At 41.1% G+C, this 102,839-nt stretch overlaps 2 protein-coding genes and 1 long non-coding RNA gene across 3 annotated transcripts; 2 read left to right on the top strand and 1 right to left on the bottom strand.

The window, feature by feature from the left end:
• The first annotated feature begins 4,424 nt into the window (after nt 1–4,424).
• BAZ1A (bromodomain adjacent to zinc finger domain 1A) lies at nt 4,425–69,577 on the top strand. The gene is made up of 27 exons (XM_055715483.1): nt 4,425–4,577; nt 5,263–5,412; nt 12,670–12,948; nt 24,734–24,877; nt 30,983–31,081; nt 32,279–32,366; nt 34,106–34,240; nt 34,906–35,008; nt 37,654–37,820; nt 38,617–38,712; nt 40,546–40,684; nt 41,124–41,270; nt 43,700–43,795; nt 43,925–44,149; nt 44,815–44,980; nt 45,252–45,365; nt 46,553–46,677; nt 48,253–48,861; nt 51,669–51,832; nt 52,018–52,172; nt 54,386–54,534; nt 62,361–62,608; nt 62,729–62,955; nt 64,108–64,580; nt 65,699–65,844; nt 67,955–68,042; nt 68,586–69,577. The coding sequence occupies exons 2-27, from the start codon at nt 5,300–5,302 to the stop codon at nt 68,774–68,776; spliced, it is 4,686 nt and encodes a 1,561-aa protein (XP_055571458.1). The 5' UTR covers nt 4,425–4,577; nt 5,263–5,299; the 3' UTR covers nt 68,777–69,577.
• Nucleotides 69,578–79,647: 10,070 nt separating this feature from the next.
• LOC114017252 (uncharacterized) lies at nt 79,648–83,064 on the bottom strand. The gene is made up of 2 exons (XR_003562187.2): nt 82,277–83,064; nt 79,648–82,020 (listed from the first exon to the last, which is right to left on the bottom strand). It is a non-coding gene; the product is annotated as an uncharacterized LOC114017252 (long non-coding RNA).
• Nucleotides 83,065–83,226: 162 nt separating this feature from the next.
• Nucleotides 83,227–88,935, top strand: CFL2 (cofilin 2). The gene is made up of 4 exons (XM_055715489.1): nt 83,227–83,373; nt 84,774–85,081; nt 85,182–85,258; nt 85,350–88,935. Exons 1-4 carry the CDS (start codon nt 83,371–83,373, stop codon nt 85,460–85,462), a joined length of 501 nt encoding a protein of 166 aa, XP_055571464.1. The 5' UTR covers nt 83,227–83,370; the 3' UTR covers nt 85,463–88,935.
• Nucleotides 88,936–102,839: the final 13,904 nt, after the last annotated feature.

The following is a 102,839-nucleotide window of genomic DNA, read 5'->3' as shown; positions in this document are numbered from 1 at the left end:
ATCAGGTTAGAAGCCAATCATACATGGTCATCGCTGCAAAGTAGATGAGGTCAGAGTTCCTCCTCACTAGTATAAGGTCATCATCTTAAATACTTTTAATAGTCTTTTCTGAGAGGGAAAAATATAGGATATGATTAAAGTAAACTTTGAAGGCACATATCTCTTCATTTCTGGAGTTGCACGGCTATTAAGCATGCAATGTCTGTTAAAAGCAGTGAGGACTGTATGTCTAAAGCCTATTAAACTGTGAAAAAAAAAGAAGAAGATGGTATGCCTTTCTGTAGAATAACTCTTGATGATAAAAGAACATCTCAGCTCCCCGAGGACTTTCCTGAGGGATGGGCCCTGCAGTGTTGAGTGTTATTTAACCTTAGCAATAGGCGAAGCAAACTCTGGCCATGACTTACTGCCTTCTATGATAGCAACAGACCCAAAGATTATGCCTGCATTTGCAACTGTGGAATGCCTGGGTTAAGAGTATTAGGAAACGAGCAAAAAATGTGACTGTAACAGAAATTCACTGATGACAGGGATTGATTCTTTACCTTTATTTGTGACTTGACTCATGGGAAAACAACAAGTGTTGAATGTGTCCTGCAGCTGCAGAATAAGGAACCTCCTATCCTTGAGATCACAGAACTGCTTTAAAAGCATGTTGAAACATAACTGAGCTAGAATGAAAGACAGATAAAGTGTATTGTGAAAAATCACCTGTGTATCTCTTCCTTTTTTTTTTTTTTTTTTTTTTTTTTTTTACGGAAATATGTTATTTATGAGTATGTTATTAAAAACTTGAGCATAGCGCTTTACAGCCAGTAAAAGACAATAGACCAAATGTTACTGTTACCCACAGCTGGAGTGGATTGATAAAACTAGCACACTGTTTTTGCTCACATAGTTTAAAGTCTAAATAAAGATATATGATCAAAAGAGTAAATTGGCTTAGCAAGGTAGCAGAGAAAGGGCAAAAGGTGAAAAAAAAGCTGTATCAGTATGTTATAAAATGCCTAATCAGGTAAATAAGGTGTTTTTGCTGGGTGCCATAAGGTTTAGAAAAGTCATCTATGGTTTGTTTGCATTATGGAAGTGAAGGATTTTCAAAACAGTGTATGGAAAGAAGAGGGATGATACTATCGCCTCAAAATCTACCCAGTGCGTTAAAATGAGTCAATGCTCACATATATGTTATACTTCTCCTTTTTATATGTTCCAGTCAACTGAGAAAAAGGTAGAGATTACTGATAATATGTCATTTGACTGAACAACTCACTAGCAACCTATAAATTTACAGAAATAAGTACATTTTTTTCATTTATCTTCTCAGCTGTGTGTTTTTTAAAAAAATTGGAGTTGAGAACCTAGCATGCTGTTGAAAGTCCAAGGAAGTTCTTTAAGAAGAAATCAAATGAATTTTTTCTCTGACAGCAGCCAAACCTTGAGAGAACAAAGCAGCAACTTTTGGGGAAAAATAAAAGGAACAAAAAAGCAAGTCAGCAAGTGGCTAAACAAAAAAAAAACCACCTCTCCCAATTGCATGATAACACAGGTAAAACTGAATAATTTTTTTTTCTTTTGCATGGCTCCAAGTATATGATTTGGCTAAACATTAGTTATTCCAGTATAAAGTTAGGTGTGAATTTAAAGTGGCAGTGCTCTGGTAAAATAATTCCATGTGCTCGGCTTGTTCCAGAACAACAATAGTCACATGTGGAATTATTTGGTAATGGCTATAGCTGAATAGATATTTTGGAATAGCTGAATAGATATTTTGGAGTATCTTTACATATAACTGTTCTTGGTGGTTTAAGGACAGCAAGAAAGAGGATAGGGCAAGGAAAGAAAACTGTGATAAAGCAGGGAGCAAGTGAAAAGGAATAAAAAATCTGCAGATTGTGGGGAGCTTTGAGGAGGCAGCTGTGGGACTGCCCCGAGCCTGGGCTGACACTGTCCCTAGGAAATTGTTCTACCCTTGTAAATCATAGAGACCAAGTGTTTTATAAGATTTTATGCTCCCATTACAACTATTCCTGAAGTTCAATGAACGGGAACTTCAACCTCCCTGGCTACAGAACTCTGTTTAGTATGACTGTTAGTGTTTAAGTAATCTTTTAAAAAGAAAGCAGCTTCTTTTTTTGCTGCTTTGTGGCAAAATCCACACCAAAAACCCCACTGAATGTCATCAATAAACCCATTCCTGTATCTTGAATCAAAACTATACTTTCAGTCATGTGTTAAAAAACCCAGATTTTTGCAAAAACTAAACCAGTGTAAAAATATGATAAATATTTCCATGGAAGGAAAGTAACCCTCTTCTGATTTCTCAGAATTAATTTCCATTGAATTCTCAACACCCATTTAGTAGACATAAGCTGGTGTCATAAAAAAATGTTCTGGTTCCTGCTGACCTTATTGGGAGCAGAATCAGACCCTGGATTCATGGACTTTAAAGAACAGAGTTGAATCCAGAGGTGAAAACTAAATGAACTGCTCCTCTGTATCCTAAGAACATGAAAACACAGTGCAACCCTATTACTCAGTCAGGACCTGTTCACTGGAAAATCACGGAGGGAATAATGAGGGGGGAAGAACAAGAGGAGGAGGAAAAGGTGAGAAGAAAAGAGAACGAGGGCAAGAGAGAGCAAAAAGGAAAAGGGAATTTGCTTTTGATGTCACAGTTCTATCAACTCATGCATTTTTCATGGGTACCAACTAGTGCTAAAATAATGCTGTGCTGACAATCCGAGCATGAAAAAAAATCAGCCAAGTTCCCAAACATCTTTAAAATAACGAGATTTACAAAAATTTGAAACTTAAAGCTTTTCTTTCCCTTCTAATTTGTAAGCCTTTTGAGTTTGCATATTCAAGCTTTTATCTCAAACTTGAGATTTAGAAATGCAATTATTTTTAAGGAGACCTGAGGTTCCAATTTAATCACATCTGCTGAAGAGCTGGAGCTTAAAACAAAGCTAAGTGTTGCAAAATCTCACTGTAATCATAAGAGCTGGCAACACTAAATGTCATAACCATGGCATACTGTACAGTTTTGATGCAAAACGAACTAAAAATTACCAGATGTTAGATACAAGTGCATTAACTCAAGCTGCATTTGTGCCCTTTGCTAGAAAGTAATTAAAAACTGAAAGTGAAGCCAGCTGGCAAATGAAAATAAACTGGTAGGACTCGGGGGTTAACCTTTTTTGTATCTCAAGCTTCATATTTTGCAAACTTAACTAATGGAGTAAGTGAGCATTAACGTTTCTCAGTGCTTTTGATTAAAACCTGATCACTTTTTACACAAAGTAATTCGTGGACTGGATGTAAACATTCTTTTAGGTTTCAGTCACACAGGCTACAGCAGCACCGGCCGTTGCCTTTACTTGCAGAGGTAAAGAAAACAACCTAATGCACAGGTGCAGGAAACAGCCCGGGACCTTCATTTGCAGGAGCAGCATTTTACATTGTAAACTTAAACTGTTTAGGTATCAGCCTTCAGATATTTTTCACCTCAGTAGTTGTGTGGAGTTTCTACAATTATTCTGTGGATTTTTCAACCAAGTGCTGGACCTCGTGGTGATGAACTCTAATGGATGTAGGCTTTCTGTGGTTTTATGTCTTCAAGCTGGCTAGCACTCTTAAGAACACAATTAAATTAACACCCCAGTTTTAATTACCAATGGCGCTGTAAAGGCATTAGTGTAAAAAAAAAAAAAAAAGTGGTGAAAAATTAATATAGTAGCAAAACTGTGTAGTGACATTTTCGGTGAACTGGGAAAAAATGAGGCGGTGCTAAGGGGCCCAGGTACAACTCTTACGCTCATCTTAATTGTGTGTCTAATCGCACTTTCAGCAAAATAGATCCGTGTGCCCCTGTTGTTCTGGTAGCTCCTCGGCTTCGGGGCTGTAACTGAGAGGGAAGCGTCCCCGGCACCACACTGTCAAACGGAGCGGCCGCGGGGAAGCGCCCCGCAGGAGCCGCGCCGGCCGCACCGCAGGGCAGGCACCGAGGGCAGCGATCGCTCCGGGATGGGGCTGCGGCTCTCCCAGGGGCTGGGGCGGGGGGGTCTCCCAGCTGGCTCGACGGCTGCTCGGCGCCGGTTTCGGAAGCGCCGGTAATGCCGCTGGCAGGAGGCGCGGGCGGGCAGCGCCGCACGCTGCAGGCTCGGCCGCCGTGCCGTGCCCTGCCCTGCCGTGCCGCCCGCACCCCGGCCCGGCCGGCAGCGCCGAGCGGAAAGAGCCGCCTTCCCGGCCGCGGCCAGCCGGCCTGGGCCCACCCCCCGCACCGGAGATCTCCTGCTGATAATTCAAAAATGGAGGATGCGCCCTCTCAGCCATTAATTAATAATGTAGCTCGCTGTCTTCCTGTGTGACACACGCTGGAAGGCACCGAGCGGCCAATAAAGATGTAGGGGAGAGCGGGGGAAGGCTCCTCCCCGCAGCTCTTCCTGATTGAGGGCTTGAAGAAGTAGATCAAAAACTTCCCAGGAGCCGGGGGGGGGCAGAGGAAAGGGAATAAACGCGGCGAGGGGGACCGCGCTGCGCACCGGCCCAGCGGCGAGGGCAGCCTGCGGCCGCACCAGGTGGGCAGGAGGGGAGGGAGCCCCCGCAGCGGCAGGCCGGAGGGCCGGCAGCCCCCGCGCCGCGGCCGCGCTGTCCCGCGGCGGCCGGGCCGGGCCGGGGGGCGGCGCGGGGCGGGAAGGGCAGGGCGAGGACCCCCGTTAGGCAGCGTCCCGGCAGGAAGGGAAGCAGGGAGGGAAGTGGTCGGCGCTGCCCCTCCTGGGTGTTTGCTTTGCGGGGAGGAGAAGGAGGAGGAGGAGGCGGGGGAGTGGAAGTTGGTGTCCGGCCCGGCGTGTGTGGGTCAGAGGCGGGGGAAGGGGGTGACCCGGGGGCAGGGGAGCCTGAGCAGACAAAGCGCGGCGGCGGCCGGGGTATCCCCGAGCGGAGCACGTTGCGCGGCTGGGGCGGGGGGCGCCGCCCCCGCCCGGCGCTCGGCGTCATGGCCCCATTGTGAGGCAGAGGGAGGCGGAGGCGGGAGGAAGGATCCGCCGCTCGCTCCGCGCGCAGTTCCAGGCAGGCAGCGGCGCGTCAGCCACACAAAAGGCCGCCGCCGCTTTCTCCCGCTCCTTCTCCGGCTCCCCGGGAGGAGGGACACGCCGGGCCCGCTCCCTCCTCCCCGGCCCGGGGAGGGGGGGCGCTGCCCGCACTCGCTTACTCCCTCCCTCCGTATTTTTTTTTTTTTTTAATTTTTTTCCCTCCCCCTCGAAGCTGGTCCTGGGGCAGGAAGAGAGCGCGGAGCGGGGCGATGCCGCTGCTGCACCGAAAGCCCTTCGTGAGGGAGAAGCCCCCCGCCGACCTTCGGCCGGACGAGCGCGTTTTCTACTGCAGGGTCACTAACGAGATCTTCAGGGACTACGAGTAAGAGACAACCCCCGTGTCCGCGTCCCTCTGTCCGCCCTGACCCCCCCTCGCCTTCCGGCAGCGGGCAGCAGCGGTTTAACCCCCGAACGGCTGACACCTGGGCGGGCGGCAGGGGAGGGGATTCCCCGGCAGCACCGCGGGGAGCCCGGCCGGGGGGGGGGGGTGGCGCTGGCGCCGAGCCCGTGCCCTCCCGAGGGGGTGGGGGGAGAGGGCGGATCTCTCGCCCGGGGCAGGGGGAATCCCTGCCCCTCCTCGGCCAGGGTATCCCGCGGCCCCTCGCTTCGCGGTGGGAGCGGGGGGCCGGCTCCTTCCTCACACATACCCCCCCCCGCTCCCTCCGCTGTGTCGCCCCCGTCGGGGAAGTGAAAGTTGCCCGTGTGGGAGGCGGCGGGCGGTATTGAGCGGCTGCCGGGGCCCGGCTCTCCCCCCGCCCCCGTCGGCAGCCGCGTGTCGGCGGCGGACGGCACTAGGCCGCCCCGCGGAAGGGGCCGCGCCGGGCCCTGGTTGAGCCGGCGCCGCTGGGCAGCGGGGCCGCCCGGCTCGGCATGTGCCGGCCGCCCTTTTGTTGTGGTACCGGCCAGGCAGGGGGCGCCGCCGGCGCAGCCCGCCGGGCTCGGCCCGGCTCCCCGGCCGGCTCCCGCCGCCGTTAACCCCTTGTTGCCGGGCCGAGCGGCCGCGCCGCCCAGGGCCGCGCTCGCCCCGCCTCCGCGGGGAGCCGCCGGCTGACCCGGTTGGAAATGGCCGGCGGGCCCTGCCGCCCGGTAGCTCGGCCTGCGGCGGGGGGAAGCGCGGCCCCGGCGCGGGGGTCGCTGCACCTGTCCGGCGGGGTCCCGCCGCCCGGTCATCCCCTCCCCTCCCCGCCGGGCGGCACCACCGGCCGGTACACCCGAGGGGCACACCTGTGTCCGCAGGGTCTCCCTCTCCAGTGAGGGTTTTTCTCTCTCTTGCCGTCCCTTCCTTTTTTCTATATTTTTTTCCTTCTCCGTGTGTAAAAAGACCAGTGGAAATTACGAAATTGCCGTTAACCGTTGATAACGTATTGTACGGGTAGGTCCGAACTTGCTGCCGCGTACTTTATCACCGGTAAGAACAATGGACCGACGGTGCCGTTTTTCAAAAGCCGGTAACCGTCCGTGCTTGCACCCCCGGTCCCATCCAGCACCCCCCCGCCTGCAGGATGGCCCCACAGCCAAGCGGTCATTTTGGTTTGGGGTTTTTTTTGTGTTCTTTTTTTTTTTTTTTTTTTTAAGACGTGCAGACTGGTGAGATTAAATCTGAAATAGTTTTCGTTTGCAGCATATGAAATTAGAGCACACCTTAATCTTTTTCGTGTTTAGACTTGTTTTTCTTACTCAAATGCACTTCACCTAATAAAATTGTAGAGAAGCTGGATTAGGTAACTTTGAAGGGTAATGCTTTGCGTTTCCTGGACGATCGGTTCTGGGGGAGAAGGGGGGGTGTTGAATATGTTGTTGGAAGTTTTGTAAGGAGTGTTTTCATTATAGGGTGTATAAGAACCTAACAAGCAAGAGCTGACAGCCTTCTGTTTCTATAGGAATTAAGTCACCCTCCCCCAGCTTCCAGTATTTTAAAAGCTGCTTTTCTGGTTACAATTATTATTATCACGTAATTAGATGACTCTCATGTATTTGTTGACACTGCACTGAAATACATTTCGGGTACGTGTACTCTTGCTAGAATTTCAGCATGAAAAGCATCCTTTTAAAACATCTTTTGCTCTCAAAGGTGAATATTTTGAGTACTCTGACAGGCTTATTTACACTGCAATGATGTTGACAGTAAGAAAAAGTATGAAAGACCAAATTCTGTATTTAACCAAAGGTAACAAATTAAGGGATAAATTTAGACTTGCATTCACACAGGCGATCCCTAGAAATGTCAGGGGGTGGTTACCTCAGAGGTCAGGGCTTAGAATGTGGTATTTGGGAAGACTGCAGAAAACTCTTCTGTGCTTGTTTCTTGTGTATGTCGGGTGGGCTTTTTTTGGGGTTCGTTTTTTTTCTCTTTGTTTTCTAATTCTCAAAATTATTCTCAAATATGTTAATTTTAATTCAAAACCAGAAGTCTCTTTTTTGTTAGGTTGGGTAAAATTGATGCTTTGGATTGAAAAGTTTAGTATTTTTGTACTTAGCAAGGTGTTCTGGCACAGATGAGTAAGTTTAGATTAATGTTAGTTGTTTGTGGCGTAATCTAATGGAGAACATAGGGTTGTCTTTAAGCAAGTTTTAAAGGTGCTCATTCTTGTTTCTCCTGGTGGCAAAGTGATTCTTCAAATGGCTAATGTCTTCTGAAAACATCATTTCTCATTTCTTTGCCTAAGCAAGGACAGTTAGATTAGTAGGGATAGGGAGGGCCCACTTTTTTAAAAAAAAACTGTATTAGCTGTTTCATGAAAGAAAACCATTGTCTAAATCAGACTTCTCTGAATCTGCTTTTGCAATAGCAACTTAAATTTTTTGAGGGGAGAATTTGAAAATTAGAGTCTGAGTAGATAAGTGGGTTGTATAGATATGGTAACCTGAATTCACCCTCTTCCTCAACTATATGGACAACAAAGGGTTGAGACTTAAGTTGTTTGGCTTTTTTCTTGGTTTTTTTTGTAGGTTTCTTTGTTTGTTGTTGGTTTGTTTTTTTTTTTACAGAGCACAAACTTCGTGTTGAAAAGTTTCTTTCATGCCCATGGCAGCTTTAGCAGAGATTAATACAAACAGTACATTAGTAGTATTCTTCTCTATATAAGAAGTCATTACGCTAACACAAGGAGAATTTGGCAAGACTAGTATTTTGTAAAGTGACTTTCTCGTTAAGGACGTATTTCCTCTTTAATCTGAAATACCATCACACAATTTTGTAACCCTTGAAGAAGGGGTGCAGTGAGGTGGCAGTGTTTGATTGTATTTATCAGGAGTAACAGGGACTGGGGGAACTGATGTTCTTCATGCTTGGCTGTACTTCTAGTTAGAGGGACAGACCAACAGTAAGAGTCTCTGGAGACATAGTAGGAGCAGGAAGAGCAAGTGCGAGGGTGCACAAGATGCATGGGATGCATGAGAAACACATTAAACCGGTGGGATGTTACCACCAGTTTTTGACACCTTGTCTGTGAAAGTTAATAGCTGATATAGATGTGCAGTGAAAGCTGCTATTAAAGTATGGGAAGTCTTGCTTGTGGAGACAGCTTGAAAAAGAAAATGATGAGTAGTATAGATACAGTGGTAGGAATGTTCCTCTTTCTAAGACACAGTGGGGGAAGAGTCAGTTTTGCATCTTCAAAACTTACTGAAACTTCTTTATAGATTGGCCTGTCTTGGTTTCAGTCAAAGAGAGGTCTGTTCAAAAGGCTTTTTAAAGTGTCCTTAGTTAAATATGTTTTGTTGAAGAGAAACTCATTACTTGAAATACATTGCTTAATGCGTAATTAGCCTGTAAATATTAAGGAATAGATGTCTCAGTTTTGTTTCTTTCGTGCATTATTTTTTAATATGTATTCTTGACCTCTTCTGGAGATGAGGTAGAGTATAAAACCACTTTTGTGATCCAGAATGGCAGAGTTGGTCTTCTGTGATTACCCTCCTACCATAGACTAAATAGATTATGTATTAGAGGCTCATAACGGCTTCAGGATTAAAAATGAGTTATTAAAAATTAGCCATTCCATAGATTTATTTTTTCATTTTTCCTCTCAAATTTTACTTACTTGTAAAATATGAGAAAGTCATGTCATTCTCCAATATAGAATTCTTCTATTTAAAAAAACCACACACACCCAACCTGTTTTTAATATATGCTAAGAAGATGAATGAAAGTAAATAGTGTGAAATAAGCATGTTCCTGGAACACAATAAAAATACAGTAGCTCTTGGACTCGATGGGAATACTCGGTTAGTTCAAAAAAAGGCATCTGTCACTTCTAGTCTGGATTTTTATATCCATTACAAGTGCAGTCAGCGCAGAGATTGCAAGTAATTTATTTCTAGCTTCTGTTAATGAACTGCCTCTGATCACATACCTACCAAGTAGCCATATTAAACTACTTCTCAATGATTTGCTGATAATTTATTTAGCTGTTTACCTTACCTTGCATGGAAAACTAACTATATGATGTAAATGAAGAAAGACATCCAGCTGAGAAGTCATCATTAACGAGCTCCTTTTTTTAGTCCCTGCTGCTCAAGTAGCTGAGCTGATGTGGACATCTTCACCAGAGTGCTGCAGTCCTGTTTGACTTCTCGCAGGCAGATTGGGACCATGCGAGTGAGCTCTGTGGATGTGTTTTGTATGAACTTCCTTCTCAATGTTGTCAAGAGTTACAGAGATCTTGAACCAGCGAGGAAGCCCCAGAGACTGTCATACCCTAGCCTAGATAAAGATGTGGATAAGATTTCATATGTAACTTAGCAGCAGATACACTTACTGTTGTGAATTTAAGTTGAATGTAGAATATGATCAAGTGCATTACTTAAAGAGAAGGGGTGTCGCTGCTGCTGCCATTCTCTAGGTTTGGTAGCTGTTGTGTCTGCTCTTTGTAAACCTTTTTGTGATAACTGATGTGTACCAGAGAGATACAGGGATGGAGAGTCCTACAAATAACATGTATTGCTATACTGTTGGGATTTTGTTTTCTCCTCCCTCTAAACCAAGTTAAAGTGAGATCGTTAAAACATCGCAATAAAACTGTGTTAACAGACTAAGCCACAGATGGTTTTGATGTGCTATAGGTAATGGCTAGCTAAAGACAAATAATGCTTTCAAATGCAAATGTAAATTTTTTCACGTAAATTTTTTTCTTCCCTCGTAAGTTCATGGGGGGAAAATCCGCACAAAACAAAAGAGGAAATGAGGGAGAATGAAACTAGATACACAAACTACTCTTGTATGTAAATTGAAACATGTTTTCCTCAAACATGTTTCAGTTAAAGTAATCTTAGAAATTTGCATTTGTAATAATCATGGATTAAAAAATTTTAGAGAGGGTTTTGTGTTTGGTGGGTTGGTTTTGGGTTTTTTTGTTTTGTTCCTGTAAGTTCAATGCTGTTGCTTTAAATAGTATGACTGCCTGGTGTCCCCTCACAAAGAATAACAGCAGCTCTTAAAGGGACACCGTCAGCATCAACCTCAGCCTTTTCCTCCCTGTCTGCTCCCCCTGCCCCCCATTTTTTTCCTTTTTACTTTCATAATTTTTGAAAATTATGTTCTGGTACGTTTTACAATAACTCTTAGGGTGGTTTTCTCTTTCCTAGCTAAAGATGATTATCGAGAACCTCTTCGGTAAGTGAGACACAAAAATACATGTAGAGACACAGCTGCATGAAGATTTGAGTAAACATTTCTTTATCCATTGAAGTCAGTAAGACTGCTAAAAATTCTTGTGAATCTAATACAGAAGTATTGAAATGTAGGGCAGGAAGAGACCTGAAGAGATAATGTTTTATGTATTCCATCACCTTAAAAAAAACCCAAAACAAACAAAAACCCCCACAGATTTGTCTAATATATTCATTAAAATGCTTAAGTAACTATTTTACACCTTAAAGATAGTGTTTCACTATGGTTGACAGCAAAAAAAAAAATATTGTCCTATGCACAAAGAATGACTGACAGCCATCCGTTCTTCATATATTGAATTAATTTCTGTCATTCTCTCTTTTGTTCTTCTCCTTTTCTTGTTTAGAGTAAGCAAACCCACATTATTGCTTATTACTTATGAGTGTTAGACCCATGTACTATCAAATATTTTAAGTAGATGCAGGTAACTTAAAAATCTGAATTTTTGTAGCCATTAAATATTATTCAGATAATATGTTTCTTCCTCTTCTGTCCTTTTCCCCTTCTTACAACTGATGTTCTTCCTAGAGCATCTCTCTCACACTCGGAGGAATCTTGTGGTCATACAGAAAGGATTATATGAGCCAGGACTCTCCATTGTCCTCAGTCTGGAATTTTCATTTACAAAATATTGTGGTTCATCTGTCCATCTGCAGTGAACATTGTCACCTGGATCAGTCTCTGATGCACATTTACCAACCTGAGTTTCCAGGGAGCCTGCAAAAAAAACCCTCTCAGAAGTGTGAACTGTCCAATTCTCTAACACCATTACTAGAAATTATTTGAATAGCTGTATCCTTTTGAAAATGGGAACACTGTGCAGTGTAAGGGGTTTTTTTTAAAGGCTGAAACTTAGGTTTCTGGTGTAGCGTGCAGTGTTCAGAAAGTACTGTGTCTGCTTTGAAATAGCTATGTTGAACTGATACAAGGCAAAATAAAACTCAAGTTGTTGTGTTGTGTGTTCCATACTCATCAATACTACTCTTCTAAGATTTTTAAAGGAAAGAAAATAAAAATCCTTATCTGAAGTGGGGCATATTGAGAGATTGCTCTGCTGTCCAATCACTGCCCATAGTATATGATATGTTTTAACATGGTTTTGTGAGTAGCTACATAATCTACTTCATCTAGAAAGTGTTTTAACAAACCACTGTTTTTCTGATACCTGTCAAAAATTGACACATACTAGTGAAAGTGCTGCTTTCTTGATTCCAATGTAATAACTAGTAAGCAAGCAATAACAATGTGATTTTATCATTAATAGGAAATACAGGGAAGGAGGAGAATCGGTATTTACTAGCGGATCAAGGGAGGAGAAGAATCTGTAGGAAAAAATAGTTTAATGCTTTTACTGAGAGCAATGCAAACAGTGAAGGAATAAAAACTATTTAGAGACGTACTTGACATTAATTCTTTACCTCTCCCATCTTTTCATTTGTGAGCTAGGGCACTCAAATGCTGAAACTTACTCAAGTTGCAACATGTTTCTGTGATCTTAGGGTTATTTTATGTTTGTACAGTTTTTACACCCTCCTCTTGGCAAATATTTGTGGAAACGTGGGGGATGTGAGGAGGATATGACACCTATTAAACTCAGTGTGATTGTTCTTATGTATAAGGCTTCTTATATGTGAATATTTGTTTGCAGGACTTTTAGGTCTTGATGCTGTTACTGTAGTCTGTAGTGAGAGGAAACTTTGGTTTTACAATAGCTATGGCATGGTAAATTGCTAAAAGTTTTAAATAACCCTTGATTATCTATAGCCTGTATGGGAGTAGAGCTGCTTCTGCATTTCAGGCTTGTAAAAGGAATTCACTGCTGTACTAATTGTGAGCAAACTGAAAAAGTTAGTCAGAACTCAACCATTTTCTTTCTCTCCCCCCCCCGCCTCCCGCCTTCCTTTTCAGTGATTTTTTTGAACGCACCATTCTGTGCAACAGCCTTGTGTGGAGCTGTGCTGTCACAGGGAAACCAGGACTGACATATCAGGAAGCACTGGAATCGGAGAAGAAAGCCAGACATAATCTTCAAAGTTTTCCAGAGGCACTCATCATTCCAGTTCTCTACTTGGCCACCCTTACCCATCGCTCCCGACTTCATGAAATCTGTGATGAAATCTTTGCTTATGTCAAGGATCGGTATTTTGTTGGTGAAACAGTGGAAGTAGTTAGAAGTAATGGTGCAAGGTAAGTATATTTAAAAACAAATTATGTATTTGTTTGTTTGGTGTGAATGGTTTTTGTGTCTGCTTTTTTAAACTAAAAATCGGGAAAATAAACTCCATCAAACACAACTGAAGTGAGTTGTGATGCTTAAGCTAGTGATACTGTTACTGCTCCTTCCTACTTTAGTTAAGAGAGGGATTGTATTGCTGGGCTTGGTATCTCTTTCCTTAGTTTAGAAGCGGCTGTGGAGGCAGGACAGCTCTCTTGAGTCTTGACACTACAGTTTTTTTCGTGGATTTGCAAAGGCATGTCAGCCCCCTGGTGTGAGAAAGGCTGGTGGTTTGTAGAATGCGATTTAATGAGAAACTAGGGGAAGCTGTGACTTAAAAATCATATGAAAGTTTTGAGAAATCACGTAGAATGTAATTCATCACATGGTGTTTTGTGTACTTAGAATGGGTGAAGTGTTGAAAGCTTAAAGAATCAATGTAATTTTGCTTTTTAGGTAGTTGGAAAAATTGTGACTTCATTCTTGGAGAAATTGGGAATTGTAAAATGTTTGCAATAGTTAATTATCTGGGTTTTAGTGTGATGGTTTTTTTCCCCACTGAGTTAGTGTCATGCTTATTCATACTGATGTATGCATGTTGCAAGTGTTTTTACTGTTATCTTAGACTGATTAAAAACTTGGAAGAGTTTTGAGCTTCAGATGCTTTCTTTCTCATATTATTGGTACATATGCTCTGTAGTATAAATAAGCTGGTTTACAACACATAGCTAGCTTGAGTCTGTCTTTAAAGCAGCTTGTGGGAGAGAACTGGGAAAGGTCTGTGTTTTGTCTAAGTAAGTTTGCCATTTCACCTAACTGAGGTTTAAAATGGGAACGTGTGCAGAATGTGCGCTACAGCCCTTGTGGGGTCGGTCACCTGTTGGGTTTTTTGTTGTTAGTTTGTGGGTTTGCTTTATTTTGTTTATTCAGAAGGAAGGTGCCAGCTTACACTGCAGAGTAGACAGGGCTTCTGTGGGTAGCCTGAGGTGTCTGTGCGTAATCTGGTGTATGTTGCATGATGGGAGTGGGCTGGTTCAAAACTGTCATTGGAGAGCATAGTTACTTGGTGTGAGCTGTTTAGTGGCTGATCCAGACCTTATTTAAGGCAAACTTTGTACTACACCAGGAAGAAACATCTGTTTATGTGCTGCAGGAGATAAGTTGTAAGGAAATCTGTATGGGTATGTATATAAGGTCAGTGCTTAATAAAAAAGCTTTCCATCTCCTCCCTACTCTATTCCTTTCAACCAGCAAAGTCCCAGTCACAAAGCCAGGACAAGAACAACTTCAGTAGAGTTGCTGCTTTCTCTATAGAAAACCTATATCCAAAGTTCGTTTTCCATGTTTCTCATTTTTATACTTGTCTAATGACTAGACTCAGGTTGCAATTAGTATTATGGTCACTTTGCTTAAAGAATAAGATGTGGGGTTTTCTTCCTCTGCTTTGACTAGAAACCTTAATATTATGAATTGTCAGTGCAGTTCAGGTGTTGGTTTTCATTTACTGGATGAAATGCCTTTGTTTTCTGCCTTTGAAGATACTGTCAGTTTCCAAACTAACAGCAAAAAGAATACTTCAGAAGAATGTTTCCCCCCCCCCCCCCCCCCCCAAGAACAACTTTCCTGCCTTTGTTACTTTTCTAAAACCTTTGCTAAAATATTTATGTATGTGCATGCTACATTGTCAAAGCTTAAATGAAATGTAGGCTTATATATGTGATAAATGCAAGTCTGTCTTGTTTCTTTTTCTTTTGAAATTCAGAATCCTTTTCACTCGTCTTTTTAGACGGTCATAAATCTGTTTTAAGTTTGCCCTAACAAAATTATTTCTACTTACCATGTAAGCTAAATTCTGTTCAGATAAAGTTGTGATATGATTCTACCTCATGAAGATAGCACTATCATTTTTTTTACCAGCATTTAATTCAGTCGTCTTGGTTATTCAGAGTTGTGTTGAGATACATATCTAACAATTTTGTGTTTGACTTTCACAGATCAGTATATTAATAGGATATAAGCTAAACTTCTTAAGCATTTGGGGCGGGCTAGATACCATTCAAAAGGTTCAGATAAAATCTATTTCCATAAAAAAATAACCTGCTAGAGATAGTATGTTTGCAACTACGTAAGTATAACCTTGTGTCTGGTAAAATGAAGCATGAAAATTTTGCCTTAGCTGATTGTATGCTATTGATATTCTAGACAAATTTATAGCAGAGAGATAGCTCAGACTTCTAATACTAAAACAGTGCAAATAACATGGTAATGCAGGGGGATTTTTATACTTAGAGATACATAATTAAAGCATACAAAGTGGAAGGAGGTGAAGTATAGTTACTCTTCTGCCCAATTTACAGCTGACTTTGACCTGTATTTTGAAGTACTCTATTGGGGATTAAGTATACCCGCTCATGTTACTTGTAAATAACACGGCTGTTCAACAGAGCGATTTGCACGTTTGTCACGTGCAGCTACATTTTTGTGATCTTTTCTAGCAAAAATGATTACAGTCCACCTATAGTGTAATAGCATTCAATGAGACCAACAGAATTTGGCAGAGCATGATAACCCAGTTGTGTTGTGGTGGTGTGAAGTGTAAACTCTTCCACTGCATTTATGTATGAAGTTTTTGTACGTGCTATGTCAGCAGGATCATTTGTTATCTGAGCTCCATGCATTATTTAATGGGAAGCCTACAACTTAATGCATGTGTAACTGAGGGTTGCTCAAGCAATTTAAATATTGATATTTTGTAACACCTAACCTTGCACATGTAATATTCTTGTAGGATAGATTGCTTTGGTGCAGCTTTCTAGCTTTTGCACAAAGTAAATGGAAGGGAAGCCAAACACTAGAAAGATTAGCATGTAAACATGTAAATGTTTTTTATCTTGAGCACGTGAAGTAGTCTATAGTACTGTAAGCAATGGGAAGATGATCTAGAAAGAGTAAGAGGGCAAGTGATTTGTGCAGAGGCTAGGCAGAAGGTGATTTTTTTGAGATGGGTGGTTCTTGTATCCCAACCAGTCTGTTCTGATTGTTGCAGAATCTGATGCCCAGTTGCTTTTTCTGGTCTTAACGTCCCCGTCAGGCTCTTCTGATTGCTAGTCTTTTGTTGTGCTGCTCAGTTTTGAATTTGGCTGCTTCCACCTTGTTGCTGAGGTCTGGTAGGAGGAACTCCAAGAGTTTGGGAGATACTCTTGTCTTTCTGTTGTTTTGGTATGTCTGTTGTCTTAACAGCCCTTATCAACCAGAAAGAAATTGCAGAGAAAGCCCCGCAGTGCCATGAAGTGGCTTTTTCAGGCACACTCTGAAAATTATGTGTGCAGTTTGGTAATCTAGTAGAAGCAACAAGGAGATAATTCTACTTGCTCTTTAATTCATTTCAGATGATGTATTGATTAAAAATAGTCAGCTTTTTTTGGTTTGTATGTGTCCAGCTTTTCTGGCCAAACTGGGGCTGACTTTTCTCCAAAGTGGTAGCTTTGAAACATGAGGTGCTTGAATTCCCAGTTAAAGAACAGTTAAATTTACTTGTGTAAAAACATTTTCCTAGTACTGCCTTCATAGAAGACAATGTTAATTGAAACACTGGTCAAAAACATGATATAGACAGCAAACCTAATCTCAAATTAAGTTTAAGTTTGAATTGCCAAGGAATTGAAAACAGCCGATGCTGTAAGTACTGTTGTTTAGAATGTCACATTGCTATTTATGGAAAGTAATTTATTGAAAAAAGCATGGAAATGTTTTGAGATTTTGTTGGGGGAAAAAATCAGAGCAATATTTCACGTTAACCATGGTCAGTTAAGATGTAAAATAAGCAGCTAATGTTTTAGCTCACACTTTATGGAAGCACAGGAAAAGATGTTGGCCACATCACTGGAATTACTTCCTATATTTGCATTTCAGAACTGAAAGTTTAAAAACTGTAATGTACTGCTTGCCCTTTTGTTTTTCTGCAAGGAATAGCATCTTTTGCAGTAGCCTGTCCATTTGTTGCTGGTTTAGTACTGTGTTGTATTATTGGTATTTAAAACTTGTGAAATGGTTGGACTTGATGATCTTAAAGGTCTTTTCCAACCTAAACAATTCTATGATCTTGGAATCTGAAGTCAGTTACCTGAAAAATAAAACTGTGTGGTGTGAAAGCTTACCTGAAATAACCTCAGTGAATGCCTCAGACACACCAAATAAAACTATCATCAGCCTAACTTGTTCAGCTGTTGGACTTGTGCTTTTCTGCTTGAGGTCAGCAGTGTGCTTTTTTTTTTAACAAAAAAAAAAATCTAGTTTTTTCTTCCAACAAATTAGATTAAAGCACGTGTAAACAACCAATTGTGGTTTATCATCAGTGTTCTGAGTCTGGGTGCTATCACAAGTAATAATGGCTGTCTTTATTGGGGTATACAAGGGAGCAATCTGATAATTAGTTAATTTGTAAGCTTGCAGTATGACTTGAGGAGGGAAGAGATCTGAGATTTTAGGTTGGACAACTCTACTAGCTCTTCAGCTCTTCCTCCTCTGCCCTTAAAAATAGCTTGTGTGATGATGCATCCCCTTCCCCATGGAGGATGGAGGGCAACCAGTTGTCAATCAGTTGGTACAAAACCTAATTAAAAAGTCAACAACCTGCAGAATAAAATAGGTTGCTTAAAGGCAACCTTCTTATAAGGAAGAAATCATACAGAATATGGCAGATATAAACAATGATTATCTTTTTTCATTTGATTTGACCACTAGATGACACCACTGCAAAAGAATACTTCCCTAATGTCTGTGAGCAAGCAATGCCAGAATGCTTTAAGAGAACATAGTGTTTCTAAAATGAACCTACTTGCAGAAGTAGTAGATGAAATTCTCTGTTAGGAAGATTGCTGCATCTGGTCATACATTAGGTATAGGTTAACATCCATTCTCCACTCTGAATATTGATGTTGACCATTGCCAGGTTGTAGGAAACATAAATAATCACAAAACAACCTTGTCTGTAAGTGAAACATCTTTTTTTAACTCACCAATTGTTTGGCTGGTGTCCCAGTGCTTTAGGATTGTTTGTAGTGGATTAACGACTGCATTAGGCCAATTAAAAGATTTGTATACTGTTTTCATCTCTGTAAGTCTTAACTGGGGCACAGGAAGTGTGTTGCTGGTCATGACTATGTATAGCTGATATGGAGTTAGGATGGCAGAAGATGATCCTTGTAAGAGATAAGGTTATAGCTAGTTTTCCAACATTTTCATTCAAACTGACAACAGGGTGTTACTTGCTTATTTATATAGTTGTCTTCTGAGCGCTAGGATAAGTTAATGTAAGACCACTGGGTGGTAAAAGGTGAAGTGTCTTCCATGTTTAGATTTTAACGAGTTACAGTGAGTTTAAATTATTTTCTAGTCCACCAGTTTTCCCCTTTGATATATAGGCTTCAAAGCTGAATGGATGCAGAGGCACTGGAGCCAATGTCTATATAATCAAAAAGTTATAGTGTAGTGGGGTTTTTTTGTTTTGTTGTTTTTTGGTTGTGTGGTGTTCTGGTTTTTTTTGTTTGTAGTGGTAAGGCTTAAGCATAAGTTCCTGCATACAAAGAAAGTTTCCTATTTTATTTCACAAAGTGTATTTGAATTCCAGTAGCGAAGTTAGTGTGGTGCATATGAAATAGCATAGCTGACAGTACTGGAGAGTTTACCTATTCCTAGAGCAAGTACAGTTTGCATTCTCCCAGCATTGCTGTTTAAGGATCAGTCTGCTCCTGGACTGGAAGAATCATGTTTAAGGAATTCGCTTTCCACTGCCCTGAAGTCCTTTGGGATATATTTGTATTTGTTGACTAATAAATATATTTGTATTTGTTTAATGGAATGATATGAGATGATGATAATCTGGGAGAGAACCTCCAACTCCTTTCTTATAGATTGTTGAACAGCTGTTACAACTATTTTTGGATGCTGCCAATCTCTGTTAGCTCTCATTTCTGTGTGAACTTTCTTCTTTTATAACCACAAATTTAAAGGTACAGGTTTTAGTTGGTTTGTTTTATAATTATATATTTCTTTAAAAATCAGTAAAATACTATGAACCGAAGGCTGGGCAATCAAAATTATGCTTATATTGCTGTTACTGTTAGTGCTGTCCTTAATTCCACAGGAGACAGCTGATGCAGCTACTGTATATGTAGGGTTCTCTTGTCCTTAGCAAAGGACTATAACTTGACAGACAAATGAAGATGTTAAAACTCAAAACCAGCAGCTCTTGCTGTAGTTAGGAAGCCATTACTTATGTGAAATTTTGTCTCCTTGTCGTGTGCTTTTGTTTTGTGTATACATTAAATTGTACTAGTTAGCTTAGTAAAAGATGTCATTTATTCCTTCAGATCTTGTCTTGCTTATACCTCGCTGATTACTTTCAAGTGTATGAGAACTGTTAGGGCAGGGATATGAGTTGCTGCACTTTACCTGATGTTTACTTCTTAAAAACTTCGTAAAAGCTGACAAAACAGAATGAGGCTGTACCATTTTGGTGGTACTTGGTACATGCTACTATAGCCTCTTGTATTACTCTTTTTGGGGTTTTCTGTATTCAACTAACTTTACATACTGTTAGAAAAGATGTGCTTTTTTAATTTTGGCATTTGAAAAACTTTGATTTGCACGTCTTTTAAAAAGTAAATTTCCTTTTGCTTCTGACTCATTGATCATTGTTTTCTTTATGTTAAAGGTTGGCCTCAAAGTATTGCAATAGTCCTCCACTGCCACATTTGAAACAGCCTTCTGTGTCCAAGGGATGTTTTTTTGCTTGTTTATTATAAAGCATACAGAGGCACATTTATAACTCATCTGGGCCTTCAAGGGATATTTTTTTTTTAACTTGAAATGAGGACATAGCAGAGTGCCAGACTATTATTTCTATCACAGTAGTTAGCACCAGCCAGATCAAAAGCTGTTGTGCAGAATGCTCAATCTAAGGGCAGTATAGAAGTGGTCTCTCCTCTCACAGCTTGTAACTCCAGCCTTGGTTGGATGGAAGGGCCTACTCAGCGTTTGGGAAGAACTTCTCCATGTAAGTGTAGGTGCCAATAATTGCAGGGTCGAGGTTTCTGCTTGGCATCCTGTGATGGCTGGTTTTGGTCCATCATGTAGTGGAGTGCAGCTTCTCTTTCTCTTCCTCAAATCGTGTTCTGCTTCAGCAGAGGTAGGTGGAGATAACCCGCTTGTCATGCAACTCATAATAGTTTGTGTGCATGCCTTTGAGTTGCTGAGCTGAATGAAGGAGAAATTTGGCAAGTAAGTTGTACTAGCCTTTGTTCTGGGTTTTCCTGAATCATGCTGGTCTTGGGCAAGACTTGGTACATGCTTCAAACTCGCCAGCACTCCAACTTCCTTGTTAGTTGTGTGATTTCCCTGTAACAGACTTTCCTAGTATCCCAGTGTTCACTTGCCTAGATGTCACTTTTCAGTTAGGAAGGGTAAACTGCTGAAATCACTGGGCTACTCAAGAAATTGTAGTGTCTCAGGGACTCTAAATGAGGGAGGTCTTAGTACTTCTCCTTCCTTCTCTGCTTTAGTCTGTGGCCAGTATTTGCCTCTTGCACATGCTTTAGTTGTCACCAGATCCTTCAGTGCACTGTCTGAAGTAGCTGGTGTGACACGAACTTACCCAGCTTTTGTTGTGTTAATTTGTCTGGGTTTTTTTTTCTTTCTTTTTTTTTGTGTGTGTGTGTGTCAGGTAGTTGAATTCAATTTAATGGCAATCAATATAAAAAGTACCGAGTGCCAGATCTACAAAAGGCAAGCGCTGCACCAAGTATGTGGCTGGAAGGAGGAATGGCGAGGGAAGATTTCCCCCTTTGGTGGTGTTGAACTGTTAAGACATCTCTGCATCTCATGGAACAGCAGCCTGAGGCTGCAGGTGCAGTTTGCTTTTGTATACCTTCAGCCTCCTGCTTCCTTACTGTTCTTCTGGAAGTGGCAAGGTTCAGGCTGACCTTTAAAAGTTTTCTGATAGGTGTGTTTAGCTGCTTTTGAAAGCACAGCCTAGAATCATTCTTCTAGAGAGAGAGAGACTGATGGAATTGGGTTTCTGGAGAAACTATGTCCTGTGCCACAGTCTCCAGTCGGTGTCTCTTGCCCTTAGATTGCTGGAATCAGTTATGTTCTTTCACCGGTGCAATTGATAGGCCCTACTCAAAATTCATGGAAATTAGTGGGAGATCTCAAGTGGTTGGGTTTTTTCATTTGAGATATTTGATAATATGCACTGGTATTTTAAAAAAATTACATTGGTAATATCTCCTATGGCTTTGTTTAGAACTTTTGGGTCCTGTGTTGTAGTTCTCTTTCTTCAGACCATCCCCTATTTAATCATACAGGCCGTGCACCACTTCTTGGAATGTTTCACATAACATATGAGACCTCAGAGAGCTTGGTTTCTGAGCATAGCAGAAAATAAAGGTCTAAGCATAAAGGCTGTCCTTGAGACAGGTCAGAGGACCTGTACCCTGTTGTTGGTAGCAGCCTGTTGTGCAGAAAGAGTTTCGCAAAACTGTTAGTTATAGGGTAATCCCCTTGTAGGTTTACTGTTCTAGCTTTTGGCTGTCTGTGTCAGAGCTAGAGTTGCTGGGACGATTGTGTAAAAGTTCACGATGGCTCTGTTATCAATGTCTGATCCTTTTCCGAATACTTTTGGGATTCACTTTGTGTGGCTGTAAGCTTTTCCGTAATGTTTGTTGTTGTTACTTGAAGAAAGTGTTTCCTGACTGACAGGGATATTAGGATACACATTTGTTTACTTCCTTGGTGCTGTCTTTTTAGACTGAGGTGCCCCTAGTTCTTCCTTCATGGGAAATGGTGAGTGCGCAAGGTATCCTTTTTAGAAAGTATTTCAAGTAGTGTGCTTCATTTGGGTATCTTGCTTCAGCTTTCACCTCTGCTGTTATGATATCTGCCTTATGATACAAAATAAGAGTTGTAATAAGTGAAACTCAGGGAATGATGAGGTTACTGAGAAGAGCAGATCTTCATTCGTGCTAGAAGCAGAGTCTTTGCCTCTCTTAGCCCAGGGAATTGGCTGTGACTAGCCATGACTTGACTGTAGCGGGGCTAAAAAAGGTCTTCATTCGTAGATTATTGTTTTTTTTAATGCCAGAAGGAATGGTTGCATTGCTTTTAATCTCCTGTCAGTCAGTAATCATTGCATTTCATTGGATTATGCTTTTATTGAGCCAGGTAGTGCGTGTTTCACTTGATTACTTCCCCAAAGATTTCTGGTAATGATTTGAATGAAGAAATGGAGGATGGAGAATCACTTGCTTTCTGTGATAGCTTATTCCGTTAGTTATTCTAAAAAGGGAAAACAAACCCCAGGCAGCTGTATTGGGGATTTTACTACTTACTGAATTGAGTGTGTAGAATACATAATGCCTGTTCTTACAGCAGATGCGATACCCCGTTAATTACAGGGCTGTCTGATGGATAAACAGGTAAATTAAATGTTGGAAAAATACTCGGTAACTAAATATCCGAATCCTTTTGTCCAGGCAGATTGATTCGTGTGTGTGTGTTGGTCTGTTTTTTCAGGGCGTTGGGTGGCCGTCTCACTGCGATTACAAATACAGTGTGTATGTGCTCCCTCTAGTGGTCTGCAAATAGCAGATAAATCCTCGGTAAACAAGTGTCAGTAGCCCTAATCATTGGTGCTTTTGATTATTTTCCGTTAGAAATTAATTTTAAAGTGTTTTTTTAAATTGATTTGAACTTGCTAGGAAATATATTTCATAATCTGAAACAAGAATTGGTATACTAAGAAGCCTGTCTTAGCAGGTGATCTTTGTTGGATTTAAACAGCCTAATCACACACATTTTGCCATGCAGTCAGCTCCGTATTATTTAGTATGAAGGGGAGGCTGTGATGTTCTGAATACTGGAAAATGAAGATACTGTAATGACAGTATCTTAGGACTCAGCTGGAGTCTGGTGCTGGGCCAGACCTTAATAAGCCTTGTTGGTCTTGGACTTAGTTTATGAACAGCCATTAGGCTCTGTCGCCATTACATACTTGGGTGCTCTTGGTTCTTTACATGGGGTCTGTTTAGGTTTGCACAGTTAATTAGCTTGGGCTCCACTGGCCAGGAAAATGTGTCTTCCTGCTCCAGACCAGCCAGCTTTGGGAACGAGGGCTGGCTGCACTGGAATGGCAGCTTGCCTGCAGTCAGTGAGTCCATCGGACTCAGGCTGCCTCTGCATGCAGGCAGCTGGTGTCCCTGTGGACAATTAAGCATTAGTCATATTGTTTTCTTTAGGAATATATAAGGATGTTAATAAGTTTTTGGGTTTTTTTTAAATTTTCCTTTTTTTTTTTTGTTTTCAAATAACATATCCTGTTGGAGCATCCTAGAGCGCTGTTCCTGTTGGAGAGAGACTTGCAGAGGACAGCTATGGGCACTAACTGGGTTACTGGTCCTAGCTAAATTCACAAGTGAATATGGCCTAGGATATTTTGTTCTCAACTTTTCTTCCTGTGCGCCCTAGTTTTTTACTACACACACCCCCCCCCCCTCCTCAGTGTGTGCAAGTTTTGGATAGTACTGTCTGCTTGCAGAAAGCAGTGTGTGAGAGATATTTTGATATTGTTTCTTTTTTGCCAATGTTCAGTTCAGATAGAAGAACACTTAGAATTTGTCCTAAGAGAAAAGCTGTCGTTACAGTATCTTGGTTTTCCAATATTTGGAACATCACAGCCTCCCCTTCATACAAAATAATACGGAGCTGACTGCATGGCAGAATAGATTTGTTGGGGATTGTTTGTTTGTTTTTCTCTTAGGTGTGATGCCACACTAATACAAGTCCTGTGCTTCATGTATTCTCCAATTTATTCCTTTCAAGTGACAGCATTTGGTGTCCAGAGGAGAGAATTATTATGTGTTCTTTCTCCCCTGACCCTTTGAGCTTTTAATGGTAGTATGTGACAGCATCCATTGACTGCAATAGTTAATTTTCATGAAGCAGACAAGGCTTTAGGAGATCAAACTAAAAAATATGAACCACGGAATTCCAGAAAGGGGTGAAAGTGGTTAAGAACCAGCTACAATACAGTTACCCAGCATGAAGTGTTGATTAATTATACTTTTTAATATGTAGTTAATTCTGCCTTTTATAACTAGCATTCAGGATGGCACAGGGATAGACTTGTTTTGTCAATTGTGTGCATGCCAGATGGAGCGTTAATACGTGTCAGCAGATAAATGGGCCATTATTAAGATTAGATGCATAATGATCATTTCAGCCTTGTTTATTTAGGTCATTGACGGCAGTAGAAGATGATCTCTTATAAGTAAAAATACTTTTGGATCTGAAATTTTTTTTGCTTTTCCTAGACTGCTGTCAAATGTAAAGGGTTTGGTATCTAGTTAACTTAATATATTACTTTAACTTATTAGTTTACTTAAGTGGGAAATGAGAAAAAAAATTGACAACCACAAATAATTCTACCAGTGAGTTCATTTAGTGAATGTAGTGAATAGAGTCCTTAGTAGTGAAGCTGGTAGCTGCGTAAGCAGATTAATTTGTTTGTTTATTAGATAGAACTCATGAAATTAGTATTTTACCTTCTATTTCAGCGCAATGTGCTTAGGTATTTACTTATTTAGTAGGCAATACAATGTTCAGTTATAGATGTATTCTTAAAATAACATCAGCTACAACTTTAGACTCCAGGCGCTAGTGAAAGACTTTGACTATAATAAATGTCTGTGTTTTTTTCAGGTTGCCATGTAAGATTTTGGAAGTCATAGCTCCAGCGCATCACAACGGAATGGCAAACGGCCATGGTAGCGGTGCTGACGGAGACACAATTGTCATCAGTGACAGTGACGACTCAGAAACGCACAATAGCTCTGCACAAAATGGGTAAATGATACTTTTACAGTATAAAGCATTTGGGCTGAGTGGAAATGAAACTAAAGCAGACATGGCAGGGTCTGACCGAAACAAATGATTTGTATGGATTGTGAGTGTTCAGCCAGCTGAAGGTGACAAGCTGAATATTCACAGGTGCCAGTTATGCTATGTGTAAACCACCAGAGAACTGTGTGTTATGAGAAATGGAGTACCTACAGAATAATCATTGTTAATCTGTTTGGAATGACAGTGTTTCTGTTGAGAGATGGTGGAAGAGCAGGTATGCCTGTCATTAGTCCTCTCTCTGCTGCAGAACCTGTGCTGCTATAGCTTGGAAAAGGCAGCCATATTCTGCATTTCTACAGTCTGGTACTACTTAGCATGATGTATTACTTCCATCATGGGACTCTGAGTTGAGAATGTTTTATAAGAGGACAAGCTCTTACAGGAACTCTCTGAAAAGTCGTTCTAGACACATAATGCGTTTGTGTCCAAAATATAAAAATATACAAAGCTTTCTCATTGTGCCGTGTGTCCATATAAATACATAGCATTGTATTTTATGGATTTGATTATGGTTTTAGGTGCGGTGAAATGTGTGTGTCTTGGTCTTAAGGAACTGTCTATAGGCTGGAGTAGCTTAATAATCTTGAATAAGAGAGCTTCTTGGCTATAATTGTGGTATTTAATTTGGAATATCCCTTTACCAACCAGTAACTGAGCTTATATATGCAGCTTATCCTAGCAGTATAATGAGAAGACAGATTTCTGTGCTTCACAAGCACAATGCTGATGGAAGAAAAGGTTTTGAAGATGGCCTGAATCTTGTATCTAGCAACATACAGGCTTTATGTGAACTGTTACTGAGTTGGAGATGTCACGTGGATGCAGAAGTTATTCTCATTGACTGCTTCATGAGATCTCCCATGTGCTGACATGCCTTCAATAACTAGGGTGGAGCTCCTCACTTGGCTAAGAAAAGAACAGGGGATAAATAATTTCTACAGTTCTCTGCTGTCTTTTGAAGGCAACGTCCAAGTTTTTCATGGAGAGTTCCTACATCTTTGAGAAAACAAACGCATTTTCTGTGTACGATGAGGCATATGGCATTTGAAAGGAGGTTATTCCTGGAATTATGCAAGTATGCACAAAGCTTGACTGTGGGATTGATCCTTTTATATTGCTGTCACTTCCATGTATGCAGAGCTGGTAGTAAGACTGAATCTTACACTCCCAGTCTGTGTTTTTTCCCAGCTGATTACTTATTTTGACAATGCAGAGAAGGGAGGGAAAATAATTTCTTTCTCTTAAGAGAGATCTTGTGAGAATATAAAAATTTTTGAAGCACTGTTCTAGAGCATACCTAACTAAAACTTATGCTTGAATTGCAAACCTCTTACAGCTTTAAAATGCTTACTGAAAGTTTCAAGTCAGTCTTTTTATAGGAAGTGCAAGAGTGTAATACCATTTTGGTTAGTTTCTGGATGTATTCTGGGTATATGCAAACTTGGAAAGTATTACTTGCGGTACCTGTAAAACCTATCTGAAAGTAGAGCATTTTTATCATTTTTTTGTATTTTGGCATCTAAGATTCTTTATAGCCTTACTCATAACAATAAGAAACCCCACTGAACCGAATGACATTGTTTTGCAGCCCTAATCCTTCAGGGACTATATTTTGTTGTTTATGGAGAAACTTGAATGTGGAGAGTATGGATGTTATTCACCTTGGGACCAATGTCAAGTTGATATGCACAGAACTGCAGTTCTGCCTCCGTCTGCACACAAATCTCCAGGTTTTGAGACCCAGCCTTTGTGCAAAGCTGTAGTGCCGTTAAACAATGGTACAGCAGATGCTCAGTGTGCTTGTGAGAGAGGGGGAGGGGAGCACAGCACAGATTGATGGGCCATCTGCAAATATTTTTCCTAAAGAATCTGTAAGGCTAGAGAATCTTAACTGAAAATAGATGTCATTAGAGATCCCAACCTTTCTCTGACCCTACTCCTGTCTGTGTGAGGCAGAAATAGCCACGCGTTCTGTACAAGTGTTCCTGCTGACCTTTTTTATTGTATTCTGCAGTAAAAGCTGAGGTGGTACAGGGAGAAGGAGGCCAGCACACTCTTGCTCCTGCACTCCCTCAGAAAAACAGGCTGCCTTGTATAAGGCCTGGGTTACAACGTAAAAGGTAGCAATCTTCTGAGATCTTAAATTGTTGATGCTATGCCCTGGGACCCTCTGGTACTGGAGGATAGTGGTCATCATAGAACAGCAGTGTGCTAGACTTAGGGATAAGGTTGAACTCTTGCATTTGCACTAGCACTCAGCAGCAGATTGAAGATTGAGGGGCTTCTACTGCCAAATATATACAATATTAGCTGCAACTTAATTAATGGCATTCCTTCTGCCAGGGCTATGTGTAATGTGAACTATCAATGCTAGAAAAATTTTTTTTGGCTTGTTGGCTGGTTTGTGGCAGTAAATTTGGGTGCTTATTCAGTGTGAAGTATCATCTTTATTTTGGGGAAGGATTGATTGTTTCTGCAAATTTTGGGATGCAAGCAGAGCTAATAAAGCTTTTGGAAACAATGCCAGTAATACCTTACCATCCATATTTTTTGCTATCTTCAACCTAATTTTCTGCCTGTAGTTGGAGAAGAAATTATGAACAGGATATGTCAGAAAGTGTGGTCATAGCTTGTCCTTAAAGCTATACTGTATGTTCAGTAGAACAAATCTTTCCTCATCTTTAATTCTTCTCTTTTGTTCTCTTCTTTCTTCCCCTCTCATCCCTCCGTCCCCTGAAGGTAATAACAATGATGGTAGGTCTTAGTCTACTTTGTATTGTAAGGAAAGACCAAAGTCCCGGATCAAAGGCAGCCTAAAATCTTCATCAAAAGGCTCAAAGTCAGGATTTTGTTGCAAAGTGCCATTGTCTTGTCCCTACAGCAGTATAACCAGTATGCTGTCAACAGTCTTGAGGTTGCTGTGTTTCCCTGTTGAAGTTCTAGATTGCAGAAAACATTTGCGGCTCCAAATGGGCAGTTTTAATTGTTTAGTATAGAGTAGCTTGTCAGTGGCCACCTTCAAAGGTGTGAAGAGGCCAGCTTTTCTATCAGGGTCAATATACCGACAGGTGACCTCTGAGTAAGGCTTGCACTGGAGCATGAGGCCAGAAGTGATTGTGTTACTTGGCTAGTATTCTTCAAGGGAGCTTTTTTCATTGCCAAATTTAGTCAAAGAGAAGAAGAAGCCACCGTCTCTTTTCTTGAAAAGCGGTACAGCATTCATTTTAGATGCATTCCTGATCCTCTTACCCTCGGTATTTTTTGTGAGATTTTTCTAGTTCTATTAGTCCCACAAGATATAAGTAGTTCCAGCAAGACTCAGACTAGATAGTTGTATCCTGGACAAGGTAACTCAAAAGGACACGATCTCAGAAGTTTTTCGGTAAAGCTACCTGAAGACCTTGTTGTCTGAATATAACACAGCAGGACTGTAAGCAGAAATTTATATCCAGGTCATGTGGTCACCATCTTGAAGTAATTGAAGGGCTCATGGAAGTAGTGTCTGTTGATGGTTCAGAATAACGTCGTTCAAAAAAATGCAAGACTCCGTCAGGTGCTAGGCACGTTTACCTGAGTGCAGTAGCAAGCAGTACAATATGGGTGAGTCAGTTCCAGTTTTCATCTGTTACAAGGTATTTTATATTCTTTCCTCTGGATCTGGGGTTCCGTTAGGGCTGTCCTGTGAAGGCTTGCTGTAGGAGATCTCTGCTGCACAATGGGTCTAACCTTTGCTAACTCTTCTGTGTTTTATATAATGCTTTATAAAGTGAAACATAAAAATTTACTACTTTTATGCCAAAGCAACTAGATAATGATATAATTTTTCAAGCCTTCTATGTGTACCAAATGACCTTTTTCTTCCTTTTCTGCACTAAGCAAAATTTTTAATTTAAATTTGGATTTATAGGGGAAGATTTCAGTAATATATTAACTTGGTTTCTGAGTTTCCAGTGAGTATCTTAAACAGAAGAAACTTCGTATGTTTGGAAATTAGGTTGGGGCTATTACATGTGCTCCAGTGAAGGTGAGAGAAAGGTTTACTCAAACTGAAAAGTAAAGGTTAATGACAGAGGAGTGGATCATTTGATTATTCTTTGGGCCCTGCTTTTAATTACAGACAGTATTGGAGCTTAGAATCTATTCAGAACATATAAATAAGCTATCTGTGACCTTCTTCAGCTTGTTAGACTAAAGGGCTGGAAACACAGAGGTGTATGGTGAGGGAACAAGTCTGATTTGATACAGTGCAGAAATTCCTAGTGACAACCTTTATTACTTTAGCTTTCCTACCCCGAGACTGAAGATGAACATGGAAGACCAAGTCATGGTATGACCAAAACACAAAGCTTCTTTTAACAAACTTAAAATTGTAGGCAGAGATGTTAAAGTCTTTCCAGTGGGTATATGAATTCCTTTATCAAGTTTCTCTGTTTTGCTAATGTAATAAAAAGAACCCCACCCAGCTAGTCACATTTTTTTAATTAGTCTGAGTGACTCAGCTTGATACTTTAACTTGGATAGCATCATACAATGCAGAAAGTATATATATATATCATAGTGCATATCTGTAAGTCCAGTAGCTGTGTTGCTGTTTCCAAGTCTAAATCTTCTTTTCTGTCCCTTCATTTCTTTAACTACGTTGTAGGTAATTGTAAACTATTAATCATTGTAAACTATTTTTCTTCAGGAATTATTCTCATCTAAAATGACACTAACTGTGGATAAGTACTGTTTCTTTTACGCTTCACTTGTATTTGTTAATGTATGTATTATCGGACATCTGAACGGTGCATTTCTTATGGACTTCTATTTCACAGAGTTAGTAGGAAAAAATAAGAACCGGAGCAAATTTCACAGTCAGCAACCTTGCAAAGTACAGTCACTACATCTTGTGTGTGTTTTTCATAGGAGCAAAGAATAACAAGTGGTGTATTGATTTACTTTGTTCTGTCTCGGACTCCACCTTCAAGCATCATGTAAATGCCAGAACGACTGACAATGATGATGAAATACATAGCTCTAAATCTCCTAGTTCACTCATAACTTTTTCATCTTCCCCTACTGATGAAACAAGACGACGGTTGAATTTTTTTCTGATAAAGCAATATAGCTTTTGATTACAAATTACCACTCTAGGAGAAGTTCTGTTGTTTAATAGCAAAATGCAACATTATTTAAAGAAAGTGTTGGTAGTTTAACTCTGTTCATGAACCCTGTCCAAAAATACACCACACTATTTAAAGTATATTGTCTGTAGCAGAAAGCCTCTCTTTTGTTTTTTAAAGGAGTTTTGGTAGCACACCAGACCTGGGTGGTTGTTCTCCTAGGAAAAGGTGTAAGAAAACAGTTACTGCTATGTTAAAATGGAAGAAATATTTGCTGTGGGGGGGAAAAAAATAATCTAGTTCTCTGTAGCTGATAGCTGTAAAAGGAAAGTACACTTTGGGAGGGAAGAACCCAGGTAACTCGATAAGCATTTATTTTAAAGTGTAGGTGCATTGCCTTACGATTCCTGTTATTTTAAGAATGTTGTTGGTGAAGATGCTCTTTCTAAACTGATAGTTGAAAGATATTCTGCCTGTCTTTTATTCATTTTGAGATGTGATCTGTAGCTCTGTGGCTACTATTTTTATTCATTCTATTTAACTTTTTTACTCCATCCTCATCATATTTTCTCCTTTTTTCCTGCCTTCCTGTTGCCATCACTAGTACTGAGTATTAAGGTGATGTTTTTCTGAGGGAGAGAGATGTATCGTACTTGTCTCCCTCTTTGTTCTTCCTTCCCTTCTCATCTCCCATCTCCCTGCTAATAAAACCAACAGCCCTGATCCCTTGGAATTAGCTTTGATGCAGATTTAAATCTAGTGGCAGAAGATTTGGCAGAAGTTAATGGGTTCTCTTTGGTCCAATGGAAGTTACAGCCTGTATTAAGTATGGCTGGATATTTTCAAGAGGTCCATTGTGTATGCCTATAAATACATTAAGCATGTACAGTATAAGACTGTTTTGTGAATGCAGTTAACTCTTAAATTTTAAAAAAATTTTCAGGGAGAAGAAAGCCATAATTGATCCTTCTTTGTTCAAATACAAAGTCCAACCTGTTAAAGAACTGTATGAGACCGTTATCGTTAAAGCATCTCAACTAAGGTAAAAATGTGTATATGAAAGGTAAAATTGTACTTCATAACTGTGTGAGTCACTGTAAGATGTTTTTGATGTAAAATGACATTTTAAAATAGCAGAACTACTAATGAGAGGCACTGGAGCAAGATGCTGTATGCGGCAGGCTTTCTGTAGCGAGGGTTCCAAGCCTTACTACTGTTAACACAGATAACTCCTTACAAGTCTCTGCTTTCATTGGCATGCAGGTGAGACCTGCTGTTGCTTCTGATACCTGTGCCTACTGCTGTGACTGATGGAGTAGGTGGAAAAAAAGTTTGGGAACCCTATTCTATAATATTAATGAACTATTGGCATTGTGAGTGCTCCCTCTCTGTGGTAGCATTGCTGGTTTGAAAAGTTGGAGCAGACATTGGCAGTCAAACTGCTTGACTGCTTTAAAATGGAAAGCTGCAAAGAATTTTTGCTTCTTAAATAATGTAACTTTGTCTTGAATTTAGTTAAAACTTTTTTTTTAGAGTAGATTTTGCATCAAAACTTCTTAAACTGGATACTTTGGGGAGAAAAACACAACCCTTCAGTGATTTCAAGTCATTTAGTTCCAGCATGAATGGAGATTAGATTTTTCATTAACTACTCTTAGTCATTTTCTTCTTCCCATGAAGTGGTGCAGGTTCCCTGGGATGCCAGGAAGCATTTAGAGCCCACTGTCCTGCAGCGAGGAGTGCTGCAGCCTGACCAAGCAGTGTGTGAATTCACCCCTCTCGCTTGTTCAGTGCCTTACCTCCCCATTTAGAGACATGAATGCTGCTTTCCTGCTGTCCTTGTTTGCTTGTTTGTTTTTACCCTTCTCTGAAACAATCAGATTTCAGTTTTGTTCGGGGATTTTAAAAGCTACTGTGATAGAAAGGAACGTTTGGAGGATTTAGTGAGGATGAATAGGTTGTGGAGTTTGTGTGTGTATAGAAGAGGGCATACCAGGATCTTCAACACAAAAAATACAGGTGCATAAAACGACCGTTGGGGTTTCTTGTTCATAAGGAAACTTTTAATTGAATTGAGATTGCAAAGAACAGCTGCTCATTACAGTAGTAAGGGTGTAACTTACAACTGAGAAAATGGTCGAATCATATGATCTGTTACATGTGTTCTTGCACATATTGTCAGCTGTACTTAATTATTAAATATGTTAGTTGATAATGCTACCTTTCTTTCCTGATACAGCCGGAGGAAACATCTCTTTTCTCGTGATAGACTTAAACTTTTTCTGAAACAACACTGTGAACCACATGATGGAGTCATTAAAACTAAGGTAAATAAGAAGGAATAATTTGTGGGATAGAATTACTGACCCTACTCAGTCTTTTTTTTGCTGCTCTTTACTAGCTGCTCAGAGCTTCTTTTAAACTACTTGAAGATTAGCTTTTTGTAAGTATAGTATATTGAGTTAGTATTCGACTTTTCCAAAACAAAATGATGAATACTGCAACTTTTTCTTGTAAAAATAAGATTTTGTTAATTTGTAAACAAAATGGTAGTTTTTCTGTACATGAAGCAGAATTAAATTCACTGAATTTCCCTTTAGCTACCAGTTTACAGAAGTCCCCAAAACAAAAATGGGAGCTTTTACCTAGAAAAATGTTAAAAATATACTGTGTTTTAATAATTGCTTAGTCTAATGCGAGTTGTTTTCATTCTTGAAGGTGTGTAGCTGGTATTTCAAAGACAAACTATTTTGTTTTGGTACAGTAAGTTAATATTATTCAGTTGTAATGCTTTTAGCTGGAAAATATTTTACTGTAGATTGAATTCAGTATCCTGTTCGTAAGTGGAACAGAGGTACTGAAGAGTTCATGTGGCTAGAATGGGCTTTTGATGAGGCCGTAGATGTTGAATATGTATTTTTTTTTTTTTTCATCTTATGTGGAAAGATATGGTGATACTTCGTACAAGTTCAGACTAAAGTTCACATCTTAATCTGTGCAGGATAACTGAGAATTTCTGTTTCCTTGTGCTGAAGGAATTGAGCAGCTTTTCCCACACTGACCAAGTGGGCAGCAATTTCCCCTGCCTTGCTGTGCTGCAGGAAATCCTTGACTCTTCCACTGCCTGTTGCAGTCTTGACCCTGAAATCCTGCTTATCTTCATCTTGTTTTCAGAAAGTAGTGTACTTGTTTATTATATTTTGTGTGTAAGGGGAATCCTGGTACAGCTGTGTAAAGGCTCTGAGAGAGGACAGTCTGGTCTCTGGAAGTTGTGGAAAATGACAAAGACAACTAATATCTCAATAAGTTCGTAACTTTCAAGTTTGTCTCTTTTAAAGAAATAGAAGAAAATAGAGCTGAAAGGGATAAACCACCTCCTTCCTTGGGCTTGTTAGCAATCATACCCTTGATGTGATGCGTGACACATGGGTCCAGTGATTTATTAGCAATGCGTCCTGGTACCTCAGGAAGATTGTTACAGTCTGTATATGCGTGCATTGTCATTGTCTCTTTGGACTTTTTGTGGAGTGTCTCCTTGTTCCCTTGCTGATTGCCTGCATTTCAGTGGTTGTGTGAATATGTCCTGTTTGGGGTGTCTCCTTTGCATCCTCACCTGTATCACCTGGTAGGGCAGGCTTCCTTAAGTCACCAGACTGAGAGAGTCAACTTGCAAAGAAACTTTGACAATTCAGAATGAGAAAAGTCACAAATTTTCTCCTCTTCCAAAAGTGTTTAAATATGATAGAGAATTATATGATTCTTCAGTAAATTAATTTTCTGACTGACTTTCTGCCAAAAGTCCTTCTCAGCACATTTCACCAACTTGCTAGGAAGACTGTGTCCAGCTGTGTTTGCTAAAAGGCATCTAAAGAAATAAAATCTTGCCAAATGAGACCAAATTCTATTTTCAGATGTGTGACTTAGAGTATTTCAGAGTTCTCCTAAGCCAACCAGTTGTGGATGTACTTACTTTTATTGTCTTTTGTGAATTAATGATTAATTAGCTTATATTTATGAAGAGATAAGAATTTCACAATGAATATCTGTTTTCATCTTTCTTACTAAGGCAACATCAATTGCAAAATATAATCTAGCAGAACAAAATTTCTCCTACTTCTTTCCTGATGAGCCACCCACGTTTATCTTCAGTCCTGCAAGCAGGCGGCGAGGGAGACCTCCAAAGAGGGCATCTACTAGTCTTGTAAGTAATAACATTTCTAATTTCAGATAAAGGCACATCAGTGTAGTCTTCTGTTTTCACTGAACTTTCAGAACAGTTGGAACACATAGTTGATGTGCTTTTTTTTTTTCCTTAAGGATGAATTGGGGTATATTACATAACTATAAAGCAATCTAACAGCAATTAAGCTGGTAAAAGGGACCATACTTGATATGTTATCTTCCTATTTTTATCTATCTTATTTCTGTGATCCCACCAAGAAACTAGCTTTTTATTGTGTTGTGAAGGCATGCTTGTCCCTTCTGGGAATGATTAATAAATAACTTGCTGAAAAACTTTTTGATCTGTGCTCTTAGATATAATTACGTCACTTGCCCTCAGATACAGTTATATCATTTGCCTCTATTTAAACACAGCAAAGCTTAGTGCTCTAAACTACTTCATTTAAAAAGAAAACTGGAAGAAAAAGGTTTGTTTTTTCTACACCACACCACTGCTCAAAAATATTAGGCAGGATCTCTGAGTAATTACTATGTTTGTGGGAAACCCTTATAGCCTGTTTTTATTATTGTTTTAGGGAACAGTTGAAAAATTGGGACCATCTATTGCTGGTCATTTCATCATAGATATTATGTTCTTTTTTTTTTCTTTTCTTTTTTCCCCTCCGTCTCCAAATTGTGTATCAGGAGGATGATGTTACTACTAAACAAAATACCCAAGGAAGCAAAAGTAAAGTAGCAAAGGAAAAGACAAGGTTCCAGAAGCAAAAAGAAGATATGCAGGCTATGGGTAAGTTGAAGTTTAGTCCTGTTGACTAGTAGAACCAGTTTTTGCAGGTCTGAGTGCAGGCCATAATTAGAGTATTTTTGGGGTTGTACCTTTCAAAGGGAAAATGTAATAAGAGTGCCCTGCCACCGCTGTACTGCAAAGTGCTCCTTTCAGTGGTTAGAACGGTTGTTTTCTCTTTATTTCCCCAGTTTAAAATAAGAAAAAATATAGGAAGCTTGCAGTCCAGCTGTGTTGATTTCTCTTGGATAAATAAAATCAAAATACATTTTTGCAGAAGTTTGGAGTGTAGGGTTATATTTAAATTTTACCAGCTGAAGGTATATCAGAACAAACATTTAACACAAATCAATCTATTGTATGATAGAAATCTGTAAATGGAAAAACTACCTCAAAACTTAAGAGAACTGCAATGCTTTCTAAACTGGTAATAATCCCTAAGGAAATCTTGGGTCTTTCTGAAGATATCTGTGTGTAGATATTTAGGGTACATCTAAATGTTCTGCAAGATTACTTACAGTATGTTTAACAAATTTTTCTAATTAAAAGAGAACAAATTACTTAAGAGGTCTTTATTTTTGATTGATTGAATTATTTTGGCTTAGTTTTGACCTGTTTCTGATCTATTTAAACTTGATTTCAAATGAAGTAAGGCAACCCACATGCCTTTTGTATGGGTTTAACTAGGTATGCTGTTGCTTCTTTTGAGGAGGCAAAGCTCAGACAAGGGTTGTAAGCACTGATAAGGAAAGGCTTTCATCTGTGGGAACATTTCAGTGAACTTTTGGTTTCTACCTCATTTCTATTATCGTAGAATGTTTGGGGATGGCAGGGACATCTGGAAATTACCTAGTCCAACATGTGCTTAAATAACTGCAAAGTTGTCTGAGGCTGCTAAGAACCTTTTCCTCCTAGGACATGGGGACACTGGAGTTTAACAGGCTCCATTGAACTCTTGTGTCCACTTTTCTGCACAACTAGCATTTATTTATGTGCTGGAAATTATGGCGCAGAACAAGGCAACAGAAGCTTTGATGTTGATCAGCTTCCTTTCTTGTGTGGTGTTAACTACAGCCTTTAGAAGGCTAGTTAAAACACATTATGGCTTAATTCTATCTTTGTGTTATCTTATTGCTCCCCAAAACCCAATGCCCTTGAAACATACAGTTACAAACAATGGAAGAACAATCAGCCTTGAGATAAGCTGTGTGACACGGAGATCCAAATGTGTTTATATTTTCTGCCACCTCATTAAAAAGCTGTCACAACGTGTTGATATTCAGAGTTTGTAAATGCTTTCTGTTCTTTCTGTTGAGGGGACAAAATGATGGTGAATGCATCAAATAAGTAAGAGTAACAATAAAAAAATACGGTGATGTCACACTTGTTCTGTGTGCTTGTTTGTGGCCCAGTGTTTGCCCATGATGATAAACTTTTTTAAAGATGCAGTTCTTTAATTTAATACCAGCAACATGTTATACTAGTTGTTTGAAAAGTATGATCCCATCCATATGACACTTAAAATTATACTCTCAAATATACTAATTAATGTAATCCAGTATGAATTTTACCTGTAAATAACGTTTGTTTAGATTGTCAATTACTGACTTTTGGAAAATCTCTTATGAAGACCTGCAATAGTACTTTACTAATGATGTGAAAAGGTAGCAAAATACCAAGTACCTTGAAAAATCAACTTTCTCGGTATGTAGAATACTGGAGATCAGCTTCACTGCTTTTGTTTGCTGGGTGAGAGGCATTGCTGATATGTGTAGTAGCTATCTGTAAAAGCAATCTAGCCCATTTTCTGAATTTTATAGGAAAACGTAATCAAAATCTTTGAGTGCTATTCACTTGGTAATAAAAGTAAGGATCTTTTTTTCATTTTCTGCAGTTGTGATTCTAGCTTTCTTGTTTATTCAATTGAAATGGTAAGCCCCCGACCCCCTTCTATTTGTTAGCCTGTGTGTGGGTTGGCAGACATTGTCTGTCCACAGAAACTGGAACTCTGTATCCTGCTGTTTCTCTGCAGACAACTACAAAGAAATCTGGAACTCCTCAGGCAATAACATTTATTATCAATTAAAGTTCAGCTTAAACTGTAACAGAAGTAAAACTTGCACAAAACCCAATGAAATACTAAGTAGGTTTCCAATGTATTGACTTTTCTGTAATTCAGTAATAATTAAATATTTAAAGATCACTTATTTAAAGGCTTTTACTTCTACAAATATTTCATGATTATATGCCACACCTAGTTGTGACATGCTTTTATTAAGCAGTCATTATTAAATCTGTTGCTGTAATTATATGTGGTTGGAAGCAGTTCTCATCTTTGTATGTCACTTGATAGAAGCCAATAAACAAGTAATAAACATCTGTATACTCATAAAAACAGAGAAATCTGACTTTATTACAGTGATGACAACCTAATAAAACATGTATAATACTTAGGCTTAAAATTCTGATACTCTAAAGAACTTTCAAGTGATTGAATTTCTGATTGGCATAGAAGCAATTCAGTCTTCATAACAATATCTTTTTCATATGGTAATTATAAAAAGATCAGTCTATTTAGCACAGTTTTCTTTCACAAAAAAATAATTTTATTTAAAATGACTTAGTTTTGTTTGTTTTTTCCTTTGTAGCTTTTGAAAAGGCTAAATTAAAACGAGAGAAGGCAAATGCTATAGAAGCCAAGAAAAAGGAGAAAGAAGATAAGGAAAAAAAGAGAGAAGAATTAAAGAAGATTGTGGAAGAAGAAAGAATGAAGAAGAAAGAAGAGAAAGAGAGACTCAAGATAGAAAAGGAAAAAGTAATGCATTTGCAGTATAGGGTTTCGTATAAATGGCTTTCTAGTTTACTTGTTCCTTAGTTGCTGTCTGCTTCAAGTTATTTTCCATTAACTGTTTTCATTCATAGAAATGTACTTTAGAAGAATAGGTAGTTAGTTACAGGGTATGATTATGGAATTGTATTTCTGGATAACGTTCTCTATATTATAATTTTAGTTCACAAAAAGTTCACTTTGAACTTACTTCTGAGGTAATGTGGTGGGTTTGGGGGTTTTTGGGTTTTTTTGTTTGTTTCTTTTTCCCAAAAATGCATGACAGTATTTGATTCGATAGTTGTCTTCTACTGAAGTGTTAAAGACGGTGTACTGCATCAGATTCACAGCATGTTAAATGGTTCTGGGTTTCCTCGTGGCTTCTCTTTGGATGGAAATTGCTAAATAACTTTTTGTCACTTTGATTTTATTCCAGTGTATTTTAGCACATCCACATCCACTATCTGTTTTGATGATCATCTTTTGTGGCTACCTTCATAAATACTCTTATTTTTAGATATTTTTTTTCCTTGGCGACTTCCATTTAAAAAAACCACCAAAACAAACAGAAAAAAGTGTCTAATCCAACAAAGTATCACCACAGTTTACTTCTAAACAATGTTGCCAATATCATCTAGTAATTTTTGTTTTGTACAAGATTATTTCATTCTAATAAGTATGTTTTATTTTTCAGTGTGATTGAAATAGGAAGTGGTGCAGTTCTAGAAAATAGAACAGGGTGATCTGACCATATCTTATATACAATTGTCACACCCTTTTTCAGGAAAGAGAGAAGCTGCGTGAAGAAAAAAGAAAATATGTGGAATACCTTAAACAGTGGAGTAAACCTAGAGAAGACATGGAATGTGATGACCTTAAGGTATGGTTGAATTTGGACTGTTCATGCTCTTAGTTTACAGGGTCGCCAAGCTAGGTTCCCTAACGCAGAGACAGATCTAGATCTGATCTAAATGCTAGGGGTTGTGATCGCCTGCAGTCATATAATACTTCCCAGTGGTGATGCTAATAGGAACATCTGCATCTGCATTTTTTCACTCTCTAGAAAAACTTCACAGGCTGTTCGCAGTCTTAATGTGGAACAGATGTCTTTTTAAAGCACAGGCCTCACTGAATAGAGGGTATTGAGTATGCCTGAATTTTCTGTTAAATATGCAAGATGAGCTCACCTAGAATAAACCTGAGTTACTTAAAAGATCTGAGTACTGAGGAAACCAAATTTTTGGCTGCAAAAGGTAGAACGGACATTAGCTGCTTACTCCCTTTGGCATTCTTTTGATTTAAACTCTAGCAGTATCCTTGCTTAATGAGCATCTATCTTCCTGGATGATCCTGGAAACCTACAGAAATTAACTAGAGTTTACCTCCCAAAGAACGTAAATATTCTGAACAGCAATATAATGTGGCTGTACATAATGGAAGATTGTCTAGTGTTATACACTTATGTACACCTTATTATGATTGATTTTGGCAGGGGATAGTGAAAGAAGGCAAAATTGTCAGAAACACAAGGATGTGGGTTTATTTGAGGTACACTGAAACATGACAGACTCAAAGAGGACAAGCACGAATAGAGGAGAGCGTTAAATGAATTGAAATGATAGCACTGGTTGGGAGGAATATGAGAATTGAATGTATTTGCAAGGAGAGCTGTATAGGCCATTGAAGATAGGAGTGAGAACTTAGCTGTGTATAGAAAGAGGGAAGAAACTCAAGAAAGGGAAGAGCATTGTCAAAACAAGAGGAAGCTAAGCAAAACAGTGCTGCTGTGTTTCAGCTGGAAAAGAAAAAGGGGAGGGGGAAGTGGTATCATCACTACAGTGAAAATTACCAAGAATATGAATAAAGACGAGTTTAGGTGAGGACTGCTTTTTAAAAGATGCCTTTAGAGGAAATGCATGAAATAACTTACTCTTTTCTTCTGAAAGCATAATATTTGGCATTCTTGTTAATGTGTTTGAACTACTGCCTTTGCGGTAAGGAGCCATCTTTCTCAAAATTGTTTGACTCCGCTATGAAACATGAAATGAAAGCAAATATTGAAGAGTTACATCAAGATACTAATTTGAAAGTCAAACTCAGTGTTAGATAGTGTCATCTGTGATTTGGAGGTGGTGTCTCTGTTAAGTGGTCTTGTTACATAGTTAGATCAGCTCCCCGTAACATGTCTTACAGCTATCATAACTGCCTTACCAATGCAAAAAACCAAATACCTGAGCGCTCACTCATTAGACATGATCTTGCATATCCTAATATTAGATGGGTGTGTGTGAATGTGTTGGGGTTTTGTTTGCTTGTCTTAGCAAGCAATAATGAGTAACTTTTAAAAAATATGTTTATTTTTGCTTGTCTGGACAGTTCCAGCTTAAATTCAAAGCTCTTGTGAAATAATACAGGTTTAAAGGAAAAATCCTGACAATTGGTGGAACAAAGATACAAAATCATTCAACTTCATGAACATAAATAAACTCTTACCTAAAAAGACATGTCCAAGTTGTGTGCTTTTCCATTTTTAAAGTTAGTACTGCTGCAGTTACTACCATGAGAACTGATCGTGTCTTGCAGAACTATTTTCAGTAAAATGTAAAGAAACCAAATAGATGTACTCCTTAGAATCACAGACTGTTTGGTTTTAATCACTTGTGTACTCTGTAGAGACCAAATACAGTGTTAAGTTGTCCCATTTGTATTGCAGGAACTTCCTGTTCCAATGCCAGTGAAGACAAGACTTCCTCCTGAGATCTTTGGTGATGCTCTGATGGTTTTGGAGTTTTTATATGCTTTTGGAGAACTTTTTGATCTTCAAGATGAATTTCCTGAAGGAGTGACTTTAGGCAAGTTGTCATTTATGTGGCAAGGGGCCTCAATTTTGTGATGTCCCTTGTCCTACCAAACATCTTAAGTGCACCCAAGTACCAGTGTTACAAAATTTTCTGTGAAGCTTTAATATGTCAGTGCTTACAAGTGCATATAAATCCAGTTTTCTTAGTCAACTCCTGCAGTGTTTATAAAATCAAAATTAATTTCAATGTAGAAGCTGTTAATCTGTTTGTTAAAATGTCTACTTGTACTTCACTGTTGCAGTTATATAGTAAATAACGTTCTTTTGTCAGCACTCTCTCTGATACAATCACCTTAGGAATATTTGCAGTAAATTATGGAAAAGTAACTTGATTATAATACCTGAAGGGAAAAAAAATGTTTTCATTCTTCAGTACATAATCGTTTTCCAGCTTTGCGGCAAAAGTGACGCTTCTTAAACTTTATTCACAGAAGTTTTAGAGGAAGCTCTTGTAGGAAATGACACTGAAGGCCCACTGTGTGAATTGCTGTTTTTCTTCCTGACTGCCATCTTTCAGGCAATGGCCGAAGAGGAAGAGGAAGTGGCCAAAGATCAAATAGCTGATGCTGAGACCAAAGGTCAGATCCTTAATTTTACTGCTGAAAAACTGAAATTCCACTGGAATTAACTTTAAACTGCATGATTTATGGCATTCCTTTGTTTAACCTTGTCTTATTATGTGTGGATATTGTATGTAAATGGACTTGCTTTTTCTCTTTTATCTGAAATTAAAGCTTTAAACTGAGCAGACAGGGTGGGATCTGGGGGAAATGGAGAAAAAGCAAGCTCATTCTTACTACAATTGTATCCAGCGAAGCATAATAAGCTTTTAACAGCACTGCTTATGTTTTGGAGGCAAGGGGAAACTTGTCTTCACCTTCCTCCTCTTCCTTCAGCATGGTTAGATGTTTCTCCTGAGGGTCAGGAAAAGGCATTTTCTTAAGTCTTCTCGAAGGTCTTTAACTGTAGCTGTAAAAAAAGAATTCTGGACCTAACAAGATGAAAAACTAAAACTCCCCAGCATAGCTGTAACAGAGAACTCGGTATTCATTGTCCTTGAAGACTTGGAAGTATGCATCCACAACTCCTAGATACTACAATGTCTCTTTTTCCAGTAAAGGATCTCAAAGTCACTCTGCTTTTGGTCTTCACTCTAAGGCTGAAGTTGCCCATGTTTTCAAAGGCATTTGGTACACGCTAACCACTGATCAGAAGGAGGTGCCAGCTTTGTTCCAAACTTACGTGGTCCTGCGTTTGTGGACTGCCAAACTTGCTAACTAGTTAAAGGAGAAGCTTTGACTCTTCCTGCTAGTCTTTATTTCATTAGAGGTAGATAGGAACTTAAGAGCACTCCCTGTTTGAGGTCAAATGAATCTATGAATCCTGTGGTGCCCCCTTAAGACCACCATGTGTGAGGTGTAGGAAGGTTCCGTTAAATCCTTCCTTGAAGACTGTGCCTATACTTATGATTAAGGTTAATGTCCAATCTATAAAATGTCTTTTATATAAACATGTGTGTTATCTTCAGCAATAGAGGCTGCTTTTGTTAACTGAATAAAGTTACAGATTTGATACTGTGTTAACAAATTTAGACTGTATTTTAATCACTGTTGAAATTAGCCATTAAGCTGTATCTTATTAACTACTGAGAGCATTGCTTCGGCAATGTGCGCAAGGACTCCATTATCAGGTAATCATAGAAAAGTTGATTAGATTCTTTATTATTCATAGTACTGGTCAGAAAAAAGGTAATAAACTTTCACATTTTAATTTGACGATGTGGGGCTGGCAACTGCAAAAAACCCTGCCATTTCATTTCTGGTTTAGCAGAGCTGTGGGAAAGGCACTTCATCTATTATCTTTTACTTGCCTTGCGACTTCAGTTTCTTGTCACTCTTGTTTAGACATCTTCATTCCCATGAAATAATTATGTGATCTCAGCTTTGTAATCCTGACTAACCAAACTAGTAGTAGTCAGCACATTTGCTCACTTGAATTCTGTACAGGCAGTGTTCCTGCAACAGAAAACACCATGGGTGTGAGATTTTTCTGTGTCAAGTTCTTTCTCAAACAGTGTTATACAGATTGCAGCAAGAGGGGAGGTACAGAGGTGAATTTTTGTAATGTCCAGGTGACAGTTTTTAAATGTCAGTTATCATGCAAGACTCTGTTGTGGATTTGCTTTTTATGTAGTCTTAGTTTGGATTTGTGGCTCTTTATTGACTTGGTGACTCTGTAACTGCTTAATGATTTGGACTTGAACAAAGTGGAATTGTTGAAACAGCATACAACGCTGAAAAAAATTCGACCAACCCTCTGGAGAAATACCTGTAAGTGCTAAGGAAACTTTTGGCTAAGAAATAGGAATTTTGCTGTTTCTGCCTCTCGCTGCCTTGCTTTCCTGGTCAGTTTGCTAATGTGTGATGTTCCTTATTAAGTGCAGATGCTTGTTTTGGTGAAATATGGTTTCTCTGTAATGCCTTAGTAATTGTATTTGTGCAGAACAGTAAGGCTATATCCAAGTTACAGATCAAAAGTATATGCTGAATGGTGATAACCAGTATCAAAATGTGTGATTGGTTCAGATGGTCTTTCCTAAAAGCAAAGTTGTGATAGGAAATAACAGCTCATTTGAGGGAACAAAATTTAAGTGTTCTTGCATTGTTACTTGTTTTCGCTTTCAAGCGTGTTTATGGATTTGGTTTTGCTGCCTCTCATGTTGCCGTTGTGCATGTTTTGTGCATTGTGGTTGCTGTAACAGCTTATAGGGAGAACAGTGTATAGCATGTGGTGCATGTCCTTAGCTTTTAGTTGGATTTTTAGTTGCATTTAAAGTTATGTAAACTTCTAATTTGGATGTTGAATTGAGTTTTGAGTATATTGATGCTTTTGTAACTATCGGCCCTCTTTTTGCTTTGACTGCAGCTTTTGAAAAATAGCTTGCTTTCCTCCCCTCCACAGTACAAGTTTTAATTTGCACTAGAATAAAGTGTTTATTTCCTTAAAGATTTAACAGAGGCTTTGGATGAAGATGCAGACCCCACAAAATCTGCACTGTCTGCAGTTGCAACTTTGGCAGCTGCATGGCCCCAGTTACATCAGGGTATGTGTGGGTTTCACTTCTTTGTTTTGTTACTGTTTTTATTTTACTTGGTATTTTAAAGCAAATTTTTGATATTTATGTATGTTTAAATGTCTACATAAAATAACTGTTCATTCTTCTCAACTGTAGGCTGCAATTTGAAAAACTTGGATCTTGATAGCTGCACTCTTTCTGAGATTCTCAGACTTCACATTCTAGCGTCAGGCGCTGATGTAACATCAGCGAATGCAAAATACCGTTACCAGAAACGAGGAGGGTTTGATGCTACTGATGATGCTTGCATGGAGCTGAGATTAAGTAACCCTGGTCTCTTGAAGAAACTTTCAAGTACCTCAGTCTATGATTTGTTGCCAGGTAATAAAAGACAATAAATGTATGGGATGATTAGATTGCTCAAGTGATCAGTTTTGTAACCGCTTCGGATCAATTATGGTCAAAATTCACCGTATCATAGAATAATTTAGGTTGGAAAGGACCTTTGGAGATCAGCTATACCAACGCCCACCCCCTGTGCTTAGGCCCCCACAAGCAGGTCCCATCAGATAATGCCTAGCTCTGCAATCTCTTGTCATTACTTCTGAGTAGCTTTTTCCCATACGTTCCATTTTAAAAAATGCTAGTTTTACTTGCAAAAGGGGATCACTCGGAGAAGCATCTGAGTGTTTGATTTGGCCCCTGATTTTGTTGTTGTTGTGGTTTGGGTCTTTTGGTTGTTATTTGGAAATGGAGGAAAAAAAATTACTAAATGACTATCTACTGTTCCTTTATCTCTCTTTTGACTATAATATTGCATTTCAGTTCTTCCTGTGGTGCTAAATGTTAATAAATTAAAAATAAAGGTTCACGTCTCAGATCAAAGCAGGAATTACAGGAAATGCCTCTTTGTGAGTGCAGCTGGTGTACTACAAATGTTTGACTTTCACTTTTTCTCGAGTGAGTCTTCAGTCTGGACCGTTTAAGAGTAAGGATTATTTATCAGTTGTATAATGAAATCTAAATATTGGTCTGAATTTTATTAGGAGAAAAGATGAAGATCCTTCATGCCCTCTGTGGGAAACTTCTTACTCTTGTCTCCACTCGAGACTTCATTGAGGACTCCGTTGATGTGTTACGACAGGCAAAACAGGAGTTCAGAGAATTAAAGGCAGAACAGCATCGCAAAGAACGAGAGGCGGCAGCGGCAAGGTAAAACTAGGATATGGAAGGCTAAATTTTGTTGCTACAAATTAGATTAATTCCTCAGTTGCAAAAGGCATGAGAGAAACAATAGTAATGCTTGTGTTGTATGCTGGTTTCTTGAGACCCTAGACAGGAGTGAAATTCATTGGGCTAAACGTTGTGCTTTCCTACGTTACTGTTCATTTTAGATGATGCAATAGTATAAAAGAGAAAAGATGTGTCTAGGTCAGATACTAGACTAATTGCAACTGGTTTTCTGTATCTCTCTCACTGTTAGGATACGTAAGAGAAAAGAAGAAAGGTTAAAAGAACAAGAGTTAAAAATGAAAGAGAAACAAGAAAAGCTGAAGGAAGAGGAGCAAAGAAATCCTGCTGTAGAAGTATCTGTTGGGTATGATACCTGGTATTACTGTGATACATATGATACTGTGATGCATACTTTTAATTTATGTGGCCAGCCCTTATCTGTGTATTTTTTTCATTGACTGGACTATAATGTACGAAGGTATATTTTAAGTATATAGCCCTTAATGTTGATTTTATTTTTCTTCCTAGTGTTCTAGAATTACTTTATGAAAGTGATTTTATTTTTGAAATCAATTTTTATTATATTCAGAATTCTGTTGAAAGCTTGACACTTTGACCTACTGACAAGAGAAACTTGCAACGTCTAGTTTGGGGTTTTCTGCCTTACTTTTTGTTGTGCATTGATTTCATATCTATGAACGTCTTCATAATAGACCATTCCAGTTTTTCTAGTTTGAGGAATTAGCCTGATGTGAGGTAGATAATACTGGCCTCATATAACAGATCGTGAATCAAACTTAATAACAATTTTAAAAAAAATTTTGTTCTATCCCAGGTGATTTCCATAAAATCAAGGTTTTTTTGTTTTATTATTAAAACTGTATGGTTTTAGGTGGTAAGGTTCATGCACATGTAGCTCTGTGTGATTCCAGGGAAAAAAAAAAGGCAAAGAGTATATACAAACACTGTATCTTTACCTGCTTGAGGAAGGGAGTTAAACAAATCTGCTTGCAAAAGGTGAGCATGAGCCAAAGACAGATCTGTGCTATGTTTTTGAAACTATAATTGTGGGGAAAAAAAAGTTACACTGTAGTGGTTGCATGTAGTTCTGTAGGTTTTTAATTTACATTTTCTAGGTGAGGGAAAAAATGTGTAATAAGCATTTTATAAAGTGGCATACATTATGATGAGGAAACATTTTTATTTTTTTAGTCATGAAAAAAAATACAGGTCAGTAGAACTACCCTAAGATGTCTCCAAAAAGAATCTGATGATAATAATGCTACTCAAATGAAGGAGTGAATTCCAAAGACCAGGTTTCAATCTTTAATATGGAACTTCCCATTTACAGTTTCTTCTGGGTTTTAATATATTCTGCAACTTATCTTTTTATTTGTAAAAAGCCTTACAGGTCTTTTACTAGCTTAAGTACTCCTGAGAGGAAAATACTGTTTGTGTTGAAGATGCCATATTCCAATGTGTATTTTTTTCATTCCTTCAGCTCTTAATACATGGTTGGTCAGTCACCTCTTGTTTATTTTATTGTGTTAGGGAGGAGGAACGGGAGGACCTTGATACTAGTACGGAGAGCAAAGAAATTGAACGTAAAGAGCAAGACATGGACACAGTGACAGAGGATGAAGAAGAGCTGGGACCAAACAAAAAGCGAGGAAGAGGTAATGCTGCAATTGTTTGTTCATTTGTGTACATATGTGCACACACACAAGCCTGCAAGCACCCAGGAAGTTATTGGGGTTTATAGTAAATTTTCATGAAGTATCGATCTTTCCTGTAGTTTTCTTAAAGGAGAAGGGAAGAAAAACACTCCACACCCGAACATGATCATAATGGGCTACTCAGCACATTGAGCTGGCCTGGTGCAGTTGTAGTGGTCAGCTGTACATTCTTTCACACCGTTTCTTCTTGTCTTCCATGCTTGCTGTTTAGATTCCTCTTTTGTCTAAAAAAACCCAGGTTGTTGCCTGACAAACCATTGCATTTACGAGTAGTGTGTTCATGGAGTTGTAGGAGTCTCATCTACAAGGGTATATTGTGGGTTTGCTTCCTTTTATTAGGAAGCTGCAAAAACAGCATGTTTTTTTAAAAGAAAACGTTACATTGAGTGGTTGGGTTTAGTTTGGCTTTGTTAAAGCAGCAGCATGCCTTCTATACAAGAATGCAACCAGACAGCCTCAGAGTTAGTTTCCTCAGCTATGTGCTTGTAGGAGCTGTGGCGCAATAAATGGCATAGCCTGCTCTTAGTAACTAAACGTAGATACCACCACAGGAGGATGAATTGCTGATGGCTTTGGGCTGCTAGCTCATCTGTGCCTTTTTCCGGTGAAGGCTTTGTGCTAGCATCCGTGCCAATGGAAGTCCTGGATCGTTGTGGGCTTAAGGTTGCACACGGGTACAAAACTTGTAAACTTGTTCACTGTAGCTCTGTGATGGCAAAGCAATGAGATTTTAAACAGAATTTCAAGTTTCTCAAATGCCCATGTTTGAGACATGGTGACTGGAGGGCACACAATTCCTATAATTGGAGAAACTGAAGGTCATGCTGGATATCAGTAGAAATTGAGTGCTGACAGCATCTTGCACTGTTGTGTGTGTCAACGACAGGATGTACTTTTCTAGATGACTATCAGGACCTGATTCTTTAGTAAACTAAGATGTGAACGCGAGTAGTTTCAGTTGGTACAAGTTGAGGGGAAAAAAAGTAGTGTATATATATTTAAAATAAACAGTAGTTGATAACGTAACTAAGTTTGCAATAAAAGCTCTTACATAGGGATTCTGGTCTTGCTGGAGGTCTTTGAGGGGTTTAAGTTGATCATTTTGAGTATGATAAATTAAGCTGAAAACATAGTTTGTATTCAATAATGAATTTGCTAGATTTTTACTTTAGCAGGGTAAGGTACTTCCGTAACATACTTCTAAGTTCGTAAAATTTTGGTTTGTTTTTAGTGGTGTTAAAAATGACAGTGTCAGCAAATGAGACTTGCTCTAGTTTCTGCAAAGTGAAGGTACACTGAAGATGGCTACCCCTTTATCGAGGGAAGGGTGTTAATCACTTGAGTTTTTCTTTAATAAAACTCGTATTGTTTCTTGACTGAGCTGATAGTCTTTGACAGTGTAAGTCGAGATAATTGGAAAAGGACAGAACCAAAACCTGCCCTTTACCCGAGTTTTTTGGTTAAAGAAAGAATTTATAAACATATTGCTATCATACTTCTTCCTTTAACTTTTAGGAAGGAGAGGGCAAAATGGATATAAAGAATTTACAAGACAAGAAGAAACTACTTGTGAAAAGAGCGAACCTCTTACTGCTGAAGACGAAGAAGCTTTAAAACAGGAGCAACAAAAGAAAGAGAAGGAACTGTTAGAAAAAATTCAGAATGCAACAGCCTGCACAAATATCACCCCGTTAGGTCGTGACCGTCTGTACCGACGCTACTGGATTTTCCCCTCTGTTCCTGGATTGTTTATAGAAGAGGACTATTCTGGTCTTACAGAAGACATGTTGTTGCCTCGAACCTCTTCCTTTCAGAATAGTGTACAGTCTTGCACAAATGAACCTCAGGTATTCAGTAAAACTGGAGAGTCTTTGAAATCTTCTGAATCTACCTCCAATATTGACCAAGATTCACATACCAGTGTTGTTGTAGAGGTGCCAAGGCCAGTATATAAACCAAACCGTTGGTGCTTTTACAATTCTCGGGAACAACTGGACCAACTTCTGGAGGCTCTCAATTCCCGAGGACATAGGGAGAGTGCCTTAAAAGAAACTCTTTTACAAGAGAAGAGTAGAATATATGAACAACTAAGCAGTTTTCCTGTGGAAAAATTCCATATTCCAGGTAAATGAAAGGTTCCTGGTCTTAATTTGCTTCCACATCTGTTAACACTATATAATATTCTAGAAAGCTCTAGGTCTCACTTAATTCTAATTCCAAAGAAATAAGAATTTTTCTGAAGCATTGTTTCACTCTATGGAAAATAGGTTTGGTCTTTTCCTTTCTTCTTTTTTTTTTACCTTTGTTTTTTCTTGATGGATTTTTTGCTATTTTCTTGTGGTTTATGCTAAAAAAAGCAGTAATTTTTCTGTTATCTCACTGCTTAGTAAAAAGGGATTGGCTTTTAAACAAACGTCTTCAGGAAGTAATTTGAGCTTTGGGAGAAGATTAACTGGAGAATAAAGATTAGTATCTGCTGAAGGTAAATCATAGTATTGATCATCTGATGTCCTCATTTCCCGTATGATAAAAGCAAACACAAATTATGACACTGGAGACAGAAACATTGCAAAGGGAGGCAATTGCTAATACCTTGATTTCTGAGTAGGATGTATTTGTTCATAATGTTATAATGCATGAAATTGTTCAGAAGCCTTTACAGGGCTATTGTGAACAAAGGAATGATGGCATATTGCAGGGTCACACTAAAACCTTTGGGAGGAAAAAAGTAGTGTAGCTGTGTTGGTTGTTACGTGGCTTAACATCGGTGCAGTGGATTCTGTGATATCACTTTTTTTTTTTTTCTTTTTCTTCCTCTTTTGGCAGATGCTTGTTACAGGAGGAGGAGACACCTGCAGAGCAGTATTGTTTTTTTATGGGTTTAAAATGTAGGAGTGTACTTAAAACCATCATAGACCTAGGGTTTAGGGGGTTTCCCCTGTTCTCCTAGCTAAATATTTTGCCATTTATTGGCAATGTGTTAGCTCAAATCACTGATAATGTTCTGCTTACATAAGCTTGCATTCGGCTGTTTGTGGTGCGTTGGTGGGTAGAGGATGTTAACAGAATGAAACTCCCTAGGGTAATGTTTAAGAAATTGCATTTTGTTTTTAATTATGCCAAATTATCATAAGGATTTCAGCTTATCTGTATTGGGACAAGGGAGAATTATTCACAGCAGAGCTGTTTTACTGGAGAGAGTAGGCCAGGACATGCAGCAAACACATCAGATACTACTAAATTCATAACTGATCTATCATTTCTTTTGGTGGAAACTAGCACAGGACACAATTTCTGTATACTAATTACTTCTTTTGGAGGCCTTATGGCTATGTTTATGGTTTTTTGGTGAGAAAATACCACTTCCTGATATGTTAGTGTGTATGGTTCCTTATTTTCCTAGTTGCTGCACCTTTATCTGTGTTTTGTGTGTTGCTTTCTGTCCCGAAGCAACTTGATTTCCACAGTCGGAGATCTTTTTTTCTGTTAGAATTGTAGAATAACATCGATTTAATTTTTTTTAACAAAAAAAGCTTTGAACTTTACTTTAATAGAGACCAAGAAAATTCAAACGCAGTGGTTCAATACCAGTGCTGCCACCTCTGTGTGACACGCAGTGCGAAGTGGCCATGTGTAGCTGTACTTCGGAGGGAGCTGTACCGCTGTGGACTCCAGCGGCTGCCCTGCTGCCTTCACTCATGTGACTTGTAGTACAAGTGCTCTGTGATTCTCTTGTACTACAGACCACCCCTCTCCCTTTTTCCAATTCCACTCAGAAGAGCGTGGAAATAAAATCATATGTGCTATTACTTGATTTTATTCCAGTATCCATTCCCTCATCAATTATTTGCAAGGCAGTTGCTGCTCTTTCAGTTCTGCGAAAGAAGAAAATCTCATTCCTTCTTTTAAGTCGGAAAGTGTGTTTCCCACATCCAGACATCACAGTATGCTAGTATACGTTTTGAGAATATTTGCATAGTTACTTTTAGTTAGAGGGAGTTGTTCCTGCAATTGAGAGTGTCTTAGAAATTCATCCTGTGCTTCCTTAACAATAGCTTTATGGTAGTTTTTGAGTATCTCTGAGCTCTTGCATCTACCTTTTCGTCACTGTACTCATAGGATTTAAGTTAAATCCTGGGAACAGAAACATTTACCACCTATACAGATTTGCAAGCAGTAATTTAGGATCTGGGCGTACTTTCAGTTCTTTCCTGTGGCTTTTGAGCTTTTGTATGATTTTTGAGTTCTCTTATGAAGAGGTTTTTGCTTGACAGCGCATTGTCAGGTCTTCCCTTCTTTTTCATAAATCAACTTGCTGTCTTGTTCCTTTTTTCCCTGCCTTTAATTAGAGGACACAGTCCTCTAGTTTGTGCCTGTGTCATCTTATCTTTATCTGTTTTTTTTGTTTTGAAGTAAGATTTTTTTTAAAAGGGATTATATCTTGTTAGGTTAGTTTATGTGATTGTTAGTTTCACATGCTTGTTTTCAGTGTTGCCATGATAAAGATCCATGCAGGAAAGAAAACTGAGGAGTTCTGTAGTGTCAGGGACATATTAAGTATGAAAAATACTAGAAATGTGACTCTTCTTTTTCTCCATGCACTTGTAGCAGAGAGTTGTTGAGTATCTACTACTTTAGAAAGCACTTTAAGACAAAATAATGATTTCTGAATTAGCAAGGATTTCTCATAGTGTGCGTTGGGATGAGTGGATTCTAGTCTATAGGTCTTGCCTTAAAAGTATGCTCCACTTGGTTGGATCAGATGCCTGAGTTGGCGTGGAGGTACTGGTGTTGGCACCTGTCACTACAGGGAGTTTTGCACCTCCCTGTGTGTTTAGCTTGTTATGCCCTGTACTAATTTTGTTCCCTCCACCGGCGGCTACTTTAAGGAACAAAGTCCACTAACACAAAGTTACTTGGTGTTCTTGCAGACAAACCTCAAAGTGACATCAGACCTCCTTCAGGACGGGGAAGGATGCAGAATGCCCACGATGGATCTCACGTATCTGCAGAGAAGCAGCTTGAACTGAGACTTAGAGACTTTCTTTTGGACATTGAAGACAGGATCTACCAAGGAACATTGGGGGCTATTAAGGTATTTGTGAATTGTAGAATACCTAAGAGCGTGGTGGTGCCGTCGAGTCTGTAACTTAAATGAGAACTCTTGCATGCTATGCGTGTTACTGAAAGCATAATTAAATTAAGTGTAGACAGTAATGGGCACTAAAAGTTTGTGGCCTTTGTTTCTTTAGAAACTTCAGATTTCTATGTTTGCTTCAGGTTACAGACAGACAGTCTTGGAGAGCAGCTTTAGAACATGGGCGGTATGAGTTTCTGAATGATGAAAACAAAGAAAATGGTATAATCAAAACTGTGAATGAAGAATCTGAAGAAATGGAAACAGATGATCAGGAGAAGTTTATTGTGAAAGACAGGTAAGAACTATGGTTTAAATAATGGCTCTTTCCAGTGAGTTTTATAGCAGTGCTCTGGTTTTTTAACCTTCAAAATTTTTTTTACTGTCAAATTCTTTGCAATAGTATTTAAGAACTGAGTTATAAAAAGTGAGATTTTTGCATTGGTTTATATTTTCTAAACTATTCTATTACCATACAAGACTTAAGACACCAATTTTTACAACTACTACTGTTCAGATAATGTTCACTTTGAGCAGTGTAGTTAATTATCAAATAAGGAATATGTGAATGCATTTTAAAATCATTTAAAACTCTGAGAAAAGTTAATCTGGCAATTTCTGTTTTGTTTTCCAGAAGGGCAAAAAAAAAAATCCAAAACCAAAACACTCCACAAAACACATGTTGTGGAAAGAGTAGGAGTGCTTAAAAGGGAAAATGGTAATAGTAACAAATTGCTGGTTGAACTGGCCAGTGTGCCTCTTTATGAGTCACAGTAAGAACCATCAGTGCAACAGGCTGTGGTCTGGATTAACCTTTAGCAGTGCAGCAAAACACAGATATAATTTTGTAACTTTATGAAATCCTTCTGTAAAGCAAGCTGTGATGTCGTAGAAGAGAGGAAATGTCAAATCATATGCTGTTGCAGCTTTAATTGTTGGGTTTGGGATTTTTTTAAAACAAATGTTTGCACAGATGTGGGATTCTGCAGGATATCAGTGTTTGTTCTAAGTCAGACTAGAAACGGAAGATTTCTAATAAGTAATTCTCAGAAGTTACGTTCTTTTCAGTGTATATAAAGACTTACCTTTAATAAATATTATATGTCTTCATAGGATGTGAATGTTGAAATATCACAGGAAAAAATTTTTATTTTAGTTTGCTGAATTAGTATTTTCATGTAAGACTGCTTTTTGGATCAGAGTTACTTAGTTGTGTGCAAAATGGATAAGGTCGTCCTTCTTTATGTTAATGACACAATTTAGAGACATTTGCTCTCTGAAAACCACAACATAGAAATATTCTGCTGTTTTAATTAAGCTAAAATTTATCTGTCTCCAGTTACCTTGGGCACTTGCTCCGTTGCCAGCTCTTAGTTCAACGGCAGAAGCTTGTTGCTTCATTATTATTTTTTTCCATTTGATACTGACTCCATCACAGTTTCTGAATAAAGTCTACTCTAATAAAGTCTTGCATATTAAAACAGACTATGGGATTCTGAAATCATGTGACAGATTGCTTTTGATGCTGGGCTTTTTATCCACCTCAGAGCGAGTGACATCTCATTAAGACCTTGGAGTCTGACTAGTGAAATGTAAATAACTATGCAGCTTTTTTCTGTTTGCTTTCAGGCTCTCAAAATGTGTGTGACTGCAAAATGTAATGAACACCTTTTAAGTGTGGAAAAAAAAGAACAGGGACAACCAAAAGCATTGCTCATTCACCAGAATAAAGCAGAATCCAGACAGTCTTAATTAGTTTTTTTGTACATATATATATATATATATATGTATACTCCAAGTAGAAATTGAATTTTATTTTCATTAGTGTGAGTTGCTTTCCTACACTATACTTAATGTTTGTGGTTCAGGAAGATGCACTGCACTGAAATGATTACTTAGTCTTCGGTCAAAGGCAGCTGTTTTATTGGAAACCTACCCTTCTCTGCCCGCCCCCCTTTCACAGGAAGAGTTAGTATTTTAGAAAAACCCTTCAAGGATGAGAACATACAAGTTAACAATTCTTGATTTAACATTAAAAAATTATTTTCTGGTTTTATTTCATTTATTTTCTTCTAAAAAATCTTATTAAATATGGAGATAGTTGTAGTTGAACTTCTGCAGATGGAAGTATCCTAAAAGGCTACACCACCACTGGAAGCGTTCTCACTGAAGAGTTATTGGGACTATACTTTTCACAGAAATCTCTTCATAAACTTGCTGACAGGTGTTCCATCAAATCTTCTGGAAATCTTAATAATTGCATTGAAATTTGTCATCCACACTTCTTGAAGTTTAGATAACTGTGTTACCTAAAGATGATTTATCTAGATTAAGAAGAACTGGGATAACTAATCACACCTGTGCAGTATTTGTTCATGTCCATAGTCCATGCATATAAATAAAGTGAAAATAAAAAGATACTGTGGATGCAGACCTGTACAAATATCTATGGTGTTAAATTCTAAGTATGTTTTAAAAAAATAAGAATAATTTAATACATTTCTATTCCAGACTTGTTGGGTTAAAAACTGAAGCTCCAAGTGCTGCATCAACGAGTACAAGTACTCCTCAGCCAGTCAATAATGTGGTCCACTACTTGGCATCCGCACTGCTTCAAATAGAGCAAGGAATTGAGCGCAGGTTTCTCAAAGCACCTCTTGGTAAGCTTTCAGAATTGAAACTGTATGTCTCTTAATTTTGTGTAAGATTTTTGTAACAGACAAACACACACACCCCCCAGAAAACCCTTACCCCAAACCCACTTGCTTCTTTTGTAAGGCTGGGTGGTTTTAGGGGGATGTGTTGAGGAAAAGGACAAATAACTAACCTCTTGCTATGTACCACTGTAAAATTAAAAAAAAATTAGATAGTTCACAAGGCCATGGATCATGAGGAAATACTAATATTTTTTTTCTTATTCTGCATGCCCTCAATTGCATGTGTTAATTAGGTAACAGCATATTTAACTCTTAAATACATGCCTATTTAACCTGGATCATTGCAGTGCTCTTGTTTATGTGGCCCTACTAAGCACAGGGAGACAGGTTGTACTCTTAGGCAGAAATGAGTGAGCTTTCTGGGGAAATAACTCTGTAATTCAGCATTACTGTTGAGGCCAAGATATCATGCAACTATACAATAAGTTTTTTCTGCTTGTTTAAGTTGTAAAAATGTATCCTCTTTTTTATACTGTTCCTGTGAAAGCAATATAGGCCTGATTGATGCGGATCACCTTGTTCGCAAATAACAATATTTACAGTAAAGTACAGTAAAGATTTACGTTGGAAATTTTCAGATCCTCGGGTTTTGCGTTTATGCTGTAAAACTTGGAAACAAAAGGTTACAAGAAAAATCTATACCAAAGCACGGTTATAGCTTGACTTTATCACATGTTTCTTCCTTGAATTCCTCTGACATGCTCCAAGGGTGAGAGGGGATCCAGAGTGCATTAAGTCTCACCTTGTTTTCTAGTGCTCCCTCAGATGTGGATTCCTTAGGATCCTTTTGCAATTCAAAACTGGCATTTTGTCTTGGGAGAACTGGGTGAAGGTGGTTCCTCCTTCCCTAGGCAGTTGTCTCGGCAGCTTGTCTCAGCCAAGCTTCCCTTCTGGGTGCTGCACTGAGGGCAAACCATGCTCAGCCAGACTGCTTTACTTCTCACCCGCAGGAGTGCAGCGTGGCTTACCAGCGCAGCACGTGCTGGGGTCCTCCAGAGCATGAACTGCTATGCTATACGTCCTATTCAGTCCATATGCTTCACTGATAATGACTGCATACGAAATCCTGAGGCTCTGGCAGATTTTACTCAGTAGTTTAATATGGAAGTACAGGGTTTGGTGTATTAACACTAGATGTTAGTGCCCCATGGCACAGTCAGACTAAAACTGTTTCTGCATTTTGGCTGCTCCTGCGTGGAGTCTGGTGGCTGGATATCAGTTGCCACTGAAGATGAGTTTGAACTAGATTTTTGCCAGACTGACACGCAGGCACGGGTTCCCTTCCGCAATCGTTGTCAGTGCAATGACCTCTGGAAGAGGGAAGTGCAGCAAATGATTGAGATGAAAGGGGAGAACACAGGAGTAGCTTAAACTGCAGCTGTTTAAAAGCTTTACTCGGCTAAGTGTCTGATCAACAAAAGCATGTCTGCCTTTTCCACACCAAGCTTGTAATGGCTTATTTCTTGCTATATGGCTAGATTTACAACATGTGCATGGGACTAGCATTTGTCATATTTACTCTGCATGTGCAGGCTGTAAATACGTTGTGCAGTATAGGCCTCGGTTTCCAAATTTTCTCTGAGAGTATTTTGGCAAGAGCATCTCGCTGACAGCTGTGAGTTTACCATGGTGTGCCCATGTGCCCCTAAGGGTAAAAACATGCCTATTAGTAGGTTATGGCCATAGATCGGGTACCCTGACTGAAGTGAAAAGGACTAAAAGAAGAAAAGTATCCCTGAAGTACTGGAAAGAAAGTTTTTTAGCAATCCTCCTGTGTCTTTTTCCAGTGGTCCCAACTTTGCCGTAATCTAAGGATGGTTCGTGTTTTTCACTGATCTTTTGAATGATGGTGGAGTTTCTTGTTTGTTTTTAACTTGGGAATCCTGTTTTCCTTCAGATACTTTTTGTCACACAGCCTAAGCATATAGGGAAAGCAAAGTGATTCGCATGTCTTAAATTGCTTATGTTTGTTTACCATGCTGTGCCTGTGTGTATCTTCTGCTCTGAAAAATGGTACTGCTGTAAGATTAATGTACAGAATAACCTGCATAGCTGAGGGAGTAGGAAGGATCCCAGGTGTCTCCGCTCTGGCTTAAAGCCCTAACCATTAAGCAACAGTGTCAGGTTCCCTCTTCCTTGCTTTACCTTTGGTGCCAAGTGTCTCGTGTTTTCAGTTGCGTAATGGGCTGCTTTTAGCAGGAGACAAGTCTGAATGAAGGCAAGGTTTTAGTTTTGTCACTAGAGAGCTCTTGGAGAAGCCACAACTTTGAGTGGCTGCGTAGTAAAGAAAGCTTAAAACACATGCCTATTCACTGATGATTTTCTGACCAGTAGGCAATTAATTATATGAAAGGTGCTCCAACTTTGCACCTTCCGATCATGTCCAGAAGTTCCTACTGCAAAGTGTCAAGGAAACCTGTGTATTTGAGAGGCATCTGGCAAACTCAAGCAGTTGAGAGGTCAAGCAGCAATTCTGGACGCAGCCCTTTCTGCATATAACTCTTCAGTGTTTCAGAAATGTTTAAGAAAACAGAGTGTAAAGTTTGCATAATCTTATATTCAGCATAAGCTCCCAGTCGGAAACTTGGGGATGCCTTTGCATACTATCGCACACAGCAAGTTCTGTTTCTTAGTTTGCAACCTGCATAGATACAACAGGCAAAGTTCTTTCCTTAGCTTGACAAGGAGGTGTTAGTAATGTTAATAAACCTTTTTAATAAAAAGTGGACACTGCTTCTTTCTTGGAGACTGCCTTGCATACGGAACTGATGTCCTCTTGGACTGACCCCTCTAGGAAGTGGTCTACAGTACTCTGATGATAGAAATTAGCTTTTGGGTTGTAACTACTGGGCTTTGGTTTGTGGGTTTTTTGTTTGCCTGTTCTTTTATAGATCATTGTATCTGTACACTCGGTTTTTTTCTAGCAGGAGTTTTTTTAATAGCTGCTCCAACTTTTTCATAGAACCATTCCCTAGACAAAATGCCTGCAATCTATTTCCAGTGTTAAACCTGAAAAACCCAACTTTTTAGGCTGATTTATTTACCACTGAAGTAAAAACACTGAAAGTTGAGCAAGTGCTTGGAATTCTGTTTTGGTAGCAGTACAGGGGAACGCTTTCAGTAAAAAAAGAGTACCCCTGCATTTCTGCTTTAAACCAAACTGAACGTGCTTTGTCATTATTTCAGTTGCTGCCTCCACTAGAGAGAGGTGTTTTTTCCCTCTCCTCTGCCCCCTCCCTGTGCTCCATTCCTATTATGGAATGGAGCCATACTTAACAATTTTTAGTTTTCACTCTATTTACAGCTTCTAGTGCTAAAGACAGCGCTGTGAAATTCACTGTAGTCACTGGCAAGTTTATCCCGGTGGCCTCCAGGGTGCAGAGCAGACAAAGGGGACCCAGCACAGCAATAAAAAGACCAGCTGCTCCTCTGCTCTGTTTTTGTTCCAGGGCTCTATCAGGCTGCCAAGAGCTTTGCTGGTGATTCTGATAAGTTTAGAGTTGAAGTGCATACCAAATATTCAAGTGGAAGAGCAAGAAAGGACTGACACAGAAGATAGCAATGCAAAAGATCTAGAAACCCCAGAAACAGCACCCTCTGCCTTGCAGAGTTGCTAGATGGTTGCTGATCTTCTGTGGTCTGGTGATTAAATGTAACATGACTTGAATTGTATGCACTTCTTAATTATTATTTGTTGTTAGAAATCCTTCCATTATACTCTAGTTATGAAAATTTGTTTTTTCTTTTTTCAGTCCACAGTCCAGTCCAAGGTAATATTTAGAGAGCATCACAAAAAGAGGGGGTGCAGCTTGCAGTACACGTTTTTCCTGCAAAAATTCTGAGTTAAGATGTCAAAAAGCTTCACACACACACACACCCCGTGTTTTTTTAAATAGCTGTTTGATGGAAACTCTGAAGTGCTGCTTCTCAAATATGAGTAATATGTTTGAGGGGAAAGAAATGCAAGCAATTTTTATTTTTTTTTTAATTTTTCTTCTTTTTGGTATAATTTACTTTTCCTTAAGTTTCAAAACACTTTGCAAATGAGAAGTAGGTCTCATCATTCCTATTTCGTAGATGTCAAAACTGAGGTATAAAATGAAGTGATTTGGTTGCCCTGGAGTTCAGTGAAGCAGCCACAAAACCCTTGCCTTCTGCACTGGTGCAGGACTTTTAAGTATCCTTCAGATTTCCATACGAAAGGTTAGCTTCTAATTCCTGGGAGCACCTTTGTGACTAATACAGGGAACCATTTACCTCCTTTTTAACTTGTGCAAAAAATCCAGCCTTTTCACGCCTTTTTGTTTGTCTTTATTCTATTCCTTTCTTTCTAGATTTTTATTATTTTTGTTTCTTTTGCTCCCAAAGTTATTTCCTTCTCTACTTAAAATTGTCCTCCTCATAATAGCAGTGAACATCATCTAGCAGTGGACTGGGATAGCATTAGTATATATGCATGCTTTGTTCTTGTGCTTTTGTTAACTTCCCTGTGGAGTTTCATGAGCAGAGGCAGGAAAGGTGGAAGTGGGCTGTTTTTTTGAGGAAGAATTTTTGACTCTTCAGAGAAGTCAGTCAAAGAAGCTGCCCTGCATTTTGAGCAGATGAGGTTTACTATGGCTTTTGCTTCCTGGGAGAGTAATTTCATCATTTTAATACAAAAGAACACTCCTACACAAAAATATCTTTAGTATGTAGTTTCACATCAACAGAGGAGCTAGTTCTCTTGGTCCTTGAGAACCGTGCCCATAAACCGGCTGTATTTCTGAGATGTGAGGAGGTTTGCGGTAGCATAGACCAGACAAGTTGTTTGAGAGAGAAACCCGCGGTCAGCAAGCTGCTCCTATAGCCATTTGTACCAGAGGTGGGTGGAAAGGTAAGGGAGGGTTAGGGTTAAGAGCTTTCAGTTTAAGCTACCTGTTTGCAGCGGGAGTCAAAGCAAATCCTGTAATGTGCAATTCCTCAGTGCGTACTATTTTCTTCCCCTTCCCTACCTATATTTTCCACATGCATATGTTGGGGAACTGCTGTTCTAGTTACATTTTTAGACTACACAAGTATGGACTATAAAAATTAATTAAAAAATAATCCACCACGCTTCAAAAAGGTATTTGAAATAACTTTGAGTTTAATGTTAGGCAATGCAGAAAATAATAAAAGGAACCACTGGGTGGATAAAAAGAGGAAGAGTGGAAGGCAGGACTAGGCAGGAGGTAGTAAATTTTAAATGTTACTTATATTGCGAAGAATTAGGAAGTATTGAATATTTCATAAGGTTTTTTTTGGTTGGTTGGTTTGGATTTGGTTTTTTTGCTTTAATAATTTTCTAGCCAGTTCCTTACGTTGAAAGAATTGCAATATTGAAGCTAAAGGTTTAAACATGGGTAGCAAAAACAAATGCAGCTCAAAGATGTAACAAAAAAAATATTTTTTTTTGTTTGGTAAGCTTTCTGCAACCAGAGATAGAACTGTATTTTCTTTTTATCACTTTGGGACAGAAATCTGCAAGTTCACATAATCCTCCCTGCCTCCCTCCCTCCTTTTAATGCCCCTGGGTTTTTTTGAGACTTTGCAGCATTGTGCAACTGCATATCCTTTCTAGAAATACTAAAATGGAAAACCCTTCCCTGAACTCAATTAGCTATTGATAGATGAGTGCATAGATCTGTCAAACAACTTCATTTGCATTGTAGCAAGGCTTGGAGGGCTTAGCTGACAGAGGGGTATCCCACTGCGCAATGTAGAGCTGCTCAGACACAAAGGAAGAGGCCGTTTCTCTTTCCAAGTTAACAATATAAATGAGAAAGATGACGGAAGAAAAAAGTAGTGTTCTTACTTTACAAATTGGGATCTGAAACAGCAGGTGTCATTTAGCGTGTTTCTTTCAGCAGCAGGATGTGCTGAAGCAGGTCGTGGTCAGTAATTTCTATCTCTATATTGCAACTGCAGTTCTGCAGCGCAAATGTTTGTTGTGTTGTGTGATGAACTATATTGGTGAACCAATCCAGGCTAAAAATAACCACCAAAAAAAAGCAATAATGGTCAAGCTGCCACTGGGAGCAAAATAAATGCTTGCCAAACTATATATATGCTTAAGATAAAGCATCTTTGCCAGAATTATAGTAGAAATCTGCAGCAGAACTGAAGTGAGTCTCACGTTAGGTTAGTGTCCTGACAAATGGTTTTAACTTTTCTTACTGAATGTTAACAAATACATTTAGAGATATACTGCAGTACTGTGAAAAGACCCTTGTTCACTATCCTTGGTAAGACTGAATTTGAGACAGGAAACCTAAGGACAAAGTAAGGAAATTTTAGGAAATTCAGATTTGTATTTGCAGTTCAGGAGTGGCTGTGTTTTATTTATGAAGCTGTGTTGCCTGTTTATCCTCTGCCTTCTCCCATCCCCTCTCTTACGCTGCTTGCTGCTAATGCAAATGTATGCAAGATTAGGCAAATTCTGGCAGCCAGCTGATGAGAAGGCACGAAGGCCTTGCCCAGGAGAGCAATTGGTCTCATTTTTGTTCTTTTATATTGTTTGTTACTAGGTATTTTCTCTTCCTATTGCTCAAGAAAAATGATTTGACAGGCAGGTGGACCATAGGCCATTCCTGTGCCCACTGTGACTACTGCAGCAGGCAAGGTGGCATTTTATACCGGAGTGCATCATTAATCAGCTAGAGATTACACAGTAATAACTGGACTGTCCCTTTTAGAAGGGAAATCTGTGGACGTTTCCTTAATCAAAAGTACTACTATAATGTCTCTTCCTCTCCTCCAACCTTGTTTCAGAATGCAAGAAATAGCTTTCAACAGTCATAAAGAAATTCCCTTTCTGCTCAGCAGCAGCAGCGCAGGGTATCATTTATACCTCCTTGTTTCTCCAGCTCCTCAAACAGCACGTTTGCTTCTGTAATTCCCAGCTGCTCATTCCCGTTCGGTACCACCCCCCTCGCTATTCTGCATCTATATTTGCGCGGCTGCTTTGGTGGCCTGGATTGCAAACCAAACATGTTTGAAAATACAACATAATTTCTCACCCCTGCCCCTGCCATTTATTTCTAACTAAATTAGGATCTCAGGTCTTACTTGGTATGCTATGTTGCTTATAAAATATCATGAAAATAGTTATATTTCAACCAGACCAGTCATCTGCTCTGGTTAACCACCCGGACGTGCAGGTTCTTGTGAAGGCAGAGTGCAGGGCAGGAAAAAAAGGCACTGAGGTGCGGGAAGAGGGCCAAAAGATTGTCTGCTAGGCTACACCGGGGCAAGTGCAGGTGAGAAGAGCCCTTTTAAGTTGTTTTGCCAGCAAGTCTCTGCCTAATGCCAGGTGCTTTCTTTAAATGTAAATAGTTTGAGATTTCAAAATGTACATACAAGGGAAAGTAAATTTGGAGTGTGATATTTCTATTTTTTTATCTTAAGTAATCTCCATTTATACCCTATAAATTGAATCAAATCGTTAGGTTTCCAGGTTGACATCTCGGTGAGACTTTTGTCGTACTCGTGTCCTGTGTATGTGCAAGTTCTAAGTTGAATTGTTATTGAAGAGTAAAATCCTACAGCTTCAGCAGCTTGGAAACTGAGGAGGAAATACTCAAGTGTTGAAGAGATAAGACAAAGGTTACAATATTATCTCAGTATATTACTGCTATCTGTTTGAAAGTCAAGAGCCTTACCTCATACTCTAGAATAACCTGGATGTTTGAAAAAGAAGCTTGATTTTTTTTATTTTTTTTTTTTTTTTTAATCCCCTTCTTTAATGGAAGATGCCAGTGATGGTGGACGGTCCTATAAAACAGTTTTGGATCGCTGGAGAGAGTCACTTCTTTCTTCTACCAGCCTGTCCCAAGTCTTCCTTCATCTGTCTACGTTGGATCGAAGTGTCATCTGGTCGAAGTCCATCCTCAATGCTCGCTGTAAAGTTTGTCGAAAGAAAGGCGATGCAGAAAGCATGGTGCTGTGTGATGGCTGCGATCGAGGCTATCATACTTACTGTATCCGGCCCAAGCTGAAGGTACCTGAGGAAGAAAGTGCTTCCTTTTCACACCAAACTTGAGTAGTTCTTATGACTTAATTGCATATTGCTAATGCTTGCTTTGTGGTTGTGTTTTTTTTTTCTTTTTTCTGTTCCTAGGTCATTCCTGAGGGAGACTGGTTTTGTCCAGAGTGCCGACCAAAACAGCGCTCTAGACGCCTCTCCTCCAGACAGAGACCTTCTGTGGAAAGTGATGAAGACACTGCTGAACATCTGGGAGAGGGGGAAGGAGAGGCAAACTATGATGAAATGGGACAAAGTGAGGAAGAGCATTATGAAGAAGAGCAAGATGACGAGGATGAATTTCAAGAGGAAGAAGAAATAAGGTAAATAAGCATCTGTTAAAGATGCTTCCTACTGAAATACCATCTTGATATTAGGTACAGTCATTGTTTGCATAATCTTGAAAATCTAGTCTGAAGATGCTTATTTTAAAAATTGGCAGCTTGTTATGAATTTGGCTCTTGCTAATGGGCTTAATACTAACAAAAGTTAGGGCCATGGAACTGAGACTCACTTTTCAGGATGGAAATTCCAGCCTTGGATGTATGGGTGAGAGATGGCCATCAGAATTGCCGTTCTGTACAGCTAGTGTTTAAATATACTGTTTAAAACTCTCTCCACACTAAAAATTTTCTGGAGAAAACCTGGAGTTGGTTTTGGCCAGTTCTGGATTTTGGAGGACTAGCTGCATACAGTAGACACTGGAACATTAGGGAAGACAAGGTCATCCATCAGAGCCTACGTGGCTTGGGAGGGCTTGAGGACTTTGCAGTAACTGTTTAAAACAAAACAAAACAGACACGCCGAGAAACCCCCTGCCAAAACCAAACAAAAAAACCCCAAACCCCAACTACTAAATAATCCAATGTGATAATTTCAGTAAAGTGATGAATTTGATACACATGCCAGGAGCATAAAAGTTGAAGGAAACGTTCCTAATCTCAGAGTATTTTTCTTCCTTTTGGTACCATCTTTTGAATCGACTGAAGCAAGATTATGTGCAGCTCTGACCATTGGGGCTCAGTAGTTAGAGAGAACTCATGTCTCCTTGAGAAGTAAATTTATCTCTGGGATCTTCCTGCTCTCCTATAACGGAAGGACAGTCTTGAGCATTTAGTTATAAACAATGACTAGAGCATAACTTCTATAACTAATGTTTTAGAACTGCAGTTTACTTATGTAGCTTATAATACTGTTCAAAAATCCAGTTAATGCATTTGTATTGCACAAGCTGCAAGGGGGAATCGGAATTTTGAGCATTTCTTTTAATGTATTTGCTCCACATAATATTTGATTAAGAGACTTCAGAGCAATCTTTAAGATAACGGTAATTGGATGGCTGCATCAGCTTGAAAGCCAGCTGCTTACCAGCCCAACCCAACGGTTGCGTTTTTAAATGCTGAATTAGAAAACTGAGGGGAAAAGATAGGAGTGGAATTTTGGGATAAATAAACATAATCGTTCACTTTTTATAGCCCATCAAAGCAAGGAAGACCCCAGGTCAAGTTTCCATTAAAAATGAGAGCAGCCAAACTCAACAATCCATTCTCAAGCCAGAACAGCCAGCGTCAGGCAAGATACGCTTCTCGGAGTCAGCAAAACGCGTCTAAGCAAACTGAATCTTCATCTAAGGTTACCAGAAGGGGTTTAAGAAAGGTAAAATCAGCCCCTCCATCAGTGACAAAGCCTTCTTTAAGACTTAACAGCCGGACCACTCGTCAGAGCCAAAGTTCATTACAAGCAGATGTATTTGTGGAATTGCTCAGTCCTCGAAGACGACGAAGAGGAAGAAAGAGTGTTGATAACACACTGGAAAACAGCCCTTCCAATTCACTTGGATTTAGAATTGTTGATACCACAGACTCGGGTGAACGGCTTAGGAAGTACCCTAAGCTTGCTCTTCCTGTTACTGAGCCCAAGAGAAGAGGCAGGAAACGACAATCCACAGGTCAGAGAAATACATGTGTTTGTCCAGGATGAAAACCGTGTTCTGTTTCTTGCTAAAGTATTTGTGTGGTAGAGCAGGGAGACTAGAAGTGAATGGTTGAAGGCATTTTTACTGCTTCCAGCAAGACAGTTCCCTTCTTTTGCGGTGATAGAAGTGAACCTTAAATATAAAAATAAAAAAATTGTCACCTAAAGAACAAATACTGAATTTGCTGAGGAGATTTAGCCTATCCATATTTGAAGTTTCATATTCACACAAATTATGGAGCAATTGCTAGTAAGTGGATAGAGAATGTGAAAGTGATAATTATGCCTTAACCCATACAAAGGCAGATGTTTACTTATAGCTTTTATGGGTTTGTTTTACTGAAGAGTTAAACAGTGAGGAACACAGAAGTAGACAAGGTAGTGAAATTCGGAATATACACGTACAACAAGAAATTACTACCAGAAGAAAAACGTCATTTATCTGGTACAGGGCTAACCGTGTCCTTGCCAGTTAAGTTAATACCAAGTATGTGATGGTAGGGAAATACTTGGAAAGCTACAATAACCTTTGAAAAACATAAAGGACCCAGTGTGAGACTGAAGAATGTAAAAGAGCTCGCACTCCAGCGTGGCAGCCTTGCATTCTGCACCATTTCTGTCCTTCACCGTTGGGAGTTTCTGGGCTTATCCTCTAACCACCCTGCTGACTACTCTTGAAAGCAGATAAAACCACTGTGAATAGAGGTTTTGTGGAAGTAAAAGTTATGAGCAGGCAGCTTATTCTGGTTTTCTCTAATAGAGCTTTTCTTTTAAGTGTTTAACAAATTGTTTAAAAATTGAAATCGGTGAAAAAATCCTTTCCAAAATTAATGCAATGAAGGAGAATGGAGGAGGAACTCAGCTAAGTCCTGGTACTTAGTATTTTGTGTGGCAAGAGAGACATTTAGTGGTTAATAACAAGGCTGTAGAATAGTCAATACCCGAAGCCAAAGTACATGAGTTGTGCCCTGAAACTGCAATTTTAGTATACAAGAATAATGGTGGTTTGTTTTTTTAATTTTTTTTTAATTTTACTTGTCAGGTTTTTATTTTTATCTGGTGGGGTGTTGGGTTTTGGTTTTTTTCTTCCAGAATCATCTCCTCAAACCTCATTGAACAGGAGAAGTTCAGGACGTCAAGGGGGAGTCCATGAACTCTCAGCTTTCGAACAACTCGTAGTGGAACTGGTGCGACATGATGACAGCTGGCCTTTCATGAAACTGGTTTCCAAAATCCAGGTAACTGATGAACTGTAGAGGGAATGATAATTGTTGAGAATCCTGTTTGCTGCCAGTAAAACTTGGGATTTTATAGCCTTGCCCAGACAGGGCAATACAGCTAAGCAGTGGGATTTGGGAGAACTCTTGCATTTCAGCTCAGTATTTGGTGCCAGAAATAACTTTACAATTGACGTGTTATTGGGAAAAATGTTTCCCATCAGACATTTAAAAATGTGAAATGCTTTGATCTGGGGACACACATACACACATGCAAATAGAGCACAACTGCTAAAGGTAAGCTTGTGGTTATTACTTAATTCGTTGAATTAATCTTCAATTTATGCAAAGGTATTTTGAGAACAGACCTGCAATAAAACAACAAGGCAGGAACAACTTGCCTCTGTTAGTTATAATGCAGTAAAAAAAATGGTTTCTTAGCTTAGCTTTTTCGCTCTTGTTTAGATTTTAAAGTACTTGATGGTAAAGTACATACCCAAAGTGCGTGCTGCTTTAGAGGTTTGTATTACAGTAAAAGCTCCCAAAGCACACCTGCTTTTCTGCAGGCTGCACCGGCTCGTCAGTTGTAAGGCTCTGTTGGAACTGAACAAGGTGCCTGTCCTCTCCAAGCCCTCGGGAGCAACCCTGCACAGACATTCTTGCAGGATCCAGAGCTCGGTTTATTTTAATTTCTGTTAAAATTAACAGTGATAGCTGTTAAGTGAAGACTTGAAACTGTGAAACCAGTCAAAGGTAGCTGGAAGGATTAATGTATTGGGACAGTAAGAATGATGTACAAAAGTGAACGAAAGATGTAAGCACAGAGGAAGAGAGGAATTTTAAATGGAAAAATAGACTAGTGTCTGCCTACTAGAGTAGAGGACTTAGACTGGAAAGCGCAGGAATCTGGTGAATGCAAGGAAGGATCGAGAATTCAACTTAATTTTGATTCTGGAAAGAACCTGCTAGAATTCAGTGCATTCTAGTTTGTCTGAATCAATCACTGAGGGATTGTCTCTATAGTTTGGAAAGAAAAATCCATACCTGAATGACCTAAATTTTCTTCACCATGATAGAAATTTTGATTTAAACTTTTTGCTGCCTTTAAGACAATGTAAAGAATTCGCTGAATGACCAGTGCCTAGCAGGCCAGAAAGAGAAAATTACCTTCCTTTTTAGTACGTAAATAAACAGCACTCCTAAATGGGAAGGAATGAAAAAACTTGTCAATCGAATTCTATTTCTCTACTAATTCTTTCTCTAGGTTTATTTGCAGGTTGCAATTGATACAGTAAAGTTACAGGCCATAACCAAGAACCTGGTTTTAAAACATAAATAATGTTGCATGTGGGTATCTTTTAGTGTTAAAAGAAAAAAAAAAAGTACACATTTGGATCAGATATCTTCTTCTTTCACCTCCCTGCCCAGCTTTGTGAATGACACAGTCACCCTGAGTTGGTCCTTACCTGGAATTCAGAATGTGTGATTCAGATGATCAGCGCTTTTAAGGGTTAGGCAGTCCTTTTCCTCCCCTCGCTTGAATCGCATAAACACCGGTTTGAGGAGCTGTTCATCTCTGCTGCTTGCGTACTGTGTCCTGCTTGCTGCAGAAAGGTTTGCTACCTTCTCTTCAGCACAACTAAATGGAACCTCAGGATTTCATTTCTCTTGCAAGATGGAGAATAGTAGTGAAATAAAAATAGTGATTGCTCATGATTAACAAGCTTTTAATATTGTAATATGTTGCAGGAAAATAAAAGGGTTTACAATCTGGGAAATAATTTTTGTGCTTGACAGATGGGAACAGCTGGAACGCTGTAATGCTAATCGCTCATGCAGTTTTCTTACAGTTGTTCACAGGGTATTTAGGATTAGATTTATTCATTGAGTTGCTGACTAATGTTTGTTGTGGTCTGCTGCTTTAATTATATAAAAAATGGAAAAGCAGTACCTGAAAACTAATACTCAGTTCAGGAACTGGAGAAGGCTGCTTGAGATGAGACTCCTCTGTTTATTTTAAAACAAAGCCAAAATGCTTTCTGCTAATACACGATTTGCTTAATTTTTTTACACAGGTGGAATTTTAAGCTTCCATTTGTTTGTCTATGAATCCTCTTTTTTTTTTTTAAAGGTACCAGACTACTATGATATCATCAAAAAACCTATTGCCTTAAATATAATCCGTGAAAAAGTGAATAAATGTGAATATAAGTTAGCATGTAAGTATTACTTATTGAAAGAGGTAATGAACTCTGTTCTCTCTTTAAAACAAATTCTTGTCCTAAAATAGAGCTGTGCCAGAGGATTAGAAAGTTGAAATTGTTTGGTTTGGGTTTTGTGGTGTTGGTTGTTTTGTTTTGTTTTTAAAGAGCATTTACTGATATTTTTGTAGTAAGATTTGTTGAACACGGCTCTTCTATTACCAAAATACATCCTGTACAGATAGATAAGACATAAGCAGCTGAGAAACTGCTGGTAATTTCTCAGCCTTTGATGTCAGTGAGTGACACCGGTGAAACATTTAGAAAAGCACTGTTGTTACTGCTTGATTTGTATTTCCTTTATTAATAATCAGAAATTTAAGAATGTTTACATGGCACTTCATTACTATGATGATAGAAACCTGACACATATGTAAAGACACTTTTGTGTTGCAACGCTGTGTAGGATCACTGTGCTCATTCAGTGGTGTCATACTGTTTAGCATACTGCTCTCTGCCTTGAGACATGCTGAACCAATTTATTTACTTCTTATTTCCTAGCGGAATTCATTGAAGATGTTGAGCTGATGTTTTCGAACTGCTTCGAATACAACCCTCGCAACACCAGCGAAGCAAAAGCTGGAACTAGACTTCAAGCTTTCTTCCACATTCAGGCTCAAAAGCTTGGACTTCCAATCACATCTGGTAATGTGGACCATGCCGCTCCCGTGGCAAGGAAGTCACGAATCTAACCTCTGCCTTCCAAAGGATTTTTGAGGGAATTTATGTTCATTAAAATGAAATGTTAAATCACGCAGTTGTCATACCTGTATAAAGCAATAACAACTGTTTAACCACCTTGAAGTGTGGCCTGCACTATATTCTCAATGTAATATTAAGCACTCAGGAGAACGTAGGAAAGATTACCTTTGCTACAGTTTTATTCAGTGTCTAATAATTTTGATAGATGTACTGGATACAGTACTGGTTTACAGAGGTTTTGTACATTTTTAATACATTCATGTGTCCAAATATCTTCCAGAAGTACATTGTTTTTTCCTGCACAAAATGACCTTGTTTCATCCTCTAGATTTTGTAGGAGCTGTGGTATTGAGGGCTTTATCAACTCAGATAAAATCTTCTGCTGTAGCACAGTTGGAGAAACTGTGTGTATGTTTAAAACTTGTTTGAGCATATCTTCTCAACACTACACATGAATGAGTACACCTGCATATCTTTAAGTACTGTACCAGTGCTGGCTGGAGGTATTCAGTCTGAGTTTATTAAGTAGATATTTATTTAGCATTCAAAGTAATTTGTGAATTTGTTTTGTATTTATAAAATTTGTACTTGGGGATTAAAAAAAAGAGTCCCATAACTTTTTTAATTTTTTTCCGGGTTTTTATTCCCCTCTAACTTGATGATCAATCAATAAATACCTTCCCATGTCCCTGGCAGTTCTTCTAGCAATGAGTAAATTTACAGGACTGTACTATAAGTTTCTACGTACAACTTTGGAAGTGTACAAATAAAATGACACATTTTTCAAAGTATTTTGAGCTTCTGGCATTTCCTTTTGAGTTATACTGCCACACGGTCATCCCCAGTAACTTACTGGGACACGTTGCTGGAGAGAACATGGCAGAACTGGGTTTCGATGCGAGTACCCCAACCAGTGTTTTCAGCAGTGGCAGCCACTGTGATACTTGGTCTCTGGGTGATGCAAATGTTACTGGTGTGTAAGGAGTAACGTCAGTAGTATGTGTATAAGTTGTATGGTTCTCTAATTAGGATCTTTATTCTAACAGCGTAAAACCTCATAGCTGTTCAGCTGAGCAGCAGCTTCTTTCAGCTGTCCTTACTGTTCCTGATGGTACAGCCCTCGACTTGGTTCGAGTCAATAGCTTTACAACCCTTTTAAAACCAGTTGTGCCCACCTGGAGGTACGCCATACTCTGAGGAAACAGCATGGAGCAGAAGCTGAGGTGGGAGTGAAGAGGGTAGGAAAAACTGAAACACGAGGCTTGCTGCTGCAGCAGCTCCTCTCCCGGTGTTTGTGCTGGCTGATCTTGTACACAAAGTCCTGTGCGTGCTGCAGACCTGAACAACTCCTTGCTCTGTAGTGGTGGGGTTTCTCTGCTGCTGTGGTGCTCACCTTGCCTTAGAGGTGGCAGGAAGGGGTATTCCCTTGAGCCTGGGGAACGGCTGGTGGTAGATGGGAGGCTGATCAGTTTGAAGTGTTGGATTTGGGGCTTTTTTCTTTAAAAAAAACCAACAGCAACAGCCTGAGAGTGAGAGCAGTGGTGGAAATTGTTCAGGAATGTCTTAGTACTTCAGAGTTCCTATGTGAGCTTTTCCTTGTTCAGAGTTGACGTCTCTCTCCTGCCCAGATCAGACTCATTTCTTATTCCCACCACAATGAATGCTAAATTCCGTAAGGAATGCGAGCAGCAGCAGAGTTACTTGCAGGGTGAAGTTTGTGCTTGATATCCCTGCATCTGTCTGGTCCCAGGAGGATGTGAACATCCTGACTAGCAGGTTGCACAAACAGTTGTGCAAGTTCTCATTCACACGAATAGTCCCCATTGACTTAAATGTGAATACTTCCTTTTTTTTTTTTTTTGGGGTGCGGGGGGTACAGTGAGCTGAACAAGTCCACCTGTGGCCAATGCAATCTACATTGCTACTGTCCCCAACCTACTGCCAGCTGCTCATTCCTGTGGCTCTTTCTCCAAGGTTATTTCCTTCAGTACCTTCCCCTCAGCAGCACAGCCTTGGGAGTGTGGGTAGAGCGGGTGGGAATGGTTTAACCCAAATCCCTGCTGGTGATGGTGCTGTTTGTGTGCTCGTGCTGTGAGCGAGGTTATCGGTTTCACCAAGTTTGCAAGCCTAAGGCCGGCCTTCAATACGTGGCAGGTGAAATACTGAAGAGTGCCCACTGCTTTGAGCAGGTTTGTGCTTAATTGTGCTTAAAATACCCACATACGCTGCTTGTGCAGTGCAGGTCTGACCGGCGCTGGCCTTCGCGGCGCTTGGAGGGCACGGACCAGGGGCTCCAGCCTGGCGGCAGGCTCCCCAGTTGGTGCTTTCATTGCAGCTTTTCCAAACTTCAGCTATGCTTTTTCCGAGTCGTGTCAAGATGTTTTTTCATGGCTGTTCATTTCCCTTACGCATACCCCTTTGGGAAAAGGGCAATCGCTTCATACCTCCCTCCTGGTCCTAGGGGCTGAGCTACATTCATGCTCCTTGTCCACCTTTCCACGCCGTGCCTTGCCGTGACCGGCCATCCCATGTGCTGTTACCACGCAGGGATGGGCAGTATCTGCTGGGGGCTCCAAGCCAAAGTTCCCCAAAGGTGCAGAAGTGGATAAGGGCAACGGCTCCCTCTCGGATTCAGCAGCCCTGGCTAATCAGGCCGTACCAGCCGCTTCGGGCAAACGGGCGGTAGGCTTCCCCGAGCTCAGAGGCCGGCGTCTGTCCTCCAAGCAGCACAGTCCTTCCCGTTTTGGTAGCTCCAATATGTCTTAGCCCTGGCAGGTATCCTGAGACTGCTGTTTTTCCTGTTGTGCCAATTCTGCCCCTTTTGTTCATGCCAGGGCTGGGAACTACTGAGGAACCCCCCGCGGCAGTTGCTACTGATGCCTGTTGTACATAACGCTCTCATAATCGTGAGGCCGGTTTCTTTGGAGGACATTGGCTCCACCTCAAAGAGTCTCTTCCAGGAAATCTCGGTGTTTCCTCAAAGACAACTCGCTCACCTCCTGGCCACCACCGGCTGCCACAGAAGCAGAATGGAAATCCCTGTGGTGGCTGCTGTTAGTGGAAGCTGCTCTCCCTGCCCGAGCAGGACGAGGCCAGAAGGAGAAGGCCTCTTCAAATGCTGGGTGTAGCCTTGTGTGGTGGTTGCAGTCGAGCCAGTGCTGGTGGCTCGTGCTTGGGTGTCAGCTAGCGGCACCAATGTAGGAAAGCTGTTGTGCCGGGTCCCTCCAGCTGTATTAGGAGGCAGGTGACCACCTTGACTGCCATACCTGGTGTCAGGCTCACCTGCTGGGAGTTTTAACTTCTGGAAACCTTGAATGATGCCGGAAAGCTTGAGTTGCTTTGGGCTGGCATGTGACATGTTGATCCAGCACCCTTCTTTGTGAAGGGTTTGGGCCAGGGCCACCACCCTGCAACCAGTGTTGGATGGCTCTTCTGCGGAGGGTGAGGTTTTAGGTATTGTAGGAGAAATCACATAAATGTTAGTATTAACGGTAAAGGCAGATGACCTTAGCATAATCTTAGCAAATATGGGCATTAGAAACCAGCAAGAAGCAGCTGAAAACCAGCTTGAACGTCCACGTACAATTATAGGGAGGCAGAGACTGGTGGACCCTGAGCAGCCCAACTTGCTGCAGTCACCAGCTGCCCCACAAACAGCCACCCCTGAACTATCGTGGGCCAAAACGGGGGTTCTGCTATGGGCACGCACAGGGAGCAGATCCCTGGGGACACCAGAGTCCTGCCCAACATCATGTTGCTGCTGGACTGGTAATCTAGTACTTTAGGATTGAGGAGATTACATGTGTGGTTTATGATTTTTGAATCAGTGATGTAACCACTGAATTAACCCTTACCCTGCAACGACCTTGATCATCTAAGTTTTATCTGTTTGTATTGAAATAAATAACACCAAACACTGGTCACGTTGTCTGGTGTTGATCACTCTCATAACTGATTAAAACTATTCCAGGCAACGCTTCCCTGAGGCTACCAAGGGCTATTTCTACCCTACGAGTCTTCTCACTCCAAAAATATTGCCAGTGCCCAGCTGACCGCAGGTCGTTTTCTGTACGGTGCTTGGCTCGCCTGCCGTCCCGCGGGAGATCCCCCCCGCACTGAACTGGCGCCGTGCCCCCCGCAGCAGGGCTTGCTGGGCTGGTTCTGCAGAGGTGCTCACTGTACCCTACCCGGCAGCTTTAAGGGGAAATGCTGAGATTTCTCAGCCTACTGCCATCAGACCAAGTGATGCCTTCTGCCTCCCGCCCTTCATCAGCAACCTTAATCCGGTGCTTCCTTAAGCAGCTCTCTATTAAAACTTTGCCTTGAAGCACTTGATTGTGTGTATGTCCAGTGTCACGCCTGTATAACGACCCCTCCTGGAGAATCTCCAGTTACCACTGATAAGTAAGTTTCCCATTTTGGGGTGCTTAGGTTTGAACATTAATTAACACGGATTAAGTCCAATGCAAAAGGTAAACGACAGGTAGTAAAGCCATCACCTTGCTCCCCATCTGTTTCCAAATCAGGATGCTGAAGTGGCACCACCCCTGACACGTGCCTGTGTTTGTGTACGTATGTGTGTGTACTTGCGCAAAGGTTTGGATCTTCACCTGCTGTAAGCCACCGACTATTAAAATACTGGTTATCATTCACGAATGTTTTACTTCTGTGTCTTTACAAGGTTCATCTCCAGTACCTGGGAATGTGCTGGTAAGACTCGTTTACTCAGACCAGGAGTGGTGCTGGCAGTGAAGCCCAGCCTCCTCCTGCCTCCCCCGCACCCGCCAGCCTGAGCTTCACTCACAACATGCAGCTGGGTCTGTCGTTCAACTTGGTTTTATTTTTTAAGTAATCAGACAAATCTGGTCTGCTGTTGAGAAGCACTCCGCCCTTGGCCACGCACCCGCAGCTGCCCTCTGGCAGACGGATACTTTTCCAAACCAATGCTTTTTAGTATTTGGAGTGCATTAAATGCTAAGCATCAATATGAACTACACCTGAAATGTCTTCAGTGGCAGAAGGGCACAAGCTGCGTATGTTTTCCAAAAAGTGCACTGAGGCCAACTTTGGGTTTGTTTCTCTACCGTAATATATCCATTTCCTGGGTTGGTAGCGCTGCTTTTCTGGAAAATCGCTGAAGTTAATTTTAAATATATATTTTTTTAGGTGCAACTCCATGATTGAAATTTTTTAAGTACGAAAGAAGGAAAAAAAAAAGATGTTTTCTGGGCCTCCAAACAGAGGCGTGTATCAGCTGTTGCTTCGCGAGGGGCTGCGGGGTGTGAGGTGCTGGACCCCGCTGAGCTCCTTCGCCCATGGCCGCAGCGGGAGAAGGCAGCCGCCATCTGCGCGCTGCTCCCCACCGCACGCGGCACATCCAGCTGTTCAGGTCACTCGCTTTTGATGATAGAAATGTTTGATAGGGCCAAGTTTCCTACAAGGATGTTCCACGCCAGCATGCTCTCCGGAGCGCTGGCTGCTGCCCACAGGAGATCAGCTTTCACTTATTCTTCTCGGCAGTCCTTTGCCTTGCCTTTCCTCGGTGTGTGTCGAAGAACCACAAAAGAAAGGGGCTTTATTTAAGCAGCAGAGTGGCGCTGCGCTGGCATCGTGTCACAGCACGGAGTTGTTCTGGCACCGTCTACACTTTAAACCTGGTTTAACTGTGCCATGGGGAGGAACTGAAAATGGCAGGCTCGTGCCATGATCCCCCTTGTCACGAAGCTGTCCCGTAGAGGATGTTCCTGCTCTGCTAGGAAAACACACCATCCAGCTTGAGTTTTGTCCATTTGCTATTCTTAGCGTACCAATTTATTCAGGCTTTATATAGGTAGGTATTTCTTAGATTAATAGTCCTATAAGAACAGACATGATAATCCATGTGCTTTCCAATTTTTCTCCTCTGAGAGCCTCCCGGATGAAATTAGTTTGGTGGAGAGGGAAGGACTTGAAAACATGGGCTGTGCTGTGGCTTGGCTGCTGGGAATCACCTGTTGGAAATGGCAAAGTGTGAGCCAGGATGCTGGAACAGTCGGGTTTGGGATGGCAGTTCTGGGATGTTTGATTCTGGGCAGCGTGGGGATTTGCCTGTGGGATCAGGGCTTCATAGTTGCCTTTCGCGAGCATTCCAGTGCAGATCCCACCATCGGTCACATGCTGGGCTCTGCAGTGCTCGCACCACTCGAGAGCACTGCTGTCACCAGAGGACACTTTCGCACTGACCGACGGGTCCCGCGATCCAGCAATGGTTATAAATATTCCTGTGCCCCAGTCATCCTAAAGCCCATCCTCAATCACCAGAAAGTGATCTCAACTCATGTATTTAGCATGTTAGGCTTAGCTAATGTTTTATTTTTAGGTTGCTATCTGAAAAAGAAAAACTCGGTGGTTTTAAAAGGCAAGATCAACTTTTTGAGCAACATACTTTGTGCGGTGGCTTTGCAATGCTTGGGTAGGTTTAGTCTGTGCGGCTCTTGTTTCCATAGCTGTCCATCTTGCTTCTAAAAGGTTTCTTGGAACCAGTACTTCGGTTCAACCTTCATCAGACAGCATTTCCTTCCATTCAGATGCAATGCTGCTACCTGAGTCCTAGGTCTGTCCAGAGCAATTTTAATAGTATTAAAACTTTAGAACCAACATTTCCTGTCCCGCATTTTGTCTGGCCTTTGCAGCTTCCAATCTAAATAGGCCACATGAATTCATCTCCCCTTGTCTTGGCACTTTTGCGACGGCTTCCTCCATCTCCTGCAGAGGATTTGATCCTTTCCTGGGGATTATTTTTTGTATTGCAAAGATGTCTCCTTAAAGCGGACCTACAATGTCATAGAAGTGCTGATCATGATTAGAAACAGCCTGTTTTCCAAGGATCTTATTCCAACGTGATGACACAACCCCAGCAGGAGGGGAAGCACAGAGTGATGGAGGCTAGCAGCAGAACCAGGCCAAAGCTGCAAGACTTGGAATTAGAGCCCGAAATCTGTGTGAAATCTGTGTACAGAGCTGCTCTGCACTTGTCCAGCCACTGCAAAACACAGATTCCTTGTCCCACCAGGAACTCTGGCTGTCTCAGGGGGCCCACTTTTGGGAGGTTTTTCTGTAAAAAAGAGCATAACAAAGTTGAATCGTTATATTCCTTACATGCCAGACAGCCACGGCATCTTGAAGGCCTGCATGCATCTATCCAGAAGGGAAAAAGCTTTCTAAAATCACTGCCACCTTCTCCTGGAGGTGCACCAGTTTAAACTGTGTCATCTGCTGAGATGTCTGACCGCTTCCTAACTGTTGGCAGTCGTCCTTCTGTGAACCAGGCTGAAGCCATTTAAGAAATTACCCCTTCCAGCTGTCCCGCTCCTCTGCCGAGAGGAGTCACTGCTCTGGCCGAACAAGTTTTCAGAAACCTGAACAAGATGAAACCACTGTTAGGGAAGTCGTAGATGTGGACTTTATTTTGGTGACGCTACCGTTGTCCTTACTTCTTCTTTGCATAAGTTTTGTTATATTTATGTACTAAATTTTACATGCTGTGAGTGAGCAAAGAACCAGCTGTTGAGCCACAGCACAGAGTAAGAAAACAGACTGTATTTTTATCTCCACTCTGATTTTAAAAAGAAATAAAATCCTGCTTCTGTGCTGTGGCAAGCCTATTGAAATCCTAGCGTAGGAGGCAGCAGAATTTGACTTCCTAAGCTTGGAAGGAAAAACCTGAAGACTGCCAGCATAAGGACTATCACTCAATTTGTAAGACATGGGGGAAAGAGCAAAAATTGCTGAACGCTGCTGAGGCACGTGCATAGCAAAGGGACATTGCAGCAGTAAGAGACACATGGCTCGAGCGAGGCATACAGCAGCGCTGAACACCCACTGTAGTAGCAGACAACTTTCTTCTGGTGGCAAAGGCAGGGAATTTTTGCCATAAACTTGAAGAGGATAGCAAGGGGTGAAATCGCTAATGAAGAAGCACCTCCTGGGACCATCACATTGATTGACGTCCCCGCTAACCTTAGGCATCCCAGTTGTACGGCTCTGCTAGAAATTCCTGACAGAAACCAGCAAAACTACGAACAGCATCTCCTCTGTGTTACTCGTATGCATGTCCTTGAAGAGTGCCAGGAAGAAGCATGACGCTGTTGGATTCGTCTGCAGCTGGGAGTGGATGCCGTGGGCTGCGGGAAAGCGCCTCAATAGGAGCTCCCAGGCGTGACTTCCCATGCACCACCCTCCTCTGTGCAGCAGCAACTCTGCTGCAGACAGTGAGAATAATGTATTTCCAACTGAAAGCGGTGTGCTCCAGCTGGAAACAGGCTGGCAGCACCAGAAAACATTTCGGTTTTTCTTCCTGCTGGTTTCACAACTGGCATGCTTTTAGTGTGAGAGATTTTCACTTTTAGGGAGCTCTGCCATTAACTCATTTTATATGAAAATATTGCATACACGGAACAAGAACACAAAGGGCATGGATTATCCAGAAGAGGTTTTTCCAGGTGACTGATACATCTAGCAAATTACACCATTGCATTTTGGCTGCTTGAAGAACATTTCTGCACTTTAATTTTATTAGAATAGTTAAATAATAAAATCTGTATCTTGTTTAGTGTTACAGCCTATTCTTCCAAAGCACTCTGGCAGCTCTTTCCCCAATCCACTTACCCAGTGTATAGGTCGGCTATATATGCCTGGTTTTCTAAAGGTCACTTTGGCTCCCTTCTTGCCATTTTACTGTAATAAGCACTATTCTGTGATGCACAGCAAGCACCTTGCTCCCAGAAAACGATGCTGCTATTTACACTTCCTCTCTTTAGATGGGATTTACCATATTGCATCCATGTCTGCTATATAGCCGAGGTTCTGCTTCACTGTATGTATAGATATATGCATCCCTCTGGCACATCGGTACTTGGGGGTAACAGCCAACATCAGACTCCTCGAACCTAGTGTTGTCAGAGGATGCTTTTTGAGAAGCAAGGCCTGACTTTGCTGTTTGCTTGAAACAGAGGTACCAAGAAACTAATCGTTCTGCCTGACCTACGTTTCCTTCCTTAGGAGGGGTGGTCTGGGGTTTAAAGCAGGGACGGGGACCCAAGCCTCCCTGCCCTGTGCCGGGGCTCACCACAGCCTTCCTGGGTGATCCCAGACAACCCATTAATGGGATAAATAACACTCATCAGGAAGGAAACTTCATTAATAATTTTAAACAAGAGCTTTGCGACCTTGAAATAAAAACGCTACAAGTAGAAGTGAAATAAAAATACTGTCTTTACCATGGAAGTGAAAGTTGTCTGGAAAAAAAAAGAGTGAATAAATTGAGTAATTAATATAGACAGTGGCTGATCTTACAAATCTTTCCTCACCTGAGGTTATGCTGTAAATTTATCTCAGCTGTAAACATGAAGCAGCAAAAAGAGAGACCGGGGAAGAAACTGCTCATGGGGAAAATGCATTTTGCAGGGCATACGGGAATCTACAAAGGCTAGCAGGGTAAACAGTAGTTAAGTTTTTCTAGTGCTATAAATGTGCAAACCTTTGTGAATGTCAAATATGTGCTAATTACTTAAAAATAATTACTATTTTCTGTTTTTATGAATAAGGCTGAGCAAAGTTTCCCTGTTTTAGCCTTCAGGGGAATTTTTTGTTCTGTGTAGCCATTTTTCTGCCATTAGTTTTCATGTTTCTCTCACTGGAAGAATATTTATTTCCTTTTTTGCTATGTTTGAATACCACCCCTAAAATGATGTCATTACAAGACATAACATTTTAATTAAATCCCTCGTTTATTGTCCGTTGACCAATGGCAGGCCCACGGCTGCACAGCGCTATGATTCACTGGCACGTGTGACTTACCAGCACGGCGCTGGGAGTCACGGGGGGAGAGGGGGGAATTCCACCCTGTCCCGAACGGTTTGTGGCTGCTGCTCCTCGAGCATCTGTGCCCGCTGCGCTGGGCTCACGCTGCTTCCTCCTGCCTCCCTTTGCCTGCTCTCCTGCCGTAAGGTGAACTCAGCCAGCGAATGCGGATGGTTGAAGAGCTTTCCAAGGGAATAAAAAAAAAAAATAAATAAATTAAAAAAAAAAAAAAAGTGGATTTTCATCAGCGGCTGGGCCGCACCGTCAGAAAAGCAGCTCTTCTTGGCAGGGGAAGGAAGGGGCTGCTTAAACCAACCCAAGTATCACAGCTCCCAAGCCGGCACCGCAGCTGGAGGGAATCGTGCCCCAGCTCCCGGAGCCCTGTCCCCCCGCGGCACGAGGGGCGGCGGGGGGACCCCGGGGCCTGGCTGGGGCTGGCAGGGCGGCAGGCAGCCTGGCAGCCCGGGTACCCACGCCGGGGCAGCGGCTGGCGGGCCGGCAGCACCCCGTGGCCGCGCTGGGGCTGCCGAGCGTGGCGGGAGCCTGGAGCGTGACTCAGCCGGAGGAATGTCCTGGCACCGGGAGAGGGTGACGCAACGGGCACGGCTCACCCGTCCCCGCGGTGGGCAGAGGCCAGCAGGCACGGCCTGGCTCCTCGGGCACCGCGCTGGTCCTCAGCCCTGCCCGAGCCATGAGGAAGCTGGCTGGTAGCTCGGAGCCGCAGAGGGCCTTTGGGACCACACCGGTGGAAGAAGGGGAAGAAGTCGCTTCAGCCGGCAGAAGTGACCCTGCCAAGGCACCTCCTGGGCTGGCAGCGGGGCTCGCTGGGGAGCTGAGCTCCACACCAGCACACGCACTCTGCCCCTCGCTGCAGGCTCCCAGGGGCAGCGCGTGGGAGCCCACGCAGGTCTCACCAGCTTGCAGCAAAACCTTGGTAGGCTCCCCCGCTTACAGTCAGATACATCTACCACCTGATTTTTTAAAAAAAAGGTACCCGCAATGTAAGGAAAGGCATAAAACCTCAGCGTTTGCCTTTCACTGAGGTTTTCTCTAACACTCTCTTACACTACAAGAGGTTAGATTTTATCCAGCATTCTTTGCACTCCCACTGAAAATACAGAATTGCTGGAGGGAAACTGGACATTTTCCAGAGGTACAACAGGAGAGCAAAGGGGGAAGGGAAGTGCCCTGAGCAACAGATCTCATTGAATGCAGTTTCCTAGGGATTTCCCTCTCCGAACAGATTGATTTTTTTGACTGAATGGTGTTAAGACTTTCTGTTATTTCAGCATACACCTACACGCAGGTTCTTCTGCTTTCCCTTTGGAGTCCTCTTCCTGAAGGTAATCTGGCCACACCATAAGAGATCTGATGTCTCCTAGCAAAAACCAACAAGTTCCCGAGTTGAACTGGTAAGGCATACAGCCCCACTTTCTTCTATCTCAAATGAATTATTTTATGAAACTTAATTACTTAATTAAGGATCTTAATTACTTTTGTGACCTCTGTCCTTCTGCCAGATTTAACTCAAATAAGCTAACAGGTTAAAAAGTCACTGGGACAAGGAATAGCCCCCGTGAGAGAGGGGATGCCCGAGGAGGGCAAGCAGTAGCCTTGCTTCCATGGGAAACGTGGCGGAAATGGCAGCACTGAGTTTAGTGACGTTGACAGAGAAGCAAAGAGGATGCACGGCACACAGAAGGAAAGGACTATGATTCCAGAGAGCTTCAGTGCATAAGGCAACTTAGTCCATTATAGTCACTTCACACTAATGAGCATCCAGGAGTTGAATCCAAACAAACAGTGCCTTCTGCTTCACGGTGAGTCATAGCTTCCATCCCCGGAGGGTGAGGGGAGGCTTGGAGGGCTTCCTCAGAGGCATGTGCTCCACACAGGGTATCATTCACAAAGCTTTTAGTGCTGCTGCTGCTGCTGCTGCTGCTGCTGCTGGGCCCTCTGAATCATAGGGCTATTTCAGTGGTGCCTGGTGGGATGCAGGTCTTGTGGCACAAGGGTAGTGAAACTCAATGCTTCTGGAGTTCAGCGAGATGCCACGGTGAGGAACCAGCTTTGTCTTAGTGTGCTCCAGCAGTAAGATTTGCTTGGTCATTATTGCTCCTGGCTGGATGCTGGCCATTTCTGTGGCCTCTGAGGTCACCCCTGGGCTCTATCACAAGTTCCTTCTGTGATTGCTGCAGTCACCGGGAGTCCATCGTTCATTTTCTTGAAAATGAGGGCCCCTTTCTGTTTACCTATGACCTCTTTTTCACCCCTGAGAAATGCTCTCAGATTCTGGATAAATCATTTCTTTCTTGGAGATTTCCATGAAGTCACAGAATAGTCCTTCTTCAGCCCTTGCTTCTTCTGTACCCTGACAACTGCCAGGTACCCGTCAGTGATGTGCAGCAGCAGCCCTGTGTGCCTGGGTGCCTCAGGTACGCAACTTGCAAGGTGAAGAGAATAATAAACACTTCTGATTCATTATTCAGTTTCCATGGAAGTAAAGACAGAGGGTGAGTCATGCACAGTTTTGGAGTTGTCATCCCTGGAGCATCTACCCATGCAACTCCGGAGCTGGTAACTCCTTCGCCACCTTTCCTTTTACAAGCTTGGGATGTGCGGTGCAGAGGCCCTGCACGGGCGGCTGAGGAGCACTGCGAGGGCACAAGATCAGGGCACTCAAACACAGCAGTTTCATGGTAGTGTACAAGCATTAGAAGAAGCCTGCTGAGCCCATGGTGGTGGCTGTGGTCTCAGGCTCCAGAGGATGTATCGCACATGTGCACAGCTACATCTGCTATCAAAGGTGAAGGAACCCTCATGCCACTATTTGCCACAGTGGTGTCCTGACATTGCATATGGCTGAAAAGATGCAGACCTGCGTTTGGGACACTGAGAAGGGCATGTGTCACACAGGCAGCATGCCATGCCATGCTGCAGTGTCATGGAGGCTGTTTTGGGATGCATTAAACCATCCTGACAATGAGGATCTGAAACCACTTAGGTCCACCCCAGTCCATGAAGTTGTAAAAGAGCAGCAGATGCCCAGAAATGGGGCTGTCAAGACCTTCCCATGGACTTCTGTTGGTTTAAGCCAACCATAAAACTGTGTCTTGAGGGTCAACCGGTTTAGGATTTATGCTATTCATTCCCGTAACAATTTTCACCGATCCTGACTAGTTACTTGTCTGATCAAAAAGCAGCACATATTGTATTTGAAAACTGAATTGGGTAACTCTTCAAATGCAAATACGCAATAAAGGTACCCCTTCCAGGGTCCCACAGTGCTGGCACAGAACAGGCAGAAAGAGTAAACAAGTGGCCATCAGCTGGAAAATAGTTGAGTCTAATGCTGTTTTCAGCTCAGAGGTGGTAGGGAGTCCCAAACGCCTACCTGTAAGGAGCAGAGGGGTAACACAGCTGCAGGTTAGTGATTTCAGGGCTGACGGGCCAAACTTTAGATATCGAGAATGCAATTTGGTGTGGACTTCTGCATATGGAGAGGGCAAGATGTAACTCATCATGGTGATGGCAAACATCATTGCTCATCTGGCCAACGTGGCGGCGTATAGTAATGGAGAAACAGGAAAAAATCCCACATCCCTCACACAATGCATTGTGAACGTGTGCGTATATATCTATGTATATACCTGTAGGCTGACAAACACTAGTTTGCTGGTTTCCACCAAGGTACTGGTAACAACTGGGGTGTTTTGGGGAGAGGCGGCTGCGTGGCCATGCACACACCGGGCGCTCACACGTGCAGTGCTCGAGGCCCAGCGTGTGTCGGGTCTCTGGGCTTTCAGCCCCGGAGGCGCACAGCGCTGCCAGCCCTCTGGTCCACTCGGCCGGACAGACGGTAAAACGCTCCGTGTCTGGTGTCCCGCGCCCCACGCAGCGTCCAGCTCGGCAGGGGCAGGCGGCACACGCTCCGCAGGCTGATCCGTACCCTTGCCTGTCTTCTGGCCAGCCACCCCATCCTCCTTCCCACCCGCTGATGCTGCCCCTTCCGTGTCCGGCCCCACGGCCCGGGCAGCTGCCCCGCACCCCGCGCTCGGCCCGGCCCTTCCCCCGCACGGCTCCGCCGCCACAGAACGTCCCTCAGCCGGCGGCCCGGGCGACGCCCGGCCACCGAGGGCATCCGGGGGGGCGACGCCGAAATCGCGACGTCAGAGCGGCGGCGAGCGCCTCGGCCGGGCCCAGCCGCGCCCCGGGCAGGCGAGGCCGGCCCCCGCCGCCGTACCGTGCCCGACCTTGAGGCGGCTGCTACCGGCTGCCCGCGCCCCGCGCCGGGGCGCGCCGGCCCCTCGGCAGCCAGGCGGGGCAGGCCCGCGGCGGGCCGGGGGAGCTGCCCGGGGAGCCAGCAGGAGCCGCCCGCCCCGCCGCCGCCAGCCGCACCCGCGGGGCCGCGCCGGCGCCTGGCCTCGCCTCCCCGCGGCGCGGGCGGCCGGGCCCCGGGCCCGGGCGGTGGGAGGGCGGCCGGTGCCCGCAGGCCAGGCCCGGCCCGGCCCGGCCCGGCCCTGCCCCGCGGGGGGCGGCCCGGCGCGGCGCGGCCCGGCGGCACGTGGTGGCGGCGCGGCCCATGTGACCGGCCCTCCCCGGCCGCCGCGGCTCATCCCCCGCCCGGGCCGAGTCCCCGCCCGCCTCGCCCCCAGCGCAGCGCAGCGCAGCGCCGCGTTCTCCTGCGCGCAGCAGCCCCGCACCGCAGGCAGCCGCCGCCGCCGCCGCCCCGGGACCCGGCGCCATGGTAAGGGCGGCGCGGCGCGGCCGAGCGGGGGAGGGCGGCGGGGGCGGCTCGCAGGGGCGGCGGCGGCGGCGGCGGGGCCCGGCGGGGCCGAGCCGAGCCGAGCAGGCCCGGCGCGGCGCGGCCTCCGGCGGCCATTTTAGTCTAATTTTAGCCGGGTGCGGGGGGAAGGGGCGGTGGGAGCGGCCGCGGGGCAAGAGCGGGTGGCGGGGCGGGCCGCGGCGGGGCCGGGGGCCGGCGGGCGGGCTCGGGCGGGCGGCGCAGCGCTCCCTGCGGCATCGCCCGGCCGTGCGAGAGAGGGGCGGGCGCGGGCAGAGGGGCTGCCGGCGCCCTCCGGGGGAGCCGCCGCTGCGGCCCGCCCGGGGCCCGGGCCCGCGGCGTGTCCCGGGGCGGCCGGCTGGAAGCGCTGGGGCCGGAGCGGGGGTGGACGCGGGGCGGCGGGACGCCGGCTGCCCGGAGGCGAGCGCCGTCCCCTCGAACAAAGCGGGGAAAGGGGGCAGGCGGGCTCCCCCGGGACAAAGCCGCCGGCTCCGGCGAACCGCGCACCTGCCCGCCCGCCCCGCCCCGGGCCGCCGCCGCCGCCGCCGCGGGGGTTGTTGCCGGGCCCGGAGCGCGGGCGCTGCGGGCGGGTGCCGCTCGCTTGCGGTGGGCTTTGCGGAACGGCTTTCCTTGTGCCGTGAGCGCCTCGTTTGCCCTGTCGGTGTTTGGTTTTCTCGCTGCTTTTAGGCTCGGGGTTTGAACGGCGTAGCGAGCCCTGCGGGGAGCTGTGCGCGTTGTAGCTGTGTTTTTGTGTGAAGGAAGCGCGATCGAATAATACTGGTGCGGCAGCGTGAAGGGAGACCCGGGAGCTCTTGAAGCGCGGGGTTGAAGCTGACACAATGCAGAAAACATTTCTGCTGCTTGTAGAGCCTTACATCACCCAACAAAATGAGAGTCATGACAGTGCTGGATGTGAGCTGCTGCTGTAGCATTTGTTCCACTAAAAAAAATAACAAAAAATCCACCCCCACCCCATCCTAAACCAAAAGGACACTCTTCTCCTCTCTTCCATTCCCACTCTTCCCCCACCCCTCTCCTCCTCCCCCCATTTGGGCCAAGTGCATGAGAGGGTAATGGGAAGCTGCTTTAGTCCAGTGGTGCGCTTAGTTGTATAAAGCTACTGTCCAGAATCACAGCTGAAGATGCTGAGATCTGCAGCAAGACAGTACAGGATCTATGCCTCCTTTGTGCCTTCTGCACCAGTCCTGCAAAGATCACCAAACTCATAGTGTGTGCTCAGGTTGGGTATAGTACTTTTGTTCTTACAGGGCAGGCAGACTTCTTTATCTAGCACTGTGGGCTACCATCTTTTCTAGCGAGTTAATTTTTGCTGTTTAAACTATTCCTTTGATCTTGTTTTACAGGCTTCTGGAGTAACAGTGAATGATGAAGTCATAAAGGTTTTTAATGATATGAAAGTAAGGAAATCTTCAACCCCAGAAGAGATTAAAAAAAGAAAGAAAGCCGTTCTCTTCTGCTTAAGTGATGACAAAAAACAAATAATTGTAGAGGAGTCAAAGCAGATATTGGTTGGTGACATTGGAGATACTGTGGAGGACCCCTATACAGCTTTTGTGAAGTTGCTACCTTTGAACGATTGCCGATACGCTTTGTATGATGCCACGTACGAGACAAAGGAATCTAAGAAAGAAGACCTGGTATTTATATTCTGGTGTGTAAAAGCAGAGCTTGCTGATAAAATTGAATATTCTGGAGTTGACACTGGGTGACTGAATAACTGTTTTGTTGTGGTTTTCTTCTTTCCTTTAAAGGGCTCCTGAAAGTGCACCTTTAAAAAGCAAGATGATCTACGCAAGCTCTAAAGATGCCATTAAAAAGAAATTTACAGGTGCGGACCTAAAAATGTTTTGCTCGTTAATTATAATGCCTTGTAGATGTTGAGGTTCTCACAAGTACATTGTCGTCCATTTCTCTTTCAGGTATTAAACATGAGTGGCAAGTAAATGGTTTGGATGATATTAAGGACCGTTCAACACTTGGAGAGAAATTGGGAGGCAACGTGGTAGTTTCACTTGAAGGAAAACCCTTATAAAAAGACAGACAAGTGCCATCTGGATCTAAGGAGCTTCCATTTCTGCAGCTCGTTCAATTGGAATAGTATTAGTCTCCCTGTCCCATTCCCTCCTCAAAAAATAAGTCCCTTCCGTAATGCCCCTGAAGGAGATGTCATTGTTAAGCAGTCTACCAGTGATTGCCATTAGACTGTTTAATCCTGGTAGTTTTATGTAGGATCCAAGGAATGCTTTCACGTCACACTTTTAGCCAAAACTGACGTTGCAGGCATTCCTTGCAACATGTACAATGAATGTGATAGTTAATGTGAATAGTCTAGCAGACAGCAAAGGGTAAGCTAATTGAATGCCTTGAAAGTATTGTCCACTGGTCGGATGGTAGACTCTATACAGTATTACTTACAGTTGCACTTGATTGCAGTTCCATGAGGCTCTTGTGCATTCATACACCTCACCTGCCTTGACAAGCCTATTTTTGTGACATGGCAGCACACAACACTATGCATTTAAAGCACTTTTTTGTAATATGTTTGACCCGCCCCTGCCCCTGCCCCAAAGGAATGCCAATTAAGTTGCTGTAACTGTGTCATCAAATTATTGTAGTACCTCAGTTTCATTCCTGTTACATGCATATCTTTATAAATGAAGTAGCTGTTACGATGCCTTTTGTTTTCCATTGAATGTACACTACTGAACAGAAGTAGAAGTTATCTGTTTACCATGTGAGTCTTGAAACACTAAAAGTTTTGTACAACATCAGTCATGGTGGCAATTTCTGTATTAAAAAGAGCCTTAAATGGAACATTGTTTTTTTGAGATCAAAACCTGGCCACGTTGCAATAAAACTTGTGGCTTATTACAGAACGTTGCCTTGTTTTCATTGGAAAATATAGTTTTTAAGTATGTTTAAATTAAGCATATTTCAAATAACTTCTGTGAAAAGTATTGTAAAGATAAACAATCGTTAATCGCATCTTAAATATTGCAAATTTTTCATTCCTAACTGTGATTTGGGCACTGCTTTACAATACTTTGTGGCTCTGTTCTGGTCATTCGATAAAGGACCTGCTCCTAGTTTACCGTTAAAGAAGATACCACTATCGGAGACCATTAGTTCCATGAAATGTGTCAGAAACGTAAAAATATGAAGTAATTAACCACGCAGTGTGTTTCATACCTGAAGGTTCTTAAAGTTCTACACGTCAGAGTAAAACCCTGCACGAAATCTTACAGCTCACTGTCTTTTTTGGTAAGATAATGTGTAATGACAATTCTATGCAGAATTTGAATCCAGTAAATAATTGTTGTGTCTTGAGTATCGCAGTTAAGATGGACTTGGTACAAGAAATAGCCTAAATGAACCGTTCTCCTTGTTAGCTTCTATGTAAATAGAACTGGAAAGTGTTTGCCACTACTGAGGCTTGCACTGGGGACATGTTTTGGCTGGGAGCCAAATAATGCTCTCCTTATAGAGAATTTGATCTGCTCTGTGTGAGCAATCCTCCGTTAGCCAGAGCTATTTATGGCAAACACATGCTTTTGTATCTTGTCATCGTTATCCACAAATGGCAAAACTGGACATGATTCTCCTGGTATGCATAAAGGAGCGCTGTTAGGCAGCCACTGGCAGCTGAACTGTACACGCTGCTAGAAGGAATGCTCTTTATCATTACCTTGTTTTAAAAAGTTGGTAGAGTAGAACTGTGGAGCTTTTAAATATGGGCCCTTTATGTTCAGTCCACAGCCTTTTTCAACAAGGAAGCAGATAATAAGCAAAATCTTCTTTTTGTGTTTGGGTGTTTTTTTTAAATTATTTTATAAATAGTTTAAATGACCTAGTGGTACTGTGTTTAGGCTCTCTTGTCCTGTAGAACTTTAAGACTTTGTTTCAGGCTTCTGGCTATCCCTATGACTTGCACACCTCATTGTGTTAGCTGTTCTATGTAGACTAAACTTCAGTAGAATTTAACTAAAAAGGCATGATGACCACTGACTTAACTAAGTGTATTAATGAGTCTTGGGTTTGTTCTACAAAACTCTCCTTTCAGGTACCTTTTAAGGTTGAGAAGTAACTGATGGTATGCATGTTGTCTAGATAAAAAAACCCACATTTTATTCCTCAAAATAGTCTATTTCTGATTATTCGCGTTGTGTGCAAAGCCCAGTTTAATGTAAAGATCTACTTTGTGCTTTATGTTTGACTTGAGTTCAGTAAAGTATAATGAAATGATCTTTTAACTGATTTTTCACAAGGTACAAATGATTTCTTTAGAAAAAGCCAAAACTGAAAAAGTTAGATTTTAATAAACCAATTGAATTTCATTTTAGACAGTATACTTTTTAAAGCAGTACTGTGTTTAAATTTATCGTTTGTCTCTGCTGCAAACAGTCTGGAAAGATGTCTGTGGCTTCCAAGTTGAATATTAAAGGTTACTTCTTTTTTTTTTAAACTAGCTTAGGTGTATATTCACTCAGTCCAAGTAGATATAAAATCGAAGCACAAACTGTATTTATGTAAAGATTCCTACCAAAACAAGTTTTGGATCCAAAAGGATCAGCTTGCCTTCAGTTTGTTCTTGAAATGACTGACTGATGCGAGATCCAATTTAGATGGCTTGCTTTTTTAAAAAAAAACAAAACAAAACAATAAAGTGCTACAGAACTGTTACTGTTTGAATTATAAAACAAATGAGAGACAGCTGGCATCTGTTCCAAAATGGTTTGTCAGCTGTTGTTTTCTGTCATTATGCAAAATGGTGAGGGCCTCATTGTGATCGAGGAGTGGAGGAAAATCCTCTCAAGTTGAGTATCTTCTGTGTATCTCCGTGTAGACGTGACTTTTGGGTATCTTGGCTTCAGTTATTTTATTGATAAAGAAATGTCAAATTTTTCATGGGAGTAGCTTGTGCAGAAATGGCATTTTTCTTCTAAAAAAATACTTCCAAAACCAGCAGTTGTTTTGATTTGGTAAATCCTGGAAGAGGTATAGACGTGAGGGTTTGATTTTTCCAAAAAAGGGAAATCGGTCCAAGATCAGGGTGAGGAGATGAGGTTTGTGCTTGTGGCGATTTTAGAAATGCAAAGTTTAAATTTATATGGAGTGGAGTTCAAGAATCCCTCCTAGTCAGCTCTTCAAATGGATTTTGCGTATGTTCAGTTAAAACCCAAAGTGTTTCTTTTAATTGGAAGAGTCTTCTGCTGCTGTACCATTCCCTCAGAACGAGTGATGGAATACAGTAATTGCCACAATTTGATAATAAGCTTTACTCTCTTATGCCAATTCCAGTATAAACCAAGTTTCCATGTCTGCCTACTTTATAAAGTTCTGTAAGTTCCCCTTAGTTTGTGGTGGCGAGTTAATGATTGTAGAATGAAAACACGGCACTTAACGGTGGATCAAAGATCATCAATGTAGCACCTGTCTATAAGTATTGAGTTTCTTTGAAATATTTGATTTTGAAAACCTGGTATAAATAAACTTAATTTAAATGTCTTCAGATGTTGAGTGAGTTTGTGTGCTAGGGCAGCACCTACACCAGTCACTTCGCTATTGTCTTTGGACTGGGAGCAGCCCAGATACTGTGGAGGGAGAGATCATGGAGTAAATGCGTGGAATACGTGCTTTTTTGTGATGGGGTTCACCTACAGCCCATTCAGTTCTATACCCAGCTCTAGCAAAAGCCAGCCCCAGTGGCTCTGGAGGTAGGTATGAAAAATTTTTTAGTGGTTTGGTGCTGGATAACGTTTTTGTTGTGTTGGGTCCTAGCTCGTACGTTCAGAAAATTAGCTGGTTTGTGGTTTTTTTAAAGGTAGTTTACACTGGCAAGTCATTTTTAATATTCAGAAGAAAGCGAGCTAATGCAGTGTGAAAAAGGTGACACCGTGAAGAATGATAAAAAAGTATTTTTGGTATCAGTGGTACCTCTCAACGTAAAATTTCTTGGATCTAGGAATAGCTTAACTGGAAGACGGCTGATTTCATAAACAAACCTGTCAAGAAAGAGCTTCACTGGATTCTCTGGGGAAGACAGGCTTTTACACTAGAATAACAACCTTTTTAGTGTTCGCCTGACAAGCTTTTTGTAGCTGTAGGAGACATATATGAGAATATGCATTAAAAATGAGTGAAAGGTCTCTATGAAATGAAGTATTTTTATATAAATTACTACTCAGTTTAAAAATACTCTGTTCTTACTATATTTGTATTCAGTGCTTGATACCCTGTTGAATTCGGGCATTTTCCTGTTTCGCCTCCCATACTGTTAAATCTGTAATAGCCCCCATACATCTTACTATTCCTTGCATTGCTTTATCTATGCAATCTATTAGTAACGTCTGAAAAAAAATACTGATGTGAAAAATCAAAGCCCTTCATAGGAAATTCAAACAAATAACAATTTCTGTTGTTTATTCGATGATTTGATGTAATTGTCTTTTTATAATTGAAAGGTTTACAGCAAAAATGTGTGCTGTTTAGAGGCACTGGAAATAATTATGACATTGTCTTTTTAGTATCTCATAGTAGGTTAGTGCTTTTGTAGTCACCTTTACTTTGTAGTTATAGAAGACTGATGATTGGAAAAGAAACTTGAAGGTGCCACTGATTATTCTAAAATGTTTCTACATGTCAACTCAGATTATTTAAAAAAAAATAATTTCCCACTGCTAGCTTAATTTTTGTTCTTGCGTGAACAGGCTTAGGAATGTGTCAGTAGCTGTAATCGTGCCTCTCCTCTTCCACCTCTTTATTTTTAAAAACAGCTGTGTCACTGCAAATCCCCACCATCTGCCCGCCATCTTCTGTAAAGCTTTACGGACAATCTCCACTTGTACCTTTTAGTATCTATTTTCCCCCTTCTCTTGTTTGTGATTGTAGGGGTTTGATTTAGAAAAACTAAACGCTGTAATATTATGCTCTTCAAAAAGCTTTTCTATTATGCAGGAAGTTAAAAGCATCAGTTACTCTCTGCTGAGCACAGCTGCAGGGTATACATTGGCTTGAAAAAAGAGATGTGATTTTGAGAACCAGTTTAGAGAGCCTTATCTGTGTCTGCTGCCTTTAGTGGCAGCACTGCTTTCATCTGTGACCTTCTATTAAGGCTAATGTGAGAGCTAAGCTTTTCTTCCATTTTGGCTGTTTCACCAGAAAATTGAATGTGCATGTAGCAAACAAGGTGCAGAGAAGCAGAGGAAGGTTTAGAAGAAGCAGTTTTTCACAGAGACCTGTACATCTGGGCGGGTGAGGAGGAGGCGGGGAGGGGGTTACAGCAGAGGATTTGTTTCCTTTTTAATTTCAGCATGAGCTTGCAGCTGTAAAGACTGAGCTCATGTTATCTTTTGCTCTGCCTGGACATACCGATTCCAGAGCCTCAACTGTCTCAATGGTTTTAAGCAATGAAATGTGAACGTACAGCTCTGTACTGGTGAAATCTGTTGTACTCCCACAAACATGAAGCTGTGCTATAGTGGGGCTCTTGGTTAGCAGTATCATGCAGGTGATGCACCTAAGCTGCATTTGAACAACCTTTTAAAAATGTGTAGTTTCTGATGACACCAAATACAATAATTAAGCCATTACATTGGGAGTAAGGATGAAGAGGTGTAGTTCTTAGTTAGGTGACTGCAAGTGACAAATATAATTTATGGTCATATTTTAGAATCTTAGCCCTGTGTTTTAAGCATGACTTGGAGATGAAACACTTCCTGGTCCACGGAATTCATTGCCTGCATAAATTCTTTTAAGAAGCAGTAGCATAATTTTAGCTCTTTGTTGACTATACTGATGCAGAATCTGTCACCTGAAGGTTTTTTTTCTTCTACGTTGGTGAGTTCCCTTCGTAGTGCTGCATTATTTCTCTGCATCCACACTTCAAAATCAGTTCCCAGAACTTTCCTTCCAAGTAACCCGAATTCCTAAACAATATTTATTCTGTGTGACTAAAGTAGAAAGGCATCTTGTAGAACACCCATAGGAAACAAATGCATGGCATTAGCCTACATGGCCACTGAACACGTTTGGCCCTGCATGCCATCTCTGACTGTTTGGTTATTCTGATGAGAATGTCAGCCTGTTCAGGTTTCTGCACAGCAGCCCAACCCAGAAAATTTGTGGAAACAGAAAATAACATCATAATTTTTCTCAGATAAAGACTTTACAAGCTGGCTGAATGCCTTGTTCACTGGTAAGGCTGAGTGAAACAGCTCTCAGGGTCACAGTGATAACCACTGTTAAATTTATTTTTTTTTTACCTGCTCTGACAAAACCACCTGGCTTTGATTCTAGCCAGTTTTATAGATCTACTTTCACAGGTGCAATGGTTGGAAGTATCTTCAGGGCAAACGGTATTTAGACATATAACCTTTTGATAATTCTGGTAGTTGCTTTGGTCTCATTATTATTTTAATTCAGTCATTTCAACTCCATTACAATTTCAACTGCCTGGAGTTCAGTATTGCCAATATAATGCTCAGAACACAGCATAAACAACATTTAGAAGTCATCACTGTCAAAACTAGTAATAATTTAAATTAATTTTATTTCTATAGCCTGGTCTCAGTTTTGCCAGGAGGATGACAACTCAAAGTGGTCTTCCAGTGAGCTCCTGACTGACCACCTGCCACAGACTTTTGTGATAGGGTTGAAGAAGTGTTGGAGCATTCACATCAGAGCAGCTTGCTTTGCTTTCTTACATAGCTAGATAAATTTACTATCCTGGGATATGTTGAAGTTACTGTGGTATATCAACGTCTAAAGCATTTTAACTCCTTTTTTATTGTGAGTAAAATGGACAGACTGTGATTATAGGTTTTTCTTATGGTAATACAGTTGGCCATCTCAAGTATGAATTTTAATTTTTCCTAATTACCAGAAGGGAGAAAAGAAAGCTTCTCGTAGCACTGTGGAGCATAAGGCCAAAATACCACACTGGAATTATAAGTGGGCATCATAATTGTTTTCAGCTACCTGTCATAGCACGTACAAAGCGTGGTCTTGTCAAACTTGAGTTGTGCATGTACCTTTGTAGACTCCAGAAAAGAGCTGTGGTGAGAGCCTGAGTATGTGGCACTCTGGCTCTGTCCCTGCTACGTCTCTGTAACATCATGAGGCTATGCCTACTCTAGAATTGGTCTTTCAGGAATCATGCATTGCTGCTTTGCCCTACCTCAGAAGTCAGTGACTGAAAGCTCAAGACATCCCCAGGAACCCTAGGACTGCTGTTGCTCTAACAGTGAAATACAAAGTCAAGGTATTCCCAGTAACAGCTCTGTGCACACCAGGTTCAAGAAGCACATGGCTCCGTCTGTCTGCAGTTATCCTGTGAACAAAGTAATAATGACACACAAAAGTATATTTAATACCAATAGTAATTCAGATTCTTACTTTAATTAACAGCTGTTTTCTTTGGAAAACAGTGAGGATAAGATTTTTTCAGATGTTTACTAACTAATATCCAGGAAACGGAATAATACACTTTCGTGTTTGTGCTTTAAATATTATTTGTCTAGATATTTAAGGAACCTGGAATTTCCTGCTTTTACTTCTTATTTTTTTAGAAATGGTGTTAATAACCAGTCTTTCTGCTTAATAGCAAACTGTGGGAAGATGAGAAGAGTTATTTCTCTTTGCAGCAGCATTTATGTTGTGTGCAAATACAGATCCTCCCAGTTTCTTCTTAAAATAGTGTTTGGATCACATTCAGTGGTTATCAGACAAGAACATAGGATTTTTGTAAGTCACATTTTACAGTATTAATATGAACATGCACATATTTTTGAGCTATGAGATAAAAACTTTGCATTATTGAAGGGCATATTTTTGGCAAAAATATCAGTAATTTTTTAAAGCTTTTATTTTTCTCTGCTAACAAGATTTTATGCTGTAAATTGCCCATGAAGATCTGTTCTTTCTGTTTTGTTAGTTACTTGGGTTTGGTGTTCTCACTTTCACTACACAGCATCGTGTTTCAGTCTAATACTGGTTGGATTAAACTGTTACCAAAGGAAGGAGGTAATAGGTATATGAAATATACAGTCACTATAGGAAAGAGTAAACTGCTTGACCCAGTTTTATGGAGCTATTTCTTTCTACAGGGATGGGATCACAGTTAAGGAAAAGGGACAAATGGGTTTGCTGAGAGTATTTAAGAGCACTCAGTGGGAATGAGATTATTATTGTAGTGCTTAATCCTGAAATAATCGTAGACCATCTCATCAACCTTGCACCAGCATTTGAGAGAGACGAATATTCTACTTACTTTATGATATTGTTCTGAGATAATTTTCTATTGTTATAAACCTGGAGCTCTTCAGATAAATATAGAATAGAAATTTTATACCTGTGATGAATGTTTCAATGCTTTCACATATGTTGTTTTTAAAAAGGTGATTCATAATTAGTGGAAATGTAGTTCTTCAATGTCTTTTACAAGGCTGAAAATTAAAGTGAAGGTTACAGAAGCAACCAGCTCATTTAATCTAATTTGGGGAATTGCTATAATGTTTTCAGGCTCGCTTTTCCATCTGTTGGGCACAGTGTGAAAGAGTGCAAGGAAATGTTGTTGTGGTGACATAGTGTCTGTTATCACTGATGTTAAATGCATTTAATGGTAGTGAAGCTACAAGTCATGCTGTAGGCAAAAGGAATAAAAAAATATTTTCAGATTAGAATTTGTCATTTTCATAGACAATAACATTTAGTACCCTTTGAATAGGTGTAAGTGTCTCACTGTCTTTATTTCCTTAAAGAGGAAAATTACAAAATTGAGCCTTTCCACTCCCTTTGAGTTGCTTTCTGTGTCCCTTCTCCTCCAAAGTATTCCCCGCTCCCGCTCTGCCCTCACCTACATGTAGACATCGCTCACCTGCTCCCTCCAATCCTCCCATTTATCTCAGTTACCTCAGTTTCACCTCCTCTCCTCACCACGAGAGCTCTCTGCTAGCTCCAATTCTCCTCTGGTCCTGTTCCCTCATATTAGCAGTGTGCTTTAGTCTTTAACATAAACATAAAGCAAACAAGGAAAAAAAAACCCCACTTTTGATCTGTTTACTGGTTTCTCTTGTTAAAAATATGTAACCCTATGAAGAAATTGTTGAAAGAGTAAACTTGGTTACAGTTTACCAAAGTGGCAAACAGTTTAAAATAATCTCTTGAGATGCTTGAACAGTTCCATTCTGTCCATGGGCTTTAACTCTGAAATCCAGACTCCACCATTTAGATGAGGAACTGGGTTATTTTATGCTTTCCTCAGTGCCAGAAGCCTGAATTGTCCATTTTTGCAATCATTAAAGTATCTGGTTTCAGCTGTAAACTTCCACAAAAGTGTTAAGTACTTAAAGTGTGGGGAGATGCTATGGATGCATGAATTTATGGTATATTGAAAAACTGAAGCTATAGAAATAGTGTGAAAAAACCTGTGTATCAGCACAGAAACCTGAAAGTTAATTGCATGGCTCATTGCTTCATAGTCAAGAAAATCTCAAAACTATAAAATGTATAGAAAACAGCTACAACGATTAAAGGCTCTAATACAACCTTACACATTCAAACAATAAAAAAAAGGTTCAATAAATAATGAAGTAGCCTTTTGTATAATCAGAAGTTATATTAATACAGTATCTTTTAAGAGTTTTCATCTGCTTTCTTTTCTGAGACCTTTATTATGCTTATTCATCTCCTTGGGCTTTCTTCTGCAGTCACAAACACTAGAAACTGACAGCATTGCAGTGAGGACTTATTTCCTTTTCCTGATCTTAAAAAGAGAAGTCTGATGAAGAGATATATGAAGTAGGGCCATCTGAGGGTGCTGTTCGACAACACAGTGAAGGCAATGTAATGATGTGCGGGATGGGAGTGGGATTCCTGCAGAAGCTGGGCTGAACGCTCCCTCTCTTTTGTACTTGTGCTTATACCTGCCTAACCAGGGAGGGAATTCAGGGATCTACAATTCTCACATATTTTGGAAAGCTGTTTGTTTGGGGTTTTTTGCTTGTTGTCATGGCTTAACCCAGCAGGTAGCTAAACACCACACAGCCACTTGCTTACTCCCTCAGTGGGATGGGGAGAGAACTGGGGAAAAAACGTAAAATTCGTGGGATGAGAATAAGACTGTTTCATAGGACAGAAACAGAAGGAAAAATAACAATAATGACAACGATGACGACGACGATGATAATACAATTAGAATATACAAAACAAGTGATGCACAATGCAGTTGCTCACCACCCAGTGACCTATGCCCTGCCAGTCCCCGAGCAGCTTTTCCCCTGGCTTACATCCTGAGCATGATGGCATATGGTATGGAATATCCCTTTGGCCAGTTTGGGTCAGCAGCCCTGGCTGTGTCTTCTCCTAACTTCTTGTGCCCTTCAGCCTACTCACTGGTGGGGTGGTGAGAGAAGCTGAGAAGTCCTTGACTTAGTATAAACACAACTTAGCACCAACTGAAACATCAGTGTGTTATCAACATTGTTCTCATCCTAAATCCAAAACACGGCACTGGGAAGCTACTGGGAAGAAAATTAACTCTGTCCCAGCCGAAACCAGGACACTTGTTTAGGAAGGCTCAATGCCTGAAATGTTTCAGATGTTCCTGAGAATTGCCTCAGTCTTGTAGTTCAGTATATGGTATGCAGGGTGTCTGTGGAAGAGCTAAAGGCGGTGTTCAGGACCCCCACCATGCTCCTGCATGTTGCTCTGTGCATTTCCAGGCAATGCTGGGCTATTGTATTACATACGTCTTGTACAGTAAGTCCAGCTCTTCCAGGAAGAATTGGACATTCTCTGTGTATTACACAGCAGATGTGTACACTCACAACGTATTTAACATAGATCAAAAGCATTGGCTGTTTGGGTCTCTGGTAGGTAGTGAATGATTCTGACAGAGGCATATGTGTCTCTGTTGGCAAATCTCAGGCCAAAATCTGGAAAACCTGACGATCACTTGAATCTAAGCTTCTTGTGATGTACATACATTAAACTGCCTATTTTTCAGTACTCTGATCCCTGTACAGCACTGGTGAAATTTAGTCCATCAAATCTCAGCTGCTGATAATGCCACACAAGACATGTAAGGGTATTTTAATGTTTAACCTAAGGTGAAACTTGGAGTTACACTACATCAGACATATGCATGACTGACTCCAGCTCTTGCTTCCACTATTCAGTCCTTTTAACAGTGTTCTGGCCACCCTTCCCCCATGAAGATCCGCGATATGAATTAACTGGATTCCTCAGATTCTGAAGTCCTGACTACAAGCTTTTCAGAGACTGGGAGTCCTGCCATGCCATGGTATTCCTAAGGGTGTAGGCAAGCATGATCCATCCACAACACATCCCAGAGCTTTGAATATCCAAGCGCCAGCACTTCTAGAAAGTTTCGGTTTTGCTTTGTTTGTTTAATTAGGGAGACAAACTTTGTTTGCTCAAATTCTGTTAGCATTCCAGGTGAATTGTATCTAGTAGTGTTTTGAGTGGAAAAGTAGATGATGAGTTTACTACATACTAGTTAGAAAACAAGACTAATAGGCAAAATAGCTCACCTGATGTGTATTTGGGATTCAACCAGTACATGAGTGCTCTAATATGAAGTTGGGTTTTTTTTTGTCAGGGCTGCTGTAATCCAGGGATAATCAGAGGTAGCTCCATTAAAATCAATGGAAGTTAGGAATGCTTATTACAAGTTCATTAGTGTCTAGAATCATTAGAACAGTATGGAGTGATGTTAATAGCAGCAGGGGAGTGCTCTGGGTATACAGTAGATGAAGACAAATACTTTACCAGCATATGCATATTTCAGAGCATGCGTCACAGATCTGCAGCTTTAGACAACAAAGGTAATATAGTCCAGACTGAAATGTGATGGGTCCTAATATATATTATATTGAATACAAGAAGTTCAGCCATGATTCTTTTAATAATCTAACAAATAACCCTCTTAAAAGATTATTTTAAGTATGCATTACTAATTTAACCTAGTAGTGCTCACTTTTTAAATGTACAGAATGCAATCATAAATGCTGTTGTTTTATCATGTGGCCATTTTTATCTACAATGACCTTTTTGGATCAGCACCATGTACTGTCTCCTTGTGTTCTGTATGTGCACAGAAGCGCAGCTCATTTTTGTGACTTTAAGTTCAGAATCCAGCATTGACATCAAAGCTCATTTGTAAGGCAAAAGCTGGGCTCTCCTGCCTCAGTGTCCCCGGTGGCCCAGTGCAGTAAGGGTACTCTAAATGTGACTAGCATACTCTGACAGCACTGGATTCAGCACAAACACTGCACAGCCCAGTCTTACTGTCATATTATTTAGAAAATGGGTGAGTCCTCTCCATTTTTTACACAAAACCACAAGAAAAAACATTAGAAAATGCACCGATTATGGAAGAAGCCTGAATTCACCTGTCTTGACTAGTTATGGTTCTAATTCACATGTCAGTGCCCTAACCAGATCTGTGGACTCCAGTCTCTGGACTGCAGGTTAGGGGTTTCACTGGTGTTCCTGTCTGTCAGCCTGGCCTAATGGCCAAGACTCATCCTTTGATGCTGCCAAGGTTCAAATGTCACCCTCTCAAGTGCTTTAACACAGTCACCCTCAGATGGAATGCAGCAGAACTTTACATCTTGAAGGACACTGATTACTGGTTAGGGTCTTGTTTGCCTGGTTTCTTCCTTCAGAACAGTACAAACGTTTTGTATGAAGAAGTCACTAGTCGGTGATTAGGGAGCAGGCATCTAGAAATCAGACATGGTAGTGTCTGTAGCATCGTGGTGATGTATCATCACATCCAGCTCCCTTCGCACTTTGTAGATTGAGCTTTTAGAGATTGTCTCCATGTTTAACATCTGCCTTACCCATGTTATTTGTCTATTTAGTACTTCTCTTTAGTAAGCCTGGTGGGTTTTTTTTGAAGGATGAGATTCAGTTGTCAGAAGAGTTCTTTATTTATTTTTACGGCGTAACATCACTGTGTGTTTAATTTGCTTCCTCCAGAAACCATCTCTCCATCACTGTCTTTGATCAGAGGTGAACATGTTTTTCTCAGCTTAAGCTCCAATTATAAGATGCCAAGAAATATTTGCACACACTCACAGCCTGGGAAGTGAGAGAGGTGTTCCTGTAAGCTACCTCTATAAAAATAAATTCCTGCTGCAAATATGGCACTACCCATGTTGCCAGGGCTTGCAGAGTGGACTCGCTGAACTTGCTGAACAAAGCTATTTTGTTCACTTCTTCCCATGTGGGAATTGTTTGGCCTTGTGCATTGCTGAAGCATAGGGCTGCCGCAGCCAAGGGAACACAGACTTTCCCTACCCATACCCTGGCTGTATGATGTTCCACAGCACCCAAAATGCCTGCGAGTCTGATCGCAGAGCTCCAAACCTGCAGTAAGCATATGAGGTACAGGTCAGGACTCCATGCTGTGCATGTGAAAGTTTGCATGTCATTTTTCTATGCAAATCTGGCTGACAGGGAATGGAGAGCCTGATGCCACCCAATGGGGCTTTAATTCCAACCATTTGTTATTGCCCCCCCCCCCCCTTTTTTTTTAATTTAGCAAGTTCACCTTAAAAAGATTTTTTTCTTTCTACTACTATGATGGAGATGATGTTCCAAAATCCTGCTTTGATGTTCTGAAGCCTTATTTTAATTCCAGCCTAAATATATTCTTGGGCATTTTATTTTGTATCTGTGTTGTTCTTTACTTTGAATAGCCTTCCCTTTCCCTTCCTTTATCCCCTGATATATTCTCTTCTTTTATTTGTTCACACCAAGATATTTCCAGTAAGATAGCCTTCTTCACCCCCTTAATTGTCCCAGCAGCACCTCTTGGTACCTGGTTCCATTTGAATCTATCTTTCCTGAACATGTTTGACCAGGCCTTATCACTATGTTTTATGAAGATATAAATGCACTGCTGTCTCCGCATTGCAGGATCCTATGCCTTCTTCCATTAAGTCAGATATATACCACGTGGCTGATACATCTGCTTCTTTCTCCTCCTCTGCTCTTTCCTCATGCTTACAGAAATTTCTTTTGGCCCCTTAAGATCATCATTTTGCATTACTCACTACAGAATTCCATCCTATTTCTGTTACTGCAGTCTTCAAGGTCATGAAGATCTTCCTGCATGATACTCCAGTCCTCTTCTGTATCAGTAGTACCTTCCAGTTTTGTCTTGTCATCAGATTTCATTAGCTCATTTCCTTCCTATTTTTTATTTTGTATTAAAAAATCCTATATTTTATTCTTTAATGAGAAGATTAAATAAGATTGTTCCCAGAGTGAATCTATGAAGCTCTATGAACTATGAAAGGGAAATAATTCCCTCTTCTTCTGAAAGAAGACTCCTCTTCAGTCAGTTTCTTATATACTTTACAGTTCATATGTTAGTCTTGATTTTAATCTTAATTAATGTTATGCAAAAATGCATTCAGGAGTCCAGCAAGATCAGGTCTAGTGTCTACCTCTGTAAAGAACAGGCAATCATTTTATAAAATAAATATATCAAATGAGTCTAGAATAATTTGGCAATGATAAGTAGGTATTTTTATCCCACTTCCATAACCCTCTTTATCTTTTATTACATTTCCCTTCCAAGTGTGTCATAAAATCCTAATCATATTCAGCTCAGTTGTGCATGCTTTGGCAGCTGCCTGGTTCACTTATTCTCTTTCTTGACTATATCTAAAAAACAATATTAAGAGATCAATATTTCACTTCTATTTTAATAAATTCAGCTACAAATATTTGGTAATTCGTGAAAAACAAAACTGCCAAGAATTAGAACAAATCAAGTGATTTTCTAATATTCCATTAATAATTGTAAAATAGCGTCTCAGAAATGTACAAAAGAGGGGAAATATGAAAACAATGAAACAGCTATAAATTTTATTGTGGGTGGCATTTACAAATTTTATAAGCATCATTTAGCCAACTTTCAACTATGGGGCATGCTGTTACCTTACTCTGGAGCCCTACACGATAGCCTTGCTGCCTGACATGAATCAATAGCTGGCAGCACTTCAGACTAAGCTGTGACATTGCACATCCTTGAAATAAATTTCAGCATTGATGTGTTTTAGATCCAGAACCAGATGTGAACTGCAAGTGACCCAAAGAGGAGGGGGTTAGAAGAATTGCTGGAATGCTACAAGGGGACTTGAGCTGCAAGTGTGTAGATGTAGCGATGAGTGAGCCTTACTGAACCTGAGTGAACCTTACTCTTACTTGCTTTAGCTCATCACAAAGATTATGCACATCACACACAATCGCATCTCAAGCAGCCAAAATATTTTATGAATCATGTGGAAGTCAGAGCCCCATGTACCTTAGGGCATTGATTCAAAATCGTCATAGTGGGAAGAGTGTCACCTAATGAATGACCAGTATGACACTTTTTGTTGTCCTTTCCCGTAAGTTTGTCCCACAGGTACCAACTTGGTGTAACTCCCTTCTGTTGTGCTTACAGGATTTGATACAGTATCATACCATTACAGCACACTGGGGAGTTTTATGGGGCAGAAATTAATGTATATTCTAAGATAAAGTAGTCATGATTAAGCAAAAGGCTTAGCTTTTAGTGGCTCAGAGCTGATTTTGTGACTGTATGACTGGGAGACAAGATTACAGGAAGTCCAGAGCTAAGAAGGGTCAGCCCAGACTGGAGGGGAAATGCATTGCTAGGACTTACTACTGGAACTCCTCAGTTTTCAGTGCTACAGTTGGGTGATTATATGGAGATATAAAATCAGAAATACAGCAAAGAAACTATTTTTCTATGAGATGTGAAAGGCAAAATTTTACCTAAACCTTTTATTTGGTGCATTTGCAATTTGGCTTTACACTGGTGCCTACCTTTGTCCTACAGCACTGATTCTCTGGGTGGGGAGATTTCAAAGTGCAAATTCCAAGAATAGCATTGCCTTAAATGGTGGGAAATGAGATGCATTGCAGCTTTGGTAAATCTGAAGGTTTTGTTCAGCCACTTAGTCATAGCTGCCCCCTCAAGTGAGAAATAACAAAAGGAATTTTTTTGAGAAGGTGGGACTAGAGCAAAATACAATAATCAGAAACTATATGAGTCCTTTGTGTTTTATAAAAGCAGCAGAGGTAAAAGATTTCCCATTGTAGAGTATGATCAAATGACTGGAGCCAATAAATTGTACATAATGATCTTGACTTCATGTAATCAGCAAAGCTCCATTGACTTTAATGGAAAAACATTGATTTGCACTAGCAGAAGAGCTGAGTGGAAGGAGGTGCATTCCTGACTGTCTTACTCATGTGGGTAATCTCCCTAAAATAATTCTCAAAAATAAAGATTATTAAGGGTCTGTGTTTCTTTTGTAGCTCCATTCTGCGGGTCCTTTCAGTGCCAAAGCTGTCTTTAAGAGCCCTATTGCACAAAGTGCAAGGAAACCACTCCAGAGCAGGGTTTGAATTTATCATTTTTTTTTGTCCTGCCATGGATGAGGGTGCCTTACCAGTCCTGAGGCACAGCTCCCTGCTCCGTTCCTGGAATGTGTTGCTTTGTAAACTGGTACAATGTCTACCACAGGGGCATAGAGCTAACAGGGAGGCCTGGGAACTCAGCAGCAATGGACAGGACACTGAACCTCCTGCCTTTTGTGTGGAATCAAACACTGCCCCGGAAGAAGAAGTTCTGGTGCTCATGTTACTCCATGTATCAGCAAGATTTGGCCCTACATGTCACAGTTGCCTTCTGTGGACAGATCTGAACACAGAAGTTATGATCTTCACAACTGATACAGCTGACCTTCCCAAACCCAAACTAATGTTCTGGATTTGTTTTTGTACCTTGCGAAGAAGAGAGTCTACTCCCAGTAGGAGGACTGGAAGCATTTCCTAGGCTGGCTCCCATTGCTCAGTTCCCATTCACAGAGCCACCCACGTGGCCCAGCATTCCCTTTGGACACTTAAAATTCTCAGTGAGGGTGGTTTACCTGTTCACCATCAGATCCATCCACTCAGATGCAAAAATCCCTAAGTCAAAAGGCATGAGTGTGGAACAAGAAAAAACAAAGTCAAAGCACCAGTGGTTTCCTTTCCTCTCTCCACCATAACTTGACCAGCTGAGACGAAACCATCTGTAACAGACCTTGACTCTTCTGATCCTGTAACAGAGCTCAGGTCTTCTCTGAAGAGCTGATCCTGGATCTGCTCAAGAACATCACAAGTATCTCTCTTTTGGAGCACATGCAGTACAGGTCTGTCTCAAATACCAAATGCTTCAGTTCCCTATGTTGCAACACAAGGCTTGTTTGCTCTCAAATACAGAATTACAGTTCTAATTTCAGCCTACAAGGATATAACCTCTCATAGCGTCATACTACCTTGGCCTTGACTGTGGGACTGTTGCAACTCAATACGGTGCT

The sequence above is a fragment of the Falco cherrug genome, chromosome 7, assembly GCF_023634085.1.
Source record: "Falco cherrug isolate bFalChe1 chromosome 7, bFalChe1.pri, whole genome shotgun sequence".
Lineage (NCBI taxonomy): Eukaryota > Metazoa > Chordata > Aves > Falconiformes > Falconidae > Falco > Falco cherrug.
This window is presented reverse-complemented; position numbering and strand designations above follow the sequence as displayed.

Bases quoted from the DNA above. Each gene is read 5' to 3' on its own strand.
- BAZ1A (XM_055715483.1), top strand. From the start codon at position 5,300: ATGCCGCTGCTGCACCGAAAGCCCTTCGTGAGGGAGAAGCCCCCCGCC. The intron at 38,713-40,545 runs GTATGGTTGAAT...TTTGTATTGCAG, and splicing joins TGGAATGTGATGACCTTAAG to GAACTTCCTGTTCCAATGCC. The intron at 54,535-62,360 runs GTAAGCTTTCAG...CTTTAATGGAAG, and splicing joins GTTTCTCAAAGCACCTCTTG to ATGCCAGTGATGGTGGACGG.
- CFL2 (XM_055715489.1), top strand. The intron at 85,082-85,181 runs GTGTGTAAAAGC...TTTCCTTTAAAG, and splicing joins GACCTGGTATTTATATTCTG to GGCTCCTGAAAGTGCACCTT. The intron at 85,259-85,349 runs GTGCGGACCTAA...TTTCTCTTTCAG, and splicing joins CATTAAAAAGAAATTTACAG to GTATTAAACATGAGTGGCAA.